Source organism: Rhipicephalus microplus, chromosome 6, assembly GCF_043290135.1.
Source record: "Rhipicephalus microplus isolate Deutch F79 chromosome 6, USDA_Rmic, whole genome shotgun sequence".
NCBI lineage: Eukaryota > Metazoa > Arthropoda > Arachnida > Ixodida > Ixodidae > Rhipicephalus > Rhipicephalus microplus.
In genome coordinates this window covers 88503269-88633738 of record NC_134705.1, presented here as the reverse complement: position 1 = coordinate 88633738, position 130470 = coordinate 88503269, and the positions used below count along the sequence as shown (strand labels likewise).

General features: G+C 46.4%; 2 protein-coding genes across 4 annotated transcripts; one reads left to right on the top strand and one right to left on the bottom strand.

Moving 5' to 3' along the window:
* Window positions 1-11091: 11091 nt before the first annotated feature.
* On the top strand, window positions 11092-61343 carry LOC119167494 (uncharacterized). 3 transcript variants are annotated; one of them, XM_037418979.2, is made up of 5 exons: window positions 11092-11439; window positions 53777-53974; window positions 55547-55678; window positions 58456-58708; window positions 59135-61343. In XM_037418979.2, exons 2-5 carry the CDS (start codon window positions 53780-53782, stop codon window positions 59887-59889), a joined length of 1335 nt encoding a protein of 444 aa, XP_037274876.2. In that variant the 5' UTR covers window positions 11092-11439; window positions 53777-53779; the 3' UTR covers window positions 59890-61343. The 3 variants fall into 3 exon arrangements, with proteins under 3 accessions (XP_037274876.2, XP_075722282.1, XP_037274877.2); XM_075866167.1 differs by lacking the exon at window positions 11092-11439 and adding an exon at window positions 24330-24627; XM_037418980.2 differs by lacking the exon at window positions 11092-11439 and adding an exon at window positions 36548-36788.
* A 22247-nt stretch (window positions 61344-83590) lies between these two features.
* On the bottom strand, window positions 83591-85945 carry LOC119168553 (membrane metallo-endopeptidase-like 1). The gene has a single exon (XM_037419950.2). The coding sequence runs from the start codon at window positions 85943-85945 to the stop codon at window positions 83591-83593; it is 2355 nt and encodes a 784-aa protein (XP_037275847.2).
* Between the last annotated feature and the right edge of the window lie 44525 nt (window positions 85946-130470).

Here is a 130470-nt window from a genome sequence, read left to right as displayed (position 1 = left end):
CGTGACCCTCGAAAAATTCACTGCCGAGGCTGTGACGTCGGCTTTTGTACCCCCGTGCAACAGCCCAGAATCGAGGAAATCCTCCACTCCGTAAAAAAAAAAAAATCACAGCATATCCAGGAGGTGAATGATGACGAGTGGGGCGAAGTGGAGGGACGGCCGGACGGACCGATGGACGGACGGACGCATGGGCGGATGCCCGGATGGATGCACAGACGGACGGATAAATAGACAAATGGACGAACGCAGGGTCGGACGCACAGATGGACGAACGAGAGGACAGATGGACGGATGGACGGACGCATGAACTCACGAAAGGACAGATGGACGCATGGATAGATGTTCGAATGGACGGACGCATGGACGAACGCAGGGACGGACACACAGATGAACGCACGGATGGACGAATTAAAGGACGGATGGATGGACGGCCACGCGGATAGTTGCACAAATGGACGGACGGACGGATGGACGGATGCACAGACGCACGGATGGAGGGAAGCATGAACGAACGGACTGACGGACGCTTCGCCCCACTCATCATCATTCGCTCCACGGATATGCTGCGATTTTTATTATTTATCATACAGGTAACGTTCTCTATAGTATTGCACCATTTGCATTTTTCAGTGTATATGCATTTCGTAATATGTACTAGTACCGCCCTCTACGGCTGGTTCAAGAACTAACAAGAGGTAGCTACATACGATTACGAAGGGACGCTTATCCCACGCCTTCAGAGGCTTCTCCCATAAAGAGGTCTATACCATGGTGTTAGAATGCAACGTGGTCTTTACAATGAACACGACTCATTACGAAGGGATGGCTCACTGCTATTACCCTTTTAAATGACACTGATGTGGTCACTCACCATTGCTGATTGATTTGATTGATTGATTGATTGATATGTGGGGGTTTAACGTCCCAAAACCACTATATGATTATGAGAGACGCCGTAGAGGAGGGCTCCGGAAATTTAGACCACCTGGGGTTCTTTAACGTGCACCCAAATCTGAGCACACGGGCCTACAACATTTCCGCCTCCATCGGAAATGCAGCCGCCGCCGCCGGGATTCGAACCCGCGCCCTGCGGGTCAGCAGCCGAGTACCTTAGCCACTAGACCACCGCGGCGGGGCACTCACCATTGCTGTCTATAAGAGATAAATATCGGGCTATAATCTGCTCCGCAATAGGTGCGTGACAAAGGTTTCCAACTAAAAACAATAAAATGAAAGACGTAAGTGGCGAGAAACACGCTGCTTTCACCGACATGAGACCATCCCGAAGACGATGGCTAATCAATACCTGAAAACGATGTTTAATCAATACATGAATAAAAAACTGTATCCTCTGTCTTCACGTCTTTGTGTCCCCCTCGATCATTCCTTAACGATTCTTTCGCAGGAGAGTTTTTCTTCCATTTGATTTTGTGCACTAATCGTCATTGTTGTCACGTACATGGCATTTATCGTCTGCGTTTCGAAGCATGCACGACGCAGAGCATCTCTCAGGATCAACACCGTCATCTCGTAACGCGCGCAACGTATACTAATCTGCTTTAAGTGGTCACTCGCGTGGACGGTTGTTACGAGCTGTTTTGCGGTGCGCAGTCGAATGTGTCGCTTTCGTCTCCTTCCTTAACCGGTTAGTTGTGCAAGAGGAACCTACTAGTCACGCATAATGCCACTTTCGGAGGACCTCCAGCCCATCCACTCGTTGAAGTGCATACTTTTCAGAAAATAACAGACAGTACAATTACCTTCCATCTTGAACGCTATGCAGAACCAACCACATCAGAACAACTCCAAGTCATCTCTTATGTCTTTGAATAAAGCAATCAAAACAAAGCAATTTTGGTCGATCAGCTGTCTATGGAGGGCGCAGGTGAGGTGAACGGGGTCGATGACGTGGCGTAAGATGATCTCCTTAGTCAACGTCCCTTTTTTTGGACTTTGTTACTTTTTGTTATGTCAAAAACATTTTCACGCAAATGAACAACAAAATTCAAACGTATATAGGCAACAAATAGGGCTGGCATCTCTCGCTCATGATTACGCAACGTGCCACTAAATCCTCCGTCAATTCGCACAAGCTGCGCACTTGTCCCGTTGCCCCTCCACACCCAGCACGGCCCCACAATTTTTCTAATAGTCACCGCTAAGAAAAGACAAGCTTCATGTGAGCGATGACTACCGCAAAAAGCAGCCGATTCTTGTCTGCATATATTCGTTCGACAGTCAGCTGTTCTCCGTGGGATGCCTCGAACCTCGCCGTGCATTCTTTTGGGAATACGCGCGCGCTGCGTCTGCAGGTGAAAGACACGACGTTGCGGGAAAGCCAATACACAGGGGGGGGGGGGGGGGGCGAGATGAAGAACAGTGACAAGGAATTTCGAAGCGAAGACAGGAATGAAAACAGCGACGTTCTTGTTTCAAAAAAAAAAGAAGAAAAATAATTTTCGAGATCCTCCCACGTAACACACAACGACGGGACAGGGCGGTGCGAACCAGAAAAGAAGCCACCCCTCCCTGACTCACCCTCCGCTGTGTGGAAGGTTATCGACTGCTCTTGTAGAACAAAACACGGGCGCTGAACGGTATGTTTGTGAGTCGTTGCGTTATGAGCCGCATTTCTCGTTCCTTTTGTTTGTAATTCGCGCATATCCCACCAAGTGCATCGACCGCGGATGTGCGAAGTTCAACGTTGCTATCATATATACCAGTGCATGACGAAGTGTGTTTAATATTCAAGGATCATCGCTGTTTGATCAGGACTTGCGTAAGCTTATCCGCAATTTAATAACGACATCACTTCGTGGAGGCTTTGTAAATGCGAAGCATTTCTTTGCGAACTTCGGCGACTTTGAGCGTATCTATCTATCTATCTATCTATCTATCTATCTATCTATCTATCTATCTATCTATCTATCTATCTATCTATCTATCTATCTATCTATCTATCTATCTATCTATCTATCTATCTATCTATCTATCTATCTATCTATCTATCTATTTATCTATCTATCTATCTATCTATCTATCTATCTATCTATCTATCTATCTAACCGATTATGGCTTTTAGTTCTCTTGGCCGTTTCAATAATGGTATCAATACCAAACTTGGTATGGCATAACATGACTGTATGAGCAACATGTTTGACTAGTCATAACAAGAAAATAATCATATGTATATCATAATTGTCATGATTTAGATGTCAAGATTCTGTAGCTCTGGCGGTGGTATTTGGTAATACGTGACGCCAATGGACATGATATGGTATCTGACGTGGTAATCATGAGATGCGTGTCATGTGAGAAGACGACTACATGCAACAGTCAAGGCGCCAACACATTTCGAAGGGACGTGGTGCGCATGTTCGCCGACGTTGCCACGCCAGGCGCCGCTCCTGCCATATATATACTCGCAGGTGCGCGCCGCGCTGTGTTGCTTTGATGCATGCACGTTTCAGCTCGTCCGGCATCCCTCCGTCACGAAAAGAGGGAGACATGGTGTTGTCTGGGTAATGCATCGGCGCGAAACGCAGCATGTCGCATTTCGCGCTGGTTGCCGTCGGGCTGCGCTGACTGAGGCTGGTCGTGCCGGTAGCGCCTGGAGTCAGACAATAGAATGCTCGCGTTTTGCTAACGTAGCGTCACTGTGCCCAGTGTGCGCGCGCGTCAATACATTATATTGGGCTCTTTATGATGCACTCGTGGCCGTTTTGCTAGCTCCACATATACCAGCTTTGGTGTTATGTGACGTCAATGGATGACAAAAGTATATGCCTGGTGCAAACATGACATTCCTGGCACGTGTGTCATGTAAGAAGATGGCAACATACCACGCTCATAGCGTGCTCGTAGCCGTTTCGCTAGCTCAACATATACTAAATTTGGTATCATGTGACGTCAATAGATGACGAAGGTGAATGACACATCCAAACATGATAATCATGACACGTAAGTCATGTACGGCATCATTTACCTCCACCTCGTAACGTTCTGCTGACTTTAAAGTGACATATAAACCTTTCTCATTCGTGCTTCGCATATCATCGATTCCCACTGTAGGTGGGATCTGTCAATTTTTTCACACTTGCAGGTGGCGCTGTATATCGCGTGGTAGCGCACTTCTTGCATTAAACAGCAGATGCAGATGCCGGGCTTGAAATGCTGAGCAATTACGGTTAAGTGATCCTCACTGTGCCACGCCCCCTTCAATAGAAGAACAGTTAAAGCGTGTCATCCACGATTAGCTCCGGCAACGCGGACAGCCGGAGCTATAGTCGTGGAGGCCACGTCTGAAGAGAGAGAGAGAGAGAGAGAAAACTTTATTTGCGCATAACGCGGAGCATTCTGAATAACCGGGCCCCTATTCCAGGGCTCCGCTGGCCCTAGCCATCATCTCAACCCGCTGGACCAGCCAGCGCTGATCAACAATGGCCGAGCTGGACAGCAGCGCCTTCCATTGTTCCTTTGTGTTGTTCATGTTGTGGTATTCTTCATTGTGATGCGTACACTCCCACGGGATGTGAAACAGAGTTGGTGTGGCCCCACACCACGGACATATATCGTTGTATGCTGTGGGATAGAATACATGCAGCCTGTGTAAGTTCGTGTATGTGTTTGTTTGGATTCTGCGTAATGCCACCGATTCCATTGCTGTGAGTTTCTTATGCGGTGCTGGATACACTTTCTTTATTGTCCCTGTAATACTGAAGAATTGTACCAAAGTTAAGGTCTAGGGGCGTTGGATTCTCTATTGCAGTGTGCAAGGAAGCTCAGTAATTTGTGAAGCCTCGAGCCGCCTCATCCGCAAACTGGTTCCTGGTGACGCCCTCGTGCCCTGGCGCCCATATAGTGGTTTGGGTGTATTCGATTGGGAAGTCCTTACGAGCTTTGGTTAGAATTTGGAAGGCCTTCATACATATTCTACCTTTTTCGTAATTTCTACATGCAGCCTTCGAATCTGTGATTATTGTCATTGGGGCTTTTCGCTCCCTGCCCTCCTTGATTGCCAGCGCGATCGCTATCACCTCCACTTCTGTGATAGAGGCTTGGGCTATGGAGGCACAACTTGTGACGTTTCCTTTTTGGTCTGTGACCACGGCCATCATGTTCTTTGCATTTGCCTGATATGGTGCAGCGTTAGTAAATCTCGCCGTATTCAAGTATTTTCTTTTTATTTAAGCGGCTCTTGCTTTACGTCTTCCAGCATGTAAGACTGGGCCCATGTTCTTCGGTAGGGTGCATATTTTGTACCAGGCTCTGACCGAGCACGACAATTCCTTAGCTCTTTCATGTGCCTGTACTTGTCCACCGAGGCCGATCCTCTGAAGAAGTTTTCTGCCGGTTGGCGTCTGTATAGCAGGCGGTTATTCTGGGTGGTTACTTGTGCCTCAGCCAACTCATCAAATCTATTGTGAAGTCCGAGCGCTAATAGCTTCGCAGTTGAAGTGCTTTGTGGTAGTCGCAGAGCCGCTTTACACGCCATCCTTATTATTTTGTCTGCTTTTTCTTTCTCCTCTCTATTCATGTTGTGGTAGGGTAGCGAGTATGTTAGTCTGCTGATGACTAAGCTCTTTACCAAACGAAGCACGTCTTGTTCTTTCAGTCCAGCACGATTGTTCGTTATTATAACTATCATACCAACAATTTGTTGAGCTGTTCGTTTAAGCATATTGAGTGTGTGGAGACATCGCTAATTGGACTGTAACCACATTCCCAAGATTCGTACGGTTGCTTTCTCTGGAATAATATTGCCGTCTAGCTTGACCTGAAGGCGGAGGCTCGGGTCTGTCCTTTCTTTTTTACTCTTGGAGAACCGAATGAGTTCTGATTTGTCTGCTGAGCACTGAACTACCCTTTATTTTGTGTAATCTGTCTAGTTCAGGTGGAGCACTGGTTATACCATCACAAGGGGTAACTCGGCGTTTTAACACTTCACATGTGACAACTTCAACGACGGCAGAACTCGAGGCTCTGCGCAATGCACTGGAACACATCAAATCAGAAGAAAGACCAGGTATATGGGCTGTGTTTTCTGACTCAAAAGCAGCGTTACAGTGCCTGATATCAGTTCTCTGACGCGGATGCCACGACCAGTTGACCTACCAAACCGTGAAACTTCACCACCCTTTAATACAAAAAGGCCATGACATCGTCTTTCAGTGGTTACCTGGGCATAGTGGTATAGGCGGCAATGATTTTGCAGATCATGCTGCTCGCACGTCACATAAAGAAGCGAACAGCGTTCCGATACCGCTTTCAAGAGCGGATGCGGCGAGGCAGATTCGTCAACTGGCCCGCAGTCTCACACTGACTGAGTGGAACACACCAAGCATACTACGTACACGACTGCACGAGCTCGACCCTTCACTACAACTCCGGCCTCCACCCGGCCTACATCGACGTGAAGCTTCGCTTCTCTATCGCCTTTGGCTGGGAGTTGCTTTCACGAAAGCTTATACCACGTTAATCGGAATTACTGACAGTGCGGCGTGCGATGTTTGCGGCACCGACGAAAATATCGAACACCTGCTGTGTCATTGTCCTCGATTTGCCTGAGATAGACAAGTACTTGCCAACGCCATGCGGTGACTGGATGATCGGCCTTTTTCTGTGCAGGTGCTATTACAGCAACGTACACATGCCTCGACAGCCCAAAAGGCAGTGAAAGCCCTGCTGTGTTTCCTGAGTAAGACAGGCTTGTGTGAACGCCTCTGACATGCGGTAGAGTTCTACACGCTGCAGTGAAATTACTGTCAGTCTCTCCCCCACCCCATTTTTTCCCTTTCTTCCCTCTTTCTCGTCTTTCTTGTCCCCTTCCTTAATCCCCCAGTGTTGGGTAGCCAACCGGACGTCTTTCTGGTTAACCTCCCTGCCTTCTCCCTTTTTGTTGCTTCCTCCTTCGATGGTTTTAGCTGCTAGTTGAAGCCGCTCTTCTTTTTCTGCCAAGCTACCCTTGGTTGTCCATATAGTGATGTCATCCGCATAGAAGGAGTCGGATGTCGGGAATACCTTCGAGTTTTTTGGCTAGACCAATCATGGCTATGTTGAAAAGCGTAGGCGATATCGCAGCGCCTTGTGGTGTGCCTTTGCTCGGTGGGTGGAAGACATTGGATTCGTCTTCTCCTAATCTGATAACAGCGGTTCTTTTAGTAAGGAAGTTCTGTACATATTTGTACGTTCTTTGACCGCAGTTTGTCAGGCCACGTCTGAAGATATAGGAGAATCTTGTTCCAATTGGGCTTGACTGTTCGTCATTATTCTAATACATCTGCACAACGTTTGGTTTCTTTATACTTACATGAGCATCGGGCATAGAAACAGCTCTCTAGCCATGAGTTAAGATCAGTGAACGGCGGGGCCCTTTCATCCGAGTTCAGCGCGCCTCCATCAACGACACCGAAGATGACGTAGTTCCGGCTAGTTCATCTCCAATGTCTTAACACTATGCTCGCTTGCGTGAGCTGAGCAAGACAAACTTTTCTTTAGCGCAATATATAAAGCTTGTGCCAAAACAATATCGGAAGAACATACGTTGATTGATACGTGGGGTTTAACGTCCCAAAAGCACCATGCGATTATGAGAGACGTCGTAGTGGAGGGCTCCGGAAATTTCGACCACCTGGGGCTCTTTAACGTGCACCCAAATCTGAGTACATGGGCCTACAAGAAGAAAATACGTCGTTGTCGACAATAATATTGGGCCCTATTACCAAAAAGTTTTACCCAGTTCTTAAACTGCTCCTGCTTTCCGTTAATTGTTCAGTTGAATCATTCGCTCTTCGTCAGTTGTTGCGCTCTGACGCGTCAAAGTCGCTCAGGTCAACAATATTAACTACACTGGATTCAGAGTGTGCACACCCAGCCCGCTGCAGCGGTACGCCAGTGGACATAGCCTCACGCAGATGAGGCCGCGGCTGTGACACATGCGCCCAAACACAGCGTCTAGGAAAGTTAAACACCGCGATGGAGAAGCGTGCTGGATGGACTAGAAACGTTAGCAATGCAAAAATTTGCTGTCTGCGTCCGATGCACGCATCAGATTTTTCAACTGAGCACTCGTGCACAAATTTACAAATGCAGGTGAACGCTGCAGAGTCACAACCGCAATGTATTAGCGCTATATGTATCGAATTTTCAATATTGCGAACCTCAAAGGAATTCAATCCTTCATCAAAGATTATATCACTTGAAAATTCAATATTCGAATTTTCCCGAATATTCGGCCACGGCCAAGTTTGCGATCATAGAGGCGAATGTTCGCACAAATGAGAATAGTGAAAAAAGTGATATATATATATATATATATATATATATATATATATATATATAATTTTTCTCTTCTCTTTTTTCTTCTTTTCTTTCCTTTTTCTTCTTTTCTTCTTTTTATATTTTTTCGTTTTTTCTTTTTTGTCTTTTTTTTCCTCTTTCCTTGATTGTATAAAGCTGAGCACCAACAGACTGTATCTTTAATCCTGATGAAAGCCAGACCCTAGGCCGAAACGTCGAAATAAACAACGTTGTGACCGCTCACGGAGGATCGACTGGACTATATATATATATATATATATATATATATATATATATATATATATATATATATATATATATATATATATATATATATATATATATATATATATATATACAAGGCTGGTTATTTTTTCATCCACTTTTCTTTCTTTCTTTCTTCTTATTTACATTCCATTGGTTCTAATAACTTACCCTGTACATTTCTTGGCTTTACTGTCTGTTAGATCTCATTAATACTGTGTCAAAACACGGAAAAACGAGCCCTTAGGTGTACACTTCTTTCCCCTATATATATATATATATATATATATAAGGTTTCTAATCTTCATAGAAATATATATACCTGTGAAATATTTTATTAAAGTACATACATGTGAGCACGTATACCGTATTTATTCGCAAATAATCCACTCTATCGTTTTTATTGAACTAGTGTATTCTTGAACCTGGCTGTGTTATAGTAAAGACGTGTAAAACCATTTCTCCCACCTCTGGCATTTACCTGTGTTATCCCATGTGTTCGGCAACACTGATTCTGCGAATATATTTCTGAATAGATCACGAATGCAAGAAACGAAGTTTATGGGGAAGAGAAAAGCATCAAGTGATCAAAAAGTCGAGCACGGAACAGCGCTCGAGACAACATTTCAAGAACGGTATCTTCTCCTTACAAAGGGGCGAGTTAGTTGCCTAACAAACCATTGTTGCAATAATTATGGTTAGAATCGATTGTATAACATTTGTATTGCGACAGCGCTTGCCCTTTAAGGCATAATTCTTTCTATGTTCACTACTATACATTCGGTGTATACGAGCATACATATGTATATTAGATGAATGCTGTATAAGGTCTGTTCTTTGCATACATTAAAGCAGCGTCTTGAGAGATCTGATATCATGTAACCAGTCGTCATAGCTGGTCATGACACGTTTTTGAAAGCAGGCCTGCAATAAAACACAGGAGAGTTGAAATTGGAAGTCTTGTCATGTTCGTACTAGATTGTGCAGTATTCGTTCATTATTCACAGAATATAAAGCTCAGCTATAAAATCGCGTAAAGAAGTTGAAGCATTTGCTCTATAATTAATTTCACATCTCTACTTCGGCTGGGGAGTTAAGAGTAATATAATGCTATACCTGGGCTGGAGATAAAGGTGTAATAGAAAAATAGTACGGAAACCTCAACATTTCCGATTATATCACAGTGCTATTACTCAATGTTCAACCTATTAAGCAGCGAAGTAACTTTACACGTTCCTCTTATCTAATATAACGCGTGCTTGACTATCACCAGCTCACTGGTAATACGGTGCCAAATTATTAACCAGCTGTTACGTGCTTAACAGCAACTATGTTGCTTCGTTTACCTTACAGCTCTGCCAACCATATGCAAATGAAAAAAAATAAAGAAACTAGAATAGAGGCACGTGTTGCTTGTGCCCAAGTAAGAGTTCTTTTGAAGCGAAAAGGGTTAAGACTGAATTTCCCGTCACAAACGTCGAGCTTTTTCGGCGGGAAAAGCCACAATTTCGTCTGAGAATCATGAGTGTGGCGCGGAAGTCCCACCAGTGCAAACGAGATAAAACCACACTTTGGTAGAACGTAAGTGGTCGGGGTCTAATCAATTCATATTGGGCCTACGAAAGTACTTTAACTTACGATGATCTCCCAGAAAATGTGTCTTACTCCGTAAAAAAAAAAAAAATCAAACAGCACGCTCCTGGGCTGATGTATCTTCAAAGATCGGGCTTTCCAAAGGAAGTTTTGCTTTTCTTTCAATCAAAATTTGAGAAACATTATACGGTGTACGGAGGAAACCAGAAGAAAACGACCGTTCTTGGAGAAAAAAAAAAAGTCCCGCAAACACGAAGTTTAAATGTGTGGGAGAAAAATAAGCAAAGAAAAAAAAAGAAGCAGCGAACCGTAACAGCTTCGAAGTAAGCAGCAGGAATCCGCACAACCCGTGAATTTTGCGGCGAAAAAAAAAAAAAAAACAAGCCACGAGCCAGGAAATACGAAAAAAAAACACCTTACAAACATCGAAGTACAGCTATGAGTGAGTTTGCACCCGCTGCATACAGCCTGAGAAAGCCTCTAGAGCAAGACAAATGAACAACACCCCAAGAAACAAAAAAAAAACAAAAAAAAAAACACGTACCACGCTGTTCGGCGAGTTGGACCCGAAAGCGAAATCGCTGTTATGTAAGGACCCTTCTTTCTCGCCGAGGTACAGGAAGGATGTTGACGTGTGCGAGGTGGTCCTCCCCGATCGAGACGCACAGACACACGTTTCCCTTTCCCTTCTTCATCGTCACCTTCCCTTTCTACATAGCGGAGCGCCTCTTCTGTACAGCTGCTTGAGGTACCACCGAATGTTGGTGTGCCCCACGCTAGCTTCGAATGACCGTCCGGTCACCCTCCCTTTTCTCTCTCTCGTTCATCCTCCTCCCTCTTTCGCAGCTCGATTCCCGCGATGAAAGAAGGGGGAGATGGGTGAGGGTGTGCGAGGCGGAAGGGTGAGGCATCGCTTCTGCGGACGCAGGAGAGACCCGGCGGCATAAAAGCGCTACGGCAGCCACCGGCAAAATGCAGACGAGCAGCGCTCAAAAACGGTTCGAACAGTCGCGGCTGGTGTGATGGTGATCCGTTGAAGGTGTCGTTCGGGTTAGATATAGTTAAATAGGGAGGCTTAACGAGTCGAACAGCAAGGTATATCGCGTTCGCTATTGTGTCGATAAATAACGGTTGCCCGCTATCTGCCTTGGAATCTGATCGGTCGCGTGGACGTCAACGGTGCCAAACTCAATACCTCGCATCGGCGCCGGTGTGTTCAAGTGCGGAACGCCTTGTCCCTGTGTGCTTCGTTATCGCACCACTAGGGTCTCCCGTTTCAGCGAGGTAAGTCGTGGTGTTCTATCTGCATTTCTGTAGAAGCGTTATTAAGCGGGGTTGACACGCAGAAACCACGCCAATGAGGCACGCTGTAGAGGGGAGGGGCTCTGGGAGAATTTTGACCACGTGTGATTATATAACGCACACCTAAATCTAAGCTTGTGTGCCTTGTTGCGTTTGGGTATTTCACCTCACATGTATATGCGGCTATAGCGATGCGCGAACTGAACTTAGGGCTTCGAGCTACGCTCTAGATTGAACGACTCCTCAAGAAGCAAGCTCGTATGATAAAAATAAAGTGGGAGAGCGGAGGGGGGAGGGGGGGCGGGAGGACATGACGAACGCCGTCATAGTTATATACAGCACTCATTATGATATTGTGGTAGAACGCTTCTATATTGTGTCAAGTGCGATGGACCAGAATTTAAATGAGCGCCATTAGTGAAGAATTGGCTGTAACAATATTTGCGGTGCAAGCCTCCCAGCTTAGAAGCGTATGTTGCAAACGTCAATTAAAAAAAAGAAAACAACCTCACTGCTTTGTTGCTATACGTTGCACTCAAACAGCCCTGCAAATGCTCCAAAAGAAGGTTACAATATAACTTATACTACAGAGAAGCAGTATTCCTTACTAAAGCGACGACAGTTAACATTCGAACGGATCAATAAATATTGGCTACAACAGCCTCCGATAAAACTACCGTGATAGAAGTACTTGAACAACCTGCTTAACTGTCAATTAGGATGTCCTCGATGAGTGCGAACCATCAGTGGTTAGGTCATTAACCTCAAGGTACTGCTTATTCGTTATAACGCATTCATCGAGACACGTGGATTCATATATACTGAATGACCATTGTCAGACGAAGCCCTTACACTGCCGTAACGGAGAGCATGTACACGTATACAAAACAAACTTCGAAGTAATGAAATTCATTTTTCCATTTATAAGCAATGGACTGGATTAATTTTTCGAGTTGGTTTGTTAATGATGTGTTCAATTGCTTCAAATGAAACATTTCAAAAAATATTACTGATCTCCTGTCGCATTACAATAGTCTAAAGGTTAGCATGTTCACTCTTCTTATGTCAAAAATGTGACCAAGAAAGAAAAGGAAAATGGCAAAGACAACTTTATCTGGGTGCTCTTCTTCAAGCGTGGAAAGCTGAACAACTATATGAGATATTTTATTATATAGAAACTGTACAAGGTTACCACCACCACAATAATAATAATAATAATAGTAATAATAATAACAACAACTTGGCATAGACGTGCCTAAAACGAAATATGATTATAAGAGACACCGTAGAGGAGGACGCTGAAATTTACAGCGTCTAGTGTTTTTCAACGTGCAATGACAAAGCACAGTACACGGGCGTCTACCATTTTGGCTCCATCGAAATGCGACCGCACCAGCTGGGGTCGAACCCGCGACCTTCGGGTCATCGGCCGAGCCCCGTAACCACTGTTCTACCGTAGAGGACAAGGTACACGAACAACAAAATTTTGTTAAAAACGTAAGTTATTTGCATTTGCAAAGTGATATTAATGCATTGTCAACAGTTTCAGCCTATACTGTGACCTCTAATGTAACTTATTTGCATTGACGTAATTATAAACAGCAATTAGTAACGAAACATACGTTTATAAGAGTTAATTTTGCCACCTCCGACGTCAAATGATGCTTGGAGAGCAGGCTATACGCACCTGGCGCGCAAAAAAGCATGACTAACCGAAAAAGAACGCTGACGTGTTCCGAAAGGTGTCCACACACACACGTCTTGCGACAACGTCACACGCGCTTACGTACGCAGAACGTTCATCTAGCACACAGTGCACAACCTCGCAGTGCGTTTCGCACTATACCACACTGTGCACCATGGTCGGCACTTTCGCATATAAACAAGCCCGCCATGCGTAACGCGGTGAGCACACTGAGTGTACGTATACGCGTATGACTCGGCTTCATTCAGGCGAAACATCGAGCTCAAGCCACTCTCTCTCCGATTGCGGTCAGCGTACGCGAACACGCAAAGAGGCTGCCACCGCGGTTACGTTTCACCGCACCCATTAAGATTCCGCAAGCGTGCCCCTCGGTCATACACGTATACCGCTGTGCGAACACACTATAGTGTATAGCTTACGGGTGTAACGCGGAGTGTTGAGAGTGAGTATAAATACTTGGCGCTATTCCCAAATGGAGCACGGCCTGCAATAGCTCGGCAAGGTATGAGTCGTCAACGCCGAGCTTTTAGTCACACCCGCTCCACCTCAATCCAAGTCAAACACGACGCGTCAATTGGAAAGCACGCTCAGGGGACTCCGGAAGCTGCTTATCTGATGTTTTGCGAGGGCGTGCACTTGTTCTGAAAGTGTGCAAATGCTTATACGTGTAATGGGGCTTCTTTTTTCTTTTGATAACATTGACCGCGTGAACGTGCTTGGTTGGCTCATAAGGTTTGTCAAGATTTCTTGGGCTTAACGGCTCAGAAAACTATGGAACAGAACCGCACACTTTGAAGAAATTACTCGGACCATGGCCTAAGATGCATCTTCAGAAAAAGGTGAACATCTTCCTGACAGACTTCTTATTGTAGACCGGGTTGAATAAGCATTTATGATAGACAGCCAGGGGTTCACATGTAATAAATGACGTGTTAGGGCATATACTGACAGTAGAAAACAAAGGTGTGCGTGTGTGTGTGTGAACATATTACGATAGTGTGAACTGCTGCAAGTAAACTGTACGTAAGCATGATATTTCTACTAGTTTTGGTGTACTATATATACTGTTTTTGTTTGTTTGTTTGTTTGTTTTGGGTACAGTTCTGTCTTATTCTTTTATTTATTCAATTTCGCTGCAGAACTTGTTAATATAGAGTAGCTGAGACAATATGGACCTCACCCTCTACACAGAAAAACAGAGAAGAACAGAACAGAAGCCGCATCATGATAGACTCTGTATGTGGAGGGCTTTAAAAATTTGACGACGTGGGGCTGCTTAACGCGCACCTAAATTAAGATAAACGCACCGAAAACATTTGTGCTTACATTAGAAAATGCAATCGCGCCTGTGCTCGGGATTCAATCCTGCGACATACAGGGCAGCAGTCCAGCTTAGTAACCAGCAGACAACCGTGAAGTGTTGGCATGATAGGTGGCCCACGTTTTTTTTTCTTACCTATGATTAAACGTGTCGAAACGTACTTGTAATCATGTTTATTAGTGGCCGAAACTCTACAGACTCTGCGGTATTGGGGGCCTCTCATAAGCAGCAGTCACGCAACCAAGGTAACTTGAGAGCTTCGGCGCCGGAAGTTTGATATTTGCATGATTGCGGTAGCTGTTTTCGTCAGTTGAATATATGCAGTGTCGTAGGCGACATGGGGTGTTTGCGCCTCCAAGGCATGAATGAAACGAAGACATCCGTTTGTCATTATAACTTAAGTCATCGCCATCGCGCAGCCTAGCTCAACGGACAAGAATTCATTACGGTTGAACATAGCACTAGTGATGCGCGCAAACGAACAAACTGTCCTTTAAGACTCGACATATCTGAGAAAAACATCGCCCCCTTAAAAAAAAAAGAAAAAAAGGCCCTAGATTAACAGTTGATTCGTCTGTGGGAACACCTCCATTAATTTTCTCATTCCCGAGAATCCCCGGCCTATATTTTCTTACCGTTATTCACGCGAAGTACAACCTGTGTCATCCGTAACGATTTAACGTATCTATGAGCAGTGGTCTCGAATAAGCCGCAGGAAGAGGGGCCTAGCCAAATCTAGTTCAAGAAATGAGGGTAATTAGAACTAAATAAAAAAAAAGGAATGCGAATGAGAATATGTGAAGATATACGTAAGGAAAAAAAAAACAAGACCAATAGAAACTGGCACAGCGCCAAACCTCTTTCCCACAATTACCTCACGACTGCGTGTAATCGGTAATTACACCCTGTTGAAAAACAAAAGCACGGGAAGTCCTGGCGTATAAAGTGTTCAACTCGTGTCAAAAACACCATAGATTTGTAAAAGCCAGCGCACGTTTTATTTATAACGGGCGGTATGATCAAGGCGGAGAGATGTTTCGTAGAAAAAGGGGGATTTCCCCGACTTCCCCGCCTTTTAATAATCGACGGCCGCAAAGATAAGATATATCGAAGGTGTAAACGCGATAGGCTCAGCTCAAGTGAACCGTGAAATAGCACGGACGCCGCCCATCTTATTTACAATCTCATACGTATAATAAAAGGTTTTTTTTTTGTTGTTCAAGAGTGGAAGCTATAATGTAAGAACGCGAGTGTTTAAACGTTGCTGTTGTTGTAGTGCCAGATTTTCTTGCGCAAGATGGACCGTGTCAAACGCATGGTGTAGAATGTTACTCCCTTCGACGATACCGCAAAAAGAAAAAAAGAAAAACAAAGAAGGAAAAAGGCGCAGACGAGAACTGTTTGGAGCTGCCGAGAAAACCCCGCTGAAAGTAAAAATATTTGCTGAACCTCTATAAATTTATTGCATGCCAAAGTTATTGCATGCCAAAGACGTCATACTATACTGTGAGGCATGGCACAAGGAGGTTCGGGTCAATTTATACAACCTGATTTTCTTTGACGTGCACTGATACCGCAGTAGTTAGAGGGCTTCTACCATTTCGCCCCCGTTCAACTGCGACCGCCGCTACAGGAATCGAGACTAAGATTTTCGAATTCTGCAACAGAGCGCCGTACCCACTGTAAACCGCAATGGCACGGGGTGCTCGTGGGCAGTTTTTTATTTTTCATTCATGGCTACTTCGACGGATAGTTAAAATCGAGCCTAAACTATAACCGTGCTTTCCGGGTTAATAGTGGTTAACAAAACAATGATACGTTACTTCCGTGATGTCCCTTCATCACGTCCAGGTGCACGTTATGCGCGTCAGCCATGCGTATACAAACGTCAACCATGCGTTCAGAGACTAAACAAAGGGTCAATGTTCGAGGCTTTCGAAGTGATGAGCGTCGCACGAGTCCTCCGGTTGCCGTAGGCGCAGACAGTCAGTTGCATCACGAGTGCAGAACGTCACGCTTTAGGTTGGTCTAGTTAACAACCAGTGACACGCAAGGCAACACTTCATTCATGCACTGTTTATTCAGGCAAAAACAAAGGTTGCCTACGTTCGGAAGGGACTGAAGGCAGATTACCTCTGCCTGACTAAGGTCCTTCCACCCATACAGTTGCTCAGGTGAAGCAGAACAACGACACAAATTTAATTCTTTTGAATGAGAGGACACGAAATTCGAATGCAAAAAGTATAATAGATGTCTAAACATAAAATTTAAAATAACGCATTATAGTCATCACCAGTTGACAGTAGTAACATAAAAAATGTATATGAATAGCTGAAACCGTGATAATTTTCTGACATAATTACTAAGTACCATAAAGGAATAAATTTGAAAAGGAAGAAAATGAGCTGCTTTAATTAAATATACGAAAGTACGAAACACACAAAAGAAATATCCATAATAATTAATAAAGTCGTGGCTCCTTACAAGTAAGGAAGTACATCTTAACGTTTTTTCTTCACACGTTCAGTATTATGTTCATCCGAAATTTCATGGACATAGCTATTTTTGTGGAGTAAATAGGGTATTTAATATGATAATGTTTGATTACCATATGTTTTTCTGAATAAAGGCAATCGAAAACGATCAAATAGTAGATCATAGGGAATATCAGTGGGGTAGAAATGCTCCATATAAGTGCCAATGATGTTTTCTATTTCATTAATGACATATAAGCTGGATTTAACATTGTATAATTGATAGACAGTAAGTATCTGAAGCTTGCTGAAAAATGGAGGAGTATGGTTAGGTTTGAGATTTTTTATATCGCGTACAGACCGCTTTTATAGAACTAACAGCCTGTCAAAATTGGTTTTTAATGTTGTGCCCCAAATTAAAAGACTGTATTGAATGTGAGAATGAAATAAAGAATGATATAGCTAGTGCTTTAACCAGTTTGGAACTAGGGAACTATGTTTGTACTTTATTTATTTGAGGTGTCCAACTCAGATGCTCATTAAAAAGTACACCTAATAATTTAAACAAAGGGACTCGTTGGATTTCATTATTTTTAAACCAGTCAGAATTATTGTAATCTTCCCACTTGTTCTCGCGTTTGAATAAGATCAATTTAGTTTTACTAACAGTAAATTGTAGTTGGTTCAAATCTAGCCAGTAAGAGAGTGAGACCAGGCATTCATTCGCTTTCTTGTCTAGATCTTTTAGACAGCTGCCAGGGAAGAACAAGCTTGCATCGTCGGCATACATAACTGCAGAAGAAGCCACTGGCATGTGAACAATATCATTCATATAAATAATAGAAAATAGAGGTCCCAGTATAGAACGCTGAAGCACACATAATGTTACTGGTTTTAAGTGTGAAATAAAGTCGTGAACACATCTATATTGTAACCTGTCTGTTAAATAGCTACGTACTAACTCTAGAGCAGCACCTTGAATGCCATGATATGGTAATTTTTTTAACAGAATGTCGTGCTTAACCGAGTCGAATGCCTTTCGAAAGTAACAATATTCCCAGGGTGAACTCTTTGTTGTCTATATTTTTAGCGATTAGTTCTTTTATGCCAAGTAAAGCCATTTCTGTAGATTTTTTTACTTGAAAGCCGCATTGCTCACTGACAAGTAATTCATGATCATCGAGAAACCGGGATATCCTTGTTTGCATTGCATTTTCTAACACTTTTGAGAATAAGCGTAACACTGATATCAGCCGATAATTACTGAAATCATTGGTAGGGCCTCCTTTGTGATGTTACCTTCACAGTTTTCATAGCAGCTGGGAAAATGCCTGTAACTCGTGCTCTGTTGCAAATATATTGTAAAGGTGCTACAAGTTAAATTTGCAACAAAAGGTATTGAAATAGCTTTGATTCCATTGTTGCTGGAATCAGTATTTTTGTTTAGCCCCATAAGAAAAGGATAGATCTCCAATTAACTACATGGCGATAGAAATTGAGAATTCATACAAGAGGAAGCTGTTTATCTCAACTGCTTGGCCGAATACGAGTATGTACCAGAAGTTAAGAAGTATAAACTGAATTTATTTGACAAAGCCTCTTTTTTGTATGAGACATCAGTCACCAACGTGTTAGGAATGCTATTTTGTTCTTGACCAATAAGAGAACGTAACGTGTTCCCTTATTGATCAAGACGTAATGTGTTGTCGTATTGAGCAGATACAGCGATCTCTCTGATGCTGATGATGCTGACGATGGTGATGACGACGACAATGATGATCTAAGAATAATTAAGTGACTGGGACTGTCGCTGAAACCAGCTAACATAACGATAAAAAGACATACGCAACTCGAAATTCCACGGCTGCACTCTTCGAGATCACCAACCAACTGCCCTAACTCACTAAGTTTGAGACAAGTGCAAGTGTTGGCAGGCTGCATTATACTCCAAGTGATGTCATCAGAGCGGTGAAGAAAAGAACATCCAACGGTTGCTGTCATAATTCTGATAATCTAAGCGCACCTGAGTAACTAGAACTCTTGCGAAAGCCGGCTGTCGTAATGAAAAACACGGATAAACTGTCAGCGATGACCATATAGAAGTGCATACCCTGACAGCATTCCAGGTCACTCCATCAGAATGACCAGGAGTGGGGCCTCTCCGTTAGGTGTGGTTCATTATGAAAACGATCATACTTATTAGCGGGCACTCCCAGATAGAGGGGAACAGTGTTGACATTTCTGTTGCTGAACATCCCTTCATTCACATCCCGTTATGTGGCCCACCACCGCGCAACCAGTTACAGAAGGAGCAACCGCATAGAGTCCGGTACACCGACCCGAACGACGACGCGTCACGCCGTGTTTTGACGCCCGCAGACGGAGACGATCGTACACGCTCTCGCAGGAAACGAACACGAAGGTACAGGCGAGCCGCTGTCAACACCTGTCACGACGCACAACGTATACACTTGTAGATGGACACGACTCGTTCATGTTGTACCTGCAGGGTCGCCACGAAAGAACCACGGTGAAAGACCATACAGACCGCTGCGCTGTTACGGGAAGCGACCGTAACGACGCACACGCCGTACGGAAGGAAGCGAGGTAGTCAACCGGGAGCGTGCCGCATGAACTTGAAACAGCCACGAAAATACGAAGTAAATGAAAGAAACAACTCGCGCGAAAAGACCAAGAAGAGAGCCCGTTTATTCCGCTCCACTGACTCCGTTCGCCCTCCTCTCCTGTTACGAGGGGCTTAGGGGAGGAGGAATAGCGTGTAAATGTGCGTATAAGAAAGAGAGGGAGGAAGAGAGATGGCATTGGAAAGAACAGACGAATGAGTCGTGCCGGAAAGCCCGAGCTTCGCTGAGAGAGGCCCCGGAAAAAAGTTGTTAGGGGCCGTTCGCCTACGCTGCGGCTTCCCTACCCTCTTTTCTATCTCACTTATTTTTTTTTTTTTTTGCCCCACAAGCGTCGCTCATCAACCTTTTTTCACGCACATTTCGGGCTACAAAGCACCAGAAGGCAAAAAGAAACAGTCCAGCGCTCGCAACACGCACAACGTCGTTCGTCGCTTCGTAACATTTGCACTGCTCGGGGCTCTTTATGTAAGAGTCATCAAAAAGAAAAAGAAGAGAGTCGCGATTTGCCTTCATATGAGCCTTCCGGTGTCCCACTATGCACGCCCTTGAACGTTTAGGGAAAAATAGAATAGGAAGCTTACACAAGCGTAAGGCAACATAGACGAAGGAGTCAGCCGTTCGTTTTCTTGCTTTCTGCACAGACCACACACGCGCCTCCCGCGGCTTTCTTTCTCCTCGAGTCACTTAATCTAGAAGGAATAACCCTGGCATTTAAAAAGAATATTAACCAAAAAAGTAGTCATCTCTCGTACTAACAGGCGATCTTGTTTCCCAGATAAACCAGTGTTGCCCGCGTATTTCACGCTAGCCAGACTATCTTTCGATCTTTTCTCCGAGGCATTGGTGTCATCATCTTAGTATACGTTAGCTGGTTGATGGTTCGTTCATATAAAGACTTGCCCCAAATCTTCACGCTAATCGTTAAAGTTCAGCGTCACAAACTGACTAGGACCACGGGAAACGCCACAGTTGAGGACGTCACGTAATTTCGACCATCCGGGGTTTCCTTGAAGGCGGAACCATGTACATGGCACAGAACATAAGGCCTCCACTTCGCCTTCACCGAAATCTTGCTGCCACTGTCGCGGTATCAATCCCGCGACCTATGGATCAGCAGCCGAGCTCCGATCCACAAGTTGAAGTATAGCCGTCGAGTCGTGCCACCAGGCTGATTTCCGTGGTGTTTATTAAAAAACCCTTCCCCCTCTCCACGCCATTTCCTGCTCTCTCCAACTCTTTCGCTCTCGCCAGGCTCGGCTTGACAGGTTCACGATGGGCCCTTTCTTATGTATACACACACAGTCGCCCATCGCGTGGATCTGCACAACGGTGAGTCTTCAATCGCCTTCTCCACGCGGAAGTGTCGAGAACTCTTCTCCAAGCCTTCTGCGTTGTCGGCAGCTGCTGACTCGATAGACCGGTGCCGTTGCGCCGTACCACGTGGCGTTTTCAACGCCGGGGCACTGGGAGTAATACGGCTATCACGCGATCCAGACTTGAAAGAGTTTCGGGGGTGCGAGGATGGATGCGCGAATGCATCGACCCCGGCCGAATCGAGGCGCAGTCAAAAAGTCACGCGTTCGATGAGATACGCTTCGTGTGACTGTCTTGATGATGTTTTTACACAAAAATTATTCGTATGTAGGAGTAAGTTTTGGACACAACTTTTGATGCTGGATTGGATTGGATTGGATAAACTTTTATTTGGTCCTCCAAAACACAGATCACTGTGTTGCGGGCGATGCTGGATGGTTCAATTGCGAAGAAATGACAGTCAATGACAAAAAACTCCTACAAGAACAAGGCAGCTTATTGAATTCGATGTCCGCTTCTGTATTAGGAAGCAGTTAGGCGCAGCTCAATTCCATAACTGGCACGCGCGGATACAGACCTCTTAGCAAGGACAATCGAAAAGAATGGGAATTGGAAATGAAAAACGTTTCTCAACTCGTGTAATTTGTTTAATGAAAGGTGAATTTTAAATGAATGACGTTCGAATCGTAGATTCCCCCCTTTTCTTCTTTAGACATGATAGAAAAAGCAAATTGATAATGAAGCTAGATAGAAACAATGTATCCAGAAACACAATCAGCGTACCGTTTTCATGTGGACAGGCTACCCGACTTGAGGAGATACCAGGACATTGATTTAATGGGCGATCGCTTTTAAGTTTAACCGGGCAAAGTGACGTGTTCTATGCCAGCGATACAAATGACTAATGTTCCAAAATTGCCTACGCATTTAAAAAATGCTGCGAGATACGCAGCGCGGAACAGAGACAGCCCTTGTTCGAGCTGCAAGCGGTGTATACAACCGACCGAGTGGCCAGTGATGCATTTTCGTAAACGACAACTGCGTCGCGGAACATCCCTCACACTTTTATAGCGCGCACACAGACACAAAAACAACAATCGCTCGCTGTTCGTCTTTCATTCGTTTCCGTCACCTCGAACTTGAACGCTCCCCGCACGGACGCAAAACACCACAAGCCGAGGGTCAAGTGGCACCTCTGCAAACGGCGATCGGAAAGGCCGAAACCGGTCGCACTTGACTGCCCCTTCGAATTCGTATAGACACAACGGAACGCCCAAGATCGCCTCCCTTAATACACTGCCGCAGGGGAGCCTACCCTTATCGAATGAAGCCGCCAAATCGTCTGCCAGACGAAGCAGACTATCCGGTCCCCATGAGAACGAGTACTCTCCGTTATTTACAAGGTCAGCAGGGTGTACAAAGGCAGTGATAAGAACCTCACCCGTATCGCTTTACCATGCACACGGCATGCTGCGTTATGTCTATATAAATAAACACCGGACCTGGCTCCTCACTTCTTCCGCATACGCCTTTTAATGCCGCTGTTAGCGTAGTACCGGTGCATGCAGTGGTGACCCCTGGCGACATCAGTCATTCTTAGCGCACGTATCACTCCCATAGGAAAACGCGGCTAGTCGGTTTTTGTCCGGCGAACAAAAACTGGAACGTTACGCGGATCAAATGAATGTGACTTTATTTCGCAGATCAGCAGTCGAGAATGGATGAATCGGAGGAAGGTTTTTGTGCGTTTAGACACGCAGAAGTGAAGGAAAACGGGACCACAGAGAGTCGCTCGCGGCTATTTAGCGAGATGCGCGTTTTATTCATTCGTCACACTTTATTATCTATAGTGACGGGCTTGAGACCCGAATTATAGCGATCGAGTTTGTTTCAGCTAATATATCTCCCTCGGGCTTGATTATACATTCAAGCCTTCGAGCAAAGGACATAAACAGAGAGCCATCAGGAAGCTGTCTGTCTTCCTTTTCCACAAAATGTTGCGGGAACAAAACTAAGTAAAAATGGTAATCGTGTTACTGTTCTTAAATGATTGGATGTTTCCAATTATGCAACGGAACCTATCATTGACCTCTCGAAAACTAAGGCATGATCTTCGAGTGCGGGAAAATGTTTTTTTTTTGTTAGCGTTTGGAAAATGTTTATTTCACCACCTTGTCCGCAGATGGTCGCGTTCTCACACAATTCATGCGTGCTGAAGCACATCATGATATATTGAATGCGACAAAACCTAGATTAAAGATTTCCCAAGATAATTTTTGTCGAGAACGCATGCTACTGAATTTGAATGTATTTTTCGCACTGTTTTTTATTTATACGGTCTTTCAGTGAGGTTTTGTTTCAGTGTTGATCTTTTTCCTATGTTACTCAGTCAGTAGATCTTATTCTTGGCTGTGCGGATGTGGTGGCATATCTTGCTATGGCTTCATCCGATTTCGTAAAAAAAACAACAGCGACAACGACAACAGAATTTCGAAGCAATCAATCACAGCTTCGCACGTTGGCGACACCTTGCGAATGGTATCAGTGTTACGCGGCTTTTTCGGAAGGTCGAGTCTTCGAATTCAAGGACAGTGCGCCGCGTCAAGATCATTCTAGACGCTCCGCCCTGTAGCCCGCCGTGGTCGGCTGCACATTCTTTTACCTGTACCCTGTGGTACAGGCACATTCTTGTACCTGTACGCTATCTTGTCTTGTACCCTGTGAAACACATTTCGGCAACCAGGAAATCACGGCAAGGGGTGTGACGCAACGAACGGGTCTTCATGTATATATAAGACAAAGAGCTTAGTACACGAGCACCAGCGAGGCTGTGACGTTGTTTAAGGCCAACACACGGCGGGTGTTGAGAAAAGGGGAAGCGTTAAAAGGTGCGGAAAGGACAGGCGGCGACAGAGGGCGCGCCTCGAAGTCGTCTCTCGCGGCGTCTCGCGTGCTCTACTTGAGAGCGACGCGGCGTTCTTCTAGCGGCCGCGGTGTCGATCAGAAAGATCCGGCAGCCGCTCCGCGGTTTCTTCCGTTGACCCGGTTCACTGCCAAAAGAAGAGAAGGAGATAAGGCGGAAGGTGACACGCCCGTGGCCTTCTAAAGTCCCTTAAAGAGAACCTCAAATGAGGCTGCGAATCTGAAGAGAGCCGGGGAGGAACCATAAAGAGGCGAGAGATAAACAACTAAACTAACGAGCGACGAAGGTGGCTTGCACGCAACGTCTCATGTCGAGCGTCGAACTCTGCTGAGAGAGAAGGAAAGATGCGACCCTGCGTGAAAGAGGGGACGGAACACGTGCGAAAGAGAAGCGAAGGAGCAAAGAGCGTCTGGGAAAGGCAGCCTAAGGGTATACAGTTAGACGAAAACGCGAGGCTCGGAAGACCGCCGGGGAGTCGGATACACGGCGACCGAAGGAACACTTTGCAGAAGACTCCCAGAGTCTTGCAGTGAAGCCCTCTGCTACGAAAAGGCTGTCACCGGCGACGCAGACAGCGAGGTATATACGCCTCTCGCTATGCACGGTGTGTACGAGCGTGCCTACAAGCGGGTTTGTGCGGTTCCGTGTTCGCACTGACAAGCCGGGCGTTGTTCAGTGACGTTGTGTATACCCGCAAACTCTATTGTGCCACTTTATACGGTGTTACGCTAAACGACGGAGCCATGAAAGACGGTGTGACAACGCGACCAGCGACTTCGCATAACCACGTGAGTTCCCGATTGCTTTTCGAACACTTTGTTTAGTTAGTAACAGTGGTTTACAGGCATCATTGCTCATTTTCTTCGCACATGGATGCATGCATGTTTTATATTTGTTTGCGAAAAAGACGGCCAGTATTGCAGACTCGACGTATTGGTATACGAAATTATAGGGTATCCCAATTATCGCAGCATGATTTAAAAAAAAGAAGAGGAATGTCATTACGAGAAGCAAAGTTAGTGCATATTGTTTCCAGCATGCTGTAGTAGCCGCTAGTAATTTTAGTTAATGACAAAAATAATTAGTCATAGCAATCAATATTGTAACTAAGAAGAACACGCCTAATTATAAAAATGCCAATGAGGCAGATGCGCGCATGTCAGAACAACATTTGTCTGTGCTACTTTCAACAACGTACTAATCGCGTACTCAGTTTTTCTGTTAGTAAACAAATCCCGCGATATACGTGACTAGAGCCCTGCGCGCATAATAAAGAAGCGCCCTCAATAAGCTTTGACGAAGCCAGCAGCAATGAAGGAAATGTGCAAAGAAAAAATGCGAATCGCGCAATCTGCCACTCTCCGTTTGAATAAATGCACAGCCGTGATCTTACACAGTCAGGCTGCTATCCGTCTAATGAGAACAGCGATCCGGTCGCGTTATCAAGGAGGACAGTTGACCGTGAGATAGGAGTGGTGATAGCGACGTACAGTCAAGCGGAAGGAATCCCTGCAAAACTGCGACACATGTTGGCAGCCGACCTGCAACCTTGCCAATGTGCAAACCACCGCCTCTGGCAACGAAAAAGAGGCAAATCGGTTGCTTCCAGTAAGATTATTTGAGGGTGCCGCTTTCTTTTGCGTTTATGAGCGCAGTCACGTGTTAATTTTTATATTTCGCGAGCATTCTTTATTCGCAGACAAAAAAAAAAAAACGAGCACACACTTAATACGTTGTTGGAAGTAGCACAGACAGGGTTCACTTCAACATGTGCACATCTGCCTCATTTACATTTCGATAATTATGCAATTACTTTGTGTGTTACAAATATAATTAGACTAATTATTTATTATTCTTTAACGAAAAAAAAATAGTAGCGGCTACTTCAGTTCACTGGGAACAACATGCACCCAATTTGCTTCACGTAACGCCATTCATCTTTTTCTAAATCACACCGCATGATTATTGGCATGCCCTGTACGTAGGTAGAATGTCGCGAATGATGACGAGGAGATGTAAATTGAACGGGAGATAGTGCAGAACCTGGCTGAGAACGATGACTTTATAAGCAATTAAATGTTGGGACCAAATGACCACGCTGCAACACAATCACTGATGTGGAACATTTACCATTTGTCTTCAAATTTTCGTGCTTTATCGTGTCTCAATAAAAGTCATGACGCAGCAGCTATAAGTACATGACAGTCACAGAAGCGGCATCACCACCTGTACTCACCACGATTTCTACAAAAGACAATACGTCCAATCTGCACGGCGATTCATAAAAAAAGCGCGGATTCACAGGGCTTTATACGGTTTGTCGAGATTGTCGGATTTCATCGTGACAACGTGTTTTCGTATCAATGGCTTACGCTACACTGGGACAAAAAGGTCCCCGCTGAACGAATTCCACGCAAAGGCAAAAGAACGATTGGAAGTCAGATGGATTTACCACGAGACACCTTTTGCACGCTACGGCGAACTCACTTGAAGTTGCTTCATTCCCCGAAAAAATGGTCTATCTGCACCACCTCGGCTCAATCTTTCGGATTATAAGAACACACACATACAGTCCGCCCCCTCCTCGTGATATAAGTGCGCGGCGCTAACGACCTGTCCGTCCGTGATCTATACGAGGCGTGGCTTAAGCCTTCCCGCCATCCGACGTCTAAATCGCGCTTTCGTGGAAGCCGCCGACGAGGTTTTCACACCCTCCATAGGGGTCGCACGGGGATCAAAGAGAAGCCGCTCGAAAATGGGCGTGGGTGGATGGAGCTATATTACGGTGTGTGTCTTTTACATTCAAGACACGCGAAGAAGAGCCGACTGCCGTTTAAGTTGCGCAACCTGTCTCTCTCTCTCCCTCCCACATACCGTAAGCATGCGCGCGCTCAGCGAACAACAGCCTCACACAGTTCCTTACGAATTCGCCTAGGGCAGATGATGATGATGATGATGATGATTCTACTATATTGCTGGCACTTGCCAACAAAGGCGGATCGGCCAAGAACTAGGCGGCAGAATTTTTTAATTAGTTATGTGTAATGTATAAAACTGCCTTAGGAGTGCGAATATTAGGTACTCAGCAGAATCGCATACATATTGTTTCGACTCTCTCTGAACACCAAAACAATCTTCGATTTTACGCAGAAATGGAGGGAAGTGGTGCCACTCGTACTTTAAAGCAGTTTCTTGACGAATATTCTTTTTTTCGAAGTTGGGAGACCTTTAGGCTTCGCCTTTAAGAGTTGAACGCGATAGTGGTATTCTCTTCCTAGTGCATACTTCAAACACTTGGTGTACAAAATCTTCCATTGCTATGCACCCACTATACGTGGTCTTAACGATGCAGTAGCTCGTGTGCATTTCGTAGTAAGTGACGGGCTTGAAACTTTAATGATGGTGATATGTGAAGTTTAACGTCCCAAAACCACCACATGATTATGACAGGTGGAGGGCTCCGGAACTTTCGACCACCTGGGCTTCTTTAACGTGCATCCGAATCTGAGCACACGGGCCTACAACATTTCCGCCTCCATCGAAAATGCAGCCGCCGCAGCCGGGATTCGATCCCGCGACCTGCGGGTCAGCAGCCGAGCACCTTAACCACTAGACCACCGCGGCGGGGCACTTTAAACTATGAAGACATTATGTACGTTTGCACCACGCATTATGATGGCAATATTACATGTTGTATTAGGAAATACGTATACAGGACACGTGTGTTTTCAAAGCATGAAAGTTGCTTTGACTGCATTTACAAGCACAGGAAGTTGTTTTCACTGTATTCACATTCAGACACAGGCGTGGCTGTGTGGTAGAACAGCAGCTTGAGACGCAAACGACCCGGGTTTGATAACCACTAAAATCCTGAATTTTTAAGTGTGAATACACTTTATAAGCGACCCCAAACCATCCACCACCGTCGGCGGCGTGCGCAGTCTTCTCTCTATCTTTAAAAGAAAGAGGACTTGGCGGGCCGCAGCGCGACGCTCTACCGAATAAGCCACGGACGTGACGCTGATATCGGTGTCAGTAACGCGCCTTATACCCCCTCTCCCTTCGCTCGCTCCTCCGCTCTCCTCACTCGCTGCAGCTGCGCGCGCACCCCTCTCTCTCGCGCGCCCGCCTTCTCTCTCAGTCTCCCGTCGAGAGCGGGTCGTGAGGGGGAGTAAAGTTAAAATCCGTTGGCATTCGCCAGTGAGTTAACGTAAACTCCCTCGTGTGATCAAATTGCGATTCCCAGGAACCATTACACCGTAAAGGCACCATAGTGTGATTAATAAATATAATAGTACGAATTGATAAATACCTCTCATAGCATCACCCCGTGCATTCGCACTTAACCATGTTCACCCTCGGGGAAATGCTTGGGAGTTTTTTGCATTGTTTAGTTTATTTGCATCTTTTTCAATTTTTTGGTCACGCAAAGATGAATATTTTTCGCTCACAGCCAACGACACCGACGCCGGAATTTCTGCGAAACGAACTCTTCAACGCTATCGCATCAAAAAAAAGAAAGAAAAAAAAACACGATCACTACCTTCTTTCGTAACGTACATGAACATAAACAAGGACCGGAATAGGTCAGCGCACCTGCACATACGTCCGAGGGTGTTGTTGCACTTTTCCGGGGGGGCCGTGGCTTCTCAGAGTGCGCACCCTTTGAACACCCGCGTCCTCTGAAACGACCTGTGGGCGACCGCTGTCTCGCCACTCCATAACTCACGCAGCGTGATGTCGCAGTTATTGCTCATCTGCTAGGTGTCATAGGCACGGCTTTACTTGCGGTGAACTCTGTGTTGCACCGGCATCAAAAAAAAAAAAAAGGGGGGGGGCAGCGAGAGGTGCATGTGCGCGCATAGCATGGGACGCATCGTGCGAGCCTGTAAAACAGAATCTCCCCGCTGCTATACATGCGAACTTGCGCCATGAGCAAAACTTGTTCAAAGGCAAGGATCAGGCGAGTAAGACTGAATGATTGGTTCCGCCACGCGTCATGTTTAAGGTTTGTACTATCGAATAAAAAAAAAGTCAAAGAACGCCGCTCGCAGTAGTCCCACGTATCTGCGCGGAGAAGTTGTTGTCGGGATTCTGAGAATAGAGGGAGAAGTCGTGGAAAAATTATGTGCCACTATAGAAACACACTTGCAATATCTGATGCCCTGCGTTATACATATTTCAGGGTCAGGGCCCCAGTAAGGTGCGTGCTTGTTCCTTTAGCCCAGAACCCTTTGGTTTTCCATTATTATCATATTTGTGAATATTTGCATACATTGCGCCTGTATTTCAGTACGATCGTTGACAGGCATGATACTAAGCAGTCTAGGAAGAAGGAAAAGAAAAGCAATCTGAAGTTGCTTCAAAAACTAACAACGATCTCAAAGCATGCGTCGGCACAATTTTACGAAAACAAAGGAAGAAACAAAAATTATAAACGAAGTGAAGATCAGTGACTTTCCTACGAAGCGTGTTGGTTTGGGCTAATTGGTATGACATGATGATAGTTATAGGGCGTGAACAGAACGACGACAAAGTCCTTGTTCCTTTGTCGTCGTTCTGTTCTCGCGCTATAACTATCATCATTTCGTATACGGAGTTTAGAACTATCGCACATAACGAAGACGCATGCAGAATTAGGCGTGCGCATGCCTGTTCAAGGGTCGGCCGAATTACCACAGCGTCGTAAACAATACGGTCGTATTCAGACCAAAACAATTGATATGTGGGGTTTAACGTCCCAAAACCACCGTATAGTTATGAGAGACGCTGTAGTGGACACCCCCTGGCGTTCTTTACGTCCTCCCTCAGGCCAAAGCAAAAGTGTAAGAGCGAGACAGATAAACGACGTTCTTTCAAGAGGGCCTAAAATAACTAGATCAAAAAACTGCTTAGCTTTAAAGTCGTTCCCACCTGAACCAGAAAAAGAAGCTGAAAGTAACAAAGCAATCACACACACACACAGAGAGAGAGAGAGAGAGAGAGAGAGAGAGAAGCCACTTACATTCCGAACATCGGAACAAGACCGGCGTGAAATTATTCATTACGCGAACCACAGCCATTGATCGAGGCGGGACCGAAATGGTTGACGACGAATTTCAGAGCACCGCCCCGGCTTTTATCAAAAGCCTGCAGCCCGGATCTCGGAGCCCCTTAACCTTTCCCTGGAGCTGTGGTGCACTTATCACGAATGCCACGGGAATTATCGTATACCGCCCTCTCTGACGAGTGTGCCCTGTAAGTAAGGAAGAGAGAAAGAATAATTTATAAGCACCGTCATCATTAACCGCACCACCCACGTGCACGTTAATGACCTCTGAATAGCGTTAGTATACGTTGCTTAAGGCTGCCGTGCATTGCTTTATCGCAGCGCACGCAGTGTTATACGCTACTTCGCAAGACTCGTGCAGGAAGTGAATTTCAGTGCGCATGCGCAGCACACGCAGAGACTGAAGACAGCGCAGTGAGGGCGTGGCCTAAACAAGAAGCATCGTTCGTGCGCGTAAAGAACGCTTTCGAACCACAGGAGCAACCTCTTTGTTGCATTTTCTTGGTGGTGGATAGCGTGTGGCAAAGAGAAGTATTTTGCGTGCCTGGCGACCATATAAAGTCTTGATCCCCCGGTAGAGCCGCGCACGGAGCTTTTAGAAGCTCAGCCCGCTGTATAATCGGCCAATCAGACGCGGCGTGGTCTTGTACACGCAACGAGACTGCGTAAAACGGTCGTGGTATGCGCACATCCGCATCGACTGGATCAGCGGAAAAGGTTTTAGCAGACGACGCCGGAAAATATGAAAGCGTCTTATATAACTGCAAGGCGTGTCGTAGAATACCAAGGACGCGTGCGAGGGACACTTTCTCACTTTCTTTTTCTTATCAGGCAATAAGCTGTCAAAAACTTCACTTCGCATGCGATTGTGGGGAATGGTCTTTAGCAGTGCTCGGTCGTTAACCGTGAGCAGCATTTCGTGGATTTTTTTTTCAACATTGGTGCATCGCGAGCGATTGAGGTTACGTTTATTGTACGCCACGTGTAAGTTCAATCATTGAATAAACTTATCGCTCAGAGTGTGATTATGTGGACGGGAACAGATGTTTTTGAACAGACATAAGTTTACAAACTAATGGCTGATACGCCCCATATTAGGTTACACAAGTGTCCGGTGTCGATACATGTGCCGTTCTGCCACATGCCAAATCCATCGTGACTTAGACACCCACTCTCTTAAAAAAAAAGAAGTTGCAAACTTCTTTGACGTAGAAAGCACTTGTCACAACATTTACTCTATATGTAGTCAATGGAGGTAGTAAATGCCGTGTTAGTAACTTTACAACCGCGAGCGTTACTAGATATAGTTACTACCTACTGGGAAGGCGAGATAGAAAGCTAGTAACTCTATAGTACTCTAACAAGCTCAGGCCCAGAAGGGAGGCCGTCTGGCTTTGTCTCGTCATGTGACCTAGTAAACCCAATATGAACAACGTGTTGAGACAGCACTGGGGCATACCGTGTTGTAAGAAAGGTCAACAAAACAAGCTGCTCTGTTAGTCTTTTTAGAAGTCAACCTTGATTTCTGCAAAGATAAGGCTGTTTACCACTCGTGCCAGCGCCTCTAAACTTGCGCAGTCCTGCACAAATTCATAACCACCGCACAGCGGCGTGGCTAAAAATGCTTGGAAGGTATTGATAAACAATAAAAAAAGAAGCTGCACGTGCCGAATAAGAGATCACGCGATGCAATGTGTTACACGGAAGCGCAATAAAAAACAAGAGAAGAGCTGGACATATAGCTCATGGCAGATGATGATGAAAAACATTTATTATAAAAGAGAGTGGTACGGGGCCAAAGCATGACCCTGCTACATGGTCGGCGTCCTTAGTCCGGGACACCGCATGACGAGGCCCCTACTCGCGCCCGTCTCACCAGAGCCCGTTGAGACTCTAGTGATGAGCAGTTGAGGAGGGCAGTCTCCCATGCCTCCCGGGAAGGAGTAGGGGAAGGGGGTAGGTGGGGATTTTTCGGACATGCCCATACCATGTGGAAGATATCACACGTCTCCCCACAGTGTGGGCACCGCCCATCTGTGTTCGCATCGAAATGTTTTAGGATTGCAGGACAGAGTAGAGTGCCTGTCTGCAGGCGCCTTAGAGTTCGCTCTTCCGCCTTACTCAGCCCCTTGGCAGGAGCCGGGTAAAGGCGGTGAGTGTCGCGATAATAGGTCAGAATTTCTTCGAACCGCAGCAGCGGTGTATTGGCCTCCGAGTCATAAGAGCCAAGGTGAGGAGCCCGGTGGGTAAGCGCTCAGGCGGCCGCGTCAGTGGCCTCATTACCTCGTATGGTATGTACCAGAGGGTATGTACCAGAGGGTATGCATGTAATATGGTATGTACCACAGGGTATACGACGCGCGAGATGGCAGTACTCAGAGTGTTCTCTAGATGGACGCATGGACGGACGCATGGAGGAACACAGACAGACTGGCAGAGATGGCCAGGATCCCATACGATGCGTTTCGGGGCTGGATCAGCGAGAGCCCGTTTTAGAACTCATGGCAGAGTGCCGGTGGGCTGTAAAAAAAAAAAAAAAATATCCGCGTTTACAAAAGCTAGTTGAGCGCACGGCGACGGAAGGCGAAGCACAACACCGGCAATTTACGACGGTCGCTTAAGCGGGGAAGCCGCCTTTTCAGAGTGACGCGGCCGGCAGGAGTGCTGTGCGAAGCTTGCAGGCTCGCTAGTGAGAGAGAGAGGTGGGATCGCTGTGGGTGAGGCGGTGTTCGGCAGGGGTGCACGATCTTCGAATGAGTTCGTTCACACAGGTAGGCCCATTCATCAGACTCCGCAAGCACGCCCAGTCCCGGAAAGTAAAGCGACAGGAAGAGGAACTCGCCATCTCTCATTTTCTTCCCTCCCTCTCTTTTATACCCTCACTCACTGATGCAGTGTCTCTATCGTTTTGTTACTAGAAGCCAAACAGGAAAAAAAGAAAGGAAGAAGATTTCCCACCATGAATGTCCTCCGACAGTGAAGCGATAATGATAATGATGGCTCTCGCAACATATAGTCATCATCGTCTTCATCGTTTCTATTTATTTAGTAATCCGCTCCCTTTCTAGTCCATTGACTACCATTACTAATAGTAGAACTACTACGACAACGGCGATGACGACGACTACACAAGAGAGACTATTAAGACTTCGCTGTAAAAACAAAGGCGTTTCGCATGTTGGCGAAAAGGTGACTCCAAGCCCGAAAGTGAACGCTCGTTAAACCACCAGCAGCATCAACGAGAGGAGCACTTGAGGTTATGTACTCAGCTTCCAGGCGTGCGATTCTTCCTTCAGCTAAATAATGCGCTCAGCAAAGTGCGAATAAAAGTGGGAATAAGAGTGACCGGGGAAATGGGGGAGGTGTCTTCAAATGGTCCAGGATAGCCGGGGGCCAAAGGGTGTCGAGATTTGTTGGGCGGACAAAAATGTGGCCCCCGTGTTTCCCCCAGGCCGCCGCAGCACTGTCCTTGTACCGGACATTATGTAATTAGCGACAACATCTCGTGCTGATGCAACCGGCTTTGCAGGGATGAGGACGTCGGCAATTTTCTTGACCGATTCGCTTTTACAAACAATCTATGTGGTCCTGCCATTGACTCAAAGGAACTGCACACCGCGGTGCAGCTCCCAAAGGCTTCTAGGATTCTAGGCTTCTTGCAACGCACGAAGTTTTAGAGGCGAAAATGATTGTAGCCAATATTCAACCTCTAAATTTTTTTACCCAGCCGGACAGGTCCCTGCCAAAGCGTATACATTTAAAGTGTAACGAGCGCCTGAATTAGCCTATGGGGCTCACTGCTATGTCACGCTGTATACATTCCATAGAGCGACAAAACATTTAAAGAGAACTGTTGGTTTCTACGCATTCTGATCATTACACGTTGCTAAAGCCCAGCACACCTCAACGACACGTCACGCATTGCTTAGCCACGCTTAACCGTCCGGTCACGCTAGCTGTCATGTAGCTGTCAAGTCGGTGTAACTATACCACCACGAAGCCTCACAAGACAGTTCTTTAAAGACTTTGTTTCAGTACAAATGCACAAATGATCCGAGGATGTAGATGACCGGACCGCAAGTTCTGCGTATCCATATTGGCCTACGCTGCGGTTTTGATCATTGAAAACTGCTTAACTACGTTATAAATGACTTGACCTCTTCGTTTATTCATTCTTGACTTTGTTCCATTGTCTCAGGTCACAGTGTACTTTGATGGATACAAAAAAAAAAAGAAAATAAAACAACCAAATTTGCGCCACAATTTTTTTTTAAAGATCTGAATTCCGATTCAGGCGCTGCGAGGGCTCCGAGATAACAAAACTTCCAAGGCACCTGATAGCCGCGATCCTTCACGACTTGCTCGTTTCAAAAACGTTAGAATGAAGAAAATAAAAACTGCACGCATTCTTACAGGGAAGCGCCATCAAACGTGCGTCTCCCCAGCACACAACACTTCGGCTCGACAACCATAAACGCCCAGTAATGGCGGCTCACGTGCACCCGTGCTACTGACGGCTCTCTTTCATCCCTCCTGTAAGCTGTGGACGGAAACGGCTAGCTCTCCTCAAGCCAAGTTGGTCGGCGACACGGCGTTTGAATTACGAAACACTTTAGCGAGCGCATAAAACAGCAAGGATGTTTCCTCGCGCACTCTTTTGGCTGTGCGTCCAATAAAGCGTTTTATTTCAGTCTGTGATCATAAACGATTTTGTGTGTGTGTGTTCACCATTTCGCCGCTGTTCGTGACTGCGATAGAGAAAGCCAGTGCAACTTTGTGAGCCCAGCAGGGGCATTCGTTCTGTAAGGATTCAGTTGGGCGGTAACGCTTTTCCGTGGAAACCTGAAAGACAGAAAAGATAAATGGACAATGTCATGACGTGAAAGAGTAGCACAGGACGAATAGATGTTTTACGGGTAACACAAGTGGATAGTTGGCTGTGACTTGGAGGGGCCGTCATGGGCAATATGCAGAAAGAAAAATTACCAATTAACATGCAGAAACCAAAAGAAACTTAATAAACCTATAAATGTAATTTTTACTAGGGTACAAAACCGTGTTTGTAATGACACAAAAAAGCACGCCAGTCTGCTACATGCGCAAGCCCGCTTGTCTTTGCAGCGGAGTTAGACGTTATCGAGCAGTGCGAACTACCCGGCAACCTGTAGTAAAAGATTTTCTCTCTTAGTATAACTATGAAAACGGACGTCCTAAACCATTACGTGCAACGTCTAACACCAAACGTTGACAGAGCGAATATCACGTGTGTTATATCTGGGAGAATAAAGAAAAAAAAAGGGGGAGGGGAACAAAAAACAAAAAGTGATAAACAAAGGTAGAATCTTGAGGTATGTACGGTCGTTTCCGTTATCCGGTGCCCTTGGACTAGAGCTCCGAGAATGCGCAACCAAGCACGTTACAATGGCGGCCCCTTTGAAGAAAGCTCTCCAGTCACCGTAACTCGCTCGGGGACGAACAAACATGTAAGAGTAGATAGGAAGGAAAATATATCACGCGATGAACGGATATGAACAGGCGAAGCGTGCTCAAATATGAAGTGGTTTGTAATATCGTATATATAAAGATACTTACACAATGACTTAGACACCATCAGCACTCGGTCTCGAGAGCGCAGCCTTTTATTGTGTAACGCCTTATCGCAAAAACACGAGGTGGGGGAAGAAAGTAAAAAATAAAAGACAGCGGAATCGCCGCGTGCCGACGCACAACATAGAGACGAAAGAGACGGATAACGTTGCGTTGACGCCATACAATGACAGGATGAGTGTTAGCGGACGCTCACGGTACTGAGAGAATATACCGTATTGACCTGAACGTAAGAGGCCCGTATTGGTCATATTCTTATTTTTTTTTTCTTTGGAGACGTTAACTTCTGGGAAATTCACGTTCGGTATGTAGACTGTCCAATTTGCGTCCGCAGTACTTTGGATAGGGCGCCACTTTATAGACAACTGCAGGTAGTCACGAATGTGTGTTTCTAATGACTGAAATCAGCTTCCTACTATATAATTCAATTTCTGTTGATACGTATGCACCAGCGAACAATTTTCCTTTTCAAACTTGCATGCGCGCAGACGAACAGCTTACCGTTTTGTCACTATAAACCAACCCCATTTGCTCGACGTAGTTCGAATATCGAGTACAGAAGGACATACTACAGGCGTTCGAAGATGTTGTTGATGGGGTGGATTAAGAAAGCACTGCACCAAAATTTGCAGTGGAGTGATTGCCTTTTCACTTTTAAGCAGTACGTTCACGTGATAAGTTCAGTACATGATAGAATTGCTGTGATCGAGAGAGAGAGAGAGAGAGAGAGAGAGAGAGAGAGAGAGAGAGCTTGAGGTTGCTAAATGTCTGCAGAAAAACTGCACCCCTGAGGGAAAGCGCGTAAGCTAACAAGCGTGAGCTCTTAGAAGTGACGTCTTACGTCTACTCAGTGCCATGGCCGGCTGTAAAAAGAACGAAGGGCTTTTACAATTTATGTTCACGAGGACGTCCGCAGAACTATGAACCCGGCGCCTCCGTGAGACCTTGCGCTTGCTACCGCTATCTATACGACAATTTCCCACCGTTTCCCTTCCACACAAAACCGTGGCGGACGCCATAAGGGCCGTGCCCCACGCAACGACGCAGGATGTAAGTGGCACCGTCACAGATACGTCACGGATGCGCGAATAGACAGTGCGGTCGACCCCGACTGGTGTTTTATATCGTCGCACGCACGGAGGCTCTCGAGGTTGCGACCGGTGGCTGCAACATATGTGTTTTTAAACGGCGCAGCGTACGTTTTGAGGGCTGACAATATATTCGCCCGAGTTCCAAGCCATTTGATCAGTGGTGCGTGTGGGTGTCTAACAGAACTCATCGGTGGTGATGCAGGTGAGTGGAGTATCCTTTCGCGATAGGCACTTCTGTTATTTGCACCAGACGCAATTTAAGGAAAGGGTTAGTTCAATATTGTAATGGAGGAGGCCGTTTGGCTGTGAAAATTTTCGGAACACTGAGCTCTGCGGAACGTAAATTATTTTAAATCACTGAACAGGACACTTCACATGAGTCAACCCTGCAGATGGACTTGTCTGAGTACCACGTCCGACCATCCTTAGTGGCATTCACTGTCCAACGATTTTTCATTCCTTCAAGTCTCTATCTTCCTTTTAATTCCTGTCCTAGAATTTTAGAGATTAGACGGAATAATAATTGTTTTAGACGCGGAGTTCAGTCACTGGTATTCTATCACAAGGAAGGGGTGCTACAGATTTTTGCCACTTCCTACCGCTCTACGTAGCGCGTATTGGTCGAAAATTTTGAGGCATTATTTCTTGTCCATTAGGACCTCCCAGTCCACGCAACGTATCTTGAAAAATGCCTTTTGTTCATTTTTTTAGTACATCAGCAGCCATATTGAAAGGTCATATTGAAGACGCTATTGATGCCTCCCGTATCGTTCAGCCCCACCGCGGTGGTCTAGTGGCTAAGGTACTCGGCTACTGACCCGCAGGTCGCGGGTTCAAATCCCGGCTGCGGCGGCTGCATTTCCGATGGAAACGGAAATGTTGTAGGCCCGTGTGCTCAGATTTGCGTGCACGTTAAAGAACCCCAGGTAGTCGAAATTTCCGGAGCCCTCCTTTACGGCGTCTCTCCTAATCATATGGTGGTTTTGGGACGTTAAACCTCACATATCAATCAATCAATCAATCAATCAATCAATCAATCAATCAATCAATCAATCAATCAATCCCGTATCGTTCAAACAAGACTTGATAAATGCGATCCTTGAAATTTGTTTCAAATGAAGGACATTCAGTGCAACGCTGATTCTGAAGGACAGTTATTATCTTTGTCATTTTGGCAATAACACGAAGAATCCGCAGAGCCAGAGCACACATGATCCGTTGAGGAACATAGTTCTTGTATTTCAGCAAAAAGAAAAAGAAAAGAAAGAACGGTAGCAATGGAGAGGAAGTACTCATGCTATGGACTGCCACGCGAGCAAGACGAGGTGTGAGCGATCTCGTCAGGCTATGGTATCACAAGCAAATTGTGCGCTCAACCATACGCCCATCAAAGCACATGATGACGGAACAGGCTGACATGCGAGGAGAGTAATGGTGCGTACACTGAACTTACACCCTTGCGATTCCAGCTTTTCTCAATTTTATCAGTATTTATAGAGTCAGCTGCTGTAATTTCTCTGCGCACGTTACACCGGAGGGAATATACGCAACGAAAGCGAAATTTTCGTAGGACAAGCTCAGGTAGCGGGAAACAATGTCCGATAAGGGTCTAAATCGATTGCGCATTTGGTTAACGATCGCCTGTGATTATAAGGAGGTGCCGGGTATCGCAATTAGAGGCTCCCAAATTACAGCACGGGCCTCCACATCCGCTCCCTCGCCACACGCATAATGACCGTAATAGGCGTCGCGTCGCAACAGTCGATGCATCACTCCTTTTGAACTCTCTCGGAGGGACGATCTCGCAAGCCAAATTTTCTTGGGCAACACCAAAGGAGGCAACCGACATGACCCTCGAGATAGTAGGACGCTGTGAACGAAAGAAAGCAAAAATTGAAACGAGCATACGAGGGAGCCAGCAGAAAACTGTATGGTGCCTGTCAGTTGTTTATACGCATTACGGTGTGATCGATGAATACGAATTGAGAAGTCGATGGCCTCTCTCCCTTTAAAACGACTTTGCCGCCATCGTGGCCTGATTGTGCATCTTTTGATCGCCGTGCTACAAAAAAAAAGAAACAAAAAGATGAACTAAATACCACCAGTGCGTAAACCAACACAGGGTGGGTTCGGTAGGTGACACACACACACACGCACACGCACTATTCCTTTGGTGTCCTACATGTGGTGCATCAGAGTAGAGCCACCGAACAGGTTGAACCACTTGAGCGAATGCGTAGAAACACTGTTTTCTTTGCTTTACGTTCTGTGGACGAGTGGCAACGGATTGTCCAGTGTTTTTTGTTCACTGACCTATGTAGTTATTCATTATTTTAATAAATTTATTACTCGATTGGTGATGAATCAACTTTGTGATATTCATCAGCACCAGAGGACATGCGCACCATCATTCTGCTAACCCGAAGGTCACGAGATCGGATGCGCCTGCCACGGCGGCCGCATTTCGATGGAGACCAAATGCTACGAGGCCCGTTGGCTTATTGATGTCGTGGCCCGTCAAATAATCCCAAACGTTAAGAACTTCTGAAACCCTTCAATACAATGTTACTCAGAATCATATCGCGATTTCGGTACGTAAAGCGTCGATTGTTTATTATTACTATTATTATTATTATTATTATTATTATTATTATTATTATTATTATTATTATTATTATTACTATTATTATTACTATTACTATTACTATTACTATTACTATTACTATTATTATTATTACTATTATTACTATTATTACTATTATTACTATTATTACTATTATTACTATTATTACTATTATTATTATTATTATTATTATTATTATTATTATTATTATTATTATTATTATTATTATTATACAATGTATTTTTGGCAAGTACCACAAAACAGCCTTGTTCATGCTTGTCGAAGCGCATCAGCCATCAGAATTCCCTAGGCAAAATTATTGCTGCTAATCCTCACTGTACAGCAATCAACCATTATCTTTACACACATAACTTTCATACAAAATTCAATCAATCAAAAAAAGCAGTCACTCCAGAGTAGCATTGAAGCAAGCAACACTGCTATTATTACATGAGTTGTACTTAGACCGAACGCAGATATACACTGATGGGTCCGTCTCATCCAGCAGCTCATCAGGTGCCGCTGTAATTCCGGCTGCAGAAATGACAATCAAGTTTAAGTTGTCGCATATGACTACATCTACGGCATCAGAGCTTGCTGCTATAAGGCCTGCTTTACAATATTTCGTTCAAGAACGTCCAGGAAAATGGGTCATATTCTGTGATTCGAAGGCAGCGCTTCAGAGTTTGCAGTCTGCCATGCGTAGGAGGAGTCATGACCAACTGGTACAAGAAATAAGACATTGCCATCATGAAGCTCTAGCACGAGGGCATGATATTATATATCAATGGCTGCCTGGACATATCGGTATTACCGGAAATCAATTAGCCGATGATGCAGCCCGCTCAGCCCATGAAGAAACCAGTGTAGTTCCGATTCCTCTATCAAGGAATTTATTTATTTATTTATTTATTCATTAGAATACCCTCAGGGCCCGTAGGGCATTACAGAGGGGGTGGGTACAACATACATAACACACAAGAAAAAAAGACAAAATAAAGAAACAAGTATCAGATGCGCAAATCAGGAAGGCAACATAAGTCAACTAAAAATGTATAAGAATTCAAGCACATACAAGACAAAGATAGATAATGGAAACTGCGTATAGTTACAAGCATTGCTGAGAAATTGCAGTCTTGAATAACAAAGGGTCTGTTATTGATACAACGGAAGAGGGAAGGTGGTTCCAATCGGCGGCTGTTTTCGGTAAGAAGGCTGCTGAAAAGAATTTGGTGCGGCAAAACGGAATGGCAACCTTATGCTGATGATCAATGCGCGATGAGTGGTATGACGGTTGTGAAATGAGGTCTCGCTTCATTGATGGATTGTGAAAAAATATCTTATGAAAAAAATGCAGTCGCGCCAGTTTCCTCCGGACAGTTAAATTGGGTAGGTCAAGGTTAGATTTCATTTCTGATATGCTAGCAGTACGGGAATAATTAGAACAAATGAACCGAACTGAGCGGTTCTGAACAGATTCTAACGCGTTAATTAAATTTTGCTGCACGGGATCCCATATAGCGGACGCGTACTCAAGCTTTGGGCGAATTAGTGATCGGTATAATAGAATTTTGAGGGACAGCGGAGCGCGAGAAAAGTTGCGGCGTAAGTATCCTAGCGTTCGGTTAGCGTTATTACAGATGTAGGTAACATGCGTGTGCCAAGATAGATTGTTGGTAATGTAAACGCCGAGGTACTTATATGAAGAGACATGCTGGAGGGGAACGGCGTTAATTCTGTAGGTACAGGAGGGAGAAATAGATTGCTGGGTTATTGACATGCATTTAGATTTGTTAGAGTTGAGAGTCATAAGCCATTTATTGCACCAGGTTGAGACAGTGTCAAGGTCTGACTGTAGAAATTGGTTATCATATTCATTGTTTATTTCGCGGTAAATTACACAATCATCTGCAAATAACCTTATAGCGGAGTTAATGCTGTCTGGGAGATCATTAATATATATAAGAAAAAGTAAAGGGCCTAATACGGAACCTTGGGGTACGCCGGATGTTACTTTAGAAAGAGGTGAGTTATAGCCATTAGTTGTTACAAACTGAGTGCGATTAGTCAGAAAGCATTCAATCCATTTAAGAATGTTCGGGTCAATGTTTAAGGCACTAATTTTCAGGAGGAGTAATTGGTGAGGTACTTTATCGAAAGCTTTCTGAAAGTCAAGAAAAATGCAATGCACAAGTGAGCCGCGATCTAAAGCCGATGCTATGTCATTAGTAAAATAAAGAAGTTGGGTTTTACATGAGTAACTTTTTCGGAATCCGTGCTGGTAGGGAGTAAAAAAATTGCCCGCAGCTTCCCTCGGGGGAACACTGAGGAGGATGCGGAGCATATAATTGGTTAAAGGGGTGTTAAAGTGCGACTTACTTGGGTCGATGGCTAAATTGGTTAACGTGGTTGTAGGAGGGGGTGTTAAATGAGTGAACACGTACACACGTATGCGAAAGGGCGGCGCTGGTCGAAGGGACGTCGATCATTGTGTTTGTGGATTCGTTGGAATTCATTCCACCGCGACCTTGGACGTCGACGCGCCGTACAAACCAACCGACGAGCGGCAACTGAGCGAGCGAGCGCCGACCTTGAGTATATAACAGCACGACGGCGCATGCACTGTCAGCTGTTGAATGTTCTCGAAGCGCGACGCCACATGCGCGTCCACTGGAGAATCAGGAGAATTGTAGATGTCGAACGCGGTGTGTAGAGGAGGAAGGGTGCACAGATGGTGGAGGAGTGAAGCGCGCGTGGTGTGTAGAGGAGGAAGGGATGCACAGATGGTGGAAGAGTGGGCGACGGCGCGACGGCGCATGCGCGCGCGTCAGCTGTCGAATGTTCGAGAAGCGGTGCGGACGGCGCACTACAAGGCGCGAGTATAAGATGCTCCGCATCTAAAAAAGAATTTGATTCTAGGAATGAGACAAGGTTGGAGTAAATTATATGTTCTAACATTTTACAAGGAACACTGGTTAGGGAAATTGGTCTGTAATTGAGAGGAGACTGTGTGTTACCAGATTTGTGCAGAGGGACCACCTTCCCCATTTTCCAGTCAAGCGGCAAAGTGGAGGTCTGAATAGATTGAGAAAAGATTAAGGACAAGTAAATTGATGAATACAATGCAGTGTTTTTTAGAAACTTTGAGTTGATTTCATCTACGCCACAAGAAGAAGATAACTTAAGCTTGTGAATGAAATTTTGCACTCCAACGGCATCAACGGTAACAGGATACATGGGTAAAAAATCACGACTAGGCATTTGCGGCAACGCAGAAGCAGAACAAGTTGAAAAAGAAGTAACAAAAAAAATCATTTAATGCAATGCAACACTCTTCACAGCGAACTGGCTGCCCGTCTGAGTTCGTAAGCGAAATGTTTTTCTTTTTCCTAGGTTTAACAGTTTTCCAAAACTTAGAAGGGTTGGTTACAAGAATTGAGGGAAGGGTATTAAGAAAAACGCGCTTGGCTTCCTTGATAGCTGCTCTGTATTCGGAAAGGACAGATTTGTACACGTGCCAACGGGCTAACGAATTAGTCTGCTTTGCCTGACGGAACAACCGTTTCTTTTTATTCCGCAATTTTTTTAAGTCAGTTGAGAACCAAGGGGGGCGTTGGCGACCCTTGATAACGTATGTGGGAATGTATCGCGTGATTAAAGATTCAACTTTCATTTTGAACAAGTTCCAGTTTTGTTGAACGCTGCGATCAAAGAAGCCATTAGCAAAGCTCTCAAAATTCGATTCGAGTTCACTGTTGATTGAGTCATAATCGCCGCGTGAGTAGTCTCTTATTGTTTTCCAATTGTTTGACCGACGCCTTAAAGAACCTGTTAGATTGAAGTGCACGAAACAATGGTCACTTATGCCTGGGATATATGAAATAGAATGGACAAGGTCAGGTACAGTGGTGAGAATCAGATCAAGAACATTTGATGAATTGGGGCCCATTCTTGTTGGTTGCGTTACGAGTTGGGTAAGGTTAAAGTCTTCGCACAGTTCCACGAAATGTAAACTGTCGGCTGAAAGTGAGCTTAATGAACAGGAAGGAAGTGACCAGTTTATTTTCGGGTAGTTAAAATCGCCTAGAATAAAAACAGGTGTATGCGGGTGCCTTTTGACAATATCATTCAAAGCATCATGCAGTTGCTCGCAAAACACTGGCGTCGCACTCGGAGGGCGGTAACAGCCACAAAATATGACATTTTGATAGTTGACATGGAGGGAAACACAGACAAATTCTAAAGGTGATGCTATTTCTATATGGCTAGAAACTATATAATCAGCTACGGCTATAAGTACACCACCTCCTGGCGATTCTTCTCTATCACATCTGTAAATGGTATAATTATTTTCACAATCGAACAGCTCTACACTTGCAATGTTAGGGGTAAGCCAGGTTTCCGTTAACACTACAACATCGGTGGCGCAGTCATCAAAAATTGAAGATAATGCATCCCGTTTGTTAAGAAAACTTCGTACGTTAGAATATAAAACTGAGTAGTTACGATAAGTAGCCGAGGGGTGAATTTTGTTAAGATAAGAGCGTATCTTCGTCGGCATGCGTAGCGGAGGACGAAGCTTCTGATGAGTTCTGCGCATTTGTATGCAGCTCACAAACGCTGTCGGTCACCGGAGAGTACACAAAGCACTTTTTGTTGATGTAAAGCTTATTGTACTTGACGGTATACTTCTCGCCACTCGCCCTGCCGACTTCAAAAAGCTTCTTGCGCACGCTTCTTGTTGCGCGGCAGAAATCCTCGCTGATTGACACATGAGACTCGCGAAAACTACTTCTAGACTGCAGTATGCTTTCTCGGAACTTAAAAGAAGCAAATTTTACGATCACTGGTCGAGATTTGCCAACTACGAATCTGCCTAGCCTGTGCGCGCGGGATATGCGGTCGTCGCTACTTCCCAAGTTTAGCTTCAGAGTTTCATTGAGGACTTGGCAAATTTTTTCTTCTGATTGCGCCCACGTTTCCGAATCGCAATCTTCTATTCCATAAAAAATCAAGTTTTCTCGGCGAGAACGATCTTCAAGTTCGTCAAGGCGCTTGTTAACCGAAAGTACCTCCGGTACCCGTTGACGATTCGGCTCGCTGTCTGAGACCCGGACACATTCCTCAACTGCGCATAATCGGTTGTCTAATTCTGTCACTTTTTGTTCAAGAGACACTTGCGCTTCTCTAACTTCGTTAATGGATTCCATAAGTTCTTCGTGTTTTGCGTCTATCTTAGAGTGCAGCCCCTTAATCAACGAGATTAACTCGTTGTATTGCTTCCCCGTATCTTCTTTTGGTGGGCCCGGGTTTTCCTCAACATCACCGGACATAGCCAGAAGCCTAACGACATGAACGCACTCACAAATGGACATAAGCAAAACTTGTGGGCAAAACTTGTGTGATGCAGCAAGACAACTTTACCTGCTGGCTCGAGATCTCACACGCACGTTCTGGTCGTCTACCAGCTTCCAAAGGTGTTAATTTTATGAACTGCATCCTTCGCTCAAGCTAAAGCTACCATCACAACTTTCCCGCTCCGATGCGACACTGTTATGCCGCCTTTGGTTGGGTGTTGCATTCACAAAGGTGTACTCCTTTCGCATTGGTATGGCAGACACTCCTACATGCGACTACTGCGGAGCTGAAGAGACCATCGAACACGTCCTGTGCAGCTGCGCTTGCTACGACACACAGCGATGCCAGCTCCGGATGGTTTTGAATCGACTTGACCCCGGACCATTTTGTGTGCAGAAGATATTAGGACCTTGGGCATCTGCCTCAGTTGCGCAGAAAGCAACTAAAGCACTGCTACTTTACCTTAAGTCCGCGAACCTTAGCGACCGCCTGTAGACTGTGTGTGCTCCCCGAGTGTGCTCGTGGTTGTGTGTACCTTCTCATCTCTCTGCAGCTTCTTTTCTCCCCTTTATCCCTTCCCCAGTGCAGGGTAGCAAACCGGATGTGCGTCTGGTTAACCTCCCTGTCTTTCCTTGCATCTTTATCTCTCTCTCTCTCAATCAACCAAAGGAACAAGCAGGATTTCGAACAGGCAACTCAACAATCGACCACATTCATACTATCAATCAGGTAATTGAGAAATGCTCAGAATATAACCAACCACTATACATAGCCTTCATAGATTACGAGAAGGCGCTTGATTCAGTAGAAATATCAGCAGTCATGCAGACACTGCGGAATCAGGGCGTCGATGAAGTGTATATAAACATCCTGGAAGAAATATTCAGCGGGTCAACTGCTACCATAGTGCTTATGAAGAAAGCAACAGAATACCAATCAAGAAGGGTGTAAGGCAGGGGGACACAATTTCCGTAATGCTATTTCCCACGTGCTTACAGGAGGTTTTCAGAAGCCTGGAATAGGAACAGTTAGAGATAAGAGTCAATGAAGAGTACCGTAGTAACCTGCGCTCCGCCGATGACATTGCATTGCTGAGTAACTCAGGGGACGAATTGCAACTCATGATTACGGAGTTAGACAAGGAGAGCACAAAGGTGGGTCTAGAAATCAGTCTGCAGAAAACGAAAGTAATGTACAGCAACCCCGGAAGAGAGCAGCGCTTTGAGATAGGTAATAATGCACTTTAAGTTGTAAAAGACTGTCTACTTAGGGCAGGTAATAACCGTGGAGCCGAACTACGAGATTGAAGTAACTAAAGGAATAAGAATTTGGTGGAGCACATTTGGCAAGCACTCTCAAATTATGACTGGAGGCAGATTGCCACTATCCCACAAGAGGAAGGTATATAACAGCCGTATCTTACCGGTACTTAGCTACGGAGCAGAAACCTGGAGACTTACAAAGAGGGTTCAGCTTAAATTGAGGACGACGCAGCGAGCAATGAAAAAAAATGTAAGGTGTGTGGGAATTGAGGCTGGCCCGCTGCCTTTGCGCGGGCTTTCCCGCCTTTTCTGCCATTCTCATGTCCCGACATGTCTGCCCTCCTTCGCCGTCAGCCGCGCTGGGAAGGGCGGAGTGACGTTTAACTCCCTCACCCGGTAGCGGATGTTGGCTGTGGCGCCGCGCGCGGGGGACCCCCGAGAGGTTTTCGCGCGCTGCGTCGGGAGCGGAGAGTACAGTCCGGGACTTCAAACGGTGAGCCACGCAATTTTTCCGTCCGTCGAGTCCCGTCACTCGGGGCTCGTCGGACTTCGCTGACGGCGCCTCGCGCCCGATGCGAACGCTCACCTTTTGTTGCCCCGCTGCGTACTCACGGCCGAAGGGCAGTACGGTGTCCTAGTGCGTGGCCTAGCTACGCCGACCCGTCTCCCTTCGAAGCCAACGCGAGCGCCTTTGCCCTCGCTCGAGCAACCGGGCCTTTGCTCCGGTGTCTCCGTGGATCGGCTTTACCGCGGAGACGTGCTCGTGGCACCCCTGTGTAGTACTTTGTGCCCGTGGCGTGGATAAGCCTACTTGCTTTCCCGCCGCGCCTATTTGCAACGGGCTGTACTGCGTTTGGTGTTGCCACAATAAAGTGTTGCGACTTGAGCAGTATCGTGTTTCCCGCCACGGCGACGGTTAACGCGTGCCCTGCGGCTCGCTAAGACCGGACCCACGCTGGTGGCCGTACTCCTTCGGGATACGTGTACACCACAGGTGTAACCTCAAGAGATAAGAAGAGAGCAGAGTGTACTAGGGAACAAACGGGGGTTAAGGATATCATAGTTGAAATCAAGAAGAAAAAATGGAGATGGGTCGGGCATGTTGCGCGTAGACAGGATAACCGCTGGTCATTAAGGGTAACTAACTGGATTCTCAGAGAAAGCAAGCGGGTTAGAGGGACACAAAAGGTTAGGTGGGCATGCGATTAAGAAGTTTGCGGGTATAAATTGGCAGCAGCAAGCACAGGACTGAGTTAACTGGCAGAACATGGGAGAGGCCTTTGTTCTGCAGTGGACGTAGTCAGGGTCAGGCTGATGATGATGATGCTGCTGCTGCTGCTGATGATGATGATGACATAACTCGTGCTGAGGTAGGATGACATAATGTACGTGCACATACGAAGCGCCAGAGACAAGGGCTGGCAAACACGATAAGCGTTGCGTAACATCCGTCCTCTACAGAGTACGCACCTTTATTGGAAGCAGCCATTGTTCTCCGCTTCGTTATCTCGATGCCTAAGCAGACCGCGTAATCGTAATAAGTATGTAAAGGGGTGGAGAAGGGTCCATGGGAGCAGAAACACTTGTGATAACGATGCGACGTAGCAGCAAGGAGTTTACAGGTGTCATCTATTATCCAGGGTGTGGGCTCTTCGCTAGCCCATTCGGGGCACACTTCAGTAAATTTGGAAATGTGTGATAACAGAAGCTTAGAAGGGCCAAAAGCTGGCAGATAATAGTAATGATAATATTTGGGGTTTTACGTCCCATAGCCACGATACTATCATAAGAGATGGCGTAGTCAAGGGCTTCAAAAAGTTTGACCATCTGTTGTGCTTTAACGCGCATTCGCATCACACAGTACACGGACATCTAGCATTTTGCCTCCATCTAAATTCGACCGCCGGTATCGAACCCGTGACCTTTGGGTCGGCCGTCGAGCAGCGTATAGCCACTGATTCACCGAGGTGGAGGAAAAGCTGGTAGAGTGATGCTGCGAAAGGCGGGAACGCAAAGCAAAGAAGACCACAGGACACTGTACTGATGATGAAAGAAGACAAAAAAAGAACAAGAAAAAAATGAAGCATCGGCGAGAGCATCTTGGTAGGAAGCGCACAACTTTTACACAGGAACGCCGAGATACAAGCGCTTAGCTAAGTAAACCAACTTACCGAATTCTACACTTCCTTCATGAACACCCTACTGTGATGACACTAATTGAACAAAGTTCCTCCATTTGTGTATTCAAAAACAAGATGCAGACATTCCTCGTAAAAACTTAAACAGACTTTCATACCTTTTTTGGTTCATCTTCTTATTTTGTGTTACTTGCATATATGGCTCATACCTGTGTTTTAATTCACTTTTTTATGTTGGCCGCCATCGTTTTGCATAAATACTATCTCATTGACATTTATGTGCTAATCCCAATTATGTACATATTTGTTTTTCAAATAAGTTGATGTCAGAAAAAATTATAATAATGTTTGATGCATTTCAATTTTTTTCTGCTATATATATAACCGCGTATGTATGTGTGTACACAGGGGTTTGGTGCTTTGTCAGGCTTTTTTTGCCTTTACGTCAATCTGCTAGGAAACTGCAGTGTGTACGGCTTGTCTGAAATAAACAAAATTCGAATCTAACTTCAACAAAACGTTAATTGGTAACGTCAAATTATACAAAGGGGTGAAAGAAGAAAACGAAAAGTAAAAGGCAGAACAACAAAAACTGCATGGGCAGTGTCATACGTTACTGATGCATTCTCATTAATCTCCGTTGCTCTCGCAACGGACATAGTATCTGATCCCCGTTCCGGCCCCCATGCGTAGGGGATCTTCGTACGCATTGAGGAGGGACCAGCCAGCTTTGCCGCATCGTATAATGGTAACCAAGATAGCGTGCACACTGGTAGCAAGCTAACGTAGTTTCATGTGAGGGTGTCGGCAGTATATCTAATAAGCGTGCCTGAAGCGAAGACACCGAATAGCTCACTCTACGTTATCTATTGCCGAAGCCGATTCAAGTGAAATTGATTCGTCATAGTGGGATTATAGACTACCATACCACTAAGCAGCAAATGCAAGCTCCTGACTGCAGAACGGCCTCATGCAGACCAATTGCATGCAGCCCAGTTACACGCAGACTAGTCACAACCAGAATAGTACAAACAGGCCCAAATTATATACGTATTTTCTTAGACCATCATATTGAAATTTTCGACACATATATATATATATATATATATATATATATATATATATATATATATATATATATATATATATATTGTAACGAGGAGAAATGAGACAAAGAGACAACGCCTTTGCTGCAGGCCGGCTGTTCTTTATCTGCCTCCTCTTCGTCGTCCTCCTTCTCTTCCAGGTATGCGCCGAGCACGATCGCCGCTTTGTCATCATTACACTCGGCCACGCTGCAGCTGGTCTACTCCTGTAAGAAAAACACAAACCAATGTCACGTTTGCCGCCGTATGCAGTTCTTCATCCGCGACACATGCACCGCAAAGTTATTCCGTTTTCTCTTGTCTCTGCGCGTATCAGAAGCTGTGGATCGTACTCGCCAAGTGTTATCTCCCAAGCGCTCAGAAATAATGTAAGGGCCGTCGTACTTTGGGTGCAGTTTGTTTGAAGACGATGGCGCACCTCGCTGTAGCCACACCTCATCACCTACACTGTATTTCGGCGCGGGACGGTGGCGTCGGTCGTAGTATCGCTTTTGTGCCTGTTGAGCATGCACAATCCTCCTACGCGCCTCCACACGGATATCGCGACAAAGTGTCTGGCGTGCAGCGGAACGCCCTACTTTAACGGGAGTGTCCAAACCGAACGTAGCATTCAGTTGCGGGAGCTGACCATAGACAATCTCGTAGGGGCAAATTCCTGTGGAGCTGTGTGCCGCCGTGTTCACTGCGTACGCAGCTGCTTGGAGATGATCATCCCAGTCGGCCTCACCTCGTTTGTGATTCTTACAGTACGGTGCGAGTCTAGCCTGGATAGTCTGGTTCGACCTTTCGGTCAGTCCGTTCGCCTGTGGATGGTATGCCGACGCGAAGTGATGGTCCACTCCAGCTTGTTGTAGGTAAGTGCGGAGCTCGCGACTGCGAAAGGTGGTCGACCGGTCTGAGATCAACTTGTTAGGAAGACCGTGTCGCCATTCGAAGCGATCTTTCAGGAATCGGATGACATGGCTAGCAGCAAGCGAAGGCACGGCCGCGACCTCTACGAACTTGGACAAGTAGTCCACAGCGAGTATAATGTAACGATTGCCCGCTGTCGTCATTGGAAGAGGCCCGATGTGATCTATGCCCAACGTGTGGAAAATTGTCTCTGGAGGCTTGATCGGCGTAAGAAGTCCATGTCGAGCTCCAGGACGTCGTTTGTGTTGCTGACAAATCTCGCAACTGGCAACGTATGAACGCACGCTTTTATCCATTTTCGGCCACCAAAAACGTTCTTGTGCCTTGCGTAAGGTGGCTCTGTAGCCAACATGGCCTCCCTCGGGAGTGTCATGGATGGCGCGTAGTACGCTCGATCTTAAGGTGTCAGGAATGACCAGGAGATGACAATATATATATATATATATTGAACGCTTCGCCGTGGGCCTCAGTATAACCACATTCTGCGTTCTCACGGGCCCGCTACACAGTCACGTGACACTTTATACGTGGCAGCCCGCTGCCGGAAACATCTACACGCGCAGCGCTGACAGCAACATGCATACGGTGCCTCAGCGTCTTTTTGAAGACACGTGAACCAGACGACAGGAGAGCAGACGTCATGTATAGATGGTGTTGGGAGAGGAGGTATATGTACGGACAATGGGACAACGGAAGACACTGCAGCGGGACGCTGTTACAGAAAACACAGAAAAACAGAAGGAGAATGCGTATTCATCTGGGCTTTTTACCAATGTGCGGAGAAACGAACTCGCATGCGGATAAAACAAGAAAAAAGATACAACCGCACAAACACAAGAAAAAAACCACATGAATGGGTGCATTGTGGACACAAGGAAATGGTCACTTCCCACAGTTTCTCAATGCCACGTGTGTGTTACATCTTTAGTTTTTCCTTTTTGTGTGTATGAGTGTCTCATAGATGTCACAACTTTGTTTTCTGGTTCACTGCCCTTTTTTTTTCTCTCTTTTTTCTTTGCCAGTGGAACACGCTGGCAATGCAGGCACATAGCTACGCATTCGCTGGCAGCAGTTTTGTCTGTACGTTCGTGCGGTTACGACAAACGGGCAGAGATGACCGGTGTTGGATAACACTCGTGAAAAAAAAAAGAAAGTGGCGAGGTAAAGTACGAACGGAAGGTTGCATAAATATAGGTTTAAGAGGACGGTATGCACAAAGTGGCGGGCCCCGGAATAGCAGCGACTGTGAATGAGAATGAAAGAAAAAAATGAAATTATATACAGTAGCGAACCAAGCAGACTGAAAGCGGAAGTAAACAGGTGAACAATGAGAAATCAGATTCCCCAGCAGAAGCAAGAGATGTATATGTGCACGTGGAGCGTAAATTTAGACAGAAGGGGTACACAATGGTGGACAAAAGAAAAACGTTGCCGATGATATTACAGTGGCTTTACTGAAGTTTGGAAAAAGAAAACTGTAATTGAGATGCGTATAGCGATGATACATAAATCAGAGTATTAGCAATCTTATAATTACTGTTATTTATTACTCATGCAATATGTACCAATACATGCATGACTACTTAAACACGGAGAAGATTTTTGTACAGCACAATGCTGCAGCGGCACCTCCGATTACATAATGCAATAAATTAACTAGTCGAATGTGGCGCAACTGTGGAGTAAAGCATATACTACAACTGTAAGCATTGGAAATGTGAGGAAGAAAAATAGTATACAACTCGATCAATTATTTGGGAGGCTTGTTATATGATTTTGGTTGACCACGCTCCTAACTGATGAAATGCGGGGAGATGAGCGCAGGAGAACAGGAAATTCGAAACGACCGCCTTGTAAGGTGAACTTCGCAATGCACGAGTTCTTGGGTTCAGCGATCGCGTAACCAGCCGAGTAATGGAGTCGGCAAAGGTTCACACCTACGCAAAAAAAGAAGTATTCATCAGCGCGAGTAGTAATCGTTGCACGGTCAACTTGAAATCACCTCGAACGGCGGCGTGGGCCGCCACTAGATATAACGCTTTGCGGAGAGAATGAATCACGATCAGGTCGCAGAAGTCATGCCAGTTGTGGCAGTGAAATCATTCGTCAGATCAGGCCATTGCACGCGGAGACACGAGAAACACACGCGTAAGGAGTCGGTGGCAAGTTGCAACGGTGCACCCATCGAGTCATTCGACTAAACGCAGGTGAAAGCGCCTTTGATGGTCTGCGGAACAGTCACGACACAATATCCGACGCACCAATGCACAACCACTGACTCGAGCAAGAAGGTGAGGCTTGCGTATCACACTAGCACGCATTGGAATAGTTCGACGGTCATTGCAAAGATATGAATGCGCACCCCCCCTCCCGCTCTTTCTCATTTTTTTTGTCCATCTCTTCGTTTCATCGCGCATGGATTAAACATGCGGGTGAAAGTAATCCCACACCGCATTGGGCGCCCTGGGCGAGGCCTTCCAAAACAGACGGCGAAAGACAAACACAAGTCACCACAGGGCCTTTCTAATGTACCCGCCACCACCCGTGCACTGGTGATTTTCTCCTACGCGTAATAGGAGGCGCTCACTAACTACCCGCTCCGCGCGCGTGGTCAACTCGGCATGAGATTTCCGTTCAAGATCAAGTTCACCGCACGCTATAGCGTTCGCTGCTCCTCTCGAAGGCGGAAGAAAGTGGCGCTCGTGTTCCACCAGTGCTAGGACTCGTTAGGCTTATGTGCCGCCCGCCATGTTAACTGCGGTAGCGATTACGCTCCCGGCGTCACGCCCAGCTTTGGGCTATATGTAACGTACTCCTGCCAAAAAAAAAAAAAGGAGGGTGGGGGGGGGGGGGGGACTCAGACGATGCTCGTCATTGGCGGTGAAGTGTAATTGCTAGATTTTTTTTTTTTGCACACGGGCTCCGCCATTGATTACCGAGTGTACGTACAGTGTACGCTTACATACATATCGACTACAGCGACGTGCAGAGAGCCTCAAGCAAGGGCAGTGTCGCGTGAACGCACGCCGCGAACGGGTCGGACTGTAATCGCCGCTGTTCGAGACAAGAGCAATGAGCGTCTAAGTGCCGTTTTCTTCCTCTTCTTCGCCTCTTCTTCGGAGCATGCGCTTTCCCCGCGAACTGTGCGAACGGAGGCTGAGATGAGCCTAATTGTGACGAATAGAGTGCCTGAGGGGGGAGAGTGAAAGATCACATTTCTTTAACTCGCCGCCGCAATCACTAAAAAAGTGAACAGGCGTGCACGTGCATGTTTGCATGTGCGTGCGCGTAGTGTTTGTTTTGGCGTGCGATGGCTGACTTTCATAACGCCTGATCGGTTTTTGTCGGAGGCACTCTCTGTCTGCGCCGCCTGCTGCACAGTCTGTTCTAATAGCTGTCTGTTAGTATTTCGCCCGGAATTCACTCATCGTGCTGCCTTGAGTAGATCACTATTACATGACTCTTGTTATGTTTACTCAGAGCCAGTGTTTATGAACCTTCATCAGTGCTCATTATACGGGTCTAAAGTGTTTTCTGCTCTTTTCTCATGCAATAAAAGGTTTTCTTTGCAGTCACTATTACCCTGTGGCAATTCATATTCATTAACAGTGAGCAAGGTGCTTAAGGTAATTGGAAGCGGCTGCCTTCTTTAGAATGAGTCATATGCTCGATGGCGTATCTCTTGGTCATACATGCTACCTTTGCAAATTACTGACCACGTGCATAGTCATACTAAAGAACAAGTGGCATATCGTTATGGTTAAATATTTTTCTCTGTTTCGCATGTGCAGAATATGACTACGTCTTCGTGGAGGTGGACCCTACCGGGACTGGTCTTGGCAGTCCTGGCGTGTTTGTCCTGGCATGCAACGCCGGCTCACGGCCATGGTAGACTTATGGAACCCCCATCGAGGTCGTCCATGTGGAGGATGGGCTTCAAGACGCCACGGAATTACAACGACAACGAACTCTTCTGCGGTGGCTACGCGGTAAGTGCCTCCCCCCCCCCCCCCAAAAAAATGATCATTTACTGCCATTTTCCCGGCAGAGCGATCCCGAAAGTGATTCCGGTACGCACAGTTTTGTTAGTAGAGCTTACACGACCGAGTTGTGTCTCAGTATAGCTATCGATGATAACTTAAAAAGCCTAGATTACATCCATAAGAACATTCTGTTTAGAAAAAAATTATTGTCACAGACGTCAATAACATTTCAACAGGATATTTTCTTCTTAGACATACAACAACGATAATGACAAAACAGACTTCATTTACATGAATTTAGATATGAGATGACGTGGAAAGAACATATACATTCGATGGTTCACACAAACACAGCCACCCTACAAAAAAAAAAGTGCAGTTCTGTCAACAACAATGTGACAAAGGCAGCCCGCTTTGTAAGATAGATATGGAAGCGAGAAACCACCAAACATTCCCTGATTACAACACAGTTGCCGTTCAGTGCGATTTATCACATTATTCGAGTTGTGTAAACAGCCAGACGAGGCTTAATGCATACCTAATAGACCGGCCTAAACGAAAAGACATCTGAGTCTACCAATTACGTTATCCCATCTCCTTGATATAACGGTGGGGGCGAACTTTTGTCTAAGAACTATCTTATGCAGCGGGAAGGCACTGAACGTATATCTGCAGTGCGTTTTTACTGGCAGTATTTCTGACACCTTAGCCTTAGCATAAGTACAAATAGTGGGCGAATACCCCACAGTTCTGGGTCTCACTCAACTCGAGTGGCTTACTTAGACTTGGCCCAGGACAGCCAGCTAAAGCTGTACGGCGCCGCTTTTTCAAGGCATGCCAACCATATTTTATCGTTAGCTTAATCCTAATAACGCGTTACTCCTTTTATCTTTATCACACCCTGTCAGTCAGCACAGTTTGCAACGAAAGAATCACTGCCTCTGTTCAAGGCAAGCGCCACGCCGATTATATGGGGTCATTTTGTGCCGTACTTACAGACGCTTGCGCGAGCCTTACTTGCGCAGGGTCGGGTGGGTTGAAACGCATCAAGAGAGACATTTGTACTGTGGTTGATACAGACCAGAATGTTTCTGCTCTGGCAACTGCGTTTAAAGAAAGCGTACATATCTTGACCCCAAATAAGAAAAACAGTTGGGGCTGCTAGCGCTGGGACTGCAGGGCATGATGACGAATCAACAATCGTGGCCAACATAGCTCGCATGCGAGAAAAGGAGGTTGGGCATCATCCTGGTCGTCCACTCCATGTGATGAGCAGCTCCATACTTAAGATGGCTACCTGCTGCAAGCGATCGAAATTCTGTTCTGTAAAATAGCCTGACGCCGACGTTGACGATGTTGATGATGACGAGACCACCAGTGATCATCAAAATATCATTCTAAAGTTTGTTACGTTTTCAATTTGTAAGCTCCTTTACTCTAAAATAGAATAATACTTTATAAGACCACTTAATTATTGGCCGATCCCCCACAGTGGGTATTAGCGACAAGTGAAGGGCAACAAGAACAAGACGAGACGCACGGCTGACTGAGTGCTATGTTCCTTCTTGCTTATCCCAGGTCCACTGGCAACAGAACGGCGGCAAATGCGGCGTCTGTGGCGATCCGTGGCACCAACGAACGCCACGTAACAACGAAGCCGGCGGCAAGTACGCCAAGGGTATCATCGTGCGCCGCTACAAGAGGGGAGATGTAAGTCCAATTCGAACGCACTATACATATCGGCAGTCGATATGACGCTTACACAACGCACACACATTGATTAATGAGAACGAGCACAAAATGCCGCGAGCACCCTCTCGCGAGAAACATCACACGTAAGTGGACTATCATTGAGCATGGGTATTATAAGTGATGTACATGCATAAGTGGGCTTTGTGTGGCCCTCTTGCATTAATAAGTACGCTGTGAAAGAAATGTGATACTACACTAGGTCCTGACTAAGTCGGCTACAATTAGAGGTTCCCGAATGGTAAGCAGTTCTCAGCCCTCTGATTACGACATCTGCTGCCTCGCAGCCCCAACGATTAGTACCATGGGTTAGTAGTTGCTCTGAAAGACCCTGTCTTCGTTCTACTACCCTTCCATAGACGATTAACAAGTCCGAGACTAACCAACCTAGAATCTTACCTGGGGCACGCGTCCACGACTTAGGTATCCTTCCCATTGCAAGTTATTCAAGGCAATGTAATGTACCAAATACAGAGTGTCTAGAAGAAGCCCTGACTTATTTGGACCCTCAAATATAGCAAAAGTGGCATCAGAGAGGTAGCCAAGTTGTAGCGGGCAAAATCGCAAAATTCGGTGACTATCTTTTTATTGCATTTCTACTAACAACGAATGTAAGATAATAGCTAGAGTGAAGACGTATGTTGATGCGGTGGCATATCTCTACCAATATCAATGTCTTCTAGATAGCTATCTCCACAAAAAGCGCAGAATCAGCATTAGGTTAAAATCGCGATCAAGCCCTCCGAGTTTGCCGAGGAAACAACCATAGCATTTTGAAGAATAAATCTATTATCAATAACTCCAAGTCTGTCAATAATATTTACCCGAGAGGAACAGTTGTTAAAATCCCTCAAAACTGCTTCGAAAACCGAGGGACGGTACCGGTTCACTCTGGCAACCTACGTAACGAAAAGGCTCACTTGTTTGGCTAAAGGATCTATCGACCGAGCCGTGAGCGACGACTCAAGTTGAAACACACAGAGCTACCATCAGCCATACCATGAGATTGGCCAATATTTTAAGCTAGCTACACAAACGTTACCTTAGCACCACAAAGTTCTTCCCAAAGCTCAGGAGGTGAGCCGTGTCAAAACTTAAACCTTCTTAAATCCGGTCACACCACATCAATCCACACAACACAAACCAGAATCCTCGAAAAGCGGCAAAAGAGAGACAATGAAGCACACCTTTTAAGACTATTCTGTGTTCCGGGAGCACAAGTCCGGGTCGCAGCAAGAGCCCAAGGATGGCCAAGCGGTCCGCCACAGCACCGAAGAAGTGCGACCCATGCACTTTGAGAGCTGATGATAATGTGTTTGGAACAAAAGATGAACAATATGGAGCAATATCACGTTGTACTATATATACTTCATCTTTTGAACACCGTAGAGTACCTTATTGAGGTACTGTGAGGTCGTGACAAATCTTACGTGATAATGATTTTTTTGCACGGCTCGCACTCACGCCGACGCCACGGGACGACGTAAGGCTTTCGCCTTATTTAAAGACTAGATGCATCTGAAGTTCCTGCTCTGCTACACTTTGGCAATGCCGATGATTGGAAAAGGACAGGGCAGGCATCTTGTTATTGTTCCTAAACCAAAATCTTTGCTGTAAATATACATCCTCCGCGAATGAAGAGCCATAGCAACTGGGGAAGCGGAAGTGTTGTAAACCGTGCCGTGTAAAATATATTTTTTCTTACGTCGTTATTTGCAGCGACAGGTCACCAAATACTGTTGCAGCTGCGGTGCACAGACGGATAAACTTTCTGATAGGCCGTATTAAGAGGTCCGCTAATGCTAGAACTGTAATTTTGTGAGAGTTTTTTCGCGTGTTTCCCTTCAGTGATCCGTGATAATATTGCAGTGCTGTAAGTTATTACATGGTGCCCATGATCCCTTTTTTGTACGTCCCACTGAATTCATTTTGTTTCACGGTGCAGTTATACTTATTGGAACATCTGTTGCTAGTATGCAATAAACTTCCGCGTTTGTACAACCACAACCGCTCTATAAAAATTATCTAGTGGGCGTGGTAGTGCCACTGCTGGACAGCAGTGCAAAAATAATTATAAAAATGATGCAAAAAATCAATATCAAGTAAGATTTTGTCACGATCTCGCAGAACGCCATAGTTTGTGACATCGTCACTTCGTCAATATAGCGTCACATGACTTCACAGTGACGTCATCACGCGACTTCGTCACTTGGTCAACAACGTTGGCCAATAACAAAGGCATTGCAAAATCAAGTGAAGCACAGAACGCTTATGAAAGGCAGATGGGTAAGAATAAATGCATCGATTGGGAAGAAGAACAAGATGGCCTTCGGGTGGTCTTGAGCGAATATGTAAGGGATCGCGGGACTTCTGATAATTTCGAGGGCTCCTTAATAATGGATATTGCATGCGGTGTGTCTGATCATTGTTGGTTATTTTTGAAACAGTCGAATAATATAGTAGAAGGGGGTGTGTGTAGCTGCTCTTGGGAGCAATATAGGGTCACGTTACGAGCTAGACTCCTTCCTCTTCAATACCGCTACGTTGTCTTCAGATCATGGTTCCGTAAGGCATAAGTCTCGAAGCTTTGGTAGCAGTCTCGGAAAGAAAACTATATAGTGACTGAAGGCTACTTTTTCCCTTTGTGCTGCGCACTGCAGCGAACATCAAGCTTGTTCACAGCTGGCTAACCTTTCACTCTCTCTCTCTCTCTCTCTCACTCTCTCTCGTGTTCACAGGTGATGAAGGCGTCAGTGCAGCTCACTGCCAACCACCGAGGGTTTTTCGAGTTCCGCCTGTGCCCAGTGAACAACCCCAAGGTTGCCGCCACCGACGAGTGCATGGCTAAGCACCCGCTGACCATGGCCGACGATCCCAGCGGAAGCACGCGCTACATGGTGGACGCCCGCAAGCGTGACTTCAACCTCCGTCTCAAGTTGCCCGACGACATGACCTGCTCCCAGTGCGTCTTCCAGTGGTCTTACACCGCAGGTACGGACGTTAGTAACCCCCTGACCCACTGGGTTCTTGGCGCTTCAAACTCTGGACTCTGGTGGTCTTAACACTGGTGCGGCCAATACGCACATCCTTTTCCATTCCCATTGAAGCTTACTAATGAAGAAAGCCTATTTGATAGCGATTTTTGATAAAGGAGCGCGTAATCGTTGAAAAATGCCGTTAACAGCTTTTCATACCAACGCAATTATCTTCTCATATCAACATTATCCACTGACACACGATAGAGGCTGCTTGGGGTTTAAGGTTATCCATAAGGCTTAGCCCTTTGAAGTTTTCCGCCTCACAAATTCAATCAGTGGCACCTTGCTCATTATCTGGTGGGGAGGTTTCGGGCAACACTGAGTAGTATATAACATTTTAAAGCACTTAATAACGACCTATCTTCGTTCCTTTGCGCAGGCAACAACTGGGGCAAATGTGCCAATGGATCCAGTGCCGTGGGCTGCGGTCCTCAGGAGACCTTTAGAGGCTGTGCCGACATCGCCATCGAGGATGGCGTCGCCGGTGGAGAAGGCGGCCAGGGTGGATTCGACGTCGGCGCAGGCGAGATTCCCGCCGACACACCTCCTCGTGTCTCACCCACCATAAAGCCCGTGACGCCCCAGGTGCCCTGGTGGGTCAAGGGAGGTCCCAAGGTACCCGTGACGCCCAAGAAGCAGCCACCCCAGCGCGGCTACCCCTGGAAGACCTATCCGACCCGCAGGCCCTTCCACGAGGTCGAAGGCCACACGAAGCAGGTTCCCGCCGCCGCCGTGCCCGCCGAGCCCAGGCCAGTCTACCCCGGCGGCAAGCCAGAGGTCGAAGGAGAATCCGAACACAACGGCCATGGTCACCATGGAGGCCACGATGGCACACCGACTCGGAACTACCCCGAGGAAAAGGAGTTGCCCACGAGTACCACAACAGAGTACCCGCGCACCATGATTCCCAAGAGGTACTCTCCTAAGGACAAGTGGACTCCAGCTCCGAAAAACACCAAGAACAAGCCACCTTTCGCAAAGGGTGGTCCCGCTTACAAGCCCGGCAGCGGCAAAGAAGTTTTCGGAGGCTGTAAGGGCGTCGGCATGTATAGGCGAATCCCAGGACTCGACAAGTGGTGCTGGGAAAATTGCCACAGGGGTTATTGCCCGCCCACACACTGCACTTGCCATTAAGTGTCTCCCGGTAGAGACAGCAACATAAGTTTGAATTTTAGATTATCCTTTGTTCTCCCGTTTTTATCCCTTGTTGACGATGTCTTTCCCAAAACGTGACCCCACCCTTCCCGTTGCTACCGCCTCTGCTTCAAACTCTGCAAAGCCATCATTTTTTTTATTCTTCACGAACTTCGCCCATGGTCGTGTGCGTGGATACCCGGTGTCTTCGAGTTGCGTCCCGGTGACTTGCGCTTTTTGTGTCCCGTTTTTTGTCTCTTCATGCACACCACATCTGCAGAGGGAAGTTTGAGCTGTATGATTACGAACGCGTGGTTTTTTATTCGGGTGTGAATGCTTGTTGGCTATATTTATTTGTACGCTTGATGCAATATTTGAAACCCGGTGACGAATGATTATTGATTGGTAATATCTACTACTTGAAAGATGTGGTGGCCAGCCTCTTGAGTCTAAAAAATACAGGGCATTCGTACGCGCACGCTCAAGAAACGCTGGCCAATAATACTGAGCGCGAGAAAAGCATATGATTTAGTTGTTTTTTTCTTTAGACAAGCACATCTTTACTGCCGGAACGTCTTTCATGAAGTTTAAATGACACCACCATATTGAAGGCAGTACTTACTAATCAAGAATTGCTCTACGAATTGAAGATAACGCACGTACTACGCACTAATTGAATCTATTCTTACAGAAGCTTAAAATTATTAACGCGTCTATCTGCTATACGAGTCATAAAAAGTTTTACATCAAGCATAATTGTGAATTAAATGTTAATAATTAAACGGGAATTAACACTAGACCAACAAGTTATAGTGAAATAAACGTTATTAATTAATCGTGACTTAACACTAGACCAACAAGTTATAGTAGGTTATTTTTTATTCTGAGGCATAATACACCTGCTTAGCAACTGAACAGGTTCAGTGCAGAAAAAGAAAAGACGCAAGACCTTATTTTAAAATGATAATTGACGGGGAGAGAGATGTAAAGAAAGCCTGCCCACTAGCTACTTGAGCTGGCTTCCGATTTCTGTGCCAAGTCAAGCTCTCGCCGCGCGGGCGCGCATAGTGATGCTTGACATCTTCACCACTTTTGAGCAAAGTGAAATGTACATACTTGAAACCTCTTATGTAATTTAAACTGCGTGCATGCATGCTTTTCATCCGAGCACATCCACGGTGCTGAGTCCTTTCCTGTCAATCAATGAGTGCCCATGAATTATTTATTTGCGAGCGTTTTTTTACAAGAACTGTAATCTTGTCCATGCTCATTCCTGTTCATCTTTTGCCTGAGCCATGAGTGTGGGAGTTTCATGTGTGCGTTCCATATATAATATTTATAACGATGCATTCTTTCTTTTTGTTGTTGATTGTTGTTGATGCTTGTTTTTCGATTCGCGAGATCGATGTGTGATGTCACAATAAAAGAAGGTGCCCGGGTGCGCCACTCTAAAATTGTGAACTTGCCTGAACTTATTCAGTGAGAGGGGAGACTTCAAACGGTCTATTTTATTACTCGCATTTATTCATTCATTCGCGCAGTTTGCCGGGCATTTGGCCAGTGCATAATTTTATCAATGTCTCACCGACATTAGTATCACAGCCCCGCCGCGGTGTTCTAGTGGCTGAAGTACTTGGCTGCTGATTCACAGGTTGCGGGATCAAATCCAGGCTGCGGTGGCTGCCTTTTCGATGGAGGTGTAAATGCTGTAGGCCGGCGTGATCAGAGCTGGCTGCACGTTAAAAAACTACAGCTGGTATAAATTTCCGGAGCCCTCCACTACGGCGTCTATCGTAATCATATAGTGGTTTTGGGACGTTATACCCCAGAAATTAATCAATTAGTATCAAAAAGCAAGTTCCATGATGAATTGGTTGCGTGCGTGTCCTAAAACAAGGTGTGTACAAAACCATTCGTTTTACACGCGCGCACTGCATTTGGCATTTTCCATTGCCCAAGACAAAAACGTTAAGGTTCGTTTCTTTCATTTTATACGCGGCGTTTTGCGTGCCAAAACCTGTATACGATTGTGAGGCATGAACGTCGTAGTTGAGGTCCCCGGGAACTTGGGCCATCTGGTGTTTTTAAACGTGCACTAATATTACACGGGATTCTACCCTTCGCATCCCCCAAAACGTTATCACCACGGCCGGAAACGAACACGTGACTTTCAGGTCAGCAACCGAGCACCGTATAGCCGCTACACCACCACTGCGAACCCCCAAGCAAATATATTCTTATGAGATATAACATAGAGATATAACAACGATGACCAGCTGCGTGCCTTACAAAGTGACATCACCAGTTCGGAGAGGAACATATGCTGACTGTAGTTGTTTTGTCTTTCTAAATGCACCTACAGGGCAGCATATCTGCACGCTATATATTATGACCATCAACGTCATCAGCATGCGCCTAATGTGCCAGCCGGCACCTTGTGGGCGCTGATTTTTTGGTTCGTGGTTTCTATGCTACACTCTATTAGTGTTCATCGACTGCTAACTATTGCCCAATGGTCTGTTTTCGTAGAGTGCAGTAAAAGAGAGTATTCTAGGTCACCCTACATTCGCTATTATCCCGATGAATGTCGCAGTTGACTTGCAGAAGGGCCGCAAAAGTTTGCGAGTGAAGTCTGATATGACGCTCGACGTTCCTGCGCGCTAGTTGGGGATATATGATTTTCCCGTGGATTCGGGCAGATGACAAAGCCCGAGTAGTTAATATTGCATATAAGAAGAGCGCAACTGTAAAGCTCCTGTAGTTAGATTGTAACTGGGTCATTCCACGTCAACTGCCCCAACCTTGGCGCTTGAGTTTTTCTGATTTACTTAATTAAATATCATAACTACCACCCTAAGTCCAAAAGTGTTTTCCCAAAAAATCTCTTGCACAAAAATTTTCCACTACCGCAAGCCTCATTTGATTTTTTTCGGAATGCTCGAAACCATAGCTCATAAACCCATTGCCAAAAATTCGTCTTTTTATATTAGGTAAAACAATTTTTCACCTTTAGAACAACGGTTGACGTTTTACTAAAAAAAAAAAACTTTTTCAAGCTTTTACGGTTTCTTGGATTTTTTAATGTCACCACAAGTACAAAGATTTTGGTCTTTATTGGGCATTTTTTATAGGAAAAATGCGATAACATGTTTTACTAAAAACCAAACATAGTTTTAAGCGTATACAGTGCGAAATAAATTTTGCATTTGGTGACAAAGTCGCAAAATGTTCATTTTGGCACACCTTCGGTCGTAAATTCAACCGTGATGCGGTCCCACTAAAAATACGCGCAATAGCAGATTTAGTAGCAACTTTCATTACCTATTCACTCAAGAAGCTTTATCAAATTAATTTTTGTTTTCAGTGAGAGAAGTATTTTCGAATTGTCGTGTTACCGCTCTCGGGGTTGAACGTGTTTATAGCCGTAAACATGCCTCCTAGCAGTAAGTACAAGCTGCACGGACGTGGGAGGGGGGGGGGATCATGTGGACAACGTAATAAGCTTTTTCCTAGCATATCCAAATTACTTACAAGCTAGTATTACCCCTAGTTAACGACAAACGTGGGACCCACAAGACAGCATTAGGCCACGTGCCACCGTCCGATGGCAGCCTGCGTATAGTATATATATGCTTACGCAGCACCGGAAAGTGGTATTCATTTGTGCAACACACCACTACCGATACATGCTAACATTTAGATGTAGGAAGATTACGATGAAACGAGGGATCATTTGAAAGAGAAAAAAAAAAGATGTGCTGCTTGGGAGCTAAGTGGCAGTTATGCACTAACATATGGTCAGTGGTGCCAAATATCAATTACATACGCATATATTTGTCCTAACTGCGACTTGTCAGCGATGCAAAACATGTTTATTTTGTGAAGAAGAGCACTATGAATTAGGAAGAACAGTACGATCAAGAAAATGGTCTATATAGAAATAAAATTAAAAAAAAAACGTTTTGCATCACGGACAAGTCGCTCCTAAGACCGACATAATCATGCATAATTGACCATTTGACACCAGTGACCATATGTTGGTGCATCGCTGCAACTTAGCTGTTACGAGATCAGAACACGGGTAACACGCGGCACTGCATGCGCCACGCCGCTTGTACCCAGTATTGAACTAAAAAAAACTCAGAAAAATGAAAAACAATAATGACACAATGTTATTCAAACCCGTGTCCACTGCGTACCAGCCCAGTATTCTACTAATGATCGAGGCCTGTTTTTTTTTGTTTCTATCTTTATTGACCACTGAGCCAGGCCAGCGCTTGGAACTCGTTTCTAAACCGGCCTTAGGCAGGCTTGATGTCGGGAAAGGAATCACGTTGATATGAGTAATAAAGCGTTTTAGAACATCAAAGGAACAGCCAGGCGTCACACAATGAATATTGCGGAACGAGTGGGTCGTCTAATATTCTAACTCACTAAAAACTAGTTCTTAATTACCTTTCACCTATATGGCGCATACCAACTTCAGGCATATTTCTTCATCGTCGTCAGCCACTGCAGAAAAAAAATTGCACAAAATACCTAAAAAGTCTGTAGCGGATACCACTCTTCTCCATTGAATGACGAAGGATAGCGTAGTGAATGCTGGCCTACTACAGAATATTCATTAATATTTATGGCGTAGTGAGTATACCCAGTAGTGTGCTTGTAGCATCACAAACAGTGTAACGATGAGGCTCTGAACGGTCGCTCTTCTAGCTTACGCTGTAAATACGTTGCGCGTTCCAAGCAAGCCTGGCGTTTTTCTTTTTGTGTTCTTTTTTCATTTCAATTTACCTTTTGTTTCATCGTGATCTTCCTGCTTCTAAATGTTAGCATATTTATTTATTTATTTAGCAATACTGCCAACTCTCATGCTGGAGTCCTTACATAGAGGGTAACATAACAAAACACTATAGCAAAAAGAACATTATTGGCAAATACACAAATACAGAATGGATCAAGATCAAACGCTACAATTGTACAGATAATCATCCGAGGTCTGTTCAAATTTCGACAAATCGTTCTGGTCAACAACACTCGCCGGCAATTCATTCCACATTTCAATTGTACTAGGAAAAAAGGAGTATTTGATCTATCCGTACGAGTCCTGTACGTTTGAATGGCCCTGTTGTGGTTGCTTCTTGAGCTCTTTTTACCTGGTGGCAGTAAGTATACTTCCTTGCTAATATTTATTTGGCCATTTAGAATTTGAAATAATAGTTTCAAACAATTTTTCTGTCTGCGCGTTTCTAACAAATGGAGGCCAGAAGAATGGGGCATTTCTGTAACTGATTCCTTCCTTCGATACCGGGAGCATATAAATCACACCGCGTACCTTTGAATTTTTTTCTATTTGTTTCTTTAAATAATGTTGATGAGGGCTCCATACAACCGACGCGTACTCAAGAACAGGCCTTATCAAGGTTTTATAAGCAGCAAGTTTCACATCGGCTGTTGCACCTTCTAGTTTTTTTTTTCGTAGAAAATATATAGGTAGCAGTGTGTTGCACACATCGGTACAAGTTCCCAGTGCTGCGTAAGCATATATGTATTATATACGCAGGCTGCCAGCGGACGGCGGCACGTGGCTAAATAGTGTCTAGTAGGTCCAGCACTTCTCGTTAACTAGGGATAATACTACCTTTTAAATAATTTAAATAGGCACAGACAAAGCTAATTACGTTGTCCAGATGATCCCTCCCGTCCGTGAAGCTTGTGCTTACTGCTAGGACGCATTTCTACGTCTATATAAGCACGTCCACACCCCGAGAGCGGTAACAAAAATTCAAATATATTTTCCCGATTAAAACAAAAAATAACTTGTTAAAACTTTCTGAGTGAGTAGCCGATGAAGGTTGCTACTATATCTGCTATTGAGCATATCTTCTGTTGGGCCGCCTCAAGGTTGAATTAACAGTCGAAGATCTGCCGAAACGAACATTATTGCGAATTTGTCACCACCTGTACAATTTATTTAGCGCTGTATACGTCTAAAGGTCTAAAACCAATTTTAGTTTTTAGTAATGAACATCGGAATTACGCTAATGTGAAATATTTTTTACCTGTTTTTTTTTGTTTTTTCTATGAAAGAATCTCGAATATGGACCAGACTCTCCATATTTGCGGTCACGCCAAAAATCCACGAAAGCGTAAAAGCTCGTAAAACCTATTTTAAGTGAATATCCCACAATTCTTATGAAGGTAAAAATAATTCTTGGCTTATTTTAAAAAGAACAGACTTTTTGGCAACGTGTTTTACGAGCTATGGTTTCGAGCTTTCCAAAAAAGTTCAAATGAGACTTGTGCTACTAAAAAATTCTTTTCGCAAAAAATGTTTCGGAGACACACTTTTGGCTTCAGGTAGATATTTCTGATTTTTTTTTTTCAAGTAAATCGGAAATGGTCAAGCACCAAGTTGGCGTGGAATGACCCAAGTACTCTTATGTTGCGCTGTTCGTATATTCAGTTATGTCCTACCAACTTGCCAGAGTTTCCACGCTTCATAGTTAATATTCCCAAGTTTCAGTCTGTACGAGAAAGTAATGAACGACACAAGCAGTTCGTCAAGTATTTGACTTCTACTTTCGATGAGTAGACAACGTCTTGGTGACGAATTGATTTTGGCTGTCGTATTCACTTCCAATGACAGTTTAAAGTCGCGTTCAGAAGTAGGCGATGTTTCAGAAATAGGCGCCGTGAAACAGCTCTTCCCCCCCCCCCCCAGTACTAACCACGTATTCAAAAGTCTTGTTTTCAGCAGCGAAAGCGCCGATTCACTTTTGGGAATTTCAAACACACCCTGGTCGGCATGTCTCAACTCGGCATAGTCGAACGCCAGCTGCTGCAACATTGTGAAATATAACTTGACAAGAAACTAGCCAAAAAAGTAGCCATGTAGTCAAGGTTTTGCCGTAACCGGCCTAAAAAAGTCGCCAAAGTGGTGCAAAGCAATGAAACCTCACAACGCTGCTCCAAATATACGGAGACATCCTACAAACAATGCACGAAGGAATAGCAGTATAATTCTTTTGCACGTCACTCATGTTCACCTAGTCTAACATCTCTGAAACGACATCGATGACACAAAGGTCTTCGTTTGAAACCTGTCAATCTCACAACGATTCGCGAAAGCACTTGTAAAACTCTCGCTTACGCTTACCTCGGCGTTCCCTGCGGTGGTGCTGCGCACTGAAAGTTCCAAAAGTCCACCCCTTCCACTGAAGCGACGAGAGCACCACTCACACCAATTGCCACAAGCACACGCTGCCACGTTGCACGAGTCGCCAACACAGCGTAAGTCACGAAAAAAAACTGGAGCTTGCTCGAGCACAAATCGCCGGCACAACGCGCCACTGCGGTCGAGCAAACACTTGGCGGAGCAGAAACTGAGGGAACTACGCGAAACCCCGAAAATCGAAAAAATGGCACGCCTTTATCACTGGCCTAGATATCACTCACTTCTCGCCACGTCACCACCCTCGCCCTTGATATTTCTGCACTGCTTGACATCGACGGCAAGGGTGAAAGGAAAAGCTTCCACAACGTGCACTACCTGAATGTAGTGCGATAAGGTTGCATGGCAGGCTTGTTGCTTATCCACAGCGTCCGATGAATCGTGCATCTTGGATGGGACAAAGCATAAAACACACAACATGCGTGTATGTTTCGCACTTCTCGGCGAGACTTTCGCAATTTTATTCCTTACAAGCACCAGGGGAGCTATTTTCGGTGTATCCGCAATGTAGGCATGTGCACTTCAGTGGAGCGCATTCAGTTACCTCGAAAAACAGCGAAACATGACGTCATGGCACACTTGGCGACTTTAACGCTCAGAACCCACCAGCACATTCTGAGCGCAAAGAGAAAGTGGGTGATTATTGAATTGATTTGTGGGGTTTAACGTCCCAAAACCACCATATGATTATGAGAGACGCCGTAGTGGAGGGCTCCGGAAATTTAGACCACCTGGGGTTCTTTAACGTGCACCCAAATCTGAGCACACGGACCTACAACATCTCTCTTACGTGGTATTTATTACAAACGATGCTTATTTATATACATAGCACACAAAATAATTAGACCACTTTGACAAATATACAACAGGCATTGCGAATCGCGTCTTCTTGGAAAAAAATTGGACCATCTCCCCGAAGGGAACTCTGATTGGATGCGAAGCAGCAGCGTTGCGCATGATTGATGTCATGGGTTTAACGGCGCTAACGCGGGCGCTGCAGTGAGTGCTAGAATATTCGTTTGAAGCGATGGCTGGCGTAGGTCTTGTAGGTGACTACTATAGACATGTTTCAACGCGCACGTTAGACACGTGCAAGTTTATTGCGCGAGAACCGACGAGTGGGCGGTGTAGCGAGTGATGGTCGCGGCAGGTGTTGCGAGCGAACGGACGAGGCGAAAGCAGCGGGCGCTGCGGCGAACGCCCTCCAGGCGAGAAAGCGAAAGACGTCCGCGCGCACTGCGAGGGGAGCATGACGACAACACGCAGCAGCGGCGTGACCTGCTTGGCACCACGCGAACACCTGCGGCGTGCGGCGTGTTTATACGGAGGAACAGCGCTTCACAGGCTAGTCAAAGAGCTGCATCGCACAGTGAAAACAACTTTCACAGCTTGAAAATACAGTGAAAAAGGACTTGTATGCTTCCAAACACATGCATTTTGTATACAGGCTTCACAATACATTATGTAATATTGCAGTAATATTGCGTGGTACAAGCGATCTGGCTTCAGAGCATGTGATTATCATGACGGCGAGGTTTAAAGCCAGCCACCCATTACAAAAGGCATACACGTTTCTGCTCGTATTTCCATTCAGTGGGTGCATAGCAAGTTCAAAAACATTTCACGCGAATAACTGCCAGTGGTTCATACGGTGCTAACCATCACACAGAAAGCAGCATTATGCAAAAACTTCACCGACACATTCCACTTTCAACATTATCAATAACATTGTAGTAATCCCCAAGTCAAACTTTCTGAGTAACACCATACAATAAAAAGTGTGTTCTTACTGGTTGAAGTACGCACTATAGGGACAGGATGTCGCTACTACGTTAAACTCTGAAATGCTAAGCTTACCCAAATATTTGTCTGTAATCACAGACGTGTGCACGAGGGATACATGTACCGTCTAATCTAATGGGAGTGCCTATTCTGCCCCATACTTTTACCCAAAGGAATCTGCCTGTTACAGCTTTCCTATAGTAGAGTACCGAGTACTCTAAATTGTTAACCACTTTCTCTTTACACACAAGTGCCCCTTGTTATGACCGCAAGAGTACGTCCTTCCCTGGCGCCTGGGTGACCGCATGTGCCCTGCTCCTCGGTCTCATCAAATGATTGGCAGCGGCGGGATTCAGAGCGACGGTTGGATTCAGTGGTTTTATTCGGTACCGGTTCTGATGAGAGCTTGCTTTCCATATAAATTCTATCAGGTATTTTGGATAGATGGTGATGTTTATCGAAAGGGACAGATTGGCCGCTGCTTCGTGAATGCTAGTGTTTATTAGAGGTACTGCCATAGCAGCTTGAGCAACGGAAGTCTGCACGGGGTGACCATGGATTCGAACAGGTTAGGATTAGGATGTTGAAGGTAGTCGGCGGATGCAACCTTCCATAATTTGCAAGTAATTGCCCCACCCGGTTTCCTCTTTGTTAATTTTAACTAACGTTCTTTCGTTTGTTCGTTTTTTTAAACAGACACAAGTAGACTCTTGAAAGGTCGCTCGAAGCGCGACGTAAGCCTGTACAATCCGGCTGTCTCTGTGCCATTCCACATGCAGTATTGTGCCAGTACCCTTCTCTCACTGCACCATACCCCAAATATAATTGTCCCTCATCACCTGTCACATGTGAGGTCTGTAGCATTCAAAAATTTCAAGAGAAGTCGCCACACTTGCTTCCTGAAGAGCCAGTGACCACGCGGAAACACAATATTAGTCACGCTGCCGCATCGCGAACCTAAACATTGTAGTTCCTCAAATAAACCTTGCCGTTTCTTCTGAGACTTAAGACACTCAAACAAATGGCGCTCTATATCACCACTTTCTTTGCAATTCGGGTGCAATGACATCGTGAAGAGCCTTATTATGTGGAGCCATGCTGCTGGACGCGCTGATCCCGTTCGGATGCGATGAAGCAAGCAGGCCTCTTTGCTTGATAGCAATTTCGTCCCACATGGCTGGTGACGCGTCTGCCATAACGAGTAGAAATGATTTTTAGCAGCTTCTCGTAAAAGACACTGATTGTTTTTGGGAGCCTTCTTCGTTGGTGTCGGTTTCAACGCACACCGGGAAAGTATGTCAGCCGCCTCATTACCCGCGATACCCACAAAAGATGGAATCCATTAAAACGTTATGTTGAGGCCAATGTCATGCAGATCTTTAAGGGTTTGCAGTTATCTTTGCGTGCACCGATACAAGACCAATCCATATGTTTTAGCCGCTGCAAAGAAAACAGGATTTAGTTCTTTTGTGCCAGAAGCTGAGTATGGACGTGGTGATGATACATAGGAAGCCGTATTTGATACAGGCGATTAAGGATTCTGGTGCGGATGAGGAGAGGCTTTGCGATTGTTAGGGTCTCGTACAGATCAGACGTAAGGAAGCTGAAGAACAAGGGTGGGTTGCGCTTGAGAGAAAGACCACCAGGCGTAAAGAAGAAGCTGTAGCACGTGAAAGGGAAATGGAACGGTTGAGGCTGGAGCTTCGCATTGTCCTGGCGAAGCGTGCCGATGGTCAGGGTACCGTAAACGCAGATATTCAAAATAGACCAGGCACGATAAACATGGAACGCATGGCTGAGCAAGCTGGTGAGTGCAGCGTACATTGGCAGTCGGAGATGACAGCTGTCCCAAGCATGGCAGAACGCCAGGATGGCTCGCTCGTAAAGGAAGTTTTTTTTCCCGGCTTAGGGGAGATGTGGTATCTCCGACCGAGCAGGAATAGTGTGCAAATGCACACGTCAAACCAGAAAGAATGCAGCCGGAGGTGCTATCTTCAGTATATAGTGACGTGGATGAGCAGGATAGCCGAACTGGAACTGTCAGTTGTGTAGAATGCAGTGCTAAAGCTGAAGAAAAAGACAGAGGAAGTAACAGATTGTCAGTGCAATGCTTCGCAGCGGCGACAGGGCCGCGAGGCATTTTCTGTGGCTTCTGTGGTTAAATAGGGAACTTCCCAAAAGATAATTGGTCCTTTGGATTTTGAGCCAAAGGAAAGCGTGCGCATTCGGGTCGGGTCGATCAGACGCTTCCGTCTTCGCGCGCCCGGAAAGAAATGAAATTATTTGGCTTTAACAACCTCTTCGCTCCAACGTGCAGGAAAAGTTCTCGGGACGTCCGGGTGGTTTGGCGCTGGTTTAGAGACATGCGTCGCAATGAACTTGTTTCAAGGCGTACTTCTAGAGGCACCCGGCAATGCAGTTTGCGAGATCTGACGGTAGCGACAGAACACACAGACTAGCGAGTAGACGCAGCAAAACCGGACTTGCTCGTGCATAATAATTTATATTTAGTTGTGAGCAGGGGGGTCACGGCTAATTATGTGAGCGCCCAAGGAGCCTTTTTTGAAAACGCGCCAAAAAGGTCATTGACACTTCAGCGTCTCAATGTGTTCAGTGAGAATTTAATTTTTTTGGTATCCCTGGCGGTCAGCACCAACAATGCTGAGGCGGCCCAAAAAGCTTCATCGTGCCCTCTGGTCCACTGTCGGGTGCCTATAGGGTCTATTGAACATGTGAAATGTTTCCCTCGCTATATTTGGGACGCAATCACTTCAGCGTCAAGTTAACTGGTCACCATCACAGTGTAGGCTTCCGTATAAAAGTTAAGGAAGAAGCCTTGAAGAATGTTGACACCTGGTGGTTCTCCGGAAAGCTGAGGGTATTCAGCATAGGTATTGGGTGGAGTGCGTCTGTTTCCTCAAGGCAGAAGTCCAGCTAGGCCTACCAGTCCAACAGCATGACTAGCTGGACAGTGACTATAGCCACTCCGGACTGCGGTTTTTTTTGTTGGACCTTTGACCAGGGCAACCAGGAAGCGGTGACCGGGTCGCGGCAGTTGTGGAGCTGCCTGCTGAGACTGAGAGGGTGTTGGCGTGCTGCAGGTTGGGGCGATGCCAAAGTGTGCCTACTGTGCGATCTGTTGTGTGGCGTGCGTGCGTGCGTGTCTTGTGGTGAATCAGCGTGGAGCATACGAAGACGCACAACGGCCACTTCAGGGAGCAGCGCCGTGACCTCTTCGGGTGGTGGACGAGCTTATACGACCGGCAGAGCAAGGGCATGGCCTCCACGGGACGCTCATCGGCGTAACGTCCTAATGCTGTCCGCATCCAGCAGCAACGCAAGAGGTGTCTGTGTGAACTGCAGTAAACGCGCATCGGCGTCACTGGGACACACAGGCCGTGATTGAAGAGATGCGCGTGCACGGACTAAGCGTATAAAAAGCGCATTGCGTGAGTGGTCGGGGCTCTCTTTCTGGCCTTCACTTGGGCCAGTCATGTGTCATGTAATTACGTGTCTCGGCACCTGGTCAATTAATTGCCTGTAAATGTGTAAATAAATCGTGTGTTCTTTGTGTCACCAAGGGATCTTGCCAGCCTGTCTCCATCCCCGGTGCCTGGATGTCTCCCCGCTCCTCACTCACATCACCCTGAACCACCACAAGGTGAAAGGCGAGACAGCAGTTTCTTTCTCGACTTCACTACCCTTATTCCTACAAGCACTGTCTCCTCCTCACAACTTATCTCTTCGTAAAACACGTGGAATGTAAGCACTGATGGTTCAGTCAGTCAGATTTTCGCGCTTTTCGACTACACGCTGCTATTTCTGCTTGCGCGTTGCAGTCGCAAATGGAGAAAACGACGTGAAATCAGCTATCACACACCATAGCCATGCAATACAACGCAGAAAGGGCACGCGGCTGCTTGTAAAGCGCAGTGAAAAACAATTCACAATAGACACCCTTGGTGTGTTGACCAATCAAGAGCTTACTTTATACTGACGTCACGTGAACAAACTGCGGCGTCGCAAGTCGTGCCGTGAGAACGAGAAACGACGGGAGAGAATGAAATGCTTGTTTATTTTTTGCATTTCCAGAGGCTATTTAGCGCCCTTTCATTGTTAATTGTGCAAGGTTGTGGCTGTTCAGGTATTTGAGGATAATGGAGCGAGAACCACTGATGTTGCCTTCCAAGAGCTGTTCACTTCGCGCCTGCACCCCGGTAGATCAAGGCTGGCCGTTGTAGGACTCACGCCGTACACTCCTTTATTTCTGCCTTTACATAGAAGCGTGTTTTCTTTTGGACTATATAGACGAAGGGTAAGGGAGTTGGAGGAGGGGACTTCGCTGACACTATTCCCTCCGTAATGAGAAACCCTGTCACACACGCATACCTCCGTGGCTGCCCAGACCTATAGGGTAGTCAACTTGCCTTGCACTAATGCCTTTGCGATGGCTAGTTAGTTCATACCACTGAACGGGTATAGCGTACCGTGCAAACACGAAGGATGGAAGATGAAAGAGAGATATGAAAGAGCGTAGACTTTCGGCTGTTTATTTATTCAATACAACAACCCCTGATTTAGGCATACACAACACACGCGCCGCTTGTGCTCGTAACACTTTCTGCCTTTGTGAAAGCCGTGGCGTGAGTGTCACAAGAAAAAGAGTGACACGTATGTGTCAGAAGTTCAGGCACCGCACCTCTCATACGCGCATATGCCACGCGTATGCGTAATCTCTTTCGCACCATCACCAGCATCACGGGGGCAGGAGTGTTTTCGAGGAGGCAGCTCATCGATTTGATGGGTGGGGGGTGGGGGAAGGCATTTGTCTGAAATGGTCAGTTTTCGCTATGCTGGCGATGGCGAACAAACAATTTCAGGAAATCGGGGTGGAGGGGGGGGCCTGGTGTGCCACCCCCTGGCTATGCTAGTGACCATCACAGAATGTGTATACAGACTGGCCACTTCTACTTACATGTTATCACGAACCGCTGGTCCGATCAACATTAGCCCAATAAGGAAATTGTTAGCATAACAAGTGTCACCGGCACAATAGAAAACACCTAAAAAAACTTCGTCTCCACCCCCACCCCCCCTAACCATCACACAAATCTCTTTCCTGTCCTTCTTTCTGGTTGTATCTTTTGTGTTTGCACAGCACGTTACCATTAAGTCAACTTGCCTTGTCAATGGCGGTGATTAAGACACGCGTAAAAATTCGTGCTTTTTGCCAGGGTGGAAATGAACGTTAGGTTTGCAAGTGGTGGCCCCAGAGTCCAACGGCAACGTGAAAACGTCAACGAAGTCCACGCACTGTCATCATCACGGAATTTTGGTTTCAACCATAACCGGTTCGTGACCGAAGAAACTTTTCGGCACGAATGAAACTAGGATGAAGAGCACGCAGAACAAGCGGAAAGGTGCCAACTTTCATGCTGTTTTATTTCGTAGTGTTTTCCATTTTCTTCGTCCCCATACAGTTCAGGCCGAAAAGTTTCTTCGGTTATGCCTGTGGTGTGCATCGGAACACGCGCCTCCGCTCCCCCACGTAACATAAACTATGTGTCGTCAACTCTACTTTGTGTCTTATTTCTTACACTGTGCTTTTGTATATGCGTAAAACATCCTCCCTTGTACGCTTTCTTTCTCCTCTCTTTCCTTCCCCCACTCGCGGTGGCGGCCCGCACTCGCGTGCCGCCGCAGCTCAGCGGACGGAGAGTAAACACTCATACTACACGCACGTCTTGTCTCACAGTCAGTCAATCCGCCGCATGCCTTCTATGATTGGTGGCCCAGTTTTGTTAAACGCACTCAAGTAACGTAGAGCCACGCCTTTCACGACTGACAAAAATGGGACACCAACGCATGGAACTTCCAAAATGGAGCATTAAGTTCACACACTTACCCCCTGCCAAACGACGCCACAGGCCGATCCATCCAGTGAGGTTGCCTCCACCGTCACTTGCCGTCTTCCGTCATACTGGCAACGCAGCCCTTCCGTGCGCTTTCTGCGGAATCACAATACCAGCTGTCAAGAATCACCTCGCAACAACGGCAACTTTCCCCTCGTGGTCGGTGCACTCCCCTAAACAGCTGCAGTAGATGTAGTCGACATAATTACCTCGTTTCGCAACAATCATCCGGCAAGGCCATACGACCATGGCTCATGGCAGCCCTCCTACAAAGGGCCACTGCGTCGGAGAGAACCAGAATACAGCAGCTACTCTCCGTGGAGGAACTCGTCGACCGACGTCCAAGCTCGACGACCAACGTCGATCGACGACCGACTGACGTCGTGACCGACGTAATTCGCCGTTTGCGGCGAATTACGCAGCTTCTTAGCACTAGTGTGACAACTATGGACATTGAAGCGCTAAATGAAAATTTTCTCCAGCCAGCGACTGCCATCCCTGGTCCAATTGGTGCTTGCTACACCCACAGCCATGGATTTGACATCCCTGGCTGCGCTAGCCAATAAGGTTTTGTAGGTGGCAAAGTTTCCTTGTCGCCTCCATCAGTACACCAACGCAATCGACACCACCGACCACTCCTGCCAACACTGCTCAGCCACCAAACCCTGCACTCACTACGTGTGGCTCCTCCAATGTTGACCGCCTTTGTGCTCAAATTGAACATCTCATCGCGGCAGCAACTTACTTATAGCCACCCGCACATCGTGAGTGTCAACGTCAGTTTTCTTCAACACCCAATCGTCGCAGACAAGAGCGAAGTGACTCCCCATGTCTACGTGTGTGCTTTTACTATCACCGTTTTGGTGCAAATGCCCCGCCGCTGCCTTTTTTTGCACGTGGTTAGAAAGGCTGAACGACCAACCACTAGCCGCGGCGAGTGGTCAGCGCCAAGAAAAATGTCGCCTTTTTCACATATTCGACCGAACTACCAGTCAGTAATTTCTTATCGACACCGGAGCTCAAGTGAGTGTGCTCCCAGTCACAAAAGTGGAACGCACCTCCACTGTAATATTCTACATCAAAGCTGTCAATGAGACACGCATTCCCGTGTACAAGTAACGTTCTGTAACACTCAACTTGGGGCTTCGAAGAATCTTACGGTGGGTATTCTTGGTCGCTGATGTTGGTTCTGCAATAATTGGTGCTGAATTTCTAAACCAACACGGATTCCTCATCGATGTCCAGGTGTGATGGTTAAGGACGTTCACCACTATGTTTGCTTATAGCGGACGAGAAAGGATTAACATGAACAATTTATTTGATGGCACGGGTGGAACGGCTGACGGCGCACGGATACGCTACCGTGTGCAGCGCCGTTGAGTCAGACGTCGCGGCCAACCCAGCAGTCAGGATCGCAATTCCGGAGGTCCAGGATCAGGCCACGGCTCACGAGGACCACACACGGTAGGCCTCGCCCACGAACCTGCTCCCGGCCACTGCACCCAGGCAGGTGCCGTTCAGCAGGCCCCGTCCTTGGACCTTGTACAGGCCGACGGACTCGACCTCGAACAGACACACCGGGCTCGACCTGGCCGATACGTACGGGTCCCACGTCTGGCTCAGGAACGCTGCCAGGAACTCGTCCTCTCGAGCGGCGCACCACTTCCTCTGCCTTCGTGGCCTCTAACCTCGAGCTCTCTTTTCCACACGTTCCTTCTTCTTGGCCAGGGCACCGCCAGGTACTTTCAGGTGCACACTGCAGCTCATGAGCTCGCGGCCCGCGTCCGAGTCTGGCGCATCGCTCGGTATGGCTCGACACCGCTCGGCGATTCTCGATTCAGCCAGAACTCCCCTGGCACCTGGATCCTTGGCCACCCTGGACCTTGCACGGCTCCGTGGTCCGTGCACACACCCGCGTCTCGCCCGGCAGAACGTCTCGCTCGTCCCTTGCCGATGTGCGGCGCTCTGGTGACACCGGCGCTTGTTGGCGTGGGTGCGACTACTGAGCAGTCAACCCGCATCGGAGACGCGATGCTCCATGCGGGGAATGGCCAGCCCGTCCAGCGAAGAGCGTGCGCCGAGACGCGATGCTCGACGCAACCGTGACCATTAGCCAGGCCACGTTCATCGCTGTGTCGAACGGCTGACCGTGGAGACGCCTCGCCGAGATCCGCGATGCCCTCGGCAAGGAAGAGAACAGCAGGCCAGGCCGCGCCCCGAGATCAGTACTCGTGCCGGCAACGCCGCCCCAGCTGGTGGTTGGATGGCAGCAGCGTGGACGGCCGCGTTCCCTGGCCGGAACCTGGATCGCCTGCGTCCGACGCTTCGGCCCGCTGTCTCCCGTCTGCCGCTCCTCCGGCTCGTCTCCAGCCACAAAGCTTACCGCCACGTAATGGTCACATGTGGCCCAATCGTGGCACGCCACATCTATGGGCCACCACAGGTCATCAGCTGATTCGCTGACACTCACGCGCACATTACACCCGCCTTGCCTCGCACTTCCGTCGTTGTCGTTTTCTTCACTCATCATACCAGGGAAAGCGTCTAATATACTCCGCCACTAAACTCTCCATCCACGACATTTCAGTACATGAAACTAGAAATGGCACGCTCAGTTACCAAATAGCCACTTGCAGCCCTTCTGGCAGAGTTTCGTCAGCTTACATCACCACCGGACTGGACCTAACTAGTGTGCTATGGCATTAGGCATCACACTGTCACACCAGCACCAGAACTGCCTGTGTTCTCTCGACCACGACATCTATCTCCAGACAAACTCAAGGTGGCCCGTTCAGAATTCGAACTAATCCTGGAACACGGCATCATGAGATCCTCCTCAAGCATTTGGGCATCTCCCCTTCATTTTGCCTCCCAAGAAGTCCAGAGATCCGAGGCCATGCGGGGATAACCTGTTCCTAAACACCAAGACCATTCCAGACCAGTACCCACTTCCCAACATACAAGACTTCCCTTCAACTTCACATGGCCAAACCAACTTTTCAAAAATTGATCTTGCCCGTGCCTACCAATAAATTCCCGTACGAGATGGAGACACACCTAAAAAAGCAAGCACAGCACCATTCGGACTATTTGAATTCGTCAGAATGCCATTCAGACTTTGAAATGCTGCGCAGACTTCCGAGCGATTCACCCATTCTGTTGTGCGTGGACTGCCCTTCGTATTCGCATACGTTGATGACGTCCTAGTCGCAAGTTCTTTCCCCGAAGAACACTTGCACCATCTGAGCCAACTCTTGCAACGCCTGTCCGTAAATGGCGTAATCATTAACACGGAAGAGAGCCAATTCTGACAACAAGCCCTCGAATTTTTCGGTCATTACACGGATACTAACGGCATCCACCCACTTTCTCAAAAAGTGCATGCCATCATCGAGTTTACCAAACCATCTTCAACCACAAAACTCTGCCAGTTTCTTGGCCTCGTGAACTTCTACCGCCGTTTTATTAGAAACTGCGCCACGCTGCTGGAACCCCTTGACCGCATGCTTTGCGGCAAGCACTCAGCGAAAGCACTACAATGAGACACTGCTGCGGATGACGCATATCATGCCAACAAGCGCGCCTTGGACGAATTCACTCTACTCGCCCACCCACAACCAGATTGTTTGCTGGCACTTACGACGGACGCTTCCAACACAGCGCGAGGAGCTGTATACAGCAGAGAGTGAACGCGGTGCATGGCAACCACTGACGTTATTCTCAAAACAAATGAATCCTACTCAAACACGATACAGCGTTTTCGGTCGCGAACCTCTCGCCATCTACTTTCACCACCTATACTCGAAGGCAGAACGTTGACAGTTTTCACAGATCACAAACCACTCACCTATTCTATAGGCCGTACTGGATCACTACATACGCTACGGGAAGTGCAACTATATTTTTCATCCCGAAATTCATAACGGTCGTCCGGCACATCAACGGCGTGGACAACACTCCTGCTGACGCACTTGGTCGCGTGGACGCTGTCATGCGCAGTCGCTCAAAAACATGAGTTTCGTCTCCCTGTCTTATCGATTTACGTGAGCTTCCAAGAGCACAGGACGACAACTGAGACCAATCTCACCTATACGTGATACGCAAAAACCACTCAAGCTCGATGCAGTCCCCATTCAAGACGTGCCAATCGTTTGCAATACCGCTACAGGCACACAAAGACCGTATTTGCCTATCCCTTTCTGTGAAGAACTCTTCAATTCTTTTCAGAACCTTTCACACTCTGGAATTCTTGCAACTCAAATGCTGATCAAATCGCGTTTTTTCTGGTACCACATGAATGCTGACATTCGCGACAGGGTACGTGCGTGCGCACTACGTCAGTGCGCAAAATACATCGTTACCCAGCACCCTTTACCCTTCAGCGCGTTCTACGCACTTATCAACGTTTCGCACTGGTCCACATCGACATCGTTAGCCCCCTTTCCCCTTGTAAAGGCTACCGGTATTTATTCACTTGTGTTGACTATTTCACGCAATGCCCTGAGGTTACGCCTATCCCTGATGTCATAGCAGCTACAGTGGCCGACGCCTTCGTCTCTACTTGGGTGGTGCGATTCAGTTGCCCCACAACAATGGTCCCTCACCGCGGCCGTCAGCTCGAGTCATCGCTTTTCAAGGAACTCCTTAAGCTTCTCGGAGTGATATGACTGCAAACTGCCTCTTACCATTCACAAACAAACGGGCTCGTAGAACGTTTCTATCCTCACCTGAAAGCGGCGCTTACGGCACACAGTATACATCGGCCAAGTGGCTCGAGGCTCTGCCGTTCACACTGCTGTGCATTCGATCTGCGTTCAAGGAAGACCTTTTGTGCGCCAGTGTCGAGCTTGTTTATGGAGCCCCTCTTCGCTTACAGGCAGATTTCTTCGCGGCAACTGAACCCGACTATTCGCCCACACCGAATGACTACGTTGACAAACTGCGTGATATCTTCCGGGACCTTCGACCACAGAAAACGCGAGCAAGCCACTCACGGAGTGATTGCGTGACTCCAGACCTCCACAAAGCAACGCATGTTTTCGTGCGTACGGTCCTGTGCACAGTGCCCTGCAATCATTTCATTTAATTTCATTTATTCAACCTTATGGGCCCAAAGGCATATACATAGAGGGATGGGGGTGGCGTACATCCAGGTTGCAAGTTTCTAAGCAATGTAACAATATGAGGATGCACACTGATTACAATGAATAAGCAAATAAAGAACACAAGCGGAAAGAACACGCATAACAAAACAAAGAAAAAAATTGACCCTTCCATGTAGTCGAACGCCGTTCCTCAACTGTCATCGTGGACCTTAATGGAATTCGTGATGCAGCACTCGAGCGGCTGAAGCCATCATACGTAGACGGCCCGGTTTCGTGCATTTCATCATCTTACACATGTTCTCTTACAGCACCTGCAGATCGTTTCGACCAACACGAAGTACTTCCGGCTCACTGCGTTCACTCGAGTAAACTAATCGTTCGTCATTTCTGCTTCCTTCCTCGAGGGGAACCTTGTGGTGAGCATCGGAACACGCGCCTCTGCACCCCCACGTAACATGACTATATATATGCCGTAAATTTTATGGTGTGATTTATTGGCAGATTAGGGGCACTTCCGGTAATACTTTTTGCTGCTCCATGTGGAGCAAGTCTCTTCTATTGGCAGATTGAGAGTGCTCTCTGTTTGTTCCATTGGCAGATCTGGAGCATTTCCGTCCCGAGATCCACTCCACGGAGCAACTTTTAGGGGAAAAGCTCCTTATAGCGGCACCCGTTCGTCCCTCGTAGTCGTAGTACTAGTGTGTAACCAGTCTTACGTTTGACCTCCAAGGTGGTGCTGGTGGGAGATTTCTTCTGTGCGTTGTTGAACAATAAAAATTCGCAGCGTGCGCGTTAACTAAAAGCCGAATTCTCCTGTCTCTCATTCTCCCTTAGCAGCCATCAGCATGTACATTGAGCACTATCTAACAAGAAAGGGTTGCTACGTTATACTCGCTGAGCGTAAGCTCCTTGGTTTTAGAAAGGTTTAGCGAGCGTTGGGCCGCAGTGCCATAAATACAGTGAACTATTATACACCATGAGTTCGAGGTGGTTAAAGGTGGGAAGTAGACACGAAGCGCAAGCCGTAAGAAAGTGTGCGTGTGCCTCCTCTCGTTCAGTCCTTGGAATGTCCGCTGGATGGCGGTGCTTCTATATGAGGAACATATGATGAAAAGATGCGAGATGGTGGTACTTGGAGTGTTGAATAGGTGGACGAACGGACACACAGACAGATGCAGGGACTGACGCACGGATGGCTGCACGGACGGATGGACGCATGGACGGACGCAGGAGTGGATGTATGGACGAACGCAGGGATGGACGCACAGATGGACGTGCAGACGCACGAACAGACGGACGCACGGATGGGCGGATGGACGCACGGGCGGCCACACAGACGCACGCATGGATGGACGGAAGCAAGAACGAGTGGGCGGACGGATGCTTCGCCCCACTCTCCATCATTCATTCCGTGGATACGCTGCCATTTGTTTCTACTCTGCGAAAATCGGTGGATTCGACCGGAAGTCGCAAACGCCGCGTGCCTTAAAACCTCTTGAAATGGTGCCAACTTTAGGCGCGCCAACGGACGCTGGCGTCAGTTGCGCCTCGCGTCGGAGCTCACGTTTTGCTAGCGTAGCGTCGCTGTGCCCAGCGCGCCCACTCAAGCAAGAACATGAATGCGCCCACCGCGTTCCATTTTGACCTGGCAATTTGCTCCAGAGGGAGCAGGTGTGTTCAATTCGTAGATTCTCTTTTGTTGCCCTCCGCCTGAGTGGAGTGCTCCGGTGCAGAGTTCGTAGGTCACTCCGAATTCGCCAATGAATGACTCCATTATTCTGGGAATTATCTCTTACACTGTGCTTTTGTAAATGCGTAAAACAGCCACCCTTGTACGCATAGAGTTTCATACATACGCTTTCCTACTCCTCTCTTTCCTTTCCCATCTCGCGGCGGCGGCCCCCACACGCATGCCGCTGCGGCTTCGCAGACTGAGAAGGTCCATTCGATTCACCGTGCACTTCCAGAACTAGTTCACGGTGGTACCCTTCTAGCCTAGCATCTTGAGCTGTAGTTATAAACCTCTGCCCTAGGCTTGTCTCATTTAATATGGTGTTTTGGTGATTCCTAAATTTCGAAGCTGCCTTTGTATCCTTTCATGTACTTCTGCCAGCCACTGAGCCCCCTCTCTTCTAATATATTTATTGGTTATATACAAGTACCGCAATGTAGCGGACATTCCAAGAACTAAACGAGAGGTGGTTACCTACTACAGGCATAGAGGATGCATGACTCATTGCTTCAGGAGCTTCGGCATTCCAAGAGCTTAACGAGAGGTGGCTACCTGCTACATACATCTAGGACACATGACCCACTGCTTTAGGAGCTTACCCCTAAACGTCTGTCCCCTATGGCACATACCCGCTCTCTCGGGTGTGTGCCACTGGTGGTTACAAACGATAACGAGACGAACGGGTGTCGCCATAAAGAGTTTCACCCCCCCCCCCCCCCAAAAAAAAAGCACTGTATATATGTCACGCTGAGGAAGGAGCGTGGCAGAAGCTTGGGATCACGCCAGGCGTCAAAACATGCGTACTGCAGCGAGCGATTGTTCTAGAGGTCCACCCATTACAATCCTCTCCGACATACTTAATCCTCATCCACTGCAGAAACATCAGAAAAGGGAGCAGCTGTATAGCGTATTGCCCTACGGACGCGTTGTGGGTGCTTCGAGGATTTCTAAAAGGAATAATTATGACGTTGTGGACACTCAACATCTGTACTTGTGGCAGGCATTGTAGGAATATATGAATTCAACAATGTTCCGGGCATGGTCATTTGTTACTTTATGGCACGGTTGAGGCAGGCACCGAGATCCGAAGCGAGGCTGACAATTGAGAAGGCGATGTGCACGGGGCCCGATTACGCTATCGCATCTGTACTCTTGAAGGCGAATCTCAAGCGCCTTCCAAGTATTTGAACTTAATGCGTGCTCCTTAAAAGTTTTTCATTTGAGCGGCGCGCGCATTTTCGCCGTGACATGCGCTTTCTGGTATGGCTGAAGCCTTGTGAGCACGATGCGTATTTTGGCTGGCTTCTCCATTTCATGACACTTGAGTGGTCCAGCGTTGGGCGGTTAGGTATTCACGACTTGCGACACATGCGTTACTTTTGGGTGCTCATTTATCACTTTCTTAATGTTTGGAGGACGAGTGGCGATTATGGTGTCGTTTCCCCAATTTCTTTGGCACATACTGGGGCTAGGGGTTTTATGCCGACATTTCAGCAGCCGGAGCTGTATATATGTAAAGTAGCCATGAAAGGCGCCTTTAAAACTGTGTGGTCGTGAGGTACTTTATGATCAATGCTCTTGTCGCCACACGACTGCAGAGCTACCATGAAACAACGCAAGCCATTTGGTACTATAATTTGAAGCACATAGACACCTGCAACAGATCGTTTTGGTCTGCGTTAGTACAAGAGCAGGTTGGTAGTTTAGCATTTGCCGCGGGTGTTCAATAAAGCTTCTACAGGACAGCAGCGTACGAACACAAAACACACTATTCACTGCCCTGGTGGCAGGGCAACGTCTGTGTTTTATTTGAGCCAGCAAGAAAGAGCAAGGGCACTGCAGTCTCAACATCAAAACCAGGCGCTAAGTGAGGACTACCGTTCTAAGACCATTCTCTGAATCGAGGGGCTTGTATAGAAAGCCGATTTCAGAAGTTCTACTTGAGAGCGCACCGATGCAGCGGATTCATGAACGAGTTGGTTTTGCACATGAACGCATCGGCGAACGGTTTGAAGTTCCGCAAAGGCCCGTTTACCCTGTACCACCCGGGAGCCTTCGTGCCTTCGTCCAACACTCGGTCCAGGAACGTGGCGTTGTTCACCTCGCAAAAGTTGCGCGCGTACTCAACAAAAAACAGCTGTCGGGGTGTCAGGTTCTCGAGCTTGGGCAGCCGTTCTTCCCTGCTGGCTCGGTCAGCATAGCGCAGGTAGGCATGGTACGTCGGCTCCAGTGCCAAGAAGTCCAAGAGGTTGGAGTAATATGAGTTGCGACTGATGCGTCGACGGGATTCGGTCCAGCGTAGCTTGCCATACTGCCTGCCCAGACAGTCCATGAGCGCGTGCAACCTGGCCACGAAGAGAGTCGGCTTCTTCCCGGCGCCGTAGTTGTAGGCCAAGTGGTAGATGCCGTGGTAAAGGGCGTAGAAAACTCGTGTGCCAACCCGCGGAATCTGGAAGCGTTCCATCGATGCATCCGGATCACGAAGGAAGTCGAAGACCGGGAATGGGACTTCCAGCTTTAGGAACGGCGCGTCCAGGTGGGCGTACGTGCTCAGCATGCCTCCTCGCCAGCCGACCCATTTGTCCAAATCCTTCTGGGCAAAGTCGCGATACCGGAACATGGTAGACAGCGCCATGTAGCTCTCAATAACCCTCTTGCTACCGGAAGCGGTCTCGTAAATTGAGACCAGACGCCGGAAGAGTTCGTTGTGCGACGTCACCGCGTCCGGAACGATAGGCTCCCAATTAATTGCAGCTACGGACTCTACTAGGCTGTCCCGGAAATCCTTGTCGAACTCTGTCTGAGCGTACAGCGTTTCGTTGAGTACGGTCTCCAGGAGATCGAGGAGCGAGTTGAAGGAAGCCTTGCCTCCCAGTTTCGTGGCTGTTGTGTCCATGCTCATGTGCATAATGAGAGCCGGTTCAAACCGGTTCATCATTCGGATGCACAGTCTACGACGCGTGATTGGTCTTGGAGCTGGGTAGCCGGCGTAGCGGGAGTACAAGACTGCCATAAGGTCGCCGAGGTCAATCTCATTGTCGGCAGCGATCTCTACCGCCGTGCGGAAGGCAAGGTAGTTCAAGTACTCCCCGATGTTCGCAGTCAAGTCACCAGACTCCAATGCGTGCAAGTACTTGAGCGAGTAGGTCTTGAGAGGTCGCTTTGACAAATCTGTTCCAAAAGCATCGGCGACTATGGTTCGGACTCGTCGAGCGAGCTTCGGAAACTGTTCGGTCACGTCGACGAGCTCGTCGTTGAGACCCGATCCTTCGATCTGGTGCCGATCCATAGACGCAGAGAGGAAGCGCTCCACCTTGAGCACGTTACTGCGAGCCGTGTGCTTCTGCTCAGATATCTCACTGATAAAGCCCGAGAGGGCATCATCTAGATAGGAGTACTCGATGTCCAGACCAAGACGCAGCGGCCCCATGAGAAGCTCCGGTTGTCCGATGAGGAGGTAAGACTGCTCTGGGTTCTCGACACTGCGCTCCACCGAAAGGCTGAAGAGTGGCTGGATTCCGATGGTCATCAGGTCCTTTACGACCTGGTCCAGAGTGGTTCCGGGTTTCAACACCACCGGGAACGGCCGAAGGCCAATCTTGGCCAGGACGTCGAGCCAGTGAGTGTCACCCTTGCGCGGATACTCGCAGCGCAGGAAGATGTCCTTGACGGCCTCGTAGCCCGGCCGGCCCCGCTGAATGATGTCGGCCAGCATGAGCTCGTACTCGTCCAACAGCGTGTCATCCATGGAAAGCCGAGCCGCGCCGTAGGGCAGCTTGTGCGCCGTCTCCCAGCGCTTGCAGACGTACGCGTAGAAGTCGTCGCAGGGCTCCTGGTGAAACTCGAGCTGGCGGAACAACGCGCCTCCTTCTTTCTCGCAGGCCACCGTGGCGCAGACGCGCGTCTCGGCGTCGCCGTCGTGGTCAGGGTGTCGGTAGGGCCTGATGACGGCCGGCGCCTTTCCGTCGGTGTCCCTGTCATCGGCGGCCAGTGACTGGCCCCCTCCGTACAGGTCTCTCCCGCCTCCCAGGCCGAACAGTCGCCATGGCATCAGGCCAACCACGAGCGAGACGACAGAGACTAAGATGGCGCTCGCTGTCAGAAAGTAAAGCACCGTGGTGGCGTGGCCTTTCGAGGTGCCTCCCCTCTCGTGTCCAACGACCACTGGCCCGCCGATCATGGGGTCATCGGCAACGGCTGGCGGCGCGGGGTGATAACGGCTCGGAGTGGCTGCGCTGCCCATGCGCGCCGCCCGGATCACGGCTAGCTCCTCCGAGGAGTCGGTCGACATGGCGCCGGGGGTGCCGCTGAAGAGGTCAAGGAAGCGGAGCGCTCTATGGTGACCCTAGGCTTTGGGCCGAGGCTTCTTCTTCTGGAGCGTGCGCCCGCGCTGTGCAGCGCAGTTTCTCCTTCTTCTTGTCCTCCATTAGTGACACGGGCCCACAACGTGAAATCGGCCAAGTTGGAGAAAAGGGAAATATAAAAAATAACGTTGGAAGTAAACCTGAGTTTATTTTCAATATTAGGCAATCTTATGGATTTAAGTACTACTTGTATACAGGGTTTTGGAATGGGATAAGCATAATTGTGGTTACAAGAGAGGAAAGAGGACCCAGACTCATACTACAGAGGGTAAAACTGGAACTGAAATTTGGGCAAGTTTGTAAGAATCATACATTACTTGAAGACGAAAAAATATTTAAAATAAGAAAATATAAGCTGGGACGAATATTTTTCTTCCATTCTCCTCCTTCCGCAGTTTCACCCCGCTTTTTTCCCAGCAATTGAACTAGAAAATATTCGTGAGTAACACTTCAATATAGCACAGAGCATTGAATAATTGACATATACATTGTTTTCTCTTTTATATTTTCTCTATTTTATAGTTTTCCTTTCGTAGCGCTGCATGCTACTACCTAATGATTGCAACACGTTTTGTATCCCCAAAAGAGGAGAACTTATTATGGACCCGTTTGTAACGCAAGAGTGTTAAAGAGCTCGTTTCGCAGAAAATCTGGAATCGGCGTCGTTGGTTGTGCTGTAAAATCATCTTGCCCGTGAACGAAAAACCGTGAAAGGTGCAAATAAAATGAATAATAAAAAAAATTCCGTGTCCAAGCGAGAAATGCACCTAAAAACATCTACGTGGCAAGCAGGTGTTCTACCACAAAACCACAACAATTGTTGAAACTGCTTTAAAAAACGCTATTTGAATGTGATGTTGTGCAAGGAGTCTTCTTTTAAGGCATCATACGTTGCCTGACAGAAGCCAGAAGCGTAGAATTGCCCCAGGCATCGATAGATGTGAACTGAGCTACGAATGTGTGTTTTGAAGGTGCACCTATTACAAATAGGCAATCGCAGATATTTAATCACCATCGGCAGCAGAAGCATCAACGAAGGGAGCAGCTGCATAGGTTTGCATGTTGACCTACACACGCGTTGTGGGTACTTCACCGATTCGCAATAGGAATAATTATGGTGTAGTGGGCGATCAATGATACTTTGAAACAGGCCAATGTTACGTGCACGGTCGTTCGTTTCCTAACGGCATGGTAGAGGCATGGATGCACTGGAAACCGAAGCAGGCTAGCAGTTGATTGATTGATTGATTGATTGATTGATATGTGGGGTTTAACGTCCCAAAACCACTATATGATTATGAGAGACGCCGTAGTGGAGGGCTCCGGAAATTTAGACCACCTGGGGTTCTTTAACGTGCACCCAAATCTGAGCACACGGGCCTACAACATTGCCGCCTCCATCGGAAATGCAGCCGCCGCTGCCGGGATTCGAACCCGCGCCCTGCGGGTCAGCAGCCGAGTACCTTAGCCACTAGACCACCGCGGCGGGGTCCCAGGCTAGCAGTTGCGAAGGCGATTCGTGCGAGTCTCGATTACGTTATCGCAATCTGCACTTCAGCTCAAGCGTCCTCCATTTATTTTATTTTGTTGCACATAGCCTTAATCAAAACTAACAGACAATGAAGCCAATGAAGGCGAAAGGACGCTGTTTGTAGTCGTTTAAATAATTATAATGTTATAGCAATCTCAATCGGAAATAAGAAATTAAAATGGACGGAAAGGCACGTTGCTGTTGAATGGGACCAAGTGTTATGCGAAGGCTGTATGTTCATTGCCGACCGGTTTGAAGTCATTTTTTTTCCTCGTAATGAACTTCCGAATAACGGCCTGTAAAATTGGCATTGAAATCAGAGATTGTTTTGTTATTTGTATAAGAAAAGTAATTTCCTTGATCCTGGCATTCTGTTCTTGTATGTTTTTTGTGCAGGCTATTGTATATTTTTATTCTGCAATTATCATATGTTTTAATGTTTTTGTTTGTGAACTGTCTTGCTTTGCTGCTGCCCACATGCCATTGAGTACTTTGGGCTACGGACAAGTCAAGCCAACCTCTCGGGAGTTTTTTCTCGTTGTCATCCATCTGTAAGTTTACACGATAGAAATAAAATTTGATTTCATTTGATTTGATTAATCGCGCGCAGGAAGTGAAACCTACGTCAATGTTGGATGTTTTAAAGGTTGCCACTGAATGGCAAAAGCCTTCATGTCACGTAAAAAATAGCGAGAGCAATCTTCTGCGCATTGGAAAAGTAAAATCCTCTGCGCAGAAACAATTTGATGACGAACAGGCAGGCACAATGTGCACAGAATGGTCTCTGTTATAAGCAGGGCCGTGACTAGGGCGTTGTTGCTGGGGTTCTGATATTCCCCGATATTTCTTCACGCTCTAACTTATTGGGCAACATTAAAGTTGCTGTACACCTTCACATATATTACTAGCTGCCGAACTTACCCGATCTACACGTAGAGAACCCTCGAGATATATCGCTGGCTGCAGCTCTGTCATAAAGGCTCATGTTCCAGCTTCTCTCTAAAACCAAGTGTCTCATTTATTTTCCTTGAAATAGTCTTAAACAGACAATTGATGTCCTCCTATTTTCGTTAACGAAGTGTCCTAATGTAAGCACAAAAATCAGGAACGCTCACCAAATTAATCTTCTTACATTCATTTAACATGGAACTTGTCACTGAAAAAAAAAAAAACTGCATTTCCGACTTTGTCTCCGGCAAGAAAAGAAAATTAACGCCGAAGCAACTGCGCTTGATACAATGTATGGAGGTACATCTGCGTGATAAAAATCTCGGTAAAAAAATTTTTTTGTACAATTTGCAATAGGTCGCGCCTGGCTGGCATGCAGCTGCATGGGTTAGTGGTTTCCTAGCCGGACCTGGCCAGTGATGTTCCGTGAAGTGAATTTTCCTTTTTTCGAGGAATTCTCGCCTGTCATTTTGAGCAGGAGGGAAAAAGGGAATCTTCGTGATGCTGCAGGGAATTTCCGGAATGGTTAAATTCTTCTATGACGACCAATAATTAGCAGCCACAGTGTGCCTTCTTCTGCTGTATTCGGTTCTGACGCATGCACCACGCAAGCATAGCCTTTGAGATTTGTTTCTGAAATTTACGCGGAGCAATTTCTAGTTTACTAGTGGTGTTAGACTTTAAGCCCACAATGTTCATTGTACTAACAGTATATGAGTTAAGAAAGCCATGCTTTCGTTCCGCGGCACTGAAGAAGCTAGTCGTGATTTCAAATGTACGTGAGACACGTGTAAATATAGTATGTGTGAACGTAGGTGGGGGCAGAAATTAGTACTTAAGTGCAGAGAATTTTGCCGGGAATTTTGTCAGCGTTTGCAGGGGAAAGTCTCCGAAATAGGGAATTTTCATGTCTATGAATGGTAATTCTCCAGCGCAGTAGAGAACATCACTGTTCAGAGACGTGAAAATTCCCTACTTTGGAAATTTTTTCCTGCAAACGTGACAAAATTCCCAGCCTAATTCTCTGGCACAAAAGTGCTAATTTCTGCCCCCGCCTACGTACTGTTATGCTACAGGCATGATCCTCGTGCGAGAGCGCTTCTTTCCGCCAGAACGAGCGCAGTTCAGGCGAACTCTCCCCCTCTCCCAGCGCCACCTTCCACGCAGAAGGCGGCACCGCGCAGTTCCGGGCAAAGCGTCGCCTCCTCCGCCGAGACACCGTGCCGTTGCGGTGAAAGTTTCACCTCCTCCAAGCATCGGGAACTGGTCTCGCAGAAGAGAGCAAAAACGTTATTTAACGTCATGCCGGCCTCGTGTTTGGAGGATTTTGCCCCAGCCGACGTTGTCGTGCTGGCCAGCTCTGTACGAACTATAACCTGCTACAGTAAACAGTCCTACCTGTTGCTGTTTTCAAAACTGATTGCCTCCCGATTCCGCCTCTGGGCGAAGAATTCAGCGAAGTTCGTTCGACTGCTCACCGCTCTCGGCTACCACTATCATCGGCCCAAAGCGAATTTGTAACAGTGGTGGCAGACGTGATATGCCATCAAACCCGACTTTATAACAGCACATACATAATATAATTACACGTGTATCACGCACTGGCGACTTTTGAAATCATGACTAGGCCCTCCACTGCCGTACAATGAAAGCATGACTTTCTTCATTCATGTACTGTTAGTACAGTGCACATTGTGGGCTTCAAGTCAAACACCACTAACTGATCCGCGTAAATTTCAGAAACAAATCTCAAAGGCTTTGCTTGCGTGGTGCATGCGTCAGAACCGAATACAGCAGATGAAGGCACACTGTGACCGCTAATTATCGGTCGTCATAAAAGACTTTAACCATTCCGGAAATTCCCTGCAGTATCACGAAGATTCCCTTTTTCCCTCGGGCTCAAAATGACAGGCGAGAATTCCCCGAAAAAGGGAATATTCCCTGCATGGAACATCCCTGTCTCTGAATGGGAATTCTCCGGCGCAGTACAGAACATCACTGGCCCTGGCTACGTCAGACTTTCAGCTTCTCCCCTTTATCTTTACCAACCCCTTACACTTACTATACACGGCTGTGTTTTCTCTGTTCTTTAATGTTTCTTTGTAGTCTGTGTCATTTTTTATTTCTTCCTCTCTGCAACTGTTTGTTCCTCTATCTTTCGATCACTTTACCTATTTTCTCTCTGTCATGCCTTATTTTTTTATCTGTCTCTTTTTTTTTAATTTTGCGTTCTCTCAGTGTCAATAGACATTTCCTACCTGGTATTTTTTTCCCTCCTCCATCTTAAAAAGTTTGCTGTAAAACTCCTATAGCGCGTACGTACTACGAAAATTGGGCAAATAGTAGGGCTCACCTCACTCCACGGGTCCACTCAAAATAAACTAGGGAACACATGGGCTCCAAAAACCTATCAGGGACCGAGCAATGCAGCTTTTCAAATCAACCATAATGACTAAGTGCTTTAGCGGTGATTTAGCACGACACGCTCCATGATATCTACGGCACTCGACCGCCACAGGCCGTAACTGTTCTGCAGCTAAAGAAATGCTAATTTGGGAGCAGGCACTGACTCGATGACACTGCGAGAACAACACAACCACGAAAGCCAGCACGCATGCACTTCGTACAGATGGCTGAACAGCATGCGATTCCAGTGCTTATTAGTGGGTAAATTTCGACATTGCACCAGTGAAGCCACGTATGCCGCACGTACGTTGATTACTACAGTGATTTGAGAAGTTAAGCTGATCAAGCCATACAGGAGCTACTAAACAACTGCGTTGAAAAGGAAAAGATTTATAAGGTGCTGCCACCTAACACAGACGCGATGAAACCGGAGCGCTGACAGGTTTTGTGAAGCTCGCAGCATGGCGCGCTGATCGGCGCCAGCGCTGCCGCCTCCCATTCGCCATTTCCACCCGAGGCGATGCAACATTCAAAACTCAACGACAGGGAGCGCTAGAGCGGCCGCACGCGCTTCTATCTCTCGCGGAATTCTGTAGTTATCATCCGCGCGAGATTCAGTAAACAGAAGCAGATGCGATGCTTTGCGTAATCATCATTATCAAAAAACCTCACGCAGAACATCTGCCTCATTGGAGCGCTTTGAGCATTGAGCGCAAGGCTGACACGATGCATTCGGATGTTCCGTTCAAAGCGGACTCCGCTGCCCTGGTATGCATATCATATGTACCAAACGCCGTGAACTAAAAACAAAAGAAAACGAATAAAATAATGACAAAGAAGGTGTGGAAGCGTTGATGTAAGTGGCGCGTGTCAATGATAAAAGAGCGACACTATCCTCTCCATGCACACATTTTGCCGCGTTTCCTTACAGCGTCCGTAATAAAGATTATATGATAGCAAAGACGTACGTTGGGATCCACGAGGGTAATGGGATAGAAATGAATCGAAATCAGATATACCGCTTCCTGACTATTCGCACCATCAATGCGCAACATACCCAACCTTTTCTATATTTCCTTTTTTTCAAAAAGAAGTGAACTGAAATATGTTTTGCATGAGGTCATCCGCTGGTTATGATTGCTTTTCAAGTTTTTGATGACAGAAAGAACACTCTTCAGCTGTACTGATACTGTGCAACGCGCCCAACTTCTCATCTAAATTGATGGAGCGCCTCTAAAAAGATACTCCTGCACTGTATTACATTAGATGTACTATGTGCGCGTGCTGTATTTTATTAGTAGATAGTTACGCTTACGCTGCATGAAAGTTGAAACCTTATATTATAATGCCCTCAGTGATAGGTAACAATTCGAAATTATATTGAATCAAATTAATAATGGGATAGATAGATAGATAGATAGATAGATAGATAGATAGATAGATAGATAGATAGATAGATAGATAGATAGATAGATAGATAGATAGATAGATAGATAGATGTTACTTGTATAACACTTTTCTACCTCGATATGAGTAACTTAGGTTTGCTAACAGCCATACAACTCAACTTCAAACGGTCAAATCAGTGTTCTGGTTCGTATGCAATAAATATGCAATCCACCTTTTCTTGTTATTCATTTTTCTTAGCTGCCCTCTCGTGGTTTGGTATTTTGTGGTAGAGACAGCGAGAACTGACATTGCTAGAACGAAGGCCTCCGAGACCAAGAGGCATTTCGGGACTTTTCTGATGGAGAAGGGCATATGCGCCGCGAAATCGTGGAAAAGGCGGATTAACATTCAATGGTAATGCGCTAGGTATAACAACGAACTGCAGAGGAGGGTGTTGCCGGCATTAACACATGTTTATAGTGGAGGTGTGGAGCCCACTAATTTCCTCCCTCTTCGATCCACCGAATCACTTAGATCATTATGGATCAAAGTGTTTGATATGTGGGGTTTAACATGATTATGAGAGACGCGGTAGTGGAGGGCTCCAGAAATTTCGACCACCTGGGGTTCTTTACCGTGCACCCAAATATGAGCACACGGGCCTACAACATTTCCGCCTCCATCAGAAATGCAGCCGCCGCAGCCGAAATTCGATCCCGCGACCTGCGGGTCAGCAGCCGAGTATACATTAGCCACTAGACCAACGTTGCGAGGTCATTATTGATCAAAAGTGATTTTCATAAGTGATAGGACTAACGCCTGCAGGGAAGAATGGTGTTATTATGTCGTAAACTAAGTTCTGTATCAGTCATTCAGGAAGACAAGGATCATCGACGGGAGACCAAGGCCAATAACAATGTGCAAGCGCGATTAATGGTGCATTTGGTGCCACTGGAAGTGTGACTTTGGCCTATTTATGGAGATAGCTTACCTTCCGGGTGCTGGCTCAGTTATGTTTTTGAGAAACCCAAATAATTACGTATAGTCATTATTGTTAAATTTATTCAATTCACATGTATCGCAACCAGCTCTAAGGTCAGATGGGACGAGAATTCGAACACCCAGCCGTCTTTGATTGTGACAGCGATCATGCTTCTGTGGTTGGGGTAAAGTCGTGGCGTCATATGAGTTCAGTGACACGCTCATCGACGAAACACATAAATAAGAATGACGAATTCCCCACGTAAACCAGAAACAAGCAGTCTTCTTGATTTCAGTGAGTCTGATAGTTTTAGAATTCGGCTTGTAATTCGAGCTCTTAGTGGCCCTGTATCACAGAGCTTCCCATTTCGTGCTCTTGCTGTAGCCTTGAACAAACCGGAAGCTGTGGTAGTAGATGAATTTTGTCAACTTATCAGTAGGCCCGCTGCATCACAATGTGCCTTATTTGATAATTCTGTCGCGTTAGCCAGCCAGAAAATTAATGCTTGCTTTTGGGCCCAGCATCCTCAACTAGACCCTGTATTTACGTTAAGGGAGCTGCATTGTGCTATAGCATCATGTCGTCAAAAATCGGCCTCTGGACCGGACGGCATTACGTACAATATGCTAAAGAACCTTGGGCCCACAGGCACAACTATTCACTTAGATATTTACAATATTCTATGGATGCAAGAAATTGTACCCGAGTCTTGGAAGTCTGCTCGCATCATTCCGATCTTAAAACCGGCTAAGACCCCCTTGAAGCTTGAATCCTTCCGTCCAATCAGTCTGACAAAGAGAGAGAAAATTTAATGCGGAAAGGCAGGGAGGTTAACCAGAAAACATATCCGGTTTGCTACCCTGCACTGGGGAAAGGGTAAGGGGAAAGGGAGGAAGAGAAGCACAAACACACATACACACACTCGCACACAGTAGTGTCACAATCGTTCTACGAGGCGGGTCGCTCGCAGAAACTTCATCAGCGCCTTCGTTGCTTTCTGGCGTGAAGCTCGATCTTTCCGATATTCCAAGATTGACTGCTCAGAAAATGGCTGGTCGTCGAGGCGAGCAAACACTGCTGAGAGGGACTGTCGCTGAGAGCTGTACTGGGGGCACTGACATAAAATATGTTCAATTGTTTCGTCATTGTCGCAATGGTCGCATGTAGCGCTGTCTCTCATTCCGATGCGGCAGGCAAAAGCGTTCGTGAAAGACACCCCAAGCCACATACGGCAGAGAAGGGTCGTCTCGGATCGGGGTAGGCCAGATGGAATAGTAAGTCGTAGGCATGGGTCCAGGCGGTGAAGACGGGTGTGGAGAAAACCGGGCGTATTCCGCATAGACCTTGCGATATCCTGCGCAAGCGTATTAATCTTTGCTGCTGCGTCGCTTCTTGATAGTGGAATAGGTTCCATCACTCCATTTTCGTGAGCATTCTTAGCTGCATTGTCGGCATGCTCGTTACCGATGATGCCGCAATGGCCTGGTAACCACTGAAAAGATATGTCATGTCCTTCGTCTATTAGGTGATGGTACAGTTGTCGTATTTCGAGCGCCAATTGATCTTGAGGTCCACGACGTAGAGTATTGTGTAGACATTGGAGAGCTGGTTTCGAATCAGTAAAAATGCTCCATTTTTGTGGTGTCTCTTGGTCAATCCTGCGGAGTGCGCTGCGGAGTGCCGCGAGCTCCACGGCTGTCGATGTCGTCTTGTGTGACGTTCTGAACTGGATGGTTTCGGCTCTTGCTGGGAAGATCACAGCTCCTGCAGATCCTCCAACAGTTGTCGAGCCATCCGTGTAAAGTTTGACATGATCTTTGTATTCTTCGTGTAGCATGAGTAGAATCATCTGCTTTAAAGCTGGCGCCGAGAGCTCCGCCTTCTTGCGAATCCCCGGCACTGTCAAGCGCAGTTTTGGTCGGTCCAAGCACCAAGGAGGTGTTAGTATCCGTTCCGGAGGTGTGTAGACTGTTGGAAGGCACTCACGGAAAGTCAATACTCTCTTACAGAAGGAGGCACTCGGTCGATCTTCTGGAAGCGAAGCTAGGTGGTGGGCAGGGGCGCGAGCAAGGTGTCTAATATGAGCTTAAGCACCTCCAAAGTAATGTGCACTGTGGCCGGATGATCTTTGGCGATTGCGATGGTTTCCGCTGTTGATGTACAGCGTGGTAATCCAAGACAAACTCTGAGTGCCTGGCCCTGGGCGTTTTCTATTGTGCGTATACTGCTTTTGCAAGCGTTCGTCAGAACCGGCAAGCTATACCGCAGGTACCCCAGAAACAGCGTTTTGTACAAATGCAACATCGCGTGCACTGATGTGCCCCACGTTTTGCCTCCGAGGAACTTGAAAAGTTGTGCGATGGCCGTTAGGCGCTTCTTTAGAGTGGCCACATGGGGACTCCAGCAGAGATTTCGATCGATCGTGACCCCCAAAAACCTGTGGGTCCTGGCGTAGCAGACACTGTGTCCATTGATGGCGATGGGATATGACGTCATTGCCTTCCGCGTGAACGCGACCAGCGCCGATTTCTCAGGAGAAATCTCGAGGCCTTGTTCTCTAAGGTACGCCGATATTGAATTCGCTGCTTTCTGGAGTCTCGCACGTACCTGAGGACGTGTTACACCTGATGTCCAGGCACAAATATCATCTGCATAGAGAGATATCTGCACGGAATCTGGTATGCGTTCAACGAGACCGATCAGAACCAGGTTGAACAGTGTGGGGCTCAATACACCACCTTGAGGAACACCACGGTGTGTATAATGTTCAGAAGTCGGCCCATCATCAGTTTGCATAAACAATGATCTCATATGTAGGTAGCATTGGATCCAGCGGTACACTCGCCCACCCAAACCAACTGACTCGAGGGCGTCAAGTATGGCTTCGTGAGAAACATTGTCATATGCTCCTTTGACATCTAAAAATAGTGCGACAGATAACCGTCTGCTCATTTTCTGGTGTTGTACGTAGGTCACCAGGTCAATGACATTGTCAATGGAGCTCCGAAGACGACGAAAACCGGCCATGGCGTCTGGATATATTCTATTGCGTTCTAAGAACCACTCGAGTCTGGCAAGGATCATTCGCTCCATCAGCTTCCCTACGCAACTAGCCAGCGCTATTGGGCGGTATGATGTCAGCTCTAGAGGCGATTTTCCAGGTTTGAGAAGTGCAACCAACCGGCTTGTTTTCCACTCTCTGGGGACCGTTCCATCTCTCCAAGACTCATTGAATACTTCCAGCAAAGCACTTCGTGCTCGATCACCGAGATTGCATAATAGGCGGTATGATATGCCATCCGGCCCAGGCGATGACAATCGATTGCATGAAGCAAGAGCCACATTCAGTTCTTCCATTGAAAAAGGCAGGTCCAGGTGCGGGTCAAGTGAATGTGGCGTGTAATCAGCAGTAAGGGCTTCTGTGCAATTTGGTGGGCCCGCAATCTTCCTACAAAAATCTTCCGCTACCTCGATATCCCTTCTATTTTGGAAAAGGGCCAAGGCTTTAAACGGAAAACGTTGTTGGGGAAATGTGCGTAGGCCTCGCACGGTTCGCCATATTTGAGAAAGCGGTTTGCGAGGGTCTAGACTCGCGCAAAATTTCGCCCACCGTTGAAACTCCAGTTTGTCTATACGACGCTGGATCTTCTTTTGCATGCGCCTGGCCATCCGTAGATCTTGAATGGATTTTGTGCGTCGATATCTACGCTCCGCACGCCGACGAGTCGCACGGAGTCGCTCTAACTCCATGTCCGTTTCTGAGGGCCTTGAAGAATATGCCAGCGTGCGCATCGCACTTTGCGCTGCTTGTTTGATCGCTTGCTCAATGCCAGAGGTTAAGCCTTTTTCACAAGCGTGTTCAATGTTGGTTGTGAATGCTGAAAGATCGATCTTCCGTACGGTTTTCGGCGGGTGGTCGCTAGCAAAGCCTTCGATGGTGAGATAACTGGGGATGTGATCGCTACCATGTGTCTCGATGTCTAAAAACCACTTAACGCTTGTGGCGAAGCGACGTGACACGAACGTCAAGTCCAAACAGCTGCTGTACGTTGATCCTCGCAGAAATGTAGGGCTCCCATCATTAAGTAGAGACAGTTCATGAGTCGATACAAATGAAGCCAGCCTCCGGCCCGTGGTATTGACTTTTGAACTTCCCCAGATTGGGTGGTGGGCGTTGAAGTCCCCTATAATTATCCACGGATCCGGGACGCTCGAAAGAATGTCATCCAGTCTTTGGCAATCAAAACGGGCTGAGGGAGATAAGTAGACACCTATTAATGTGAAGGTGAGGTTTTTCTGCTTCACAGTCAGGCAAACATATTGGTTCTCATCATGAGGCGACACAGGTTGAATGATGTAGGTAAGCTCCCGACGAATATACACAATGACCTTGCTGCTTTCGTTTCGGGTTTTGGACGGGATTGATTCGTAGCCAGATAGCCTGATCGGGTTTGATAATTTCGGTTCACATATTACGATGATTGGGAAAAGGTTAGAAAACACGTACTGACGAAAATCGGAAATCCGTGATCTAAGTCCTCTTGCGTTCCACTGGATGACTGATGCTTCTCTGACGTCTTTGCGGAACGATTGTTGATCTCCTGCCATGACTCTACGCGAGGGAGGCGAGGACTGGGCTCAGCGCGTCCAACACCTGTAACCCGCTTCGAGCGGTCTGACAAGCTGTCTATGTAAGGTAATGGAAAAAATGATTGATGCGCGACTTCAATGGTGGCGCAACAGAACTGGTGTATTCTCCAACTACTTAACAGGTTTTAGGAAACAGAGATGCACAATGGATGCAATACTGGACTTAATAACGAATGTGGAGCAGGAACGCGCCTGTGGTGGTTTGACGGTCGCAGTGTTCCTGGACATTAAAAGGGCATTTGACACAGTCAGTCACAATCATGTTTTGCTGAGTATGTTGGAACTCGGACTGTCCGGCAGGTCTTTGCGGTGGGTATCGAAAATTTTATCGTGTCACAAAATATTCATTCAGACGAGCGAAGGAAAAAGTGCAGAACACGACGTCAGAGAGGGAGTGCCACAAGGAAGTGTACTCAGCCCTTTTCTTTTCAACTGTGTTATGGCTGATTTAGCTAAAGGACTGCCTTCCAGGTTGAAATACTCCTTATATGCAGATGATGTGTGCATTTGGGCATCTGGCACGGACATACGGTTAATTCAGATTGCATTGCAAGACGGAGTAAATATTAACAACTTTTTAAAAGAAAGGGGAATGATTCTATCGCACGCAAAGACAGCTGTATTGCCCTTCACCCGTAAGAAGTTAAAGAACTTTAATCTCATTTTGGAAGGAGAACCACTAATGATTGTAACACAGCAACGGTTTCTCGGAGTAATACTTGATAGGCAGCTATCATGGGCACGTCACATAAAGAAACTCGAAAACGAGGTGAATACGCTAGTGAATATACTCCGCAGAATTGCTGGGACATCATGGGGCGGATCTGTATCATCCATGCTCGCTGTTCACAATGCTTAAATACGACAAAAAGTTGCATATTCTGCAGCAGTCCTACACGGCCTTTCCCGCACTTCAGAGGAGCGACTTCAAAGAATATTAGCTAGGGGACTGCGTGTCTGCATATGTGTTCCACGAGCAACTTTCAGCAGCCTTGTCATAGCAGAAACTCGACAACCACCCTTTCCAGTCATGAGAACAATTAAAACATGCCGCCATTTTTTTCGCTTACAGACGCAACACAAGGACCACCCATTGGCACTGGAGATTTTACGAAGAGATAAAAGCAATGCTCATAACGATGTCAGAGTAATGTACATATATTACCCAGAAATAAATTTTGGAGCTCTGAAATGGACTATCCTCCATGGCTGCTTGCAATACCAAGCATTGAATTCTCAGTGGATGGCATTATCAGAAAGAGAGACATGTTCATCCAAGCTGCTCAACAACTAGCGCTTTATCTGATACACATGCGGTATCCAGAGTACATACACATTTACACGGATGGTTCAAGTACTACAACGTCTTCAACATCGGCATTTATCGTACCACAGCTCAATATTCAGGAATTGTTTAAATTATGTCGCATGACGTCATCTACTACATTTGAGCTCTTCGCTATTTTTTATGCTCTAAAGTTTATAAACTCGGTAGCAGACGCTAGAAAATGGGTACTTTTTAGTGACTCACAGGCCGCATTAAGATCACTCTCCAGTACAAACAGGACAGTAATAAGTGATAGTATGACTTACGAAACGCTGAAAGAGCTCACCAAAGCAAAGAAGGCGCAACTTGAGATCAAATTCCAGTGGATACCTAGCCATTGCAACATTCCTGGAAACATAGCTGCCGATGAAGCAGCACGACAAGCACATCGTAAAGACGTTACTGTTTCTTTACCAAATTCGAAAACTGAATTGCGTAGTATTATAAAGAATACAACTTTCAGAATCAGCAAAACTGCTTGGTTTGACCAAAGTACAAAGAGCTGCGATTTATACCACATTGATCCATTTATTGAATTCAAAATAACGCTGGCATTAGATAGAAGTATGGAAACTCTAATTCACCGATTGAGGCTAGGCACCGCATAGACAAAACATTTTTTCACAGAATCGGCAGAGCTGAAACTCCCGAATGCGTGTGTGGATTTATAGATGAAGACGTATGTCACCTTCTGATAGACTGTCTGCATCATGACACGCTGAGACGCCGTCTTAAGTCCGAACTGTTCGCATTGGACCGCAGACCATTTAGCATGAAAAAACTTCTGGGCCCGTGGCCAACTGGAGTTTTACAGTCACACGCTCTAAAAGCATTAACACGTTTTTTACAAGACAGCAGAATTGCTGACAAGTATTAAGAAAGAACAAACTTTCATTTGTAACACCTGTACTTATTATATACAGTATCATGTGACCCCCATCATGTGTGTGTTGTGAAATGAATGACGTGTTGACTATTATGTACATACGAGCGAATGTATCTTTATAAGGACCAGACGTGTGCTCTGCTGTTTTGTGCTGGTGGACCGAATATTAACGAGGGACATTTCCAGAGACTTCTTTCATTGACTTTTGAACATTTACTTACCATTATGTTGTGATATTTGCGTATAAGTGTGTCTTTGCATATCTGTGCCCGAGTTTTCTATTTTCCATGCACTACTGTGTACGTTTTGCTTCAAGATACGTGTTCAAGTTTCAATCAACGGCTAAGGAGTAGCCGGCGCCATAATGGTGCGCCAACATCTCCTTATATATCATATCAATAAAAAAAAGCTTTTAGAGCCACGATAGAGTTTATGTTTTTGTTTAATAATTGTAGTTGCTTGTCCCTAATTATTTGATTTTTTTCGCATCCATAATGCGCAATCTCAAAACGTCATTCAGACCAACGGTTGGGAAAGGTAATTGTTGGCGGAATCGCTTATATTTGCTCTTTGAAGTAGCACTTCATATGGCACCGATCTTTCATAAAGGCATTGTTACAAAAGTTGAAGTGGGTTCAAGTAGAAGGCTTTATGAGTACCGCACCACATGACGAGATCAACATCACGTGGGATAGTGTTGTCAGAACCAGGGACAGAGACCGTCCTTGCTGCAATGACTCCAGCCGCGTGAGCCCACGTGCCAAAGTGCTCAAGTCATCTAATCCTTGTCTTTTCCCGCACCTTCTGCAATATTTCCAGTTTTTATCCGGGGACAGCTCACTGCTCTCCAATAGTTGAGTGTGAAGTACTCAAAATCGTTAAAAAATTTTTCTAGACACCATTAAATGTCTCCATGACGTCTAAAATACTGTTCTGAGCTTTAATTTTTTTGTCGATACGGCCTCATCAAGTGCGAAGCCGACGGGACGGCTATCAGCTCTTCCATGGTATAGAGTAGCAAGTACCCTAAATCATTAACCACTTTTTCCAATTTCCAATCAATAACCATTTCGAACAATATTGAATCATTCGAAATCATCAAGCACTTTTTTCAAGCTGTCCAATTTTTTCAGCTTGAAAAGTGCAAAGCCGTTCAAGGAATGCGCCGAACGCCATGGTGCTGGAAGGAACGTGCTGGGGACGCTCCAGGCGCCGTTATTTGAAAAAAAAACTACAAGAAAAACATTGTCAGATCCCACGTACAGTGGGAATCAATTATATGCGAAGCACGAATGAGAAATGTTGATATGTCACTTTAAAATCAGCACTGCGAAACAACGTGGAGGTAATTGATGCCGTACATGACTTCCATGTCATGATAATCATGTTTGGATGTGTCGTTTATCTTCGTCATCTATTCACGTCACGTGATACGAAATTTATCATATGTGGAGCTACAGAAATTGCCACGAGCACGCTATGAGCGTGGTATGTTGTCATATTCTTACACGACGTGCGTGATCAAGAGACTGGCTGGATTGCCTGTACATGTGACGATACCTCAGTCTTACATGAAGACCCGAGCAAAGATAAGAGATGTTCCACTCGAATACAGTGATTATGACCTACTGGAATATCTTAAAGATGCTGAAGTAATCTCAGTCACACGACAAAAGAGATGGACAAGAAATGAAGATGGAAGTGCCACAATGCAGCCCATACGTAATGTAATACTCCAGTTTAGACATGACATGCCATTGCCAAAAAGAGTTTCTCTCGGCTTTACAGTTCACACTGTCGAGGAATACATTGAGCCGGCGGTAAGGTGATACAACTCTCAGAGTTATGGGCATAAGGCTAAGACTTGCAGGGGAACCAAGAGATGGAAGGTATGTGCGGGCACACATGATTACAAAGAATGCACCTCGAAGCGTCAACCTAAGTGTGCCAACTGTGCTGGACCACATCCGGTGTCGTTCTCAGGCTGCTCTTGAAACCGTTTGGCATCAGCGGCACAAAGAGAGAGAATTGTAAAAGGGTACCATAAGATACAAAGAGGTCCCGCACCCAATGCGGATATAGTCGAAGATGTTCCTGCGGCGCAAAGAAATGCAAAACAGTGGCGCCACGACTCTTACTCGGAAGTATTGAAGCGCTCAGCCCCAAAACATCGCGTTGGCAAAGAAGTCCGGGCCCAGGAACATGCTGAAGTGGAACTTTCTGCCGGGCCAGACACAGCCAAGGAGCCACTGACTACCAAAGGGAAGGGTCACAGCAGCTTACTGAGGAAAAATTCTTCAAGAAATGCGACCTCGGCGGAGACAGCCGGAAACGAGCAAGTCATTTTGCCAATAATCCTTGCGGCTCTTAAAGCAATTCTACGATTCCTGCCACAGGCAGGTTCTTTACCAGAATTCCTGCCACAGGCAGGTTCTTTACCAGAAGTGAAATTGCTGCTAGATGTTGAGCATCTTCTCTTGTCGTAATCATGGCTACTGGACTATCTAACTGGTACAAAAGAAGTGCAATATTCCAGTGGAACTGCAACGGTTTACAGAATAAGAGTGGAGATTTTCGGAAATTTGTCGCTCAGCACGGGTTTCCGATTTTGTGTATTTCAGAAACAAGAGTATCCACTATCTTTCGCTTGTCCAATTATGTGGTGTACCAAGCAGAACGTCCTGCTGCAAAAAGCAGAGTGATGTTGTGTGTGAGGCGCGATATTCCGTCGACACTTGTGGCTACTTCAAAAACAGATGCGCAGGAATTTGTTAGATGCAAGGTGAAGTTTGGTAACGTTACTTTAACTGTAGTTAGTGTTTACGTGCACCCTCAAGCAAACGTTTCATACGCAGCGTTGGCTGCAGTGTGTAGATTTGACCATGACCCCATAATTATATGTGGTGATTTTAACGCGCACCATGAATTTTGCGGTAGTGAGCGTTGTAGTGTAAGGGGATCTGCTATAGTAAAAATATGCGAAGATTATGGTTACACTATACTAAAGATGGTTCTCCGACGTTTCTACGGAGGCATAACTACTGCAGCGTACTAGACATCACTGTGTGCTCCTCTGAATTAGGGGCTGGAGCAGACTGCACTGCAGACGCGGATACAAGAAGTAGTGACCACTTGCCAGTATTCATATATCACCCAAAGTTGAAGAAAACGATAAATAACTGCACAACAAGAATTACAAATTGGGCAATTTTTCGGGAACTACAGAGACAAGTCTTGAACCTTGTTCTGACGCAGAAACGTATGCATCGAAGATAAAAAATTTTCTAACAAAAGCAGCTCGTACAGTACCCATTCCAGATGGGTATTCGGGTGTTGACGCTGAGTAAGAGAGGCTTCAGGCAACACGACACCAATCTGAAAGAAGATATCGCAGGTCGGGTAATTTAGAAGATTTCAAGGTTGCACGGAAACTACATTCTGCAATGCATGTGCCTCACTTTCTCCATTTACCTCGGCGCCTCAACTGTGGAACATGGTACGCGCCCTCCGACAGCCAGTAGTCTACTCGAGACCACTACAGGCTCTAGCGCTGTCTCGAGGAGTAAGCGAACGTGTGATTGCCGAAGAATTTTGCGATCTTATACTGAGAAATGGAGAGACCGCCCAAACTAGCGAATATAAATCCTCAGCAGAATCCGCTTCGACGGTTGTAACAAAGTTCTCTGTGATCAGTTCATCAGATCTGGATGACAGCTTCACACTAGAGGAGCTCCAATATGTGCTGTCTTCAGCAAAACGAACAAGTTCACCAGGAACAGATGGAGTTACATACGCTGCTCTTGCTAATTTGTGCAAAAAAGGAAAATTACACCTGTTGGACATCTATTATAAATGTTGGCAAGAAAGTTGGAAGATATCAAAAGTAGTACCGTTGCTAAAGCCAGGGAAGAGCCCTATGCAGTCGGACTCGTTTAGGCCGGTTAGTTTGACAAGTTGTTTTTCAAAAGTGATGGAAAAAATGATCAATGAACGAATTTTATGGTGGCAAGACATGAAAAAACTACTGCCAGAAAGCTTAGCCGGCTTAAGAAGAGGTAGATGCACAATGCACTGCATTCTGGATTTGGTCACAGTTGTGGAAAACCAACGAACGCAAGGAAACATCACTGTCGCTGTATTCCTTGATGTCCACCGAGCATACGACACAGTGAGTCACGTTCACGTTCTGGAAGGTGTGGCGTTACAGGGATTCAAGGGCAAGATACTGCGTTGGATTGCTGACTTCCTAAAGCACCGGAAAATCTTTGTACTTACGCAGGAGGGCCCAACGTCATAACATGTCGTCAACCAAGGAGTGCCACAGGGCAGCGTGATAAGCCCTACTCTCTTTAATGCAGTCATGGCGCAGCTCCCGTATAATCTTCCACATAACATCAGATGTTCAGTATATGCTGATGATATAAGTATATGGGCGTCTGGTTCATCGTTTTTGGATGTACAACAAACTCTACAAGAAGGATTGGATTATGTAGACCGTTTTCTAAAAAAAATAGGTATGGCACTGAGTCTGGCTAAAACAGCCATACTTCCGTTTACATTAAAAAGACCTGGAAATTTCTAGATTGTTCTGCAAAATCAGCCTATTCAAATGGGTAAAACTCATAAATTCTTGGGAGTAATTTTAGACCGGAGACTAACATGGTCGCTTCATGTCCATTCCCTGGAACAAAAAGTGAATTAGGCCATTCGAATCCTCCGGCATCTCTGCGGGGCCAAATGGGGTGGTACTACAGAGTCGTTATTAGCCCTACATGTTGCCTGGATACGCCCCATCGTAACTTACTCACTGCCTCTGCTGCAAGGACTCCCGGCCTCCACCGAAAGGAGACTTCACTTGTTATTGGCAAGGAGCTTGAGGGTATGTCTGGGTTTACCACGGTCAACTTCCAGTGCTTTAGTGTATGCGGAGGCTCGAGAGCCACCTTTGACAGTCCTCCGAACTAAAGAAACATCTCGAAATTTATTGAGAATTTTCACGCAACATGAAAGTCATTTTTTATCTGGTCCACTAACACAAAGGACGGCAACGAGACTACAGAATACTATATCATCATTTCAGGCAGTGGTACTGGAATGTAAACAATGGAAACCTTCAAAACCACCTTGGACGCTGCCACTTCTCAACGTTACCCGTGAAATAGACAGCATAGAGAAGAAAGCAGACATGGCACCTCTAGTGGCGGCACAGTTGGTACTTCATCAGCTTCATGTAATGCATAATGAAAAAACGAAGATATATACAGACGGATCATGCACAGAAGAAGCGTCAGCCTGTGCGGTCTTTATACCCGAAATTCAAAAAAAAGAAGATGTACAAATTATCGCATAAATCTTCGTCGACGACAGCAGAATTGGTGGCTATCTTTGAAGCAGTTGAGCCTATTGCGAGAATCCTGAGCCACGAAAATGGGTGATATGCACTGATAGCAAGCCTGCTCTTCAGCTAATAAGAAATGTGAGATCACCTTACACAAATGGCGAAATATCAAAATGTATCTCAGAAACTGTGGAATTTGCCTCATCGCAGGGTCACAACATCGTATTCCAATGGATACCCAGCCACATTGGAATAAAGAGAAATAAAGATGCTGATAGTCTCGCGAAGAAAGCATTGAAGGAAGGACGGGATTGCGCAATCCCTATGTCTGGGGCGGATATTCGACATTTTATATCGCAAGGAGCTAACCATTGTTCGATGGAGAAGTGGTTTGAGAGCCCTAAGTCAAAGGAAACGGTACTTTATGAAATTGATCCACACAGAAAATTTTCCATAGTGACAGACCTCCCACGACACCTAGAGACACTGATCCACCGACTTAGATTGGAAGTAGCACACACAAACAGCTTCCTGCACAAGATGCATCGATCCAACTCACCGGAATTCCATTGTTGTCATGCAGAAGAAAATGTTCGCCATATTCTTTTGGAGTGCGTTAAATACGCGAATGAAAGAGAAAAATTAAAGAACAAATTAGCAAGTTTGGACAGACGGCCCCTCACAATAAAGAAACTACTTGGACCATGGGCTGAGATGCATCTCCAGAAAAAGGCAATAATCTTCCTGACAGACTTTTTAGTGGAGACCGGACTGGACAAGCACCTATGACTGACAGCCAGAGATGGATCTTATGTAAAATGTGGTCATGTATATACTGACATTAGATTAGTAAGGTGTGCGTGTAAGTAGTTTATGTTTGTGTGAACTGCGCGAAGAAAACTGTGTATTGGCATGATATTTGAACTGGTTTCACTGTGCTATTATGTTTTTTTCTTTTTCGTATTTTTAATTTTTGGGTACCGTTCTGTATTATTATTTTATTTTTCGCCGCAGAACTTTGTGATATGGAGTAGCCGAGGCAATAGGCACCTCAACCTCTCCACAGCAAAACAGTTAAAACAAAACAAAACAAAACAAAACGACGTGCGTGTCAGGATTATCATGTTTGCATCAGTCATATATTCCGTCATCCATTGACGTCACGTAACACCGAATTTGGTATATGTGGAGCTAGCAAAATGGGCGCGAGCACATCATGCAAGGCCCAAGATACTTCAATGCAGCATTTATGCACGTGCACGCTGGGCAAAGCGACGCGACGTTAGCAAAACGCGAGAATTTTATAGAGTGACGCCAGGCGTGACCGGCGCGACCAGCGTCCGTCGTCGCGGCCCGACGGCTACTGGTGCGAAATGCGACCAGTAGCCGTCGGGTCGCGATGATGGCTACTGGTCGTATCTACTGGTCGCATTTACGCATTACTGGTCGCATGCGACCAGTGATGGTCGCATTACTGCATGGTCGACGGCTACTGGTCGCAATGCATTTCGCGCCGATGCGTTACGCAGACGACATTGCGTCTGCCTCTTTTGGTGACGGAGGTACGCCGGGCGCGCTGAAACGCGCATGCGTCAAAGCAACGCAGCACGTCACGCGCCTGCTGGTATATGGCAGAACCCGCGCCTGGCGTGGCAATGCCGGTGTGACGCGACGAAATGAACGACGGTGAGCACGCGCGCCGCGTCACGTCGAAATGCATTGGCGCCTTGACTGTGGCATGTAGTCATGTTCTCACATGACAAGCATCTCATGATTATCATGTTTGCACCAGCCACATACCTTCGTCATCCATTGGCGTCACGTAATACCAAATTTGGCATATGTGAAGCTATAGCGAAACGGCCGCGATCGCATCATCAGTGAGGCATGGTGTCATGTTGTTTCATGACACGTATTTCGTTATTATCATGTTTGGATGTGTCATTTACCTATGTTGTCATTTCGCGTCAGGTAATACCAAGTTTGGTAATGTGAAGCTAGTGAAACGGCTGCCAGCACATCATGAGCGTGGCATGTAGCCATGTTGTTACATGACAAGCCTCTCATTAATATCATGTTTGCACCAGTCACATACCTTCGTCATCCATTCACTTACTGTAATACCAAATTCGGTGTATGTGTATGTTTAATGTTTCTTACAATGGAATACGCAGGGTTTCTCCAACACGCACTTGTATTCGATCGACCCAAACTTGCAACTTCGTTTGCCATCCGGGCTCCCACGATGCGCTGAAACTTTACTGTGTCGCATGAGGTTGAGCGTGGCATTTACGAATTCGTACTCTCGTCTCCTTGGAATGGCGAGCACTTCGGCATGCAACATCTGCGCCTGCGAGGAAACGCTTGAGCACATTCTATGTCATTGCCCAGCATACCAGACCGAACGACATATTATGGAAGCCAAGCTCTGTCAGCTGGATTTACGGCCAATTACAGAAGAGAAGATCCTGGGACCTTGGCCGACGGCTTCCCATACGCGCAAAGCCACGAAAGCCCTCTTGTACTTTTTAAGGACCACCAAACTTCACGACCGCTTGTGGAAGAACTGTGTGAGGCCGTGACGTGTAGTCTCGAGCTGACTATTTATGCTTCTATTTCTTACTCCTCTTCTTTTCTGTCTCTTTCCGTTCTATTATTCTCCTTTTCCCCCACCCCAAGTGTAGGGTAGCCAACCGAGCCAAGCTTGGTTAACCTCCCTGCCTTTCCTCTTTATTTATCTCTCTCTCTCTCTCAGTGTATGTGACGCTAGCGAAACGGCTGCAAGCGCATCATGAGCGTGGCATGTAGTCATGTTGTTGCATTACAAATGCCACGAATGTCATGACTTTCATGTTAGGGTCTGTCGCTTGTGTTCGCCATACAATCATGGCATGCCATACCAGTTTTGCAACATGCAATGTGAATGGAATCACCGCAAGAGTTTCAGGACCATGAAATGTAAATCATGACATTCATGACATACATGTAATGATTTTCAAGTTATGACTGGTCAAATATGTTCTTCATATAATCATGTTATCCCATACAAAATTTGGTATTGATGCCATTATCGAAACGGCCAGGCGGGATAAAAGTCGTAGGGCGGCTAGATAGATAGATAGATAGATAGATAGATAGATAGATAGATAGATAGATAGATAGATAGATAGATAGATAGATAGATAGATAGATAGATAGATAGATAGATAGATAGATAGATAGATAGATAGATAGATAGATAGATAGATAGATAGATAGATAGATACGCTCAAAGTCACCGAAGTTCGCTGAAAAATGCTTCGCATTTAAAAGATGGAAGAGTGTTGACAACAGACGCCATCGCAAATAGAAAGGTCAGTAAAGCTGTAAGCGTTCGCGAGCTGCCTCGTTTCACACGTGCCATTCACTCTTCGTGTACCGCATTATTTGTTGCCCTTGCAACGGGTTCCCAACAGCGTCCTCAATACGTTGCAATTAACAAACAATATGGCATGCAATTTTCCTGAACGGTATGGCTTTGCGCTCATTTTAATGACAACCATCCGACGTTACAGGACGAGGAAACATGGTCAAATGAGCCCGTGAAAATCAGGTTGATGGTAGGCAATCATTTTATTGTATTTTGATATCTCTACACTGAATAACTTTGACCTTCGTGTCGCTATCACTGCCGTTTTTGCGGCCCTTACCTCTTAAGCCTTCAGTGTACGCAACCAGCTAGACAAAACATGTAAAACATGTCAAGCTGCCTCTTTTGGAGAGCAGCTTTTACCTGCAGCTGTCCTTCATCAAAATATTGATGAAAATAAAGAACATTATTATTATTATTATTATTATTATTATTATTATTATTAATATTATTATTATTATTATTATTATTATTATTATTATTATTATTATTATTATTATTATTATTATTATTATTATTATTATTATTATTATTATTATTATTATTATTATTATTATTATTATTATTATTATTATTAAAACCATGAGGTCGTGAAAAGTGTTAGAGAGCCCCTTTAAGTCGAAGAACATTGCTTTCTAAGCACACTTTATTTTTATATGGCGACTTCTTTACACGATTGCGCGTCAATGCCTAACATCCTTGAGGACTTTCCTTATCACAGTGATGTATTCATTGGTTTAGAATTGGATGACATTTGGCAATAAACATTATGGTCGCACAGTTACCCCCATATTCAAAAAACGCTCCCTTCCGATTGAACTTGACTTTCCTCCACCATCAACGCAGCACGAATACGTTTCGCATTAGCTGTCTTAATGCGGCACCAAGGCATCACAGACACACAACACGTTTCAAACGCGCTGCATTGGAATCGGAGGCAAGTTATAATCAAGAAGCACTTCTGAATACGGTGGCTAGACATGGAGGAGGTTTACACATACTTGATTTCGCTGCTTGATATTGCGTGATAACTGGAGAGATGACAGCGATAACGATGACTTTCAAATTCCTTCTTTGTATGCTTTCAACAAACACGCTGTACATTTTCACAAAATGCAATTTTTCGTGCAGCCCTTCACATTTAGCTCCATTCATATTCAATATCATACTAGATGCAGTCTTGCTATTGACATCAATATCAGAATTCCGTTTCAGACTGATCGACACGCATCGTGTGTACAATAGCGCTCGGTTCAGCGGCGATTAATTTTATGTTCCACCTTCAGCACAATGACATTTCCATAAAAATATCACTTCCGTTCTTGGACGCAGCCAGCGGCTTCCGCGGGTCCCCGATAGGGGTTCACGCGAAATCTCCTCAGGATCAAATAAAGTTCATTGTCTGTCTGTTTGTCTGTCTGTCCGTTCTAGCAGCTCACGACAAACTTCGTACACTCTTTTTTTACCACATTTGGGTGAGCCAAGTCTACCTCACTGTATGTGCTATCAGTGACTTCATTCCCTTGAAGTGTGCAACCGGAAACCCACAGATTAAAATCCGGTTACACCAAGTAAATGGATTCCCTGAAGTTCATGCTCTGTGCATCGTTCGTATATGGATCCACTTATCGCATAACGGGCTGCATACTTTAAAAGGACGCTAAATCCCACGATCGAAACAAAATTAGTGCGCTTGCTACTGTTTGTCATCGTACTCAGAACCGCACCCCTTTAAACCCTCCACGAGGAACCTCTTCGGTGAGCAACCTAGCGTGACGTGTATTTCACGTGAAGTTACGGTAAATTTTACGTTAAGTTACCCTAAAGTTCTATGCACGCATGCGCACACGGGGACTTGTCGCTAGATTTCGAACCGACCGGTTGTGCCCCCGCGATCACCGACGACAGCGCAGCTCTGGCCGATTGGGCTCTCGCCCTACGCCATCTCCTGACGCCGACAAGAGCTCTCGCTGAGTGGTGCCGCGTCCTCAGACTTTTGCGATCGTGTCCATCTTTCCTATCTTCTCCTTATTTCTGGAGGTCGCTGTCCCTGCGCCACGCTCTCTTCTTCCCCCCCCCCTCTCTCTATCTTTATACCTTGTAATCCTATCCTTTTAATCCCTCCATAACCCTATTCCTCGTGAGCTACTATCGAGTTGCCCTCCCCCTGAGAGACAGTTACAGGGCTCACTTTTATCTTCTTTTCATTTAGGAATCAATCACATAAGAAAGCATATGGGGACAAATGTGGCCACCAGAGGTGCCACCGTAAGCAGGAGGGCATCGACCGCACGCTCTTGACAGGGCTGTAGTGCGTTCGCGAAAGCCTTTCCCATCAAATACACTTATTCAGATATTTTCGTTCTCTGTGTTCTTGCTGACAAATCATAGCAGCTATTAACATTGTCAAAGTGGTCCATGATGGGCGTTGTCCAATTTCCCAAGTCCTTGATTGCTGGCAATGCTTTAACTGAGTTTGTCTGCCAAGTGACACGCATTCGTAGTTCATAAATTTCTCAATTTCTGCATAGTTGCTTTCGGGCTTACCGAACACTTTGACTGGTTCTAGATGACCGAAACGTTAACATAGTTTGCGCTAGTGATTGCGGAGCAGCCTTGCTCTGGTTACACGTCACGTTCATTTTCGGAATAATTGTCACTTTATTCTATAAGGCATCACGAAGCAGCCAGTATAGAAGTTCGCGTGCCAACAAACAAATCTGTATATCAGGGTCACTTGGCATTAATAGCCTTGAAGTACCTCTTGAGGGATAACATTGAGGATAAAGCTAGAAAATTAAAAGGTCAGAACTAGACGCCACAAATTTTTTTGGTCAAATTACGGGCACTCGTCGAGAATAGCAAACTGCCATGAGCCCAGGCACATAGTTTATTCAAATTTGCATTTCATAAACTGTGGTTGAAAGTTGGCATATGGAGGGAACGACACAACAAAAATCAGTCAAGAAAGTTTCCGCTAGCGGAATTGAGGCTGTTGCTTCACGCTGCGAAGTTGGGCCTTCACTCTCTGCAGCTCCGATGCAGAACAAACGGTGACCTCTGTTTGACACTCTGTGCCAGCGTAGCCATTGTGATTCTCAGTTGTCACAATATCTGCGAAGAGTGACAAAGCGCAACATTTATAAGGGAAAGAACCGATTCGGCTAGCGTAGTGAGTGGATAGGATACTTGCAAGCTTTGTGCGAGACTTGCTATCGGTTTCTCCGTCGGCTGCACTGAGACGTCTGTTTTCGCAACTGTCACATCTCAATCCGTAGAAAGCTCTCGTGGCCTTTTTAGGGGTGGGCGCTTTGTTGCACGTGAACACTGTTTTGGTTTGGGGAGGTAAGAAGGCAAACCTTTGAAAATCCTTGGTACGGCATCTTTCGCCAGGCTCGGTCGTTGTCGGGGCAGCCAAGCGATGACTCGAACGAAAATCCAGCAGTCTCTTGTGGCGGGATCGCACGTTTCCACCTGTCGTGTTCTTCTGCGGCGTATGAAGCTACCAAATGAGTGGCGCGGGAGTTTCATGACCATAAAAAAGTATTAAAGAACCATGGCACGGCTAATGCAAATGCAGACCGTACTGCAAAGCACCAACTTATAAATAACTTTCAGTATAGTTAAAAAGTATTGTATATTGAGTGGGTTTACGGTAAAAGGTGTTGAAGTCCTTACATCAGGCCATCGCCAATATATATCTATGCGGTGCATGTTTATTGCTTAATTATTAGTAGAAGAAGGGTCCCTCCAGAACTAAATGAGAGGTCAGAATATGGTGCCTATATATACCCGGTGACAGAAGTGTGGCTGTGAAGCACGAGCGGCAAGCTGAGGTGAGTGTATGTGTTGTAATATTACGTGAACGTTGTGTGCATGTTTGTGTACTGTGATTAATATTGTGTGCTTCGAAGGTAATTGAATAAAAGTTACGCTTGCGCATGGTACGGCTGCGGACGTTTTTTTTTCGCAGCGGATGTAAAAATTTACTCCCATACTGACCTAAAAAAGATCCCCGATGGTTTTAAAATAAAAACTCATTCAAATCCATCCAAAAACCCCCTCCTGTTGAGGAGTAAATTTTTTGTTCCCTCCGGACAGTGTTTATAAAAACCCAATCGGGGCATAAGTTGGAGGACAAGTCGTTTACTCCCATCTCGGCTTATTTTTGTTTACAGTGGAATGTCCGCTGGATGGCGGTACTTCTATATGCTGATTATATATGATGAAAAGATGCGAGATGGTGGTACTTGGAGTGCTCACTAGATGGACGGACGGGAGGAAATTGTTTCAAGACGTGGTTTCTTTCCCTCCGTTAAAAATTGCTCGCCACCAATGAAAATCTCGACCGTATCCAGATAGGAAGCTTCCCGGATGCGTATGGTGACCGGAGGACTTCGGTGAGGACATTCCTTTGCCCTGTCCTGCTGATCCAACCCGACTAGTTGACTTTGAATGTGCAAGGCTGTCGTTTAGGTCTAGTATGGCCCAGTGGTCACACTCGCTTGAAGAAGAAGACGGGCTCGTGGCAGATGGGGGCGTTTCATCTAAGCCATCTACTGGACTATCGCGCATGACTACTTCCGTGCCAACTATGCAGCAGCAACGTGTAGCTGACAGTTCAACGATTCAAGGTGCAATGACCAAGGACTGTGCACTTCGTGATGAGAGCACAAACCAACGGGAGGCCGTGTTGGTGAACAGTGGGTGCCCCATGGGGGTGCAGTCTTCTGGCGGTCCCGTGATTCCAGCAAAGCGAGGTCCTCCTGTCATTGCGCATGAACAAGATGCCATCACATCGGAGCAACCACCTAAAAAGGTAATTCCCCCCCACCCTTGATAATGCCTACTTATTCTTATTCTATTACACTTATTACTTATTCAAGAGCATAATAAGCTGAGCCCTTTGTACAATTTTATTGGGTATCATAAGCCGTTCATTACAGATAGGCGTGCTACGACTATGGGGTCAACTCGGGAAAAGCCACAGCGTATGTGTCATCGCGTATTCCTCATACAATGATTAATATAGCACCATCGTGCAGTGAAAATCAAGTTGTCGCTCTTCTGACACGATCATTGAGGACTCCTGTCATACTAGTGCCTTTTTATGCCAGACCACAGCACACACGTCTTAACTTGGGATGGATAGCACATCGGCGTTCTACGTATTCGGGGATTCCGTTCCTCGTAAGTGGAGATTTCAATGCACCGCATACAGATTGGGGATACAAGCACAACTACCAATGAGGATTCCAGGTTAAAAACATCAATACTGATGCCACATTTACTCTGTTGAATCATCACGTCATGTTCACCTGCTCTGTGCGTACAACATCGGAAACGCACGCTCCAAACGTCACTTGGTGGTTGGGTCCTGAGACGCCGCAATGGCGAGTGGAGCCGGATGCCTGGGGTAGTCATCATATGCTAATAATTATTGGATTACAAAGAAGATGCATAAGGAAAATTCGATGACGTGTAGCGATCACGAATTGCGATGAATTTCGGGAATCGTCAATTGATAAAGTTCCCACAGAGCCCACAGAAATTCTTCCAGCTTTGCAAGAGCTGCCCCGCAGTAACACAGTCGTGATTCCCTTTGACGAAGAACAACCTCAAACAAACCTCGCTCACTTGAGACTCTGGGCGAAGTGACGTCAGGCGGAGCCGTATGCGTCGAGGAATCTAGATGCACCAGGTAGCCGTGCACATGCCAACCATATAGCAGCAAAGGCGCGTCGGCACGAAAAGCAGCTTTCTCGAGAGCGGTGGTTGTCTGAGTGGTGTGGAAAACTTGGACCTGGCATGGGAAACGGAGCTCTTTGGCGTACGTTCAGGTCGATGAAACGTGGTTACATGCAACCTGACCCTGCAGCGAGTGTTAGGTTTACCAATGCAAAGTACGCCACAGGAATTTGCAGAGCAGGCTGCAAGAGCATTTTTCCCAAAGTATTACAGCGCATCTTCTATAACCTGCCCCCAAATCGACGATCTTGAGCGAAGTGCCAAATCCGATATATCCAGTCCTTTCGGCATGGCCAAACTAATAGAGGCGATTGAAACTTCTCACCAAGGAACAACACCTGGTCCAGACGGTATTCCATACGAGGTTTTCAAGAACATGGAAGGTGAAGCTCTGGATGCACTTCTGCAGGCTATTAATAAAGTATGGGAAACTGGGTACCTCCCATCTGATTGGAAACACTTAGTTGTCGCCCCAATTATAAAACCCGGAAAGTCTCTAAATAGCCTGCAATCCTTATGCCCAATTTCATTGACTGCTACTGTCTGCAAGCTTGCTGAAAAGATGCTGACCACACGTGTTTCCTGGTGGCTTGAACGACACAAGAAGTACCATCCCGCTCAAATCGTGTTCCGTTCTCATTTGGGGACTGAAGACGGTCTTTCTATTTTGTTGGATGACATTTTACAAGTTTCTCCACGCAGCCACGCAGTACGTACTGTAATGGAAACGGTCGTAACGAAAGCTTACGACAACATAAACCATGACATCATTTTATCCAACCTCATCGAGCTCAGATTTCCACTGCAGGTAGTAAAAGTTATTTACTCTTTTCTTCCCAGAAGCACATTTGCGATCAGAGTAGATGGAAAGTCTGAAGAGTGCTTCATGTCCAACAGAGGTGTCCCGCAAGAATCCGTTTTGGCTCCTCTCCTGTTCAACATTGCTCTTATACATCTAGCATGGCAACTACACCGAATTCCAGACGTGAGACTTCTGATATACGCTGATGATGTGACTTTATGGTCTGTACATAAAGATGTCTCAAGACAAGCACAACTGCTTCAGAAAGCCCATGATGTTCTTCAGAGCTTCACTCGGAACGCAGGATTAGACATGTCGGCCCAAAAATCACGTTATGTTCAGGTAGCTAACAAAGCAGGACGCAGAAAAGTCAAGCAGTGCCCTTTTACATTTACACTAGGTGCAGTGACCATTCCTGAGGCTTCGAAGGTCCACATACTAGGTCTTGATATTCACCAGTCCGGGAGTTGAGTGCACTGGCTTCGAAAAGTCAGACAGAGTTCCACAAAAACACTTCATCTGATTCGCCGCATCGCATCGAAAGCAGCTGGAGCTCGTACACATGTAGCTCGACAGCTCGTCTGCACAGTTCTGCAGCCAAGAATTTTGTACCAGGCGCAATCTCAACGGTTAACTTTGGCCCAGTTGGCACAGTTGGAGACTATTAACCGTGATGTTATGCGCACAATAACAACGTTACCACGCATCACTCCCATACCAACTTTACAGGAGCACGCCCAGCTCAATTGCAGAGCTGGTTACGCAAAGAGAAAAAGCTCGTGAAATCAAAAGGCAACTTGTACTGGTTGTTGCTGTGTTGCATGCTCACTTTCAACGTGGCTCTCGCATTTCAACGTGGCTCTCAGCCCGAGTCTATGCCTCCCTGGGAATTCACCACCATCACATCTTATAAAACAACAAAATTACGGCGCTCCGATACATCATGTACAATTGGCGAACGCTCCATCAGCGAGGCCCCATGCGCGAATACCTGCAAACTATATACAGATGCTGCTATCCTACAAGACGGCGGAAGGACATCATTCCTGAGTACTACGCATACTTTTGTCAGGGGCCACCAACGTTATCCATCTACAGAAGCCACTCTTCTTGTCATGATTGATAGATTGATATGTGAGGTTTAACGTCCCAAAACCACCATATGATTATGAGAGAGGCCGTAGTGAAGGGCTCCGGAAATTTCGACCACCTGGGGTTCTTTAACGTGCACCTAAATCTGAGCACACGGGCCTACAACATTTCCGCCTCCATTGGAAATGCAGCCGCCCCAGCCGTGATTTGATCTCGCGAGCTGCGGGTCAGCAGCCGAGTACTTTAGCCACTACACCACCATGGCGGGGCACCTCTTCTGATGGAGCTTCAAGCCATCCACGACGTAATCCAGGATGGCACCTCTAAGCTGCCCACAATTAAGCAGATTGACGTATACACTGATTCCTTAGTAGCTATTAAGGAGCTCAAGAAAGTACACAAGGCGATGGGGATCTGCGAGATGATTCAAAAGCTGAACCATAATACGGCTACTTGCGTAAAAGTACACTAGATTCAAGGCCATGCTGCGAACCCACGCAACATTGCTGCTGACCAGCAGGCGCACTGCCCTCCAGACAAACACCTTCCATCCATTCCCCTTCAATCTCGGCCCCTAAACTTACTCCATACCCGTAAAAATGTTCTCCGGCAGGATACACGTGCTCTCATTCCACCGTATGTCTTCTCTCTCCTCCTCACCTTACTAGGGCGGGGGAAGTTGTGCTTAGGAGGTTTCGGGCAGTGGTGGCCCTTACACCGGCCGTCATATCGTCATGGAACTGGTCACATTTATGAGTTGGTGATACGTGTTCGTATTGTCCCACTCCTGCGATGCAAGCAGATACATACCACCTTTTATGGACATGTAAAGGGTTGCAGCCAAACCGCTCCCGTCAACTCGCTCAAGCCGGCTTTCGCTACAGTGACACAGCCAGTTACAACCGCTGGATACATGAAAACAGATTCCACAAGACACTGCTTCACTTCGTACACAATACCGGCCTAACAGCACACATTTAACAAAAAAAAAAATAGGATGCCTTAAAGGCAAGTCTTTGTCGCAATAAAGAAAAAGATGGATGGACGGATGGATGGATGGACAGACAGGCAGACAGAACAACGGATATATGGATGGATGGATGGACGCAGGGACGGACGCACGGATGGAGCATGGACAGACGGACGCACGGACGGATGGAGGCATGGACGGACGGAAGCAAGAACGAACGGACCAACGGACGCTTCACCCCACTCATCATCATGCACTCCGTGGATATGCTGTGATCTTTTACATGCGGCATGGAGTTTCCTAATATACACTGGAGGAAACTCTGGCGCTAGTGTCTACGGGAGCTGCAACGCACGGCGCTTCAACGAGCATGGGCCTTGTTTGTGTTCGTGTGGCTTGGAGCTGCTTTCTCACGAAGCGAAAAATCAGCAAATGTTCAGTGGTTGTGCTTCACCACCCTATTTTTTAATGCTTACCTTTTCAAACCAGGTCACGGAGTTCAAAGGGTTTCGTTCTTTTCTTTAAAACGAAACCGTAACCAGCAATAAACGAAGTCGCAAGTACGATTCGCCGCCCGCAAGTACGAAGACTAGGCAAATGTGTGTACTACCCATCATTCCTATGGTCGCTGAACGATCGCAGCGCCAGAGTACCCTCTAGTTAATTTTAAGAAACTCTATGATATGCGGAGCATGTTATACAAGGGGCTAGTCATGCATCGTAGCCGTCCGCAGCCTCCCCTCTATGCTACGCCAGCCATCTGTGCATCCCTTCCTCCTCTCAACACAGTGCGCGCTGCGCTCGCTTCTCCCCTCCTCGTGCCGCGTGACCGTTAGTTTTACGTGCGCCAGCTGTATGCTAACACGCGCATGCGCAGGCTGGGGCCGGCGTTCTCTGTAAATAACCGAGTGTCGGGGCGCGCGGCCGGCGAGCACTGCGTTGCTAGCGTCTGCGGAGTCGACGTCATGACGATGTACCGCGCGCCCAACCTATCACGTGCCGCCATGGAGAAGTACGTCGACGAAGCCGCGGAAGAATGCCTGGAACAACGACCGCAACGACGACCCTTCGTGATAGTTGGCGACTTCAACGTTGACGTCAGCAAGGACGATTGGGTGGTCAACTACATGGAGTCGCGGCACTCGCTGAAACGAGCAACGCACGACGGCAAACCTCATCCGACCACGGTTCGCGGGACGTGCATCGACCACATCCTTGCGAATTTCAACCTTCGACCACCGCAACCAGAACCACTCACCCTTCACTTTTGGACCATAAAGCCATCTTGCTCAAAATACCCAAAGCGTCTCATCAATAAACATCATCTTTCACAGCATACGTGCGTTCGTGTTCACTCGTGTTTACTCGTGTTCACTCGTGTTCAATCATGACACACACGCAAGTCGCAAATTGCAAACCACATTTATCGCAGTTCAACATATATACTCCGCATGCTAACGAGTGTTCCCAGTCGGGAAACTGCGGTCATTTTTCTTCTGTTTCTGCGCCCTGCCTCGCCGAAAGCTTTCCGCACCCGAAGCTCCATTCTTCCAGCGCTATTATCGGTCGGCTCACTTTGGTTGCCTCTGCATGCGGACGCTGTGGTGCTCATCCTATTCTAGTTCACTATACCATAATCCTAAATATATAGGGCCTAATCATGCAGAGAAGGCAGCGCGCAAGCTAGACTTGTCAAGGCAAGTGGAATCACGCAACGCTCCCTCCTAACATTTGCCCTGTATACGGTGAACAATGCATATGTCATATTTTCTCCATGCTCCATGGAGAAAAGCGTGAAGTGTGGGGCCCGTAAGATGTTCGAAGCACAGCCATAGAGGACGTCAAATCATGGTTTTTAAACATAATCATAGATGGTCAAAACATAAAGGTTTGTTGGCGTGAATGTCGATTTAAAAAGACAATAATCATTTACGTGGCTGACTTAAACAACAAAGCTGTATCTTTGGCGTTTAACTCGCATTTTACCGGCACCATGTTGTAGCCTACCTTGAATCATTATTGGGTGTAACTTCAAGTATTCATTGGTTGAAAGGGAGTATAACTTTTTGATTGTGGTGACACATGGGCCTCTTCGTTCAGTTAGTTGGACTACCTTGCTTTTAGCGGGACGGCTCAGTGCTCTCCAGCAGAGTTGAGTACGAAGTACTCCAAATTGATAAACATTTTTCTAAACCCACATAGTTTAGGGATGGCTTACTGCTCTCCCATAGTTGAGTACCAAGTATTCCAAATCGTTAAACATTTTTCTAAATACACATACTTCTTCGTAGATGCTTAAGCAATGGCTTTTTGCTCTCCCATAGTAGAGTGCCAAGTACGCTAAATCATAAACAACTTTCTCTAAACATACGGCATAGAGATGCATACGGTTCATCAAATTCATCCGCATACAAGACGGCTTTATGCTCTCCCATTGTATGTATTCAGAACTCTAAATCATCACTCACTTTTTCTGAACATATCAGCAAGGGAGTAACATGCCCATAAGGCCCCAATAGACCTTTTAGAATATTCAGTCTGCAACATGGCTCTTCCGCCATATCTTTTTCCACAGAGGAAGGAAAGGTAGGAGAGGGCATGCCCAGCTGGTGCGCTACGTGGAAAGTGTGGAGGAAATGACAGCATGGAGGCCATATTCACTGGGCACAATGGCGGCGTTGCTATGGTTACGTGTTGCGCAGTGTAGCTTGCCTATATAGCAGTGAGCGGCCGCGGCTGGCGGTGGCATGTGTGCCTTCGCAGGTCTCATGCTGAGCCGTGGCGGACAATATCAGTGCTCTGCGCCGCGTTGTTGGTTACGCAGTGTTCTCCTGGCAGTTACTGTGCTCCTAGCAACGTTTACAAAACCTTTTGTGCCCTGTGGGGCCTCAACAGTGCGTAGAACTTGCGCATATCCACGTGTCGTGTAATGGATAACGCAGTTGAAGCATTTGAAGCTCTCAGCGAATTTTCGTTGGGCACCATGACGAAGCGGAATGACGACGAATGCCTTGCAGGTCAGTGCTCCTGCTTGTGACAACGGACGAAACTGCTATGCCCAGAAAGGCGCAATGAGGACCATGTTCACATACGTAGCTTCGTGTTCGGTATGTGTACAGTAAGAACTTGCATGTGCGTATTAAAACACCTTTTCTGTTCCGCTTGTTATACTCGCCCCCAGCATTTAAATCTCAACGTTAGAGCAACCGCATTCAAGTGTCAATTGCTCCGTGCTCAAAGTCACCAAGATCGCAGAATGCTGACACTGGTGAGTTTCACGCGGAACACGGGCCCAGTGACCGGGCGCTGCGTCGGCCGCGTGGCGAAATGCAACCGTAGAAGAAGGCCCACGACCGATCGTGATGTCTGTACAGTTGCTGAATTATTGACGTGAAAACACTCCCCTTTGTCAGTGCATCCAGCGCGCGTTCTCTTGTACTTGCTTCTTTGTCGGCGAGCTGTTACTGTTATTACACCGGCGAAATGATTTCGCCGAAGGTGTCGCGCTGGCCGAGAGTGTTGGGCCCCCTTTCATTAGTTTCGGATCGTCACGACACACGCGCTGCGCAGCCCGCGTGCTTTCCGAGCCGGAAAGAGAGTCGCGCCTTCTGCTTTACATTCGGATGCAAACAAGAGAGGAGAATTTACCCGGTCAATATGGCCGACTTCCGGCCTCACCACGGCTTCACAACGAGTGACGTCAGGGCCTCTCCTAAATTGTTCCTTTCCTCCATTTCTTGTTCATTCGTCTGAGCTGACGGACCGGCGGGCTGTGTGTCCCAGCGATGCCGATGAGCATTCCCTGCAGCGAACACGGGCACCACTTGCGTTCCTGCAGAACTTGTACCACGTTTGAACGGTACACCAACGAGCGTCCCTTGAGTGAACAAGACATGGCGGAAAAAATGCTTTTTTCGGCTTCGTTCGATAGGTGACACTGAATTTTGAAAAGAATGTTTTGGGACGAAAATGGGACGCGATAATAGCGCCCTCTGGATTCCTGCGGCAGTTGAAAAAAAACGGAATGTTACTATTTTACTTATAACTAAAAAACAACTATGTATTGCCTTCTACACTCAAAAAGCTTTTTTGCGCAAATAATGCCTAAGACTATTGTTCATATAAATTGTAGCTGCGTATAAAATGAAATAGGTTTCAAAAGCACCAGGGTGTTTCGATATGGTGGCTGGCCTTCCGCGTAGCAGACGACACCGTCGTCGTCTGCTTCTGCGTCACGGCTGACCCCGCTCGTTGCAGCAGCCCCCACACTCAATTTCTCTCGTTACCATATAATACAATGCAGTACACTATTTACTAGGAGCTCACAAGTACCTTGCATACTTACTTTAGTAAGTGAGTGATGCCGCACAGGCCGAGCGAAACGACAACGCTGATCAAGAAACTTGTAGGAATAAGTTTATTAATTGCGAGTCAATCGATGTTTACATAAAAGAAAGTCCTCGTAAGTAACGTTTTAGCATGTAGAGCAGTGAAGTATTTGCATGCTTTTGTTATGTATTTATGGGGAAAGAAGGGACGTACTACGTGTAGCCCCAACGCAGATGCCCGGAGCACAGAAGCTGTCCAGCGCTAGCTGATATATCCATCGCGCTTCACGAAACCTTCGCTGCAGTAAATAAAGGTATACAGCTAACGTTCCTGCACTTCTGTTGCTGAAGATGTCGTACCACCTTATTTACAGTATTCGGCAAACTATCTGTATTTACTATCAACGCATCCGCGTGCATTTCACGAGCCCAGCTCTCAACCTTACTGAATTTCACGAGCATTGCGGCGTGACTGTTAAAAGTTTTAGGGTTCGCGCTGCCAGCTAAAGTGGGTCACTTTCCAGTACTTTACGCGTACTTTCCAGTACTTTAATGATTATAAATGCCTAAAATTATACGAGAAGCAGTTTATTTATGTGTACAGCACCATTTTCAAGCCTTACAAGTAAATTCGTCAAAAAAAATTTTTTAGATGGTGTTTCGCTTTCACCGCCGACGGTGCGCTGTCGTCGTTTCGACGGGGGTGACACCTGAAGGCCCAGACGGGAAGCGCACAACATTCCACTGGCTTGATATGAATCCCACTGAACGTCTATATGCTCTCCCGTAGTAGCGTTCCAAGTATTCTACATTGTTATCAATTTTTTCTAACCACACGTACGTGGCACAAGATGTCAAATGTAATTGTGACATGTGGTGGCGGTTGAAAAACATTTATTCAGAAAAGCACTGAGCGCTGCACTACAAATGCACTTGGGTGGTCTCCGTATTCCAGAAGCCCACTGGAGGTCATCGCTGCTCAGGCGCGGGCCAGCAGGGAGCGCTGAGCGTCGAGGGTGGAGCAGCCGAGCAGCAATTCCTTCCAAGCCTCTCTTGGGGGTTAGGGGAAGGGAAATGAAAAAAGGAAGAGGTATGGCTGGGCATACTGTAATCATGTGGTAAGTGTCGGCCAGCACCCCACAATGCACACTGTAGCTGTGTATACCTGGCATGAAATTCTGGGCGGCTGCTGGACACAAGAGGGTGTTCATCTGCAAATGTCTGCAGAAGTCGCTCGTTCGCTATAGAGAGACCACGTTATGGAGCCGTAATGTGATCGGCACTTTGAGCTTCTGTTAGCTGCTTGTCTCCAGAACTTTCGTTGATGCATGAAGTGTGAGGCCCACGGGACAGCTTTTAGCTCTCCCAAAGTAGACTACCAAGTACTCTAACTCGTTAGCAACTTTTTCTAAACGGACATTTTGCCGGGACGGCTTATGGCTCTCCCATATAGTACAGTGCATATGTAGCATTCTCTAGCGTTCACAATTTATTCTAAACACATGCCGTTACTTGAATGTTCTGGATATGCGCCATACACTCCATTGCAGGCTGTACCAATAGGCTACTGTACCACTTTTTGTCATTCTGATAATTCACCAGACTGGCACGGCTTTCTGCTCTCTCATAGTAAGGTACCAAGTACTATAAGTCCTGAAACATTTTTTAGACGTGAACCAGCTTATAGCTTGCGCTATTTGAATTAGCTGCAACTTAGCGTGAATGCATGACGCACTTGTATGGCGCACTTTTGTTGGAAGTTATGGCTACACCACTGTCGCAAAGGGATAATGGCATGTTTGCCCAGCTGGTGCTATTAGTCGCAATGTAGTGGTGCATGCAATGTCGGTGCCATGGTAGAAGCTCGTCGACAACCACAGCGATCAGCGTCCCAGGCCTTACGCTGAATTTATTAAATTGTTTTGGCAAAGCTAGTTGGCTAGCTGGATGTGAGTGGTGTTGCCTTTTTGATGCGCTGACACTCGTTTTTTTGTACTACGTGGGGATATACTGGAATTTTAAGTGACGCCACGCGGAGGTAATGATAAGAGACCGGCCATGCAGCTCGCTATATATGCAACTAAACACCCCCACCTTTTCCTCCTCGTTTATGTTGTTCTCTCTCCACCTCCTTGAGAGGCGTGTTCAGACTGAGCGCAGTCTCGAACCCTTCGAAGAAGGCAAACGCTTGTGTGTGTTTAGAAAAAAAGTTATGAACGATTTAGAGTGCTCCAGTATGTGAGTGCATAAAGCCGTCCCGTGCGCCTCACACTTGATGAGGCCGTGTCGACAAAAAATTACGTCGTGAACGAGTTCACGAAATGACTCGAACAAGCCGAAATGATGCTGTCCATAGCTGCGTTTAAAAAAAACACCAGGCCTGCCCGGCAGGCGCAGTCACAGCGAAAGCTAGAAGAGCGGCTTTTCAGAGCCTTTGCAGAACACTCACAGGGTAACTAATGCAAGCACACTTGCTTGATACCCACTAGGGAATTGACAATAAACTTTTCGGTACTAAAGGCAGGCATTCACTATGCTATTTTTCGTAATTATTCTGAAAAGCGTGGTATCCGCTAAACACTTGCTAGGAATTTCATGCCAATTGTTCACGCAGTGGCTGACAACGATGAGGAATTATGGCTGAAATGGGTGTGTGCGACAGTTATTTGGGGAACAAGAACAACCTTTTGTAATGGGCTTGAGCATTGAACGGCCCACGCATTAGGCTATTCATATTGTGCGACGACTGGTTGTTCTTTCGCTGTTGTAAAACGCTTTATAAGTCGTATTAACGCGATTGCTTTCCCGACATCAAGCTTGCCTATAAGGCAAGTTTGCCAACAAGTCACAAGCATCAGCATATAGCTTAGTGGAAGAATATTGGGCTGGCACCCAGGAGACCTGCGTTCAGTGCTAGGTTTGCCAAAAAGTCACAAGCACCGGCACAGCTCAGTGGTGGAATACTGGCCTGGCACCCAGCAAACCCGAGTTTTGAGCCTCACTGTGTGTTTGGTGCTAGTTTACTTTTTTTCTAATTTCGCATGACGTGACTATAGACACCGGCGGCGGCGGTGGCGGCGGCGGACAACTGCACGTAACTTGAGTTGTGACCAATATTCAAAACGCTCATTTGGTAACTTCTGCAAGCACACTTGTTTGATACCCACTTGGGCATTAATTATAAATTTTTGGGTTGTAGGCCGGCCTTCGCTATGCTATTTTTCGTCATTCTTCTGAGAAGCGTGGTATCCTCTAAACACTTGCATGGAATTTTGTGCCCATTGCTCATGCAGTGGCTGACGAGGATGAGTAATTATGGCTCAAGTGGGTATGCGCCACAGTTAATAGGGGAACAAAAACAAGCTTCTGTAATGGGTTGGAGCATTCGATGGCACAATCGTTACGCTTTTCGCATTGTGCGACGACTAATTGTTCTTTCTCTGTTTTAAAACACTTTATAGGTTGTATTAACACGATTGCTTTCCCGACATCAAGACTGTCTAAGGCAAGTTTGCCAACAAGACACAAGCACCAGCGTAGAAGAAGAAGAAAAAGGTGTTTAATGAGAAGGAGAAGGAGAGGTCTGCATGGAAAGTGGGTTTCTAGCCTTCTACTCCTCACGGGAGTAAAGGGAAAAGAAAAAGAAAGAGGAGGGTATGATGAATGGTGATTGTGATATAGCACAACGAGTCACTGCACACAATGCCTTAGGTGTAGGACACGCACATAAGTATCTACATTAGCCGATGCTTTAAAGACGGGAATCTAAATCTCTTTTGCTTAGAAACGCGAGCAGGCCCTTTAAGCTGCGTTGGGTGTGATCCACACGTTCCCAAGAACCCAAAAGTTTCTCTTCCGAAGAGGGTCGGCAGTCTAGGTCATCTGTGAGGCGCTTAAAATATTGTCTTTCAATTGCATATAAAGGGCACACACACAGGATGTGATTATTAGCCTCTGGCGTTTCACACAAGTTGCAGTTAGGATCTTGCTCTTGTCCAATCTTACATACGTATCGTCGCGTGTATATGCAACACCCAGCTGCAGTAGTGTTTCCCGGTCTTTCCTCAGTCCAAACGGAAGGCGAAAAGCACGACAAGAGTCAAGCCTATAAATGCGCTCGTGGCGATAATCCGGATCATTCCGTAGTCGTTGCATAGATGTCTTCATACCTTTAGACAGCAAGGCGTTGATGTCATATCGGGAAAAGTGAATTGATATCGTTTCGCCGCTAGTATGCGCCATTTTCGCTTCTGCATCAGCTGGTTCATTCCCAGCTGTGCCACAATGACTGGAAATCCACTGCAACGCAATAGTATGCCCGGATTGAAATGGATCACTCAACATATTTATCATGTCACACACCAGAGGACTGCATGCAGTGTCTTGTTTCATATAGTTTCTAATTAGCTGAAGTGCTGGCTTGGAGTGGCAAAATAATGTCCATTTCGCTGGACTCTGCTGTAAAATGTAGCCCGCCGCTTGTCGGACGCCGATCAGCTCGGCGGCAGTAGACGATGTCCTGTGTGCTATTTTGAAGCGTTGAGTGATTTCCATTTGAGGCACAGTGAATGCTGCTGCTGAGGAGGTCTGCGTGACAGACCCATCGGCAAAAATGTGCACTATATATCCGTACATATAGGCAATATACGACACAGCAAAATTCTTAACACCAGCAGTTGGTATTTTTGACTTCTTTGTTATCCCTGGGATCGAAAGTCGCACGATCGGCTTAGGCATCGTCCAGAGTAGGAGATCACACGTTGTACATAATTTGAATGCAGCAGATCTTGGTGCGACATAACAGCCTCTAAGTACACAGCATTGGGTCGTGTAGTAAAAGTGTCTGCCAGTGGATGGTCTCGATGCCTTGTCAGTAGCCTCAGACGTACTCGTAGTGGTTCATGTTGAAGATAAACACCAGCTGGACAAGGACGTGCTTCTGCAATGGTGCCCCATGTAGAAGTGCATCGAGGTACGCCTAGGCAGATTCTTAGGGCACGCGCCTGAACTCCCTCGAGTGTACGTACAGCCGATGTACAAGCACGGGAGAAAACAGGAGCACTGTAGCGAAGGTATCCAACAAAAAATGCCCGGTATAGCGGCAATAGAGATGATTTCGATGGTCCCCATAATTTTTCAGACATATTGCGAATGACCTGAACAAAGATGTCTAGTTTTTTTCTTAGCGATGAGATGTGCTTCGACCAAGAAAAATCACGTTCAATGACAACTCCGAGGAACTTGTGATGAGTTACCAAATGTATTATGTTTCCATCGATCACTATAAGGTAGCAAGCCATGGACTTTCTCGTGAATGGCAGTGTTGCACTTTTCGTCGGTGACAGGTGCAGACCGCAGGTACTGAGGTATGCAGACTCTGTCGATACTGCACGTTGTAGTTTCTTTTGTACTTGCAAACATGTCAGACTCATGGTCCAAATGCAAATGTCAGCTGCGTACACAGACACCAAGATTTTGCCTTCTAGCCTAACGAGCTTCTTGATGAGGAGAACAAGTACGATATTAAATAATGTTGGGCACAGGACTCCACCTTGAGGCACGCCATGATAGACGGGATGCTTATTTGTGTCACCGTCAGCAGTACACATGAATATAGTTCGTTTTTGAAGATAGCTGGCTATCCATCAATCCATATGGCAGCCCATGTCATAGTATTCAAGAGCATTTAGAATGGCGTCATGCAAAACATTATAGAATGCACCTTTGATATCAATACTGCAGCCGTTAATCGGCGGCGCCGTTTCTGATGTTCAACGGCTGTTACCAAATCAATCACACTGTCGATTGATGACCTTCCCTTCCGGAAGCCAGTCATGGCGTCTGGATATACTCTTTGCATCTCTAGGAACCATTCCAAGCGCATCAAAACCATTCGTTCCTTGAGTTTTCCTACAGAACTTGCTAACGCCAATGGTCTGTAGGATAACATATCACGAGAAGACTTGCCTGGTTGCAGCATTGCCACGATATTGCTAGTTTTCCAGTGTACCGGCACCGTACCATATGGCTAAGAAAGGTTGTACAAAAACAGCAGTTCTTCTGTTGCCCAAGGAATAAGGTTGCGTAGGGTAGCATAGGTGATTCCATCAGACCCAGGTGCACTGGAACGTTGCAAAGTGGACATAGCCGCACGAAGCTCTTGCAGTATGAAAGGATGGTCGAGACGGACGTCTGCCGTAGGAGGTGCCCGCCGAAGCAGTGAGCCATACATTGTTGCAGAGCCAGAGAGGTGCATGCAGAATTCTTCCGCGATCTGTTTCTCGCTGCATGTCCTTATGATGGCCAATGCACAGAAAGTATGTAGTTGCTGAGGAGAAGGTGGTAGAGCTCGTACGACGTGCCATATCTTATACGGTGGTTTTTCGTGGGTCCAGGGTGGTGCAAAGAACTTCCAGTTTTGGGGGCCAAAATTTTTTAAGTACCTCTAAATTTTCTTTTGCTTGTTATGGGAGGTCCTCAGGTCTGTGATAGATTTCGTTCGCCGGTGTTTGCACTCAGCTCGACGACGAACTGCCCGCAGTTCTTCGTATACCACATCAACTGGCTTCCTGGAATTAAATGTTGTGACAACACATGTTGTGGTCTGTACTGCTGTGACAATTCTTTCTTCAATTTCTGTCGGAGAAACTATAGAGCTACAAGACGTTTCTAGCTCTTGTTAAAAGGCCTCCCAATCTGTGCATCACCTTCGAATGCTTGCAACGCCGGTATACCATCGTAGTTGTACGTAAATAGGAAGGTGATCACTACCATATGTTTCAACGTCTGCACACCAGGCGGCGGACGTTGAAAGGCACTGGGAAGCGATAGCTAAGTCGAGACAGCTGCTGTACACTGAGCCATGGAGATATGTTGGTGATCGGTCGTTCAGAATATGAAGGCCATTGTTCCTTGTGAAGTCTAGAAGTTGTCTTCCCGAGTACTTATGACGCTGCTGCCCCAAAGTGGTGATGTGCATTGAAGTCACCCTCGATAACGTGAGGTCCTTGACTCGAGTCGATGACAAGCTTCAGGCGTCAAGCGTCAAATCTCCCGCTTGGTGAAATGTAACAACCAAAGATCGATATCATACGTCTTTTCAGCTTCAACGTGATGGAAACGTACTCATTGCTGCTATGCATAGGTATTTAGCCATGGGTATACGTGAGGTCACAGCGCACGAATAGTAGCACTTTGCTAGGGATTCCACTTGTCTGAGAAGTGAACTCTTCATATCGAGACAGTCTGAATGGTGAAGTCATATTCGGCTCGTCACATCAACAGGAAACCGATAGTTCAACAGTCTCTGTTTAAAATCTCCGAGGTGACCTCGTAGCCCGTGAGCGATCCATTGAAGTATAAAAAAATGACTAATCTTTTCACTCAGTGATGACGATGAGGCTGCCGACACCATGATTTTGTTTTTTAGATAGCCCCAAACACCAGTTCTCGTTCGTATATAATTTGCACTGCAGCCTTGGCAACAGGCGTCTTGACACCAACAAGCAGCCTTCGCAAGGCACCGATCAACTGCGTAAGCAGTGCTTTGAAATGCACATCCGATGACGAAGACTCATGTTCATGCTGGTTTGCTGGCCCTTTCCCTTCAGCACTTCGAGGCGGCAGAGAAGGCTATGAAATATTGTCCATCACGTTCTTCAAAGAAGGTGTGACTCGAGGTTGAGATACCACTTCACATAGCTTTAAAATTTTTATACGGAATTGCCAACTCCTCCTCCGGCCTTGGTCATGGTAACCTCATCACATTTACTGGTGATAGTTGTACCCGCAGTTCCCACGCTTTGAATGTAACACCTTTCTTTGCTCGTACTAATACCTTTAAATACAGTTTTTTTCCGCGTGCAATATAACTGTGGAATTCCCTGCCTGGTAGCATTCGCTCCTTACCACTAACCGACTTCATAGTTGCTGTCGATGAGTATCTTACTAACGCGTAACTAACTGCATTTTTACTTTTGCTTTGTTACGAGTGTACGCTCTTCACAATTTGTATTATTTGTTTGTATTTTTCTCTGTTGCCTAGTATATAACGTCCCATACCTGCGATAGCCCTGAATAGGGCTGCAGTATGCATAAATAAATGAATAAATAAATATAAGGGGATCTCCGGCTGACTCATCAGGCAATACAGCCTTTCGTACACTTGTCGATGTTGATCTCCTCCTCCGAGTACGAGAGTGCCTCTGTCGACGGTGCACCTTAGAAGCCGCTTCTCTGTGCGTAGAGTGATCTCGCACCATCTTTCTAAGCACGGTCATTTTAATCTTTATTTTAGGGCAATCTTTCGACCTCGACTCATGCGAACCATCGCAGTTAGAGCACCTTAGGTTATACCCCGCATGAGGACTCTTCATGATCTCCGCTGCAGCGAGGACAAGTCAACCTGTTCACGCACAGCGCTAACGTGCCCAAGTTATTGATATTTGAGGCACTGTAATGGCCTAGGTACGTACGGGCGGACGGGATACTTTACATATCCCACTTTCACGTGCGATGGCACTGTGTCTCCCTCAAAAACTATATTCACCTATTCCGACCATTCAAAACAGTGTACGTTTGAGATATTGACAGTCGAGGATATCAGCGTTAACAGATCCCTGTTATCGATATCCTTATCCACATCAG

Bases quoted from the DNA above. Each gene is read 5' to 3' on its own strand.
- LOC119167494 (XM_075866167.1), top strand. From the start codon at position 24,583: ATGAAAGACGGTGTGACAACGCGACCAGCGACTTCGCATAACCAC. The intron at 24,628-53,776 runs GTGAGTTCCCGA...TCGCATGTGCAG, and splicing joins CAGCGACTTCGCATAACCAC to AATATGACTACGTCTTCGTG. The intron at 55,679-58,455 runs GTAAGTCCAATT...TCGTGTTCACAG, and splicing joins GCCGCTACAAGAGGGGAGAT to GTGATGAAGGCGTCAGTGCA.
- LOC119168553 (XM_037419950.2), bottom strand. From the start codon at position 85,945: ATGTCGACCGACTCCTCGGAGGAGCTAGCCGTGATCCGGGCGGCGCGC.